The sequence below is a fragment of the Halichoeres trimaculatus genome, unplaced genomic scaffold, assembly GCF_033239565.1.
Source record: "Halichoeres trimaculatus isolate MK-OKI-2021-1 unplaced genomic scaffold, fHalTri1.1 fHalTri1_scaffold_1, whole genome shotgun sequence".
In the NCBI taxonomy this organism is placed as follows: domain Eukaryota; kingdom Metazoa; phylum Chordata; class Actinopteri; order Labriformes; family Labridae; genus Halichoeres; species Halichoeres trimaculatus.
Window position 1 is genome coordinate 39,412,831 of NW_027437179.1, and position 144,179 is coordinate 39,557,009.

General features: G+C 40.1%; 1 protein-coding gene across 1 annotated transcript; it reads right to left on the reverse strand.

Moving 5' to 3' along the window:
• Positions 1-869: 869 nt before the first annotated feature.
• LOC141789530 (plasma membrane calcium-transporting ATPase 1-like) lies at positions 870-75,477 on the reverse strand. The gene is made up of 20 exons (XM_074668982.1): positions 75,447-75,477; positions 74,523-74,720; positions 74,181-74,438; positions 73,955-74,080; positions 73,689-73,814; positions 64,656-64,691; positions 53,557-53,739; positions 46,947-47,161; positions 46,592-46,834; positions 46,234-46,475; positions 45,896-46,133; positions 40,979-41,158; positions 39,756-39,843; positions 39,546-39,652; positions 35,922-36,113; positions 31,026-31,239; positions 30,736-30,947; positions 26,962-27,069; positions 26,046-26,228; positions 870-10,532 (listed from the first exon to the last, which is right to left on the reverse strand). The coding sequence occupies exons 1-20, from the start codon at positions 75,475-75,477 to the stop codon at positions 10,287-10,289; spliced, it is 3,426 nt and encodes a 1,141-aa protein (XP_074525083.1). The 3' UTR covers positions 870-10,286.
• Between the last annotated feature and the right edge of the window lie 68,702 nt (positions 75,478-144,179).

Below are 144,179 nucleotides of genomic sequence, written 5' to 3' on the forward strand. Positions count from 1 at the left end.
ATGATCAGTAATGTAGGGTTAAAGAAACAGTGGCTCAAACAGTAGTTTTAAACATACTAGTCTGAGGTTTATTAGTTTTATTTATTTTTTATTCTATTTATCTTTTATTTTATTTATTTTTATTTTTGTTGTGTAGAGAAATAAAATGAAGGTTAAATATGAATGAAGTACCCTCTCATTATAGAAGAGCTCATGTGATGATAAATTACTGCCAAGTTGATTTTAAGCCTGGTTGGTGTCATTGAATTTTTTAAAAAGTTTTTAATTCATTTTATTAAATAATAAATTTAAAGTGAAGGAGCGTTACAGTATCCTGGGTTTCATAGCGCTTTGGAGTTCTAAAAGAAACAGTAGCTGAAATTAAGGGTTTCAGAAAGAGGTTAAAAATGTTTAAAAGACACCAGTATGAGATAAATTAAGTGTTTTAGCTCAAAATCATGAAACATTACCACAGAATTATCAGGCAGACAATATGGAGGTTAAAAAATTAGCATACCCCCTCTTTAAGGACAAGATGATGTATAGTGAGCACAGTTCCTTAGTGCTTTGAAGTTTCTTAAAGGGGCAGTAGCTGGAATTAAGCGTTACGGACAGTTCCAGGCAGAAATTCGCTTTTCAAAGATATCAGTTTGAGCTAAAGTTTTTAAGGCTCTTTTTAAAGCTACTACAGAGCTGTTGGGGGAATATGTAAAGGTAAAATAATTGCATTGTACCTTCCTGTTAAGTGATCCAGGAGATTTTAACACATTTTTTTAAATTTGTGTTTTATTTTAGCTTTTTTTTTTTTTTTAGAACATGCTGTTTTAAAATAAAATAATATAATTGTGTGCGTCACTGTGTTTATTACAAAAATCACAAATTGACACAGATTTATTTCAAATTCCAATGGCTTTATTTTATGTATATAGATTTGTATATATTTATATATATTTATATATTATATATATACTCATGTAACAACTTTTACTCAGTTGCTTGATTATCATCTTTTGTTCAGCTTAAGTTCAAACGACATGACACTAAGACCAAAGGCATTCCACACGATCATATCTTACAAAAGAGTAAAGAAAACAACATGAGTGTGTGCACTGTCCTGCCGTACAAACACACACATACATACATCAATGTACAGGTGTCGTGGTTCTGTTCGTAGAAAGAACTGAAAAAGAAAAAGAAAAAGAAGGAGGGATAATAAAGACGGAGACGAGCAGACAGAGTGAGAGCGAGAAGGAGAGAAAGAGCGAAAACCAAATGAACCTCTGGAGTCGAACTGGAGGATTCTGTTGCATAGATTGAAGCAAACAGGAGGAGGATGTTTGACAGAGACAGACAGGATGGGTGTGAAGGATGGAGGTGACACACACACTGAGGAAACACACTCGCAGAGCCAACACATACACACACATATACACACACATTTAGGGAAGCACAGGAAGCTTTATTTTAGCTCACAAACAAATCACTTCTGAGGCTCCAGATCTGCCAACCAGGACCAGAGAGAAGAGTGAAGAGGCTGAGGTCGTGACCTCTGGGTTTGAGTGACGGGAAGGAAATCCTGCTATGCTAGAGCTAAATGCTAAGGTCAGGATAACAACATGCCAAAAATGATAGCATCAACATGGTGAGCATCTTTTGACTTCCTCACAACTGCTCTTTTGTGTTTACCATCCGAATATATCAGCTAGCTTAGCAAAATATGCTAAAACTTGCAAGTTCATCAACATTCACCATTAATGTAGCCTGTTGACAATCACATATGCTAATTCAACATGTGTTAGCTCTTAGTGGAGGCCACGTACATGCCCACAGTTGTTGATGAAAAACAAAACAAAATGTTAGTCATGTAGTTTAGCTTTTTAGCATACTAATATTGCTATTCACTTGTTAACTAGCATAATTTTTACATTAAATCCAAACATTTCATTATTTCAACTGTTAGCAGTTTCAAGTTAGCCTGAAAACATTAACATCCACTTGTCTGCTGTGATTACCATCTTAGCTGAGCCTATTGACATGCTAACATTGGCGATTTTATCATGGTAGCAAAGCTGCTATCATTGTTCATATCATCATCAGTGTTAACTACCGTAATAGCTTAAAATGCTAACTCTTGCTACCTTTATTTTTTAACAACTTTAACCTTTACTATTCAAACATTTACTTTGTTCTGTGTCTAATAGCTACTATCTTAGTTTCTGATCTAATCCTGAGGGCATAAAGTAACAATCTTAGTGTAGCCATAAGTACGCTAACTGTAGCTAGTTTACAATGTGGTTTAGGTTTTAGTTGAGCTATAGTTGCAAATTTAGCTGGTTGATATGTTAGTATTCACTGTTTTACAAGGTTTAAGTCTTAATTATGGCTGTTGCGTGCTAAATTAGCTAGTTTACCATGTTCTACTACTCGTTTTAGCACAGTAAGTGTGCTAACACTTGCTATTTTGACATATTAAGGGTCATAGTTTAGCTTGCTCAGATGCTTATACTTGCTAAGGACTAAACACAAATATGCAGTTGAGACAGGTGGGAATTCCTATAGTTTTCAGGTGTTTTGTCACAAAAAGAACTGAAATATTTTATAAGTTAATAAGAACTTATTGTTTCGAGATCACATGAGTTGTATCTGTCACAGAGGGATCAAAAAGTTGGATAGTTTCAATGACACAGCTGTCAAATGCAGGCCAACCAGGTCTTACCCCAGTTTTTTTTTTTTTAAAGATATGAGTGTAACCTTAAGATTTCTGGAAAGAAGCACACACTTATCAATTGTTACTGTTCTGAAATTTATCTAAAATAAGAAATTTGGGGGAGGAATGTTTGTTAACAGTTGTTAACAAAGGTTTAAGGCCCCAAAAACTACTAGATTTGGAGGACAAATCTTTCAAAACCAAACCAAAACATCAATATTTTGCTGTCTACAAAACAAAAACATCAACTCCTACAAAGCTAACAGAGAGAACAAAACCACTCCTGTCAATTATCGTCACATTATCACATATATATGGCGTATGTTGACCTCAGTGGTTTAGAGAAGATGTTGAAACAACTTTAACCCTCCATGTTGTGGAAAGAGATGATAAAAAAAAACGAAAACAGAGGCAGAATCTATAGACTTTAGCATATTGTATCATTTTAGCTTAGCTTCTCACCAACACTAAAAACAGAGCCAGGCTTCAACAGAAGAGAAGAGAAACACATTCCCATGACTCCAAACTCATTTGTTTACATGTCAATGATGTTTATTATTCAGGTGTAAAAATGGAAAACTGAGGCAGACAAATGTCATTTCTCATATCTAGTGGCATGATAGTGTGTTAAAGAGCTTGGTCAGTATTAGTTAAAGCTGTTTATCTAACAATTGGACTTTATAATCATGGTGATGGAGTTTAGTACCTCATTTAACTCATTGGTTTGAATTTTTTGGGATGGGATTTCGACAAGATGGAGGGATTTGAAGATGTCACCTCTTCCTGCCGTTGCACAGACAAAACGACATATTGATCAATCAGACAGGAAGTCATAAAAACTGGATGATTAATCAATATGGGAGAATGACCCTGGTGGAAAACTACATTTCATTACTTCTATTTCCGACGGCGGCTCAGTTATGGACAGAGACGTTTACAGATGAGCAACAAAAAACTGCTCATTATCCTCCCGAGTGGAGAGAGGTCGGAGGATAATGGATCAGGGGATCGATGGATGTGACTGTGAGATGACGACACCTGCAGAGCAGAAGCCTACCTGGACAACATGCTTTAAACTGCCTCCTTCCTCCTCCTCCTCCTCTCACTGCACAGATGAGGGTGATGATGATGGTGATGAGTTCAGGGGACGTCTGTGAATCTCAGTTTCTTAAGAGAGGATGATGGAAACGGTGAAGAATTCAAAAAATAAAGATAAAATAACGAATCATCTTTCATCAATCCATCCATCAGAAGTCACACAGGTTTAATTTCCTCAGTGTGTTTCACCTCACAGTGCAAATACATGTGCGCGCGTGTATGTGTGTGTAAAGTGTGTGTGTTTGGGGCGTGTGTTTGAGATTCATTTGGAAAAACAAGCCAACATTTGGGGGATGTTTCATTCCATACTAAAACATGCAGAACACAGAACATTGAACACATATACTGAACAGTTAGTTTTATCCAAATGCAGTTTCTCTTTTTTTATCTCTTTTCGCACAGAGTGGCTTTAGGCTACACAGAACACGACAGAACCAATCGCACCAGGTTGGACATATTGCTTTAAACCACCAAATTTTTGTATATATGTCATGCATGCCACATAGATGATATTATGTTTATACAAAAATAACACCAACGCCTATTACTGTGTATCATAGTAATTACAGAAAACAAATCTTTTTCAGTCTTTTTTGCAATGAAGTTCAACTGAGAAACCATATATATGTCTATGTACTTATATCTAATATATATATATACACACATATATGCATACTAGATATAAATATATAGAGATAATATATAAATATATAGATATATATGTTAAGTGGTTATGACTTTTCCAACTGTGATATTCCAGTTCCTTTTTTTAAAGTGGATGTAAAGGTTCTGCAAATAATTCCTTAAAAATCCGACGACGGGAAGCTGTTCTGAGAAAAAGGCAGTGCTCTGAAGAGGAAGCAGTCAAAATGCAACAATGACTGGATAAGAAGCGAGTTCTGTCACCAAACAGAAGTCCTGCTGGAAAACTGTGGCAAACTCAGATCCTCTAAACTCCCCCGAAAAAACAGAAAAGGAACCTAAAACCAGGTGAAGATTTTCAGTCCGCTGCTGAGTCTCGCTCAAAACAGGCCTGGAGCGTCTCTGATGGCGAGGCTGCACATGAGACGTGAGGGCAACCAGTCCAACCAGTCCAACAGATGACCGCTGCAGCCACACCGCGGCTACTGCAAGCACAGAGGGACAATCCAAGCAGGAGGAAGGGGGAAGGGGGCATGTGGCGTAACTTCCTAACAAACTTGTGCAGAAGAAGAAGAAAGAAACGAGGAAACGACTTTGGCAGAACATTCTTAAAGCTTCGCTGGGTGATGATTGGCTGATTGCCCCCTCTCCCATTTCCTGTCACGGACACAGACAGCAGGTACACTTCATTCACTTATATGACAATATTTACATTGTACTGACCGGAGGAGCTCAGCTGTTCTGTCAGATTCATTCAACAACACAAAGAAGAAAAGCGCCATTATTTCAGAGGTGGGCGTCATTCAGAGCCACCGTAGGAAGAGGACATGATGTCATGAGCGCTTTAACAGTCCGGCTCTCTTCCACAAGTTCGCAGTTATAGAAAATGGCGATGACATCTACAGCTGCGTGGCCCGGCACTGGCTCCGCCCCCTTTTGGTACTTCATGACTGAATCAGAAATTACGAAGGACACTAAAAAGGTGCCTTCTTTCCTTCATTTGATTTGGCGTGGATTCAGACAATGCTAGTTTTGATCCAAAGCCGGCCCGAGACATTGAAGGGCTGATTTTTTTTTTTTAAAGATGGAATTAAAGCAACATTTAAAATGCTGGTTGAGACTTTTTTGAAAAAAGGATTTGACGTAATATTTTTGAGTTAACAGGGAGACTTAAAAAAGTGTAAACAAGTTGTTTGGCAGAGTATTTGTTTGGTCCATAAGTATGGGGTCCATTAGACCTGGGAATAATGAGCTGAGTTATTATATCAAGGCTAATTAATGACAAAAAAAAAGAAAGAAAAAAGTTGCATTATCTCTAATGACCACCAGGGGGAGTTTGGAGTGGTTGCACAGAAGTGTAATATCGCTTTCTACTTTGGAAAACATTTTCTAACATATTTTTGGTCGTAATCACAGGTCTCAATGCCAGACTAACACCAGATCCATGCCAGTTCAGCCTCTGAATGTTCAGTCCAGAACGTAGCAGGACTGCCACCCAGTTTTAGTCGCAAGATCAAGAAGTTCCCAATGAGCCTCTCTTTGTTCACTTTGGGCCGTGAAACGTCAAACTTGTTGACTTCTGTGGTAGTCAAGATAAATCCTTTCTGGTTGGACACTGTTTGTTTTATTCTGGAAGTCAAACAGGTGCTGTGCAAGGGTTTGGTACTCTACTTCCTGTCCTGCTCAATCTCCCCTGTTCAAATTGACACGTCATTGCTCTGACGCCTGGAAGTCTTGTTTACCTGATCAGGAGGGCTCCAAGTCAATGTGAGTTAAGAGACAGATCAGAAACGGTTCTGGTGCGATTTGGCCGAGAGTCTTTCTCAGAAACTTAACACGCAAATTCATCGTGTTGCAAAGACCGGTGTTGCCACCTTTGATTGCAATGTCCCTACCATAGTGATGTTGATGAGATAAAGAGAAGGTCTACCTGCTTCACCTAGGTATGGTCACTTCTGGTCCCCAAAAAACCAAGGTGGAATAGTCACCAAATGCAAAATGCTTAACCAAAGGCTTCAAGAGGTGTTTACAAGGCAATGGGGGAAGTCACTTTGCCCACCTTTTCAGATCTAAGGTCATGGAAGATCCAATAATGCTTGAACCCCCCCGTTGATGTATTCTAACGCTCGGGCCGGCTCAGATTGTGATCTAGGTTTTGGTCCATCTAAAGCATCACATTCTTTCTAGAGACACGCCACTTTAAAAGAAGGCAGAGCCAGAGGCGGGACGCAGCTTTGCTCCTCGTCAAAGTCATCAGCTCGCTAGAAAACATCGATCCACTCATTCCAAGAAAATCAGTCGTAGTAGCTTCAAAGTACAGAAACAAAGAAACCCAGAGGTTGGATAAATAATTATACACTCCCATTTAATGTTTGATACAGTTAGCTGTATTCACGTTGCATTGGCTGAACTCTAATGGAGTTGGATAACTGCAAAATCACATAGCGTGTAGTGTATCACAACATCTTAGATAAAGTGAGTATACTCATTTAAAAGGGGGGGCTGATGAGATAAAATTGTTGGGATTCCAATTGAACGGCCGACAGGAAGTAAACAAGTCACTGCAGGTTTCTGAGCCCTAACATCAGGTGACCAAGACGACACACGTGGCATAAATATTTAGAGAGCTGTAAAAAGACAGAGTCCACGTTAGATTCATCTCATTCATGTACTGTACTGTCACCAAACTCTTCAGCCTATACATATATATTCATATATCTCCAAAATATTAAAAAGTACTTAATATAAAAATACAGAAGAATTGTAAAAAATGAGCAAAACATTGAATTTTATATGAAAACCATGCAAGAAAGATTCCCCATTTAGTTAAATAGTAACTCTAAGATTCAGGAAAGCAAGGGAATGAAAGGGAAGTGGTTGGATGAGAGAAGCGCAGGCGAACTGCCACCCACTTGCTTTTCATGTAAACATTGTAGAGGTCCTTAAAACTTGGTTCGGCAGTGACGACTGAAGATTTTCTCCTTGCTTTTTGGTCGTGTTTGGAGTAAAGGGCCGGGGGGAGGAAGAGGGGAGAGGTCGGGGGTGGGAAAGTCCAAAGGAAACCTCGATAACAATGAGATAAAAAACAATACAGACAACCTATAAAATATGGCTCTGAGTTACATAGAAAAAGCTCATCAGAGGGGAGAGGAAGAACCTAGTCATGACAGAAAAGTTGGAAATATGGCAGTAGTAGCACATTACTTCAATAACGTGTCCTAGTTCAAAGATAGCTTGATGGCTGCTCGTCAGACTAAGAGGGGATTAGACGCATCACTGCCTCTGATTGGTAGATGGTTCCTTCTTCTTTTAAGACAGTAATCAGGCAGGAAGTACTGAGTGGCAGCACAGTGGATTTAACTTTACGGGCCAGCATCATCAGTCTGCCATAAACCCCAGCGTGACCGCCGCTTTGACGACTGTTAATCAATCACGGCAGGGCGGAGAGGGATGATGATCAAACACCTTCTCTGCTGCCAGCTGTGCAATGTCACTGACTGAGTTTCTGTTCCTAAAACTTTGACAAATACAGGAACAAAAACATCAGGATTGGTACTAAGATTTGTCTTCAACACAGAGAGACGGTCCAGGAGCTGTTCAGAGTTCCGCTAACCCCCCCAGGTCTTGCACCGTGACCCGAGATGGTCTCTTCAAAGTTTTTCAAGACTGGTTTTAGAGGCAGTCAGATTACATTTGGAGGCAATTAGAAGATAAAAATGGCAAAAGAGGAACTGGATTTGAATTGTTTGCCCTGTTGATGTTGGTTCATTCATGTTTTACACAACTGGAAGTTTCAGACCTGGAGAGATACACCCTGATCTAGGGTCATCTATGAACTAACCTTAATTAATGGGGACAAGGTAAGGCTGCCTCATCCATTTCACAGTTATCCAAAAGACTTTTAGACTTGGTCGAAGATCGTTAGACATCTTCAACCAAGCCATTTTCAGATTGCGCTCGTTGGTTGACAGAAATTGGACTGGTGCCCAAAGCAGGACTTCGGGACTGACACTTCCCTTTCGATAGCAATCATTGTGCAGGCACAAATACAAGAGATGCAGACTATTATTTCCATCGACGAAAGCTGTAAACTCAAGCAAAGTCCAAATGACACATTCTGTGTAGCTGTGAGAGTCCATTTGGCGTAAATTTGGTCATTACGAGATTGTGAACTTTGGGCAGTGATTAGCGGGAGGATCTCACCTCACAGTGTCGTGGTCAGATTTGGTCATTTGTTGATTTAATTGGTTGCCCAGCTTATTCAATTCACTACAGACATTGGGAAGAGGCCAGAGAAGGATAAACTAAGGGAAGTTGATGTTTAAAACCTCAGTATTGTGGTAGTCAACCATCGTACTGTGGTCAAAGCAAGAGAAGGTGATGATGGATAGATCCGTAGCAATCAGGGTATCAAGGATCTCTTGTGCCCTTGTTATCAGCTCTACCTCTGTGAAGCCAAAGGTAAGAAAGGCACCAATGGGGGTTTGGGTGAACCCAACTTTTCCCCCATGGGAGCTGAGATTGGCACAGAAGAAACCATGAAATTAAGGACAACAAGCAAGAAATCTTGGTGGACTTCATCGTGAGTCAGTGCTGTGGTCAGTTTTCCCATTCCCAGATCCTCCACTTGTTGGTCTTTGTGTTTGGTCCACACCCTTTTCCAATGATGGAGGTCGTGTGATCTGTGCATGCCTACAGCAAACCATCAGTTGCTTTAACTCTTAACCTTTTCGTCAGTTTGTGAGCATGAGTTGAATTCTGAGTGGTCTGATTAGTTCTGTTGTGCTCACAAGAAGTCCAGCCCACATCCAGGAAGTTAACGGAGCTCTGAACAGATGCTGCTGTAGACTAACTAACATATGGTTGTCTAAACAGAATCCCAAATATTCATTCCTTAATTATCATGCGACTCAACACGAATGAAACAAAACATGCATCCTACTAGAGGGGGAAACATGACACACACTCGTGTTTCCTATTGACGCAGTGGACATACAAGGTGAGGGGCAGAGAGAGAACCAGAACCCTGACTGGATGAGATGATCAGAGAGCAAGCCCCCTCTGGACGCCGCCATGATAGATATATTTATGTGTAGTAAACATTCTGTCCTTCCACATGCAGCACAGCAGCTAAAGAAAAAGCGACACATACAGACACGATAAAGGGAAGAACATTTTTTAACATTTGCACCTTGCAGACTGTAGTGTCACACTCACAAGACATTCTTAGGAGTTTGAATCAACCATCGATTAACAAGTGTAGGAGGTTTAAAAAACAAAAATAAAAGGTTACATTTTTGCATTTGCCTAGAAATGTTCTGATCACAAACCCGGCTGTTAGCTGGAGCGTAGCGAAAGCGTATGTACATGAGAATCACTGCACTCTTTGAAAAGTTCGGTGCGGTTTTTGAGAAGCGTTTACGCAGGAATGGAAGCGAGTACAGAACACGACATGCTGCTGCGAGTCCCACAAAAAAAAAAAAAAAAAAAAAAAAAAAAAAAAAGATTGAACCCAACAAAGTTTAAAAGCTTTTAAAAGGATCATCGAGTAAAAAATATACATGAATGGACGAGGACAGGCCTTCCACTGTGGAGACTCTGGACTCCACCCTCTGCGGACACACGTATGGTGGTGGTGGAGGGACAAACTTACAGGCAGAACGATGCCACAGTCAGTATGAAAAACACAACGTGGCAGCGATGGCTGAGGGGAGGATGTGAAGCATGTGTGTGCGTGCAGGATGAGGGGATGAGCAGAGTGATGACTTCCCTCCTTGGCGACAGTTCGGTTGGTGGGATGACAGATGATGCTGATGGGGAGGAAGGACGAGGAGGAGGAGGAGGAGGAGGAGAGAGGAGCTCAGATGGATAACTCGCGGCTGTGGGGGAAGGCGCTGGGTGGCTCTCCTCCTCCCTCTGCCCCAGAGGAGGGGCTGGGGAGGGGGTCGATCTCATCTCCGGTCTCCTCGATAGGGGGGATGCGAGCCTCCTCCTCGGACATTGGGACGAACTCGGGATGGGCCATGAAGCTGTGGATGGAGCTACGGGACTCTGGGCTCTCCAGCCCCGCGTACAGGGAGCTACGGAACGCATTCACCACCTTAATCTGAAACAGAAACAGAAAAGACGGCTCAGAGGATGCTTAAATGTACAGATTGGGCCTACATACAAATGTGAGGTCAAACAGGCAGCGGGGGTTGGTGGGACACATGGCGGTGGTGCATCTGGATCTAGGCAGGGAGGTGCAAAATCACAAAACACAACAAAAACAAGTGAAAACAACTCAGGAGAATGAAAATAACGGTTTCATAAAACAACACGATATCAAAAAAGGTCAATATGAAATGATGCATGATGATAAACTGCAACCAAAAATCAACCAGCAGGCAAAATGTGGAGGGGAGGTCAAACCACAATGACAAAAACACACCATCACACATGCAAACAAACCTCTTAACTAAAGATGGTTTGGGGTGTTTGCTAGATCTAACATCTCCAAGAAGATCGCTTGAGCCAAAACCGATGACTGCCTAAACCTAACCCTTAACTTGGCCTTGACCTAACCCCCACACAAGACTAACCTTAACCCTCACTAGATCCTCACCAAGCCTGAACCTCACCCTTAACAGAGCCCTAACACTTACCTGAGCCAAAAACTAACCCTCCTGGAATTTCAACCAAACCTTTACTTCTCGCCTAACCCTAACCATTCAAGCTTCCTGCCAAACCCTAACCATTTAGGATTTTTGCCTAACCCTAACCAATTGGGCTTCTTGCCTAACCCGAACCATTGAGATCTCTTTTATAACCCCAACCCAAGCCCTTCCCCAAACCCTCACCATTCGGGCGTCTTGCCTAACCCAAACCATTTGTGCTTTTTGCCTAACCCAAACCATTTGAGTTTTTTGCCTAACCCTAACCATTCGGGCTTCTTGCCTAACCCCAACCATTTGTGCTTTTTGCCTAACCCAAACCATTTGAGTTTTTTGCCTAACCCCCAACCATTCGGGCTTCTCGCCTAACCCTAACCATTCAGGCTTCTCGCCTAACCCTAACCATTCAGACTTCTTGCCTAACCCCCAACCATTCGGGCTTCTCGCCTAACCCTAACCATTCAGGCTTCTCGCCTAACCCTAACCATTCAGACTTCTCGCCTAACCCTAACCATTCAGACTTCTTGCCTAACCCCCAACCATTCGGGCTTCTCGCCTAACCCTAACCATTCGGGCTTCTCGCCTAACCCTAACCATTCAGGCTTCTCGCCTAACCCCCAACCATTCGGGCTTCTCGCCTAACCCTAACCATTCAGGCTTCTCGCCTAACCCTAACCATTCAGACTTCTTGCCTAACCCTAACCATTTGGACCTACTGTAACCCTTTATAAAACCCATGATCATACCATAACCCTAGTTTCACCCAAACCCTCTGCCCAAACCCCTGGGAGATCTGGATGGAGAGTGCACGATCAAAACCTCCATTGTTCTCACCTACCACCATACCCAAAACCTTATCCTTACCCTGAATTAAATGCCTAACCTAAAACCCACTTCAACTTGGACCCAAAACTTCAAGCCATGACCCATAATCCTGAGACCCATTTGAGAGGATTCAGGAGATGTGCCAACCATGGCCACCAACCCAGCTATTTTTTTCCAGTTACTGGCAAGAAAGGTAGACAATACGCGCCAGCCCGTGCAAGCCCTTGACATGCCTATCCAACCAGCCAGTCGAGGGATGAACCTGGGGTTGTCACTGTAAATTTTCCCTAACCAAACCTTACCTGGGCCTAAACCTAACCTCTACTCAACCAAAAACTAATTGTTTTATTTGTCCTTACTTAAATGAAGTCCTAACCTTACCCTTATCACAGACTGAAACTAAACCTTACCTGGGCCTTTGCCTAACTTTTACCTTAACCTAGCCATTACATGAGTCTGAATCCAAACCTTACCTGAGCACTAACCTTACCCTTACATTCACCTTAACCTAACGCTTACTTAAGCCCAAACCTCACCCATTTTCACACCCTTACTTAACCCCTCCTGAGCCCTAACCAAACTGTCCCCTAACCTTAAAACGATCCCTACCCTTGCCTTGACCTACCTCTTACGCAACCCTCAACCAAGTCCTTGCCTGAGTCTTAAACATACCCCCTACAAATCCTTGCCCTCACTTTTTCAGAGCCCGAACCTTACCCACAATCAAGCCCATAACACATCCTAACCAAAGTGTTTCTTGACCCTAAAACAACCCTTACCCTGGGTTTAACCTGACTGTATTTTAAACCTACAACAAACCTTTACCAGAGCCTAAACCAACCACTTCAAACAGACCCCAAAACCAGCATTTAGCTTAGCTTGGGTACAGATTTCCGATCTATTTGCACGATGTACCCCCATAAACAAGTTGTAAGGCTAGTGTTTGTCTCTGAAGTAGCTATCCACACACACACACCAAAGTTGAATATTCTAATACAACCTCACAACTCCGTTAACTTTAATATCAGGCGTGTGAAGGTGAAACTCTATTACCTGGAGTTATGGCAGCCTCCACTTGTCTTAATTTAGGCATTTAATCTTTATTTGGATTCTGACAGATGGTATTTTTTCTCATTTAGCAAAAAAATCATCAATTAGCTCGTACCTCAGACTGTAACGAATATGGATGATGTTTTGGTGAACAGTGGATCAGTTATATGAAGCCCAAAGATGATGATAAAACTGACTTTGTTTGGTATTTTTTGTGTAGTTTTAACTTCCATTAACAAACAACAACAGATTGTTAGCATGAAAAAACGAGTAGCCCAACAAAGATGACCCGTCCCACTAAGGGTTTCAATTCCTTTTGACCTGGTACGACATGCATTTTGTTGCATTTCTTTTGACTAAAATTACCTAAATAACCGCTTGGTCCCCTCCCGGAGTTATCACCCAAAAATCAAATTTACTTTTTGGTTCAGGGCCAAAATAAGCATCAAAAACATTTCAATAACTTCCTCTATCCTCTTTCCTTCAACATTTTTTATCTCTTTACAGCTTTTCTTCTAATAAAAGAGGAAAAAATGCCTTAGAAATGATTTGATAGAAGAACAAAAGAGGGTGAAACAGAAAATAATTGAGATTCACAGAAACTGCGACCCATGGGGGGTGCTGCGTTTTTTAGCCCGCTCTTCACACGTTGTTTATTCATCCTTCATGGTGTTGGCACTCGTATATAAAATGTTCAAACGATACCCTGCCCCAGTAAACAACACACACACACACACACTTGGGAAAACAACAAACACATGCACACTGTTAAGTATTTATAATCACATTCAGAGCGGAGTCATTTTGTCCTCTAGCTGCTCTCCTCTCTCTGCCTTAAGTCATTTCTTCTGTCATGAATCCACAGAGGCTGCAGCTGATCACACTGATTTATACGCACCAGCAGACACTCTTCATCATAATTAATAACCCTGCAGTTCAAAGCTCTCTATTACTGAACCACAGGAGAGCTGCAGGCTGAGCACTGCAGCTTAGAGCATACATGTAACCGTCGCACACTCTCTCACACACACACACAAAAAGCTCACAAGTTAAAAAGCTCTTGGCTTCTAAACCATGAGAGACTTGCTGAGCCTGACAGATTTAACCCTGCTCAGGATTAACCCATAAAATTATCTTGCTGCCCAGGCTGTCGCCTCTGAGAAGAAAGGAAGAGGAAAACAACAAAGAAAGTGGAGCAGGGATTTTTCTCCTCTCTGAGTCACGAATCAAAACGATTCACGGCTTTCTTTCCCTTCTGCTCGGCCAACAGTTGTGATCTGTCATCGACTCGTCAGGCGGCCAGTCACACAAGGGTTAATGGATGCGTGTTAAGAGTCTAAATCTCCACAACATGCAGGAGGAGAAGCAGCAGCAGGCCGGATGGAATTGATGAGAGGTATTAAAAGAGGAAGAGGAGATTAGGATGGAGGGAAGGCTCCAGAAGAGGAAGGTGAAGATGGAAACAGAGGGAAGCAGGACAGGGTGTCTGCACATGTGGAAATAAAGCTGACCTTATTACACATCCTGTATATTTTTATTATTTTATCTGCCTTTTCTAATCCATGTGTGACAGTCTTCTTTTTCTCCAAACACGTGTCATTTTTAGTCTGCTGTTTTAATTCTTTATGCCAAGCTCTGCAAGCCTCATCCTGACCACAGACTGTATTAAACATCGCTCTGAACTTAAATGCGTAAAATTGAAAATGCTGACACCAACTTTTGGATTCTTTAAAACCCATCAGAGTGTCAGCGCTTCAATTCCTAGTACTCTTTAAATTACTGTAAATCCTCAAATATTTGGGCTAACGAGAAAATTTAAACAGCTCCTTAAAGAAGACAAGACGAGCTTTAAAGTGATATCTATCTGCACATGAATCTATGTGCACTGGAGTTCTAATCCAAGGAAATAAATAATGAAAGCTGTTAACTTTACATAACTCTTAAACTATTTGTGCAAGAGGAAAAAATCAAAGGGTCACTTAAAGAAGAGGAAATGAGCTTTCTGGGCATTATTTTCTACTTGTAAGGACAAAATGTGGCCTGTAAAACACTTGTATGATAAAAGGTTCAATCAATATTTAAAGTGATAAGAGAGCTAGGAGGGTTTTTAAGTAAGTATCACCTCAAGCAAAGCAGATAGCAAATCACCGTTTAGAATTATGAGTGGCCAATCAGGTTCTATTAGTATTATTTGAATTATTTTTTTATCAATTTATTTTTTCATTTGAATTTATTTGAATTTTTTTCAAATCATTTTATTTTTAATTTTTATTTTATTTTTATTTTTCAATTTAATTTCATCTTATTCATTTTAATCCAATCATTTTATATATTTTTTTATTTTCTAATTTTTCTAAATTGTATTTTTTCAAATCATTTTATTTTTTAAGTTATTTTTATTTTATTTTTTTCAATTTAATTTAATTTCATTCATTTTAATACAATCATTTTATAATTTTTTTTAATTTTCTAATTTTTCTAAAATTTTTTTTTACAGAAGAGGATTGGGTCACTAAAAAAAGGCCATTTTTTGTTAGTATTCTTTTCTGAAAAAAAAAAAAAAAGTCAGAATTCTGCGATTAAAGTCAAAATCTGAGAAAAAAAAAACAGGATTCTGACTTAAATATCAGAATTCTGAATATTTTTCTCTGAGAAATAGCAATAAAAAAAATGGAACGTATTTGTTTTTTTTTTTTTCAGTGACCCAAATCCTCTTCCATTTATTTTAAATCATTTTGTATTATTCTTTTACTCAACTAATTTGATGGTATTTATAAGATCTCATCATTTTGATTTTCTTGATTTTTAATTGTATTTTTTTTTATTTATTTATTTTTATATGATTTTATTTCATATAAGTTTTTTAGAATTTTCCTTACATATTGACACCTGTGGTGACTTAGTGGTAAGTGGTGACTAGAACCCTCCGCCTCAACATGATCAACCTGAGCCTGATCATTGGAAAAAAAATGAAGCTACTTGTTGATCGAGGTGAGGAGGTTTAAACAGGAAATACCATTATGATCAGTATCTTCACTTGTAAATGGGCATTTTATTACGTACCGTAGTGATTTTTGCAGCTAAGAGTCTGTCTTTGTTTTGTTTGTCTTCTTACAGTTTAAGGCTAACAACACTTCCTGTTTTGATATTTCTGCCTATCTGTCACATTATTTAACTAAAGTTAAAACTATGATGTTTTAAATGAATCGTTCAGATGTGCAGACGCCTGCCGATGACAGAAACAGAGCGCAGGTTTTAGTGCGGTGAGTCATGCAGCGTTCAGTCTCATGCACCAAACAGAGAAACAAAGAGAGTCCAGCTGGGTGAGGCGTGCTGTTAGCTGGCCTCAGGTCACCGACTCACTGCCTGCAGTGGAGGAGGAAGCAGCAGCGGCGGCGGCAGGGGGCGGGGCCCCAGCCGAGTTGGTGAGAGAGGAGGAGGAGCTAAGCCCTACATGGGTGGGGCTAGAGAGAGTTTTGGCGGCAGTGGCGTCATTGTGCTGGCTGACGACGGATGGCTGGCGGCGCAGGGCGCCGGGCACCGCCGCCTGGCCCGTCTGGAAGGTATAGACCACATCCATCTGAAGAGGGGGGACAGCCACAGTGTTAGACCAGCAGAGACAGAGCAAGGAGACAGGAGAGGAAACAAGGAGGGAGGAGACACCTGAAGAGAGGTTAGAGAGAGTTTAGTGAGACAGTTTGGATTCTGAGATCAGAGATTCATCTGTTAAAGAGCAGCAGGAACCAGGCGGAGGGAGGAGGGAGCAACAGCAGCTGACGTGAGGATTCAGGAGTTAAAGTGAGAAAACTGCAGAGGCTGCTGCGTGCTTGAGCTGTCACAGGAAACAATGGGTGTTAGAAGACAGGAAAGTGTTTACCTCGGCTGTTTCCCTCTAAATATAAATGATCAACTAAACTTTTAAAGGTCAGACGCCTCTCTGACTCAGAGAGGTTTCAGGAAGACGACACCTGATGCTTTAAGAGAGCATCTCTGAATCACACAGACCTGATGTCTTCCTGGTTTTAAGATGTTTTCAGATGTTTTTATTTTGACAAGCTGAAAGACTATCATCTTCAATAAAGTTAGACATTGTAAAGGAAATTGAAGAGGGAGGCAACCACCTTGACCGGATGTGATGAAAAGTATTCCTCTGTATCAAATGTCGCTCTGATATTTCTCTAAATCATCTCAAATCTCAAAAATATCGTGTAGATATGACTGTATGTTACATGTTTGAGAATATTCATACCTAAATTTTTAAAAAATCTCAAAATTTGTCATCAGATTTGTATAAGCATCAGGTGGTGTTTTCAAAAATTAAGCTAAAGTTGAAGATAGTTTCAAGGTTTGTGATGAATTTGGCGCCCCCATGTGGACAAAGTGTGATGATTTCTGAATTTATGCATGTGTATGCGTTGCTTCCTGTCAAAAAAGTCTCATCTATAATGATTTAAAAAGTATGTAACTTTCAGAGTTGATCATTTTTTCATAAAGGCTGGGTTAGCATGCTTTTAGGGCCTGTGTCCACAGACCACATTTTTCACACTCACAGGAACCATAACTTCAACTGCTAGGCCATGACAGTGGTTGAATCAGTTTTGAAATGCTTTGCATTCTTTTTATCTGCCGCTAAAAAATGAAATTTGGGAAAAAACCTCCAAAAATAAAGAAATGTGTTGTAGCCCAGACAGGAACATTAATGTTGTTGACAAACGTAATATTAGAAGTCCCACCCTTTCTGTTTTTGATTGGTTGGTGATTAAGAAGCAACTTAAAAAAAGAAATCCATATTTTTCTCTCCCTAGTGTTTTATAAAACAGTTATGTCCACCTTTATCTGAAATATTTTTTTTATTGTTGCTTTCTCTTTAAGGCTTCCCCTCCACAAATCCCTTCCCTCTGATTGGACAGCTCTATGGAAGCCTGATATTGGGAGACCTTGGTGCTTGAGGCCTGTCTCCAGTTAGGAGATTTTTAGGGGATTTTTTAGGGTTTTTTTTTTTTCATATAAGCTAGGTTTGCATGGTGTTAGGGCCTGTGTCCACTAACCACATTTTTCACAGTCGCAGGAGCCTTTACCTCAACGGCTAGGTCATGACAGTGGTTGAATCTGTTTTGAAATGCTTTGTATTCTTTTAATCTGCCTCTATAAAATGAAATTTGGGAACAAAACTTTAAAAATAAGTTATAAAAATGTGTTTTAGCCCAGACAGGAACATTACTGTTGCTGACAAACGTAATATTAGAAGTCCCGCCCCTTCTGTTTTTTGATTGGTTGGTGATAAAAACACAACTTAAAAGAAACAATTTTTTTAGTTGCTGTCTCTTTAAGACTCCCCACTCCACAAACCCCCTTCACTCTGATTGGACAGCTCTATGGAAGCCTGTTGTTGGAAGACCTTGGTGTTTGAGGCCCGTCTCCAGTTAGGAGATCCCCATCTGATGATGTCATCATTCACATAACAAGTCTTACATAGAGCTTGTGAAGTTTTTGGGCTTTTTTGTTTTTGCACTCAGGTGTTTGATAATTTTACTGATTTAGGAATTTCTAAAAGATATAAATATGTAGAGGTTTGGAAATCTGATCACCTGGCACTGGGAATTTATATCCATGTTTAAAATATGGGACAGCAGAATACCCCCTCTTTAAGTTCAGCCAGTGGACACAGGCCCTAAATCACCCCATCGAAGCAGTGACAGGTGTAAACTTTAATTATATAGTCTAGTCAGGTGTACTTTTGAAAGTTGTATAGAAACATCAATATATCCTCAAATATCTACCTGAAAACTCCCCACAGGAGCTTTAATTAACATTTTATTTATTTATTTATCTATTAAGTGACAGTGTTATGTGGTTTTTCTCACAAAGACGACACATTTCTCACCAATTTACTGCTTCTCTTTTCTCTCACAACACATTTTTCAATTTTGAGCAGACATTATCGATCGGCGCTGCGGGAGAAACATACATCATCGTGTCAATGAGATGAAAAAGTGAAAACGAGCAGGGTGGAAGAAGACGAGGGATGAGGGTTTAAGAAGAAGGAGTTAAAAAAGGGAGCTGTCATGTAGCTGGAGGAGCAGCTCGGGATGAATAAAGAGTCTTTGAATCAGGCTGAAAGCGCTGGTAGAGGAGTGAGGGACAGGAGGGAGCGCAGAAACGTGTTACTTGGAATGACTGATAAAGTTTCGTCAGCGAGGTGCTGCTTGTACCAATTATTCCCCCACTGTGTTTGACTGGCGAGGCGTTGAGCGGCAGAACGCTGCCCACCAGGATTAGAGAGGAGGAGGACAGGAAGAGGAGCGTGGAGAGATAAGAAGCTAATTAGCTTGCAGCCTTTTCGTTGCCTCCCCTCCATTCCCTCCTCCCTCACTGTCCCGGGAGGATGACAGACTGATATTACAGATACACCGACATGAAGAGAGGAGGAGGAGAGAGCCTCTCTTTGCTCTACAGGAAGAGGCCGAGATTTTCATTCCTGCTTCACGAAGACCAGCCCTCTTTGCATCAGACTCAGGGTCTACTGAAACAAATCCTGCTCCTGGGCGGCGCTCCTGATCCTATCACATGATCTCACTCTGCTGCAGGAAGAGGAGATGTTTGTCATTTTCTTTCCATCAGGTTTTGACCTCTAAATAAGCATCAATTAATCTGTGGGCAGCTGATAACAAACGTAATCTGACTCCATCAAAAACAGCGTAAAAGCATCGTCATTAACCCCAGGCCTCTGTTTAATGAATAAAACGTATTAGTGGAGATATAATCAGTCTACTCTGATGTCATTGTTGGGATTTACAAATATTTGTCTTTACTTTAAACTTTAGTTTTTCAAACTGCCTCTGATCTACCACTAGGGGGCGCCAGAAACAGCCTGAAATGGGCCAAAGTAGTGATCCTTTACTCTGTTTGGGCCTTTTTTGGGGAAGTGTTTGCGTTTCACCAGCAGGAACAAGGGTCTAAATTTAGTCTTTGATGGTGTGAATGTGTCTCTGTCAGCTCCTGGTGTTCCAGTTTAAAGAGAGACCCTGTAAACTGGAGACCTTCAGCTGAATGTGTCAGTGGAGATCCAGGTTACAGAAGAAGAAGTCCTCCAGCGCCAGTGATATTTTTAAATAGTCCGGGGAAAAACGCCATGGAGCAGCGCAATCTTCTGAGTTAAAAATGCAAAAGTCAGGGTAGTTTAGTCCACTGGTCCCCAACCTTTTTTGCGCCGTGGACCGGTTTAATGTCAGACAATATTTTCACAGACCTGTTCTTCTTCTGTCTCCTCACTGGCTCTTTTACCCTGCTTAAGGAAACTTTAACTTTAACAAAGATGTTTCTTTTTGTCCATTTTGCTAGCTTGGAGATTTGGTGTCAAGAATCATTCTGGTCATTTTTCAAAATAAAACATGATTCAGATAAATCAAACAGAAACATTTTAGGTTGAGTATTTTTTTATGTGCAGCCCAGGACACAAACCAGTTACACAGTATCCCATAACTAATCCTTGGATTTTTTCTTTTCACCTTTGGATTAAAATGCAACTTTTTTTTTTTACAAACTAGAAATGGAACTGATTTTTTTCCTTCTCTCTTTTCCTCCAAACTGAACTGAGGTAAGCTTGACAAACTGAATTTTTCTTTATTTTTTTATCTTTTTATTTTTTTTAACCTGAAATCAAAAGAACCAAACTTTCCCTTAAAAAAGAAAAAACAAGACAAGAACAACTAAATTAAAACCATTTGTGTACTGCATACTTGTGTTAAACTGTTGTTTTTATGATTGTGAATTAATTTTCGGTAAATATGGACATTAGGAATGAATGATTTTGGTTTGGGGCATGTTTTCAACATTATTATGAGTTTGTTTTAGTTTTATGCTCCTACATCCTTTGTGTTTGGTTCATTATAAGTGTGCTGAATAAAATAAAACTAAACACAAAACAACTTTTGTTGGAGATTCTCTGACTGGCACCATGTTAGGGGTGAGTGTTAGCATGAACCTCTCATGATGTATCACAATATGTAATGAGTATGATATATTGTGATATTCTACACAGTTAGGAAAAAAAAATAGAGATGATGAATATGTAAATCAAAATATTACTCTAAAATAAAGGGAACAAGATAAAACATTGATTTCTATGGCAGACTGATTTGCTCAGTACAAGAAAAACCCACATGATCAAGTTTAGAAATTTAATATTCTAAATTAAGTTTGATATGATATTTATTATACAATTTATTGGCAACATACTGGGTGGTAGCTCTTTGGCGCCATCTACAGCAGTGGAAGTGTGGAAGTCGTATTTTACTCCCAACCTTGGCTAAAATATGAATTTTTATTTTTATTTATTTATCTAATTTTTTAATTGATATTAATAGTTAAAATATTGGTAGTGTATTGGAGGTCAAAGTATCAGGATGTATCGCCATATAGATATTTTTTACACACCTCTACACCCTATGGCTTTCAAAACGATAACAAAAATAAAAAGTAACAAGTTATAAACTGTCACAACGTAAACATCAGTTTTTGCTTTTTTTTCTTTGGACCTGCACTTGATTCCCAATGTTGACTGGCTTAATTACCAAACAAACTTCAACAGAATAACATGGGCTGTGCGTAACTTTTAAAACGTTGAAATGAAACAAGTCCTGGATTAGGCCACACCTCCTGAACCCTGAAGGGCTTACCAGACCTAAATCTGGTTTAAAATCATCTAGTGTCCCCTACCTTGGTTATTATTTCTGAGAACACGTCTCCAAAACGCTGCTTTTATCACTGCTTACTATTTCGGATTGAACATTTCAGCCCAATCTGAAAATAAACTTTCTCTCATTCCTACTTTTAAAGGTTTTCAGGTAAAACCAGCGACCTGCTGCAGCTGATAAGAGAAATGTTAAGATCTGAGGCTGAAATTAAAACCTTGAAAACGCTTGGCTCCTCCAGATGAAAAGTAAATATGAGGGTGTCAGACTAACAGAGGAAAGCTTCAGTGTGTTTGAATAAAGTACAAACACTCAGAGCTCCGTCTGAGATGTTTCATAAGTTCGTCTGAGAGTTGGAAGCTTCGGCAGAGGTCAAACACAGAGAGCCAGGAGGACACAGCAGGAGACAGATATTAGTTATTATTAATGCAGGAGTGTTTACCCTGCAGCAACAACAACAAGCAGCCAGTCCACTGCTGGGAGGAAAACACCTGACCTCTCCGACTCACTCTGTGTGTGTGTGCGTGTGTGTGAGAGAGTGTGTGTGTGTGTGTGGGAGCAGAGCCTTGACTGCTGTTCCTGTAGGTGGGTGTTAGCATCGAGGCTAATGAACCCCATAGGGACTGAATGGGGACTGCCTGTGGACATGCTAATGCTCTGAGAGTGCTGATCTATCCTGTAGGAGGAAGGTAACACACACACACACACACACTCACACACACACACACACACACAGAGGCAGAAAAAAGTCCCAGACTGTGAGATGAGTCACAGGGGAAGGTGCTGCTGTTTGCCTCCAACACTGACTGACTGAAGTGTAAAAATATCCAAGAAGCTTTTTGTCCCACGCTGGATGCCGTCTTTAATTTCTGTCTTTTAATAAAGTCGTTCTGTACTGCAGCTCTGCAGCAGAGTGTGAAATTAACTTGTGTGTGTGTGTGTGTGTGTGTGTGTGTGTGTGTGTGTGTGTGTGTGTGTGTTTGGTGTGTGTGTGTGTGTTAATGTAACCTCCACACTCTCCTTTGGTTTAATTTCTCAGAGTGTTCGGCTCTTAAAGTCGAACATGGAGGCGATTTTTGAGGCGATAAAAAGCTACAAACCGCTGATTCTTTCTTTATTTTATACGTTCGACATCCTCTGAGTTTATTTCCCTCAGTCCTGATCCTAAACCTCAGAGCGAGCGTTTCGCTTAAAGGCTGCAGAACTTCAATCTACTCTTTATTTCATATTTTATAACTGCTCTGAGATATTCATAAAGCTCCTCTCTGCTCATTGTTGCTTTTTGCTGTGAGGGGGAACGCTTGTTTTTCTGCTCGATGGGGGGTCGTGCTGCTTCAGCTGCTCAGGACGCAGAAGATGAAGGAAAAAAAAACACAAAAAGAGCCGCACTTCATCGTTCAGCAAATATCAACAAAATAAAGACGAATCCCTCTGTTTTTATGATTTATTTAGATTGAGCTCATCAGACACCTGCAGCGGAAATCTGGATCTGAGCCTTCGTCTTCCTCAAGTATCGACGAGTTTTACTCTGACTCAATAAAAAGCAGCTGGAAATCTAAACAAAGGGTTTGATTTCCCCTGCAGTGACTGAGTTATTCAGCTTTTTTAGTTTACAGCTGAAGGTGAGACAAAACAAGTTTCTGTCTTCATTCATTAAAATATCTTACTTGACATAATATGAGCCACACTCAGCCGACAAGTCCAGAAAAAATATCTTATTTAAGGATACCATAGGGCAAAAATTAAGCCTGAAAATCTGCTAATAGGTGAGAAAACTTTCTTCTACTAATACATACGATGGCGTATTGCATTCACCCTAAAAAAAACAAAAAACAAAAAAACAACTCCTGTTTTTGCGACTTAACTATCTCATTAAAACATTAAATATTTATTTTTGATATTCTGAAAAGTAAAGGAATTCATAAAATCTTTAAACTTTATCTTGATGAACAAACATGAAACATGTAACTGTTAACTAAAACAGAAATTCAAGAAACAAGACAAAAATGAATTTTAAGTGTCAATTTTGTCTTTTACATAGTTTTTGGTCAAAAAATTAATCTAATTAATTGGAGGCTTTATGATTAATTAATCACAATTAATCACATTTCCATCACATATCAATATTTGACACTAAAGCAGCATTTTTCACTTCAAATGATTTTTAGTCGACTGAATCAACGAACAAACACAAACTAAGCTAAAACAACAAAATCATGTTATTTTCCACCTTTTGTCCTTTTTGAATTTAAGTTTAGAAAACGTTACTGTATTCTGAACAGGCATCCTTTGCAAGGCTCAACAAATGGAGTCAAGTTTTGAAGGACTTTGTAAACAACAGCAGATTGTGACTGCTTTAAAGAAATATAAAGTTGTCTTTAATGTTAGCTATAGTTAGCCTAACGTCCTAGCTGCGTTGTTCGTCATGTCTGTTTGTTTGTTGGGAGTCCATTTTGTTTTAGTTTTTGTTCTTTGGTGATCGTACATCATTGTAATTTTGACAGCAAATTCTGATTCAGTCTTAGTCTTTTGAATCACACAATATTTAGTTTTAGTCATATTTTAGTCATCTCAAACCTTTTAGTCTTAGTCTTGTTTTAGTTGACCAAATTCTAAAAGATTTTAGTCGGATGTGAACAACCTAACTGTTGTGAAAATGTTCTGAAAACTGTTTTAAGCTCTGCAAACTGGTCTCAGTTCTCTCCCTGTGTAACTGCTGCTGCTGAGGGGCTATAAACAAAGACGTTTACCTGTTCAGGTATGTGGAGTCACATTGAACTGCAACAGCTTTGCTATTTGATATGTTTTAGTGTGGATGTTCATTGTTCCCACAGTATTAAGTCAGTGAAGGCAACAGGAAAGGCTCAGTGAGAGTTCAGCAGGAGGGAGGGGTGGAGGTGTGTGTGAGTGTGTGTGTGAGCTGAGAGTGGTTAGACTGTGATGAGCCGTTCATTTTCATTTCTTCTTTTTTTCTCCAACTTGTTAGTCGACGTAGTCACGGCTGCCAGTGACTAGTTAAATTAAGTGTTGTATTACAATTTGACGTCATCCTTTCGGCTCACAGACAGATGTTATGATACTGTTTTTGGATAAGTTAGCGTTATGCTATAACAATACATAAACTTGGATGATGGTTTGCAGCCAGCGTTAAATTTTCTCTAACATCTTGCCTTAACTGTTTCATCCTCTCCGCCTTTTCAGCTCCACCCTTCCCCTTCTTACTGTCTATATCCTTGTGTTTGTACCATAGACTGTGTAATCATAAAGGTTTGTACTCATTTTCATGATCCTAGCACTGCTACTGGACGTGTTGTCAAGGTAACAGGTGGCTGTTTATGATGTAAAAAAACAGTGTTATTATCGGCTTCTGTGAGACATTTCAACCCACTCCAGCCTTTGTCCCTCCTTAAAAATTTCATCTCGTCATTTTTTTTTTTTGACGAAAATGTCAGTTACATTTTGTCACAGTCTTCGTCACCATGCCTGAATTTTTGTTTAGTCTTTATTTATTTTTCGTCCATGAAAAAGGTTTGTCAACAAATATTTTTCGTCATAGACCTCATCTATGAAATTAACACTGATCATTTTTAGCTGTTGTCCAAAGGTCTCTAGTTAAGCTAACGTTAGCTTCTGGAGCTTAGCTTCGTTAGCTTATCTATAATAGCCGAGATAGCAAAGGTTGTCAAATGTTGAACTGAATGATTCAGTGTGAATGCTGTAGCTCCATAGATGATAAAAAGGAGGTTATATTTTTCTTGTTGTCTGAGATGCTAATGCTAACCAGATGCTGTGAAACCTGTAAGTTTTGTTTTGTAGCTTTATCAACATAAAATGATTCATATATCCATCCAATGTGGACTTTAAAGCCTTTTGGGGACTTCTAGATGACATTTGATCTTTCTGCCTCCAAAAATCATGATCACTGTTTGTCTGACTGAGTGGAGGGGGCGGGGCTTAGCCATTGAAACCTGATCACAGTGGGATGAAACCTGGTGAAATAAAGGTAAGATAAAAACAGGAAACGGATCTTATCCAGGTCTTAATCTAAAGACTTCTGTTGGATTTGTTGAACCATCTCTGCTGGGGCAGTTTGCTCTCACTTCTTCACCTCTCTCTAGTTCGGCTGATGTTTATTTGATTTTAGGGGAAAATTACGCTGCAGCTGAATTTAATTAAAAGTTTGTTCAACAGAGAGCAGAGATTTAAACTCTGCCCTGAAGCTTCCTGGGGATAAAACAAGAATTCACCTGTGAAAAAACAAACATGAAGAGTCAAAAAGTCATCTTCTCGGCCTCCCGATGCCTCAAGACAGAAAATATTTCGTTATTTCGTTTCTGTAACGACCTAAAAAGTCAAGTTAACGACAGTGTCCCTGTGAGGGTTTAGCGGCAGCCGTACCTGCGTCTGGATGCGGTTCAGACCTCTGAACCACAGGATCTGGCCTCGCCTCAGCTCCATCTCAGCGTGGTCGATCTCATCAGCCCCCTCCGTCAGCTCCTCCTCGGGGATCTCCTCCTTCGTGATGCCGTGACCCGCCTCCTTCAGGAACTTCAGGTGGTGGGTCGGGATGGCCGTGATCAGCTGAGACAACGACAAAACAACGCTGCATCGTTAAAGGAGCAGTGCACAGATTTTACACTTCGACACCTGTTCGTTTGTCCTCTTCCTGTTCCAGTCGTGTGGAAATCAGAGCAGCTTTTCAAAGTGCGATCTATTAATAAGCGTCTTTATTGTCTTATATAACAATGAGGGATCAGATTTGTTTGCTCGTTTTTCAATTATAAGTCCCTCTGAGCCTCCTGCTGCGGCTGCTTTCAGCTTTTCTTCTTCACGTCTGTGTCTTTCAGAAATTTTACCTCTGAGAGAAAAAAACAGGAGCTGAGATCAGCCTGTTTCTGTCAGCGCCGCTCTGTTCCTCGTCTCTGCCCTCCAACTGAACCCAGCAGGCGCCGCAAGACGCAACTTTATGTATAATCTGTGTATTATAAGCCCCTGAGTGTGTGTGTGTGTGTGTGTGTGTGTGAATGTGTGTGTCATGCTTTGATTGTCTGTCTTCACGTGTGTGTCCACAGAGGGACTAACACGCTGGGTTTGTTTCCCCTCCGTGTGTGTGTGTGTGTGCGCTCGTAAACAGGAGTTGCGCTGCTTTCATGTGCCGAGCTCATTACCATGGCGATGGTTGTGATGGCAACACTGCAGCAGCAACACAACCTCACGTTCCCGCCTCTTCACCCTCAGCTCGGTGTGTTCTCCTCACTTCCTGTTCGGGGGCGTCACACCTGTGTGAGTCTGACTCTGCTCTAAGGTCTCTCACCTGTCCCCACAGCAGCTCGCCGACGCCGATGAACACACACCACAGCCACTGGTCGATGGTCAGAGCCGTGCAGGAGAACGGTTTCCCTCCGAACTGGACGATGATGATCTGAGGAGGAAGTGGAGCACACAGCGTGAGTCTGGTTCAGATCCAGGTTTCTGCCTCTCAAAGAGAGTTCAGCTGGCTGAAAGCTGCAAAGAGCTCGACTCGTGGTGGGTTAAGACGAGATGAGAACATCTCTTATCAGAGAAACTTAATTAATAATACACACCTGATCAAAATGTAACGACCAATAAGGAAAAATACACTAATTTACATTTTGCACTGTTGGATCTTAAAATATTATTAAGTACAGCGAACGCAAAACTAAGAAATGGGAGCGAGACAGTGATGCTCAGAGGTCTTTTCTTTAAAAGTCCAAGTCAAGTCTTAAGTCTTAGGTCATGAGTCCAAGTCGAGTCCCAAGTCGTTGTGGGCTGAGACTTCGTAAAGTCTCAAGTCTTTGGAAATGAGTCCAAGTCAAGTGTCAAATCTTTGGTTCCAAGTCTAACTCATGTCCTAAGTCTTTGGACACGAGTCCGAGTCAAGCCTTAAGTCCCCGGTCACCAGTCCCAAGTCTTAGGTCACGAGTCTAACTTAAGTCTCAAGTCTTTGTGGGGCGAGACATGGTCAAGTCTCAAGTCTTTGGTCATGAGTCTGAATAAAGTCTTGAGTCTTTGGTCACGAGTCTAACTCATGTCTTAAATCCTCGTGTGTTGAGACATGGTCAAGTCTCAAGTCTTTGTAGGTCCAGACATGGTCAAGTCTCAAATCTTTGGAAATGAGTCCAAGTAAAGTCCCAAGTCTTAGTTCACGTGTCCAAGTCAAGTTTCAAGTGTTTGGTCATGAGTCTAAGGGGCCGTTTACACGACAACGGTTTTAGGGTGAAACACAAAAGATTTGTTGCATTTCAGCCTCACGTTTACACGGCAACGGCGTTTCAGTCGACCTGAACGCAAACTTTTGAAAATGGCCTCCAGAGTGGAATTTTTCTGAAACACTGCCGTAACTGTTGCTGTGTAAACAGTAAGCCGGCGTTTCCAGTGGAACCACTGACGTCACGCTCCGCCTCGTGAGCGCATACAACAGGACAACAGTACCATTGTTACGATTGTCGCAAACTACCGTGTTGTGCTTGTGCTGCTCAATCTGCTGAATTTTTGACTGTCTTCATACAAAATGTGCATCTGTTGCTCCACTTCTGCTCTTAGCATTCACCAATACACCAGATGATCGGCTCAACTCTACTTCAGTAGAGATCTACCAAAAGCTGCTTCTTGACAAGACAGTTGTAGCGCCACCTACAGGCCTGGCATGCTTATTACAGCGTTTCCATGTAACGCAGATTTTTTTTTCACTGCGTTTTAGCGTTTTCAGATGAAACCTTGTCGTGTAAACGGGGTCTAAGTCAAGTCTCAAGTCTTTGTAGGTCCAGACATGGTCAAGTCTCAATCCTTTGTCAAAAGTTTTGGTCAAGCCTCAAGTCTTAAGAAATGGGTCTGAGTCAAGTCCCAAGTCTTTTCATTAGTCCAAGTCAAGTCTTAAGTGTTTGTGGGTTGAAACTTGGTCAACTCTTAGGTCTTTAGTCACGAATCCAAGTGAAGTCTTAAGTCTATGGTCACGAGTCTAAACCATGTCTCAAGTCTTTGGTCACCAGTCCAAGTCAAGTCTCAAGTCTTTAAAAAGCATCTTTGCTCCCAATCCTTCAGACTTTTCAGTCAGTTCTCCATTTGTTGGTTCTGTCCTGTTTGAAGTTTTTGCAACCAAATTCAATGACAAATGGTTCAGTAGCAGCTGTAGGTCTGCCAAACATTGCCATTGTGGTAATCCAATGTACAATAGGGGAGGGAGAAAATGTCACTATATGATATAACATAATTTTTCGTTTGTTTCAAAATTTGGATTCTTTGTCAAATAATTGATTTTTGGAAAAGTTCCCACTTTTCTCCAGCAGAGGGTGAAATGTTTCTCCCTGACTCACATGATGTGCTTGTTATGGGAAAATATGGCTCCTGATATAGCCTGTGGACAATATCATCATCATTTATCTTTTTCTCATGGTCTGGTGTTAAAAAAGCAAACTAAAATTTGTAAATATTGAAAACCCCGTATGCATTACCATAAAAAAAGAAGGGATCACATTAAGCTCGTCAGAGTTTTCTCAATCTTAATATACCAAAAACGGAAACATAAAGATCGTTCACGAGTCCCAAGACACAAGTCAGAGTCAAGTCTAAAGTTGCAAACTCAAGTCCCCATCTCTGGAGTGAGACGAAAGAAAAAAATGAGAAAGAAATTTACTGAAAACAATAACAAAAAACAAAAGCTTGGATGGAGGTTGGTTAGAGACTTTCTGCTGGGGCGGGTTTAAAGGGATAGTTCAGTTTTTTTGAAGTGGGGTTGTATGAGCTCTATGTGACCTCTAAGGACATTAGATACAGTAGAAAGTTGTCTCCTCTCCCTCAGTAAGACACAAACTGTAATCGATGGTGACGAGGAAATAGACGCTAACAGGGAGAGACGGTACCAAATTCAAAGGCTATTTTCTCTGCCTACAAGAACTAAAATCATAAAGTAATACCACAGTTTAAGAGTATGCTACTTTCAGTCAACATCTGTAGCAGCTCTTCTTCTGTGTAGCTACTCCGGTTCATACAGGTATCCTTTTGGTTCCAAAGTGAATGAAACTTCATCATCGCTGTCATAGTCACTCATTTTGAACTTCCTACTTAGAGTACAAACAAAAGAATTACGATACTTGATCAAACTTACACGAGGCTACAACCAGCGCCTGAAGCACAGCTTGTTTACATTCCCTACAGCTGAAAGGAGGAGGGGGGACGGAGCGCACTAGCGCTGCACGGAAGGACACATGAGTTAGTTAGGTCCAGATAAATGTTTATATTCCCAAAGACTTAATGCACTTAAAAAATATTTTATGTATCGTACTCTTGAACTGTGGTATTACTTTTTGATTTTAGTTCTTGTAGGCAGAGAAAATAGCCTTTGAATTTGGTACCGTCTGTTCCTCGTACCCATCGATTACAGTCTGTGTCTTACTGAGGGAGAGGAGACAACTTTCTACTGTATCTAATGTCCTTAGTGGTCACATAGAGCTCATACAACCCCACTTCAAAAAAACTGAACTTTCCCTTTAAGAGCAGCTGATGCTCTGTCAGCCAAGCTTGACTTTGTTGTTTGCCTGAACAAACGCTGTGCTCTGTGTTTGTACACAAGAACTAACAGGTGTGGTTTCTTAAAGCCAGATTTTCCCCACCTTCATTTCCAAATCTTCTTCCTCTCTTCTTATCTCTTTCAAAAACCTTTCAGGTTAAGTTTTTTTCTTTTCAGGAAATATTTTGACCTCAGCTTTTCAAAAAATATAACTGAGGGTTTTCAGCGCTGTATTTTGGCTTCACTCTTCTAGAAACAAGAGGAGGTGGAGCTGTGTCATCCATCTACAGGTGAGCACATCAATCACATGTTCCTCAATTACTCTGAGTCATTTATTTGGATTAAATCACGGTCCTAACAGCAGATCATTTAATCCACCGCTGAAAATAGTCCCTGACAAACAAACAGTTAACTCCCGTTTAAATAAAGTTTGTTAAACGTGACATCACCCAGCTGTACCAGGGTGTTAAAGAGATTTTAAGGAAGAAGACTGGGTCAGGTGAGACATCTTTCTAACGCCGCGTTGGATGATGATGTATTTGATGATAAAGATGGACGTACCTGCAGAGCGAATGTTCCCAGTACGACGCTGCAGAAGATGGGGTTCCTGTACACGCCTTCGAACACGTTCCTCTCCCCGTGGATCTTCCTGGCGTTGATTTCGTTGAAGAGCTGCATCATGACGAAGACGTTGAAGACGATGGTGTAGTGCTCTGAGGGTGGCGAGTGCAGGGGGGCGTTACGGCCGCTGTCGATGTCGAAAAACGTCTCACCTGAGAAAAAAATAATCAGATTTTCATCCTCAATGAATACACTGATGAGTTTTGTTTCCACGCTTTGTTTCCACCCACCAGCGAAGAGCAGCGTGAAGATGATGACGAGCTGGTACACGGCGTGGCCCAGGATGTTCTTCATCATGGTCCTGGAGATGAGCGGCTTGTTGCGTCCGTACGGTTTGCGCAGCAGCAGCGACTCGGTGGGCGGCTCGGTGGCCAGAGCGAGAGAAGCCAGAGTGTCCATGATGAGGTTGACCCAGAGCATCTGCACGGCCTTCAGGGGAGAGTCCTGCAGGAGGAGGAGGAGGATGAAGAGTTAGACTCACTGGATAGATGTAAAGCGACGTTTCTGAAAAGTCTGTTTTTCCCTTCCTGTGTATCTCTTTTTATCCCTGACCCTACATGTTTTACACTTTTCTCCTCGTTTCTGAACTTTAACCACATCACAGCGGCGTCTTCCCCTCAGCTCCTGTCAAACACACGGGGAAACGCAGCTTTCAGGGCAGCCTCACCCTGTTTACCTCTGACAGGCGAACAGAGACTCAAAGACGTGTTTTTACTTGAAAGCACGATGCTACATCATAACTCGACAGCGGGGGAGATCCAGGAGCTCTGGTTCACACACAGAGGACATGAATGACCTGCAGACTTTCCTCTGGACTCAGAAAGAAACTGAAGTCCTCTCTGCACGAAAACAAATAAACCCAACAAGTGTCTGACAAAGGGGAGAGTGCCGGATGTTCAGACTGAGCGTGTGCAGATCTTAAAACCTCTACACATTCATATGTTGTGGAAATCCCTGAATCTGTGAACAGATTTAGTGGTTTATTTCATGTGACATGTTTTGTACCACTGTCCTCTGATCAGGATGGGTGCATCTCAAAGTGATAATTTCACGCCTCCTCTCTCCTCTCTCCTCTCTCCTCCGCGGCACTAGAAGTACTTTCCCAGTCCTTTTGAATACTGTCCCAAAGCGATAATTGCGCTCAGAGGAGAGAGGAGAGAGGATGGAGGAGACTGCTCGGAGGAGCTATGATTGAGGAAACACGGGAAGCTGTCTTTGCAGAAGTCTTTTCACTGACAGACACGCCCCCATATGGAATATCACTCTCTGATTGGACGCTGCAGCAGCTCAGACTTGACATGAAACTTCACAAACACACAACGGAGTTTAATGAGAGAAAAGACGAGCTGAGGACAGGCAAAGAAGATGTTCCTGTACACATCCCAGCTTCTACTGATCTCGTGCTGAGGGCCTGTTCTTATGGGGTCCCTGCTCCTCCATCTCTCAGTTATTAAGGTGGTCTTTGGTCTGAAAAACATTGAACAACCCTGCTCTAGAGGGCTGGCCAATCAGAGGGAAGGGGGTTTTAGAGCAAGGGTCTTAGCCTTTTCACCCAAGTATCATGTACTTTTTTGTTTTTTTTTGGTATTTTTTGACGTTTTGATCTTAAAGAGTCAAAGATCATGCAAGGAAATATAATTTCCTCTTGATCCAGTGACCGTTTGAAATTTTCTCTTGCCCAAATAGTAGAAGAGTTACGGTAATGAGAATAGCTTGCATCGATTATTGCCTGTGATTGAAAAATTGGTGCACATAGATCCCTATGCATTACCGTAATACCCTATTAACCACTGTGAAACCCCTTTCTTCTTCAAGACGCTTTTTTGAATTTCCTTGCTCAAATGGTCTAGGAGTTACGGTAATTTAAAGAGCACTGGTTAAATGGGATCCCCAGTGCCTCTGATGGGGTTCAAACTCTTGAAATTGGAGTCAGATTTTTAACAGCTGACTTTTGAACAACTAAACCAAGGAAAAGAGAAATTTCTTTATGAGGTGTGAAGAGATTTTAATTTTGTGACGAAGTGTCGCTCATGGATTACAGAATCCAGAAAGTTTAAGACGCTTTTAAAGTTACAGTAAATTAAAGATCTCTTGTTAATGGAAGCGCCAGCAGTCCAGTGGACAGGCTTATGCTCCAGTAAAGGTTTTCCTAAACACTTGTGAGTGAAAATGGGGGTTTCCTTGCTTTAAATCACCACTACTACAGGGGCACCAGAGGGACAAAATAACCTACAATAAGCAAAAAGCCGAAGCTGAGGCAGGCCTTAAACCTGGAATAAAATAAAAATGAGCCAACATAACCCAAAATAATCTTTTCATTCTGCAGTAGATGTGAACTTTTTAATATGGGACCTAATGGGGATTCCTTGGCTTTTGGGGCCACCCTCTAGTGGACACCTGAGGAAGTGCAGTTTCTTTCACATCAGCTTTGATATCTTCTCAGGACCAGAGGCTTCAGTTCACTCCTTACATGGCTCCTTCTTTGACTCAACCAGCACTCTTTCCGTGTCTGTCGTCAGAACATTTAAAACGTTATAATTCACTTTTTTCCCCCTCCAAACTCCAGAGGCGCGCTCCTCCAGCAGGTCAAAGCAGGGTAAGTGGGTCAGGTTGGGAATAACTCTCAGAGATGAAGCTTCTTTAACAATGCAAAGATTTACAGAGCATGTCCGCGTGTTTTCTGCCAGCACAAAGCATAAAAAAGATAAAGTGTGGCGTGTTGGCTGGCTGAGGGATTTAAATACAGAAATGCAGCGTTCACACTCCATACGACCCCCCTCCTCCTCCTGATGTGAACAAACCTACGCCTTCCTCTGTAAACAATACAGACTTAAATCAGTTTACAGTCTAATGATCTCTGCCAACATGTCAGGGCTCAAACAGGAAGCCAGCCATGATGATCAGTCGTATAAACGCAGCGGCACAGAGACCGCAGACCTGCTGGGTCCCTGTTATATTTCAGGAAGATGATGGTGACGTGTTGCCATGGTTTTCAGGCTGTATCTTAGCCTACTTTGAGCTTCGGCTCTGTAGACGAGTTAGTTATCGGTCCTGCCAGCTGTGAGCCTTTCAATTAATACACAGCCGCCAGTTACTTTTTTTATATTGTGTCAGGAGTTCAGTTTCCTGATTAGAGACACATTAGGAAACAAAACGCCGCGACACGGCCGCCTCGCCTCCACACTGAGCGTCACATCAGACGGGGAAATCAGAGCGTTTCTGTGGAGGTTTGATCAAAACAGAGAAAAACGCTCTGAAGGAGCAGAAGAGCAGAAGATTCATCAAACGCAACAGTTAACCTCACAGCGTCGTTAAAAGAGCCTGAAACAAGCTTCAAGTTCATGTTTATCATCAGAATTAAAGCAATGACTCTTTTTTTTTCTCAAGACGAGCTGAACGGAGAGGCGCGACTACGCCTGCAGGGCTTTAAATTTACAAACTTTTAGCTTTTTGCATCAAAAAATCAAAAAGAAAAGCTTTAATAGCTTCGTGCATAAAGTATTTGCAAGTTTTTTTTACCTATTTCTATGAAAATATACATCTTTTAATGACGACTACAGTCTGAAAGAGAGGACTATGTTGGGAATATAAATCAAAAGTGTTCAAAAAGTTAAGAGAAAAAGAGTATTTGCTAGAAAAACAAGGAAATGGAAATAAATTGACACAAGAGGCACAGATTTTTTTCCTAGTGATACATTTGGAAGTTTGGTTCGGGAGTTAAATGATTCTTTGGAGAGCAGCTGAGTGCCCTCTAGTGGATGCATTGTGTAGAACCACTCATGTATGCTCAAAGTTAAACAGATCCAGATCAGGACAAAGCCTTCTGTCCGTGTTCTGCTTACAGATACAAGCCAAACGGAGCAGTACCACCAGAAACTGTGGGGGCAGTGTTGCTAAGGCACACCTGTCCAACTGCTCTTTAACGCATATTTCTAATCAGCCAATCACATGGCAGCAACTCATTTAGGCATGTAGACATGGTCAAGAGGATCTGCTGCAGTTCAAAGCGAGCATCAGAATGGGGAAGAAAGGTGATTTAAGAGACTTTGAACGTGGCATCGTTGTTGGTCTGAGTATTTCAGAAACTGCTGATCTACTGGGATTTTAACCCACAACCATCTCTAGGGTTTACAGAGAATGGTCCCTAACAGAGAAAATATCCAGTGAGCAGCAGTTCTGTGGGACAAAATGCCTTGTTGATGCCAGAGGTCAGAGGAGAATGGACAGACTGGTTGGAGCTGATAGAGAGGCAACAGTAACTCAAATAACCACTGGTTACAACCGAGGTCTGCAGAAGAGCATCTCTGAACACACAACACGTCCAACCTTGAGGCAGATGGGCTACAGCAGCAGAAGACCACACCGGGTGACCCTCCTGTCAGCTAAGAACAGGAAACTGAGGCTACAATTCACACAGCAACACCAAAACTGGACAATAGAAGATTGGAGAAACGTTGCCTGGTCTGATGAGTCTGGATTTCTGCTCCACATTCAGATGGTAGGGTCAGAATTTGGCCTCAGCAACATGAAAGCATGGATCCATCCTGCCTTGTATCAACGGTTCAGGCTGCTGCTGCTGGTGTAATGGTGTGGGGGATATTTTCTTGGCTCACTTTGGGCCCCTTAGTACCAACTGAGCATGGTTTAAAGTCCACAGCCTACCTGAGTATTGTTGCTGACCATGTCCATCCCTTTATGAGCACAGTGTACCCATCTTCTGATGGCTACTTCCAGCAGGATAACGCTCCATGTCATAAAGCTGGAATCATCTCAGACTGCTTTCTTCAACATGACAATGAGTTCCCTGTACTCAAATGTCCTCCACAGTCCCCAGATCTCAATCCAATAGAGCACCTTTGGGATGTGGTGGAACGGGAGATTCTCATCGTGGATGTTCAGCCGACAAATCTGCAGCAACTGTGTGATGCTATCACGTCAATATGGACCAAACTCTCTGAGGAATGTTTCCAGGACCTTGTTGACTCTATGACACCAAGGATTAAGGCAGTTCTGGAGGTAAAAGGGGGTCCAACCCGGATCTAGCAAGATCTACCTGATAAAGTGGCCGGTGAGTGTGACATCAAACTCACATTAAACAATCAACCAATCAGGGAGTGTTACATCACCTGTGTGATGCAGGCGCCGGTGAACGCCACGATCACGGCCACCACGTTGACGGTCAGCTGGAACTGCAGGAACTTGGAGATGCTGTCGTAGACGTTTCTTCCCCACATGACGGCTTTGACGATGCTGGTGAAGTTGTCGTCGGTCAGGATGATGTCGGACGCTTCCTTTGCCACATCTGTGCCGGCGATACCCTGAGAGGAAAAGACATCAAGGTATAAATATCTAATTATGACTGGGAAGATGCTGAGATCGGTGTTTCAGGGGGAAGAAGACTTCAAAAACAAATTTGAAAGATTTTCCTGGTTGAAAAACTGAGCTTGCATTTTTTCTAAACTAGCCAAACTTGGTCCTGCTGCTGGAACAGTTTGATTTTTATTTTCTCATTTAGCAGAGGAAACCCACTGAGACGGTTTCTACAGCCTCAGCAGCATTTCTGTTCCCACCTGCTGAGCGCTGAGACAGGTATGAAGGAGAGAAGCAGCTGCTGGACTTCAGAGGAGATAGATTTCAGATTTACTGACGACAGAAACATGCCAGGGTTTGTTTTTGGTCATATCTGAGGGAAATCCGGCCCTGGTGATTTGACTTTGACACCTTTAGTTAAAAAAACAACAACTCATCTTTCATGTTTAGAGCTTCACATGTCAGAATCTGCTGACCCAATAAACCGACACCTTGTTAAAAATAAAGCAACATGAGCTGCTGCGTCTCCCCGCTCAAACTGACTCGTGGTTTGCCGAACAGGTGATAATTAAAGCGGGATGCTCTGGTGCGAGCTGAAACTCTTCCAAATAGGCCACACTGGGACGGGGAGGTCACCGGTCTGGATGTGATGTGTTTGGGAGCCTGACAGCTGAGCAGCTGCTGCGCCGCCGCCTGCAGGAGAGCGCGGCGCTCACATGACTTTCCTCAGTAAATAAAGGTCAAAACAACAACAGGGGAGGAGGAGCTGATGGATGGAGCTCGTCCCACAGGCTCCAACGGAGGCTTTAAATGATCAACATCAGCAGAAATACCAGATGATTGGTTGTGAAGCTGTGACTTTGAAGCCAGGAGCCGAGAGAAACAGTGTACGGAGGATACCACCAGCAAAATGAGCAGAAGCTGAAACAGGAAAACAGTTTGACGATGTGCAGAGAGCTAAATATTTTTGTCAAAGGTTCAACACCAAATTGTAGAATCTAGATTTTAACATTGGACCAATCGACCAATTATGTAACATGTTATTCACCGTAATGACATCTCAGCTCCTGCTGGTGGTTGCATGCACACTAACATAGCTAACAGTTGGCTTCATCGAACATGGTATTGTTGATTTTATTCTTTTCTATTGAGGTTTTCTCTTTTTAAAGGTCCCACATTATGCAAAAATCACTTTATTAAGTCTTTTAGTGAAATTTGTGAGTCTTTGTCTTTCCTCCCAGCCCACAAAATGTGATATTTAATGACCAAACCTGTACTTAGAGGAGCATGTGAATGTAAAATCCTGACCTAAAACGAGCTGTTTGGATTTTGGGGATTTGCCGACGTCAGCGATTCCCTTTTTTGACCAATCAGGAGCAAGTCTGACCTGATTGGTCCACCAGAGCAGATACCCCTGAACCCCCTCCCCGCCCATTCCCCTCCCCGCATCTGGAGAGAAATCTCTCCAGCAGCGGGGAGGAAGAATGCCAAAGTTGAAGAGCCATCACTGCTCTGTTTTTGGCTGTAAACAGCCACATAGTTCCATGCTCAAGCTTCCCATCTCAGAAGAAGACAAGACTAAGTGTCTAGAGTTCATTTATCAAGGAAATGTTCCAGCTACACTCAGTGAAACTGTGCATGTGTGTGCTAGTCACTTCACGGCCGACTGCTTTTCCAACTTTGGACAGTCCAACAGAGGGCTAGCCAATAGACTGGTCCTGAATCCAGGCGCATTACCAACCATCCTCCAACAAACCTGGGACCCTGGAAATGTGAGTATTTCAAATGCTGTGTGCTGTGGAGCAGATGGAAGAGCTTTTCCTCAGTGCCCCCCCTGTCTCTGTGTTAGCTTCATGATGCTAACTGTAGCTGCAGTTAGCCTGTTGTTTTAGCCTGTAATGCTGCGGTAAACGAGCTTCTCTGTTTTCTAAACATTGTGCACTCGGAGCTTGTGGCGCCGCTCTCAGTGACGCTGAAGAGCGGGGCGGTATCAGCAGTGGCTCATTTACATATGAAGGCCACGCCCACTAAATCAGAGCGTTCTCAACAGAGGGGCTATGAGAGCCTGGAAACAATGCTGCTGTGCTTGGTTTATTGACTTTTTGGACCAAAACATGTTACTACCATTTCATGAAGACATCAATGATCCAGATTAAACTGCAGAAAAGGAGCAGGATATGGGAACTTTAACATGAAATAAGTTATGTTTGGTGATATGGCTCTGTTTTGGAGCTTCCCGCCCTTCCAGATGGTTACATGGAATACCAAAGAAAGAGGAAGAGGGAGCACACCTCCCTTCTCCTTTGTGTACACATTAAAAGCCAAGGCAGGGAGAGCATCAGCAAAGACCCAAAATGAGCATCAGTGACACTTAATTAATTAACTAATCCTTAAATGATCAGAAGTCATTGATCTGACCTCCGTAGATCAAACATTTTAAAAGCAGTTTGTTCGTTCTAGGGATGAAAATACTAAACTCAACCTCTGCACAGAATCAGGTGCCACATTTTGACACCAGTGCAATAAGTTGCATCCACTGGAGGGAAGATTTTAGAGTTGCGTCAATGTTTTAAAGACTTAAGATTCCAGTCAAGACCAATCATTTTCATGCAGTCAGTTAAATTTGGTGGTATGAGAAGTAGTCACGAAGAATCCAAAGCTCGAGGAGGGAAGAGCACACCTCTCATGTCTCGTGTCAAGGCAGGGAGAGCATCATCAAAGACTGAGCAGAGCAAGCAGCAGGGATAATACATCTGTCACTGGTTACTTGTAAGAACAACAGCCGCCTCACAGATGATAACTGGACAATGCAGCACAGTGAAGCTGATTTTGTCACTTCACTTGTTTCTTTTCATAATTAACATGTTTTGACATTTGACAGCCCCTCCCATCATGCTTTGGGTGATATAAACCGCAGGGTCAGAGAGTTCGCTGTCAGCTTCACACGAGCCCCGCTCTGTTTTTGTGTTTGTAACCGAGAGTTATGAGCAGTCTGATGGCGTTATGATCACGGTCTGACCTCCTCGTGGGGCGTGAGAGGGTCACACGACAGACGTCAAACTGAGGAACGGACTTTATGAAACTAAACCGTAAGACGCCACAACAGACGCTGTAAAACACAAGGGGTCCTGTTTTCTCTGCAGGTTTCAGCTTCAGGAAATGAAACCTGCAGAGAAACACAATCCTTCTCACTGATCAACGCATCCCGAGCTCAGAGATCAGTGAATTAAATGTTTTAATCTGCTTTTCATTTTCCCACTGCAGAGAAATTCATGTTATTTCATTTCACAGCTGCCTCAATGACTCCACGCCGTCTGGAGAAGGTACTTATTTCATGGCTGCGTTAGAGAAGTGATCAGCTCATTCTCTCTGTAACGATGCAGAATGAACAGAAGAAACAAGGAGGAAATTAAATGACTGAAAGATGGAGGGACTCTCACCATGGCAAAGCCAACGTCAGCCTTCTTCAGAGCTGGTCCGTCGTTGGTTCCGTCTCCTGTCACCGCCACCACCTGTCGGGTTTCTCCCACCGTGCTGTCGATGATTCCTGAAGACGAAGCACAACGTTAAAACCAAAATTATGAGCTACGCTGTGAGCATTGAACAAACCCATTTATCAAACTCATCTGCCCCTGTGAGGACGAACCCACCTTTGACCAGAGTGTGTTTATCTGTGGGCGAAGAACGAGCCAGAACACGAAGTTTGGGCCAAACTTTATCCAGACGCTCCTGTTCCACCTGGAAAGGTTGAAACAGAAAGAAAGCACTGTGAAGAACTCGTTCGACAGGTAAAAAGACAATAAATATCAGGCAGGGTTCAAACTGTTTTAACAATCTGGAAATCTAAACCGATAAATTTAAGAATTCTGACTCTGTTCTTTAAAATTCTTAGATTTTAGTCAAATTCTACAAATAAGACAACAATTTTTTTTTTTAATTGAGAATTTCTTTTTAAATATGTCTGACTAAAATAAGTCTGAAAATTAATCAAATTTTTTTTTTTCTGTTTTCTGGAATTCTGTTAAAATAAATAAATAAATAAAATAAAAAAGTCAAAGTTATCGAAAAAAGAAACAGTGAAAAAGTATAAGTTATCAAAAAAATAATAATAATAAAAAATAAAGTCAGAATTCTCCTGTATAAAACAACTGGATTCTCGAAGAAAAAAGGAGATTTCAAAGAAAAAAATAATAATTTGCATCGTTCTATGAAAAAAGAAAAAATTCTTCAAGAAAAAAAAAAAAAGAAAAAATAGAAAGAAAGAAGGAGTTTCAGAACAATATCAGAATTTTCTCCTTCACAAAAATTCTGAATTGTCTTAAAAAAAGAAAAAAAAACCTGGAAAAAAAGTCTGCTCTTTTAAAACAAGTCAGAATCACACTGGAAAAATAACATAGGAGTTCTGCAAATAAATGGAGTTCTCAGAAAGAAAAATACTCCAGAAAAAAAAAAAAGCAATATAAAAATTTACTTAAATCTCAAAAAAGAATGCCTGAATTCTGGAAAAATAAAGACAGGCATTTTATGATTAAAAAAGAATTATTTGAAGTCTTTAAATAAAATCTGAATCTTATGTAAAAAAAAAAAAAAAAAGTCAAATTTTGTAAAAAAAAAAAAAAAAAAAAAAAAAAAGGAGTGTTTGAAAAAAATCTTGGAGTTATATAGAAAAAATGTCTGAATATTAAGAAAATTTATTTTATTGTCTCTTTTCTCTGAGTTGCTCTGTGTCTATCGGATTTGCAGGGTTCACAGTTTAAACCAACCAAATGAGCTAAAACCAAATCCAGGCTCGGACTCTCTGAACTCATCGTTTGGTAAAAACCTCGTCTGACGCTCGCTGGCTGCAGGAACAAACACCTGTGGCTGGTCTCACCTCTCCTTTGTCGTTTCTGATCTGACGGTTGAACTCTTTGCCCTCCAGACACAAGAAGTCCTCCCCGGGCAGCAGGATGCCACACTTGGTTGCGATGGCGCGGGCGGTGTTGATGTTGTCTCCGGTGACCATGCGCACGGTGATGCCGGCGCGCTGACACTTGGCGATGGCCTCGGGTACCTGGAGGAGTGACAGACGGTTAAAAACATGTTCGTGTTTCCAGGAGCTGACACCTGAGATTTAACAGAGACGTCTGAGCGCTTTGATCCATCCGTCAGCGCTGAGGCTGCACAATAACCCAACATTTCATCATTCTTACACACCAGCAGCTGTAATTAACAGAGAAACGCTGTCTCTCTGAGCGCGCTCAGACCTCATTCAGGAGACTCTGTCCTGTGACCTGTCCCCCTCAGGGTCAGGATGAATCAGGACTCTGTCGTGTCCCTTCACTCCCAGCACAGACTCTGATTGTTGAGCTCTGTGGGCGCTCCATGTGGACCAAACGGTCAGCGGACAATCAGACAGCTGTTGGCGGCGCGCCCGGCTCAACCGGAGGCTCAGCTGGCGTTTGACGAGGAGCAACAGGAGTCCTGTGTTTGCTTACAAACACATTCACACGGCAGAGGAGCGCCGACCTGAGCCGAGGAGTGAAGGAGTCTCATCAGTCTGAGAGGATTACTCTTCCTCTAACTGAAACTATAAAAAACAAATCCTGCACCGGTGGTGTTCACAGAGACATCGTCACACAGCTGTGTTAAATGTTTGATTCTGATTGGTCAAAACTCCTCAGCATGGTCATTTCTCAAGACTTAACCTTTGCTATGTGTACGACTTGAATCAAAAACTGTGATCGTACCAGCGCTGAGAGAAAAGCTCAGTGAATGTAGCCTTGGCTGGTTTATGAAGTTAAAACAAGGAAAAGACAAAAACTCTGAGCTCAAAACGAGAGAAAATGACGGACTAAATCACCACCAACGGAGCAGAATAAAGGACACAGTGGTGCTGAAGTCTGGAAGTGTAATTTAGCAGAAAAAAAACTCATCAGGGTGCTGAGCTAATTCATGTTTACCTCGTTTTTCTCATCATGAGCCTAAATGTTCAGTTTAATAAGAGGTTACAGTTACACAAAAACTTTTTTCAGAGTTTTTCCTGAAATGTTTTTCAACATCTGAAATTGATGTGAGAATCCAAAGATTTAAGAATTCTGTGTAAAATCAGAATTCTTGATTTTTCTTAATGTTCAAAAAACTGAGGATCCAGGAAAAAAAGAAAGACTTGTCAACTTTGATTAACTCTTGATTTAAGTCAGTAAAAAAAGCAGGAAGAAGACAGAGAAAAAAATAAATATAAATTTAGGAAAATAAATTTGTAAGAACTCAGTTTTTTTTCTAGACTTTTTGATAATTTAATCTGACATTTTTATCTGTAGTGTCAATTTTTTTTTTTTTAGGCATTTTTATAATTAAAAAAAAAAAAAAAAATTAAACTCAAAAAAGGCCAATTAAGAGAAGTTGAATTCAGACTTTTAGTTCTGCTCTATTTTAAAACTCCAACCTTCTTTTTTACCCAGAGTCCTGAATTTTTTTTTTCAAGATTTCAACAAAAAAAGTCAGAAATCTGAAGAACTTTCCAAATTTTTTACTTTTTTAAAATAAAATCTTGAAAAAGAGTTTGTCCAAAGCCAATGCTGTAGGGGAAGGATTTGGGCCGTTATTCTAAATTTTATTTTGGTGAGATTCCTTTATTCATTGAATTTGACGTTTTTCAGAATTCTGAAAATCTTTCAGAAATAAAAAAAAAAGAGACAAGTTAAAACTCAGAACAGAAGTCATGGTAAACAAAAGTCAAATTCAGACTTTTTTTTTTGCCATTTTCTTTTTAACTTAGACCTTTTTTTTCCCTTTAAGTCTTTTTATTTTTTTTTTCTCGGGATTTCAACCAAAAACATTAGAAATCTGAAAAAATGTCCAAATTTTAACTTTTTTAAAAAATATGAAAAAAAGTTGCCCAAAGCCAACACTGCAGGTTAAGAATTGAGGCTGCTATTCTGAGTTTTTTTCTAGTGAAATTCTTTTATTGAATTTGACATTTTTCCAGAATTCTCAAATTTTTTTGGAGGTTTTTAAAATAAAAAAAAAAAGAAAATACGTTTAAGCCAGAATGAGAAAGCCAGATTAAAAAAAGTCAAATTCAACCTTTTTTAATATATTTATTTTTAGAACTTAACACTCTTTTTTTCCCCTGGAGTCTTTATTTTTTTTTCTCAAAATTTTTAACAACCAAAACTCCATAAAATAAAAAAAAAAGAAAACAGAAATGTCCTCACATATCTTTTTTTTGGACTAACCTTCATTTTTTTAGTGCCCTTTTTCTTTTTCTGTATTTTTGTCTCCACATTACATAAAACACCAACTCTGTCCCATTTGCTTCTCTGTTTTCTTTTTATCAAAGTTTTTGTGCTAACTTTACTTTTTTTTTTAACTTACTCCCCCTCCCTTCTTCTTTCTCTTTTCCAAAGCTAATCACAAAAAAAAACAAAACTTGACTGATGACCTCATGACCCCTCCATCATCCAGTCACGTGTGTCGCGTGTTGATTTCATATTTTCATACGCTGAAGGAAAAGATGAAACCTGTTTGTGGCTGTTGGTTTAGAAATAGTCTCTGAGCGCCTCCTGCTGCTCGGCGGTTATTTCCGTCCTCTCTGTGATCGTTGTGCTCTGACATTAAAGCAGCAGGTCGCACCGACGCTTTCAGAGCTTCATTACAGGCGTCATTTAACACGACGCAGCACACCTGAGCAGAATAAACACTGCTCATGTCCGCCGTGGACTGCAGAGTCTTCATCCTCCCATCCTCTTATCACAAACATACATTTTCATGACGACGATTGGACGTTAGATCACGGTTCTGTCTCTGAGTCTTCGGCTGCTAAACTACAGCTGGATGATTCAGATCAAAAAACTTCTCGCAGCTTTAATCTGGACAAAAATGACACAATTTAGGAGATACACTTTATTTGTTTGAACAGTAATCTGTGAAATATCAAACCCAGGTCCTGGACTTGGCTTTTTTTGATCAAATTCTGATTTTAAACTGAAGTGGATCAACCTAATCCAAATACAGACTTCTAGAGATGACCAAATCTGGATTACCTGTTCTCTTTCACCAACAGGGGGCGCCAAAATACCCAAACTGAGCAATCCTCTTTATTCAGAGTGTTTTTAGGGATGACCCTTATGTCAGTCTTATCCACCATGTCTCTGTTGGGGTTTACACTTCAAGAGATGATATTAGCCCATTAACTACCACATATTAAAGTTATTACAATAACACACTTCCCTGTTGGTTCATGGTAACTAAAACCACATTTTTCCATGTGAGGATCATTTTTTTTAAACAGCTTCCTGTTCAAACACGAGGTTCAGGTTTTACACTGATTAAAGGTCGTACAGACAGGGAAATTAAAAATGCAAAGCTAGCAAAAGCTCAGGAGGTTGATTGAGCACCTTCTTATCAGGTTTTTTAACCCTTTATCAAAATAGTTTCTCAAAAATCAAACAAAAAACATTCAAATTAAATTAAAGAGTGAAATTTAAAGGTTTCTCCTTGCAGCAAATCTTAAAAAGCTATATCAAGGAGCTTCAACCTGCGGCTCTGGAGCCTCATACGGCTCTCTGACTCCTTTGCAGTGGCTCCTTGTAGCTTTAAAAAATATTATTGAAATAAAGAGTTTTTATTTTCCGTTGGGAGTATTGATGATTAAAGACACTGACACTAAATAAAATCCTGCTTCATCCCATCTGTCAATAAAGCCTGCCTCCGCTCTACTTCACCTCCTACAACATCAACAGCCCACCAACTTTCCATGCACCTGTGGCTAACCTCAAGTTTTACAGCCCTGGGAAGATAACTACATCTACAAAAAGACTATTCTGGAAGAAAAATCAGATTTGAATTCTGTGTGGATGGATTAATCAGCTGGCAAAGTGTCATTTCAATATACATGATTGATATGTGGCAAAACATTTGCAAACACCAAAAAATGACGAGTTGAACGATATTATTAATAAATGTTATCAAATTCAAGTTATCTTTCATTTTTTTTTCTAAAAGTATGAATTTTTTGCACATTTTTTAAAATTTCATTTAATATTTTTCATTTGGTTTTATATTTTTTGTATTTTGTATAATATTTTTACAACCTTTTGAATAAAAAAAATGAAGTTTGGGAATATTCCAAATTTTGTGCAACTTTTGCAAAATGTATAAGTTTCAGAAATTTGGGGGCTTTTGACATTCAAGTAAATTTTTGAAATTTCATTTTTTTGATTTTTGCAGTTTTTTTAATTTTAATTATTTTACTTTTTTTGCATTTTTTTTTATTTAACTTTTTTGATTTTTTTGCAATTTTTTTTATTTTACTTTTTTGATTTTTTGCAATTTTTTTTATTTCACTTTTTCGATTTTTTGACAATTTTTTAATTTTTTTTGCAAATTTATAGAAAACCAAAAAAAAACATTACATGTACAATTTCATAAATTCAAAAATTGACTTCCCATTTTGATAATTATTCACTACATTTTAAGTATTTAAAGAATTTTGGTACACTTTATAGTTTTTATTGTGTAGATAATGTAGATTTTGGGGCCCAAGAATGACTTAATTCCAGGTAAGCAGAGGCAAATAATCGTGATTTAATGCTGATAATCGTGGCTTAATGCTAATAAAAACCCTCAAAAGAAAATTTAAAAACACAACAAAGTTTCTTCTTTAGCGAGACAAAAAGAAGAAAGAAAAAAATTTAAATAAGAAAAAAATGCAAAAAGAAAAAAAGAAAAAAAGAGAAAAGTGCAATAATCGAAATTCTCGTGACACTTTTGTTTTCTTCATTGTATCAAAGTCTGAAGTCGTTACCTCGGGTCTGACTGGATCCTCAATCCCGACCACGACGATGCAGGTCAGATCGTTCAGGATGTCGTTCTCGTTATCCCAGTTCGGCTCTCCGGCCTCAGCGGGGAAGTCTCTGTACGCCACGCAGATCGTCCTCAGCCCGTCGCACGCCATCGGCTCGATCACCTTACGCACCATCTCGTCACGGTCTTTGGGTTTGAAGGCGCGAGGCTGACCCTGAGCGTCCAGGATGTGAGAGCACCTGGAGAGGAGAGGAGAGCGTTAGTGTAGGTGAGATCCGTCCTGTGGCGTTATCGGATCATCGGAGCGGCGGAGCGTCGGAGCGTCAGAGCGGCTCTTACTTCCTCAGGACGATCTCCGACGCCCCCTTGCTGTACATCCTGAAGCCTCCGTCGGCGTTCTTCAGCACCGTGCTCATGGACTTGCGGGAGGAGTTGAAGGTGTAGACCTTGTAGAGTTTCTCTTCTGGGACCTCATCCCTGATGGGCTGGTAGTCCCTCTTCATATCCAGAACCAGACCCAGGAGGGCGCACTCGGTTTTGTTTCCCACGTGGCGAGGAAGGCCGCCTTCTTTCTCTGGAGGCTAAAGACGACAAAAGGAAGAACGTGACTTCACTTTCCTCATCCTGGAGTCTTTTACCTTTTACCACTTTAATAAAATCTGGTCTTTGAAGGGGACTTGAGTGGTCCAGGTCTCACCAGGATCTTGGTGGTGTACGCCGAGTTGATGGAGATGCTGTTGACCATCACCTCCAGAGTCTCTGGTTTGATGACGTCCGGTTCAGGGACCGTTTTGTAGTGTGTGTCCCCGATGTACGCCTGCACCACCGTCATCCGGTTCATGGTCAGCGTTCCCGTTTTGTCAGAGCAGATGGCGGTGGCGTTCCCCATCGTCTCACAGGCGTCCAGGTGACGCACCAGGTTGTTGTCCTTCATCATTTTCTGAAATATGGGACAAGAGGTCGGAGGTTAACCCCACATAATCTCGCTTTAACGGGAATGAAGCAAATATCTTTAATCTTCATTTCATTTCCCACAATCCCCTCTTCCTCACCTTGACGGAGTAAGCCAGAGAGATGGTGACGGCGAGCGGCAGCCCCTCAGGGACGGCGACCACCAGGACAGTGACGCCGATGATGAAGAACTTGACGAAGTACTGGATGTAGATGGGCGTGCACTCGGCCACCCAGGTGCGACCCTGAACCCCAAAGGTGTCGATGACGAAGTAGAGGATGAGGATGATGACGGTCACGGCGGACATGATGAGACCTGAGGAAAAAACAGTGAGAAGAGGTCAAACACGAGTCCTGGTCACGACAAGTCGTTTGTAGTTCAATAATAGTGTTTAACACCTCATGATGCATTCAGGAACAATCTGAAATCTCCTTATTGATGTCAAAGTACAAATTTATTCAAAGATTCTTAGTTATTTAATTTCTTCTTGTCTAATTTTCTTTTTTCCTTTCTTCCGGATCTTTTGTCTTAAAATATTTTGCTTATGTTGTTGAAATCATAATTTTATTTTTAGCTCTGTAGTGCACTTTACAAAGCTTTTTGAATGAAGAGGTTTATGGATAAACTTTATTTACCATTAAAATTAAACTGCAGACTGAAACCAGTCGATGAAAACCAGTCAGCAAACATCTGATGATGACTCAGGGGTAAGGGTGAACTTTTCGGACACTTTAGAGTAGTTAGCAACAACTTCAAGAATTAAAAAAAGGGAGAAAGCCTCTTATTTTTAAACTTTTCATGTACTTCATTATACAGAAGAGGATTAAGGCCATTGAAATATTTTAATAAAAGAAAGTCCAGTAAAAATAAAGATGTATTTTCCTTTAAATTTCTTTTAGATTCTGATTCTCAAGTCACAATTCTAGAATTATTATTTAAACCTCAAAATTCTACAAAGAATGATTTTGTGATAATCTAAAAATTCTAGAATTTCAATTTCAAAATTCTGTGAATGATGTCAGAATTTTGTGACCACCTAAAAATTCCGGAATTTTGCCTTTATTCTAGAACTCTATAAGGTTAGAATAAAAAAGTATAACATTTATTTATCCATTTAATTTTGTTTACTGGCCTCCTTTTGAAGCGTTATTCACAGTTAGCATTTCAGTTAGCTTAGCGAGCCACAGCTTTGGGGTCGGCTAAATAATGTCAAACGATTGCTGAAAACCAGGGCCCTTTGAGCTCAAACATTCACTCTAATGTTAGGAACCTTGGTGTCATCTTTGATAACTGTTTTAATTTTGATAAGCAGATCAGTGCCGTTGTGAAGTCAAGCTTTGACTCTGCCTCTTAGCTAAGACTAAGGTCTCCTTCTTACAGGCAGATCTTGAAAAGACTATCTATGCCTTTATTACATGTAGATTGGACTATTGTAACTGTTCATACATTGGCAGGGATAAGTCATCCATTAACCGCCTTCAGCTCATTCAGATCACTCCTGCTCGACTCCTCTCGTCCCTCCATTGGCTCCTAGTCGGCTTTCACATCAATTTTAAAATTATTCTAATCGCTTTTAAAGCCCTCAATGGTCTTACCCCTCTGTACCTGTCTGAAGTCCTACATTGCTACTCCCCAACCAGATCCCTAAAGTCTTCTGACCAACTGCTATTGGAGGTCCCCAAAACCAGCCTTAAGTCGAGAGGTGACCGAGCCTTCGCATCGGCTGCTCCTAGACTTTGGAACAGTCTCCCCTTCCATTGAAGAGCCTCCCAGACCATAGAGGTTTTTAAACTTCCTTCTTCATCGATGAGCTCATACAAATCACAGGCACCTTTATCTTTAGTTTTTATACTTTACTGCTTTATTACAATGTTTGTTTGTTTTTTTGTTGTTGTTTGTATTGTTATAATTATCTATTTCTATGTATTTGTGTACAGCACTTTGATCGACTGCTGTCTTCTTGAAGGTGCTCTATAAACAAACCTGAATTGACTTGACCAAAAAGGCCCACCAACAAACTGGGATCTCTTACACCAATAAAATCAGCCACTTTTCCCAATAACTTTTGAGCCTCTGAGGTCTTGGAGGCGCTAGAGTTCCTCTGGCCAAAGGTCTTTTTAAAAAATGTTTTATACCAAACGCGACCTCCATCTTAAAAACCACTAAATGACAAACCCACAAAAGACCTGGACTGTTTCAATACTGTGTTTTACTTCTTTACCTTTACTCATATATTGTGTCTAATATATGTTTATATATGTTTTTATGACATTTTTTATATTTTAGTGCTGTCTGTCTCTTGTGTTGGTGAGCCAAAGTCAATTTTCCACTTTGGTGGACAATACTGAACTTTTCTATTCTATTCTATTCTATTCCTGCCCAAGTTTTTAGTTTTGCGCCAGAGATAAATTATGACGTGATTGTGATATGTTTATCACTTCAAAGAGAGCAATGATATTTAAAAAAGAAAAAGAAAGAAAACAAACAAACAAACAAAAAGAAAAGAAAACAAACAATAAAAAAAGAAAAGAAAACAAACAATAAAAAAAACCCACATTGGAGCCCAACAATGTTGTGCTAATCATTGTTACAGTCATGAAAAGGTCCTTGGAAAAATGTCACACCTCAAAAATTTTGAGAACCACTGTATTAGAGGAGCAACAATTCATCTGTTTCTGAAAGTCTCAGCTTCACTGTTAACTATGCTGTCATTTGTGTTGTATGTTCTTTTACATCTTCCTGCCCAGAAACCACAGATGAAGATTAGCTCTAAAGCTAACTGTGACTTCACAGTTTTCTTTGTTTTGCAAGGTCCCTGTCAAATAAATTCATATAAAAAAATAATATAATTTAATCAAAAAAAGAAAAACTAAGTTACTCAGAGGCTTCACTCTGACTTTTGTAGTGATGAAGCTGATAACTTAACTGATTTTCTTGTGAATAACTTGGATTTAAGGGGTCTTTAGTTTGTCGTTAAAACATGAAAAACCTTATCTTTAAAAATGTTTGTTTTGATTTGATTGAGATCCATCTTTTCTGATGCATTCAAGAAAGTCAGGAAATCTAAACGTTGTTTGTCTCTTGAATGTATTATGTTTGATTGTAAGCTGCTTCATCATGAAGATATCTGTTTATAGAGAGATATGAATGTTTAACACTTACAGGAGTCCGTTTGTGATGTGGTGGATTGTGTTCTGCCTGCTTTTGCTCTCCATACTTACTGTTTTTCCCATTAACACCTGATTGATCAAAACGACTTAGACTATAGATAAAAAAAGGATCAAATCTAGGCCACAGATTCTTCATCTTTATTTCAGATCTGTAGCTGAGGCCTTCGTTACAGTGATTGCTTGTTTGACTCCGGGCCTCAACCTTTTTCTGCATGTCACCTGTCATTCTCCACTCCCCATGTTTCCTGTTTCTCTTCACCTGTCTGATCTAATAACAGTAAAAACATCTGAGAAACAGGTGAGAGCAGGAAAAAAGCACGTCTGTCTGAGTGCAGGTGAAACGTTAAAATCCTCTCCTCCTCTTTTCTGCCTCATTTCTCCCGTCAAAGTGTTTTGGCCCAAATTCTCCCCGCGTCCAGTTTGGAGTGTGTTAGCGACAGACGCAGGTTTGTCCTGAAAGCCCCTCGGTGTATTAAGGTCAATTGAAATGACAGAAAATACCTTCAGTTCCGGGATGAATCATGTTCCCAATAAAACATCCATCCAATAAAAGTGAGTGCAGTCTGACCCTCACAACCACCTTCAAACTACCCCAAACCTGTTTACTCTGCAGGGGGCGGGCTGGACGGGGACGGGCTGGACGGGCTGGACGGGCTCAGACGTCTGCTCAGCTACGTCAACTTCTAAAGTGAAACAGCTTCTGAAAAACATCCTGAGTGTTTCACCTTGAGCAAGGAGCAGAAGCTGTAAATTTTAAACACAAATTTTGTTTGGGGACGCTCGACTGGACTGGACCATCAGAGAAATAAAGAGCGATAATAAAAATATGACAAGTGACTTTGATGAAGTCGTTTGTTGATGTTCGGTGTTTAAAGAGGAGAGGTGCGTCCGTCTACTTGGTTTTACAACTTCTCGTCCGTTCAGGACGCTGACAAAAAGTCTAGACACTCATCAGGAAAATTAAAGACGTGAACATGAGTGCAGATTGTGACCGATTTGTCTCCAGTCACTGAAAACAGGACGCTGAGGGCGTTTTATCTATTTCTGTTGACTTCACATTGAATTTCTGGTTTTCTGGATCAATATTTATGCAGGTAAAGATTGATAATGTTGATGTTTTTACAGCACAGGGATAGGGTCATGTTAAAGAAAAAAAAATGGCTAACAAGCTTAATCTCATAAATGTATGGGGCGATAAAATCATATATTAAAAGAATAAGGTCACACATTTACAAGGACAAAAATTGTAAATTTAGGACGAAAAAAGTCACAAATTTTTCAAGAATTGAGTTGTAAATTTACAAGACTAAAGTCATAAATTCATGAGATAAAAATGTTAAATTAGCCTATAGCTGTAGGCTAACAGAAGATTGAAAAAATGTTGTATAAAAACATGAGACCACATGTGTAAAATAATTTTTTGATTATGTTAATTATCTTTATAAATTTACATTTTTTCTCATTAATGTATAAGATTAAGCTAAAATAAATAAAATAATAAATAAATAAAAATAATTTAAATAAATAAATAAATAAAATAATAATCATAATAATTATTATTATTATTATTTATTTTATTTTTTTTACAAGGCCCTAGCTGACGTATGTCTTTTTGTGAACACTTTCTTGAAAGAATAAATACATGGCGTACATGGAATGCTAAAGCCTGAGGCAGGGCAAGCACACCTCTTCTCTTATTCGTGTGCATAAATGCAAAGGCTTTGCAGCGGGAGCATCAGCAAAGACCTTTGGGGCACAAAACAGAGCAAGAAGTGTTTTTGTTTGGGCTGGATGTCTGGATGTTATCATTATGGCGCTGGAGTTAAGAGCAGCTGATGTTCTGTCAGCCAAGTTTGACTTTGAGGACCAAGCTAGTGCTATTCTTACTCTGCCTGCACTGAGCAAGAGTATAAACCATCAGGAACTTTGCTTGAGAAGTTAAAACTTTGACATTTTTAAAACAACTGTACAACAAAGATTATTTCGATGATGAGTACAGAAACTAAATCAGTGATGTTTTCAATCTGGCTTAGACTGAACTACCTTTGTAGAGACTCACTATTACAGCTCTTAAGTCACTATGAAAATGAAATTTGCTTTCATTCGCACATTTTATCCAAATTTCTTCTGTAAATATCCTCATTAAGGACCTTAAATTACAGAAAATGAAATGTGTTATGGTAACAAAACAAAGCTAAAACAATGTGTAAAGCCATTTTCCATACAGTCTCTGCCTTTTACAAAGTTTTTCTGAGATTTTAAATCTAAAAATGGTCAAACTGTGTTCATGTGGAACATGTGACTCCAACACAAGGTATCCTGGGAGGCTGGGTGACGGGGTGTATTTGTAACCCTTTCCTAAAACACATCTTCTTTGGATAAAGTTGTGCAGTCGACCACAACATCAGCTCTGTGTGAATCAAATGAAGACGGATGTCTCCAACTGCTCTGAGGTAAACTGACATCACATTTGAGGCAGCAGATTGTGACTCTGCTGTTAAGAGATATGAAGTTATCTGTAACACTAGAACCACCACTGCAGTCTGACGGACTGTCTGGGATTTTCTTTAACGTCAGCTAAAGTTAGCCTAGCGTTAGCTCCTAGCTGCGTTGTTCATCATGTCTCTTTGATTGTTGGGAGTTCATTTTGTTCTAGTTTTGTTCTTTGGTGATCGTACATCATTGTTAGCTATTGTCCAAAAATAGTTGAGCTAGCATTAGCTTCATCAGCTTTCATTAGCTTATCTGTAATAAATGAGATAACAAAGGTTGGCAAAAGTTATGCTGAATGAATCAGTGTAAATACTGTAGCTCCAAACTAACAGAGACACACTCTTGGTAAAGATGGTAAAAAGGAGAGTATATTTTTCTTGTTGCTTTTCTTGATGCTGATGCTAACCAGATGCTGTATCAGGTTTTCTCTGTGACCTTTAAATTTAGCCTGTAACTGAAGCTTTGTATTGAACTTCTCAACAATAAAATGATTAATACATCCCTGGACTTTAGAGCCTTTTGGTGACTGAAAGATGATATTTGATCTTTCTATCGCCAAAAATTATCAACAGCATCCTGTGAAATGTGAAATGTGAAGTGAGTCATCTGTCTCGTAGAGGATCTTTGAGCTGTGGTACTGAGGACAGACAAACGTACTTATTCTTTGATTCCATTTTTCTTAAATACACAGTGTTTATTAACTTTTATTTAATCCTTTTAGTACTTCAGTTGATTTACAGAAAAATACAAAACACATGGCGTGCAAAGAAGAGACTTTAAAAAGATTGTCAACTCTTTCGATTCATCCCAGAGGAGAAGTTAAGATGAAACACTCGGGTGTGAGTGAAGTAGAAATCTAAAACATAACTTAATATTTCATATTTCAAGCCTTAAATGTGTCGTTATTTTTATTTTTATAGAAATAAATTTACTTGATTTGATTGGATCCTTGTTTTGGTAGCATGATGCTAACAGTTCCCCTCTGCTTTCAGTCTTCATGCTAAGCTAAAGAACTTGATGAAGTGTGTGTGTGTGTGTGTTCCTCACCAGCTTTCCCGATCTGCACGGCCAGACGGGTCAGTTTCCCCTGCAGCACCGACTTCTCCTTCTTGGTCACGTTGACCTTCTTCACCGGCTTGGCCTCCTCCTTCTCCTCCTTCTCCTCCGACTCGGTGCCATCCTCGCTCTTCAGGGGCTGGATCTCCAAAGCGATGCCGTCCTGGGTTTTGGCTGTTCGGAGGAGGAGGAGGAGGAGGAGGAAGGGTGAGGAGGAAGAGGAGGATGGGATGGAAAATATTTTGGAGAATGGGAGGAAAAAGAGGATCAGGATCAGGGGCGGAGGGTGAGGGGAGGCAGGATCGACGGGTTGGCAGAGGAGAATGAATGAAATCAATAAATAATAATAAGACATAAGAAACAAATAAAGAAGAAGAAGAGGGTTCATGGGGGTTTGGGGATGAAGGGTAGAGAAGCAGAGACACAGTTATAGACTCAGCCAAGCTGAAAGGAGCGGACGAGGAAAAAAAAACTCCTCTGACATTTCTGGTTAAGCTGTGACTCTTTGGCTGAATGCAGGAAGCAGCTTTTTATCATTTCATGATCACAACACATTCATGAGACGTTTCAGGTCGCTTTCAGAGAGAGTCACAGACGAGCTGGGAGCAGCAGATCAGAACGAGGAGCAGCCGACAGAACAGAGAACAACAGAGAGGATTTACCCCTCACACACACATCACACACTCTGACACACTCGTACACAGACACACACACGTACACTGTGTTGATTTATTTCAGAGTTTGAAGCCTGACATGGCGTCTCTGCTCCTCATTTGCATAAACAAACTGTGTATTTGCATTTCACTTCATCAGCCGCGGTCCTGTTTGGACGCTAACACTGAACGTGGAGCTGTTTGATGTGTGTGAACGCAGCCTCCACCGCTGTTTGTCATATTTCCATACCAAAGAAATGTGAGCAGGTGACGAACGGGGACAAAACTAATCTGACGCCGAGTTTTTCTGCTCTTTGTCCTCATGAAACACTCAATCACGACGAGGTTATGATGTTCTGATTCAAACATCATCCATCAGCGAACCGTGCTGTGTTCAAAAACCATCTGAGAGACAATGCCAACACCACTTCTGGATCCAACAAGACCAACAGATCATGGACATAAAGCCGCTGTAGATTCCTGGATGAAAGATGAAAACAGAAACTTTAGCATCTGTATTTTTTTGTGATGTTTGTAAACCTCATGCAGGAACCATTTCCACAAGACACTTTACAGGATTTACCCTACAGCTGGGCTCCTGCACGCAGGGATGAGGCGTCTGCAGGAGAAGCTCGTTCCGCACAAACTGCATGTCTACAATCTGCAGCAAGGCTTAAAGGCTCAGAGCATGCGGTGCCTTTAAGGTATTAAAGCGTGCAGGATATATACTCTTCATGTTGGTGTAGTTAGTGAGAGTGTTTTCATCATTCAGGGTCAGGCAGAAGGTACGAGGAGACTAAAAACGCTGGTCTTTGTCTGATCACACTGGGTGTCATTTCTTTAACACGCACGCAGAAAAGCGGGTGTTGCTTTAAGGTGATTTGAAAGAGGATTTAAGAGGAAAGATTTTTTGCTTTACAGCTTCAGCGTGTGAGCCCACGGAAAGTAATTTATCATGCAGGAAATATCCTCCATCATTCCATCACTTCCTGTTTTATTGAGTCGTTTGCTTGTTTTGATGCTTGTCATAAACTTTGCTCATGAATCTTTATGTGATGTGCTGTAGAAATAAAGTCTGGTTGATTATTTGTGACTTGCAGCTGAGGAGAAAAAACACTTAGAATTTATCATTCAAAAATCACCAAACTTGTTCTTAGTTGAGCTAATGGGGGAGTGCAGTTCCTCTAGTGTCCACTAAGGGCAAGCTATAAAGCTAAGAACTCCCCACTAGAGCCTTATTCAAATCTCAGTTCAAACAGTAGAAATAAACAAGTTCACAGACTAATTCAGACTACAACTCTGATTGCTGTTTCTTATTATTTGACGGCTCGACAGGAAGTAGTTTGTAAAAATCAATCTGCAACTTCCGTTGGTGAGAAATGAAGCCGATGCAGAAGTGGTAAACACTGTTTCCACTCGCTTCTCTATCAGCACACACTGTACAAGGACTGATTTTTTCTTGTAACATTTTATTTCTTAAGGTGTTAAACTTAAATTTTCAACTATATAAAGGCACTGCAGACTTTGCGTCACCCAAACTCAAACAAAGCAACGCTGAGTTAAGAAAACTGTGCCAAAAATAAACGAGGGAAGCCAAGGACACTGCAGATTTGATTATTAATTCTGTGTCCACTAATGCTGTTGGTTGCACTGACGATGCCTAAAATTTATTTGAACCACATGGGATTAAGCGTCCACGGTTAAAAACAGTCTGACTTCAAGAGCATCTGCAACTCATGAATATTACTGCATTTTCATTTTTAATGACCAATCAGAATTAGGGGCAGGACTTGGGATATCAACTTTGTCTGCAACACGTGGATGACCTGCCATTTTTTTTTAAAGATTTTATATATATATATATATATATATATATATAAGATAAACATAAAAGGATGATAATGATACTAGTAATAATGATAATAATTATTATTATTTGTATTATAATTATTGTTATTATTTTTATAACAATAAAAATTGGAGTAATAATAATTAAATCTATAACAGTAGTAAGAAAATATACTTTTGGAGTATCTCCAACTCATTAAAACTACTTCTTTTTAAATGACCAATCTGAATTAAGGGGAAGGGACTTGGGATATCACTTTTGTGTGTGTGTGTGTATATATATATATATATATATATATATATATATATATAATTAACATATGCATATTATAATCTAAATAATTATAATAATAACAATCTTAACAATTAAATTAGTATAATGATAATATTAATTACAGTCATTACAAATCTAGTGACATCGATAACAATAATTTCGTCAGCGCAGGGGTGAAGAAGGACACAAGCCCTGATTTGATAATATCTGCATGTATTGACACCGATACATACATCCTTTTTAATTTATACATTCTTTTTTGATATAAATCAAATGAGTTTAGTATTACACTGCCCCAGAGTCCCAACTGATCTACTGAGAACCATCCTGGAGCTCCCAACTAAATCCACCAACCCCCCACCCCAGATTTATCCACAGGACATGAAGCACAAGTTCCTGAGTGGATGACCCGCCAATTGACATCAATTTATAGGGAAATTACTAAGCAATTACCAAGTTGACCCAAGCTGAGTTGACCCTGAACGCAGCATGATCATCAGGTGAAGAGTGAATTCCAGTTCCCTGGATTCCCACCCTAATGATCATCCTCTCCTTGTTCATGTTGGGCTGTGAAACCTCAAACCTGTTGCCTCCTGTTCTGGCTTCACTCACAATGTTGGTTTGTTGTTGTAGCCAAGGTAAACACCATATGATATGAATATGCTTTGTTTTATTTTGAAAATCACTGGCTGCTTTTATGTAGTTTTCATACAAGACTTCCTGTCCTGCTTTATGTGCTTTTAGTAAACTGATGCATCACGGCTCCAGGAGTTTAGATATAGACTTGATTAGAAAACATCTGATCTGATAGAGCGAAGCCGAAGCTGAACTGGACTCACATCTGGCATAAAATACAAAACAGACCCAACAAAGTGAAAGCATTGTTTGTTTCTTTTTAGGTCTCGAGGCTTTTTTGCCTTTGTTTGAGAGGAAGACACGTAGCAAACGGCTGCAGCTGACTCTCTGTACATGGGGCGCAGGCCTAAACCACTTGGCTAACAGCGCCTCACACACAGAGCATTTTAAAAAAGACCTAATGCTTGTTGCTAAGGAAAGCAGAAGTGACATGAGTCAACTTTTGTAACCTATGAACATCAAACGCTGGCAAGAAGGGCTCTGAATTGAGGTCGTGGGCGCCTTAGTGGACACGGCTCCTTAAGCATAACTCGCCATATCTATGTGCTGACTGACAAGCGCGTGCATTGGCCTCTCATTTTGTCCTCTGTGCATTTAGAGATGTGAAAGAGAAAGAGGAAGATATATATAAACCACATGCTAATGCCTAACCGTGTGACCACATTAACACGTCCATCATGGCGAAAACGTCGACTGTTTCTGGCTCCTCGACGAAACTCTCAGCTCAGAGGTATTTGGGTCGTTTTTGTCTCTGAGCCCAGAAAAATTTAATCCCCTTTTGTTGCACTCCTGCGTTAAACTTGAACAACAGCAGACATGTAAGAAAAGATGACTCGTCTTTGTGAACAGGTGTTATCTCTCCACTTCAAACCAGGGATTTACGAGCAGGGATGTTTGCTCACTTGTTCAAACAAACAGAAAAGCAAACCTGATAAGACTAAATGGTTCCTGCATGGGGCTCAATCTCTCTAAAAAAGAAACCTGCTAAGATGACGCACTTTTCCTCCCACCTCACCCTTCATACTCTGCAGAAAAACATCCACAGAGAGCTCGGGGGACTTCAAAGAGATGTGGCTGTAAGTGCAAGCGCAGGAAATGTATCTGTAACGTGTGGAAATGTGATTTTTCTAACATGATTGTCCCAAAACTCTTTCAGCGCCATCGCCTCTGCCGCTCTGTGAGTTTCTGCAGGTTCTTAAAAAGCTCCCACACAGAATATTTGGCTAAAAGGGAAGTAATTATTTCATGACTCAACGTGACATTTGGATGTTCTGAATGTGGGCGTCAAACCAGGAAGCTGTTGAGCTTTATGCACATGGTCCACTCTGAGACAAGCCACAACATAGAACTAACTGACACAGCGTCACATGAACAGGACTGAGACCCACTGACCAATCACAGAACTGTAAACAGGCGCAGCACTGAACCATGGGAGAGCGCACGGCGGGCAGAGGGAGGGGGGTGTCTGACAATCAAAAGAAGCAAGTCAACAAACAGACGACGAAATCAAAGGATCACCCCAAAGAACTGAAAAACGACAGCGATGCAGAACCACAACAGTGAGGAGGAACAGAGGAGGCTGCAGAGCTGTGGAGGCTGCAGGAGACTTCAGCAAGACATCAAAATAATAACAGAGGAGGGAGAGAGTCAAACAGTGATTACAAGACGACATGAAGTCCTGAGCAACACCCTGCAAGAAGGCAACAGTGAGAGAAATGAGGAGTCAAAGGCCAAAAACAGAAAAGAAACTAAAGATACACAAACAGAACAGACGACAGCTCACAGCCCGGTAATACTGCAAGGGTGCAACTCCCACACACACACCGCCAGCCTCGCTTCAGCCAAAACACAGCACTGCACTGTTTGCTTTCTCTAAAGCGTGTCAACACAAAATCACAGTTACCATCAGAGGGAAACAAATGTGCTGTTTGATCAGAGAACGGTCGTCTGGGATTAAATAATCTGACTCTTATCATTCACACTGAACAGCACGGTGACTAATCACCCTGTCATTAAAACAGAAAATTATATCACCACTAATTAACATGTGCAAAGGTTAGAGAGGAGTTTGAATTTGAGTACATTGGTGCCATTTTAATGGTACATTCTAAATCTGATTTTCTGATTGTGTTGCTTCTATTTGTTTCCGTTTTGTTATTCTACTCTGTTCCATTACACTCAACTGAAACCATGTTTTATACCTTCCATTGTATTCTACTATATTCATATCCATATAGTTCCACTTTTTCCTATCACATTACACTGTTCGTTTCCATCTATTCATACTTTATTCCACTTAATTCTAATCCAGTCCATTCCTTTATTTTCCATTCTGTTTGATTCCCATACATTTCATTTTTACTCAACTAGATTTCTTTCAACTCTGCTCTGTAACAATATATTCTGCAACATTAAAATCCACTTTATTTCATTACACTAAATGCTAACATATTCTCATCTATTCAGTTCTGACAGAAGATTCTATAAAGATCCTTTATATTTGGTTCTGTACAATTCCATTCTAGGTCCCTCTATTCTACCCCACCCATTCCATTCAAAGTCAGTTCATTCTACACTAATTCATTCCATTCTATGTCATTCCTTTCTACTCAAAGCTGTTCAACTTTATGTCGCTCCATTCTACTTCAATACATTCCATGACAATCAATTCTACATGAATCAATTCTATTCTATGACAGTCTATCAAACTCTGATCTTTTCGGCTCTATAACGGTCCTCTCAACTTTAATGCATTCCATTCTATGACAATCCACTCTACTTTGATCCATTCCATTTTATCACAGGCCACTCTACTTTAATCCATTCAATTTTTAATGAAAGTCAATTCTACTCTATTCTTTTTCAACCCTATGACTGTCCTTTCCATTTGATATATTCTATTCTATGAGAGTCTATTCTACTTTAATCCATTCCATTCTAGGTAGCTCAATTCTACTTTGATCCGTTCCATTCTATGACATTCCATTCTATTTTTATCCATTCCATTCTATGGCAGTCCATTCTACTTTAATTTATTCCATTCTATGAGAGTCCATTCTACTTTAATTTATTCCATTCTATGACAGTCCATTCTACTTTAATCCATTCCATTCTAGGTAGCTCAATTCTACTCTGATCCTTTCCATTCTATGACAGTTTATTCTACTTTTATCCATTCCATTCCATTCTAGGTAGCTCCATTCTACTTTCATACATTCCATTCAAAGACAGTTAGGGATGGGTACCTTTCACATCTGAAACGATACGGTACTGATGCCTGGTACCTGGCAATCGGTTCCGGTACTCAATGGTACCACTTTTCGGTACTTTTTTTGTGTTTATGTGGTTAGAAATATCAATTTGTTTTGTAATAAAATATTTCATTTTCAATTTAGTATAATTATTCTACAATATATAGCCTTGCAATGCTGTGTTCATGTCCAGCATGGAAAATCACCTACTCGTCCAAAAAACAATTTAGGTACCTAAATGTGGTATCTTTTGGTTTTACGTGAATCGGTACCCGGTACTTTTGACAGAATTCGGTCGGTACCTATAAAAGTATCTAATTCAGTACCCATCCCTAATGACAGTCTATTCTACTTTAATCCATTTCATTCTATGACAGTCCATTCTACTTTAATCCATTCCATTCTATGACAGTCATTTCTACTCATTTTATGCTGCTGCATCAATTGATTCCATTTAATGATACTGTTCATTTCTATTTACTCCTTTTTTCTATTTTTTTTTAATTATTTTTTTCTTCTGTTCTGTTCTGTTTTGTTACAGTGTATTGAAAGTGATCAGTTATCTTCTAAAATAAGTCCAGTGTTTTTCTTTTCTTGTTCCTCTTCTGAAACTCTAAGAGTTAAGATGGTTTTCAATCATTAACCTCACACTCAGTTGGTTTTGTTCTTACCAGCTCACAGAACGTGACGTACCTGCTCTTATGATGCTACATGAGCCACCTGTGCTAGCAGTGAAGTGGTTTTCTTAGTTAAATGCTGAAGCATGTTTGTGAAGCATAGCAGTGGAAAAATTTCTCCTTCCCAGATAAATGATAACTCGTCCCTTTAATCTTGACCTTTTATTTGATTTGATGCCTGACTCTTTAAACATTTAGAGGTCTGTGTTACAACCTGAATTACAACATTTTGGCTTCACATTTTGGGAGCTGTCACGTCAACCATCTTTCATGTAATCTATAACTTAGACCGGGATGTTTGATAAAGAGGACAGTGCTGTAAAGTGAGTAAGAGTAAACGTCCAGGGGCTGAAGCCTTCAATGAGCTGCACAGAGCCAGAGAGTGAAGGTTAAATCCTCTAAACACTCCAAAGTATTCCTGGCAGCTGAAGGTGTTTCATCAGATTTTGTTCTCTTTGTGTTATTACTGGAGGTCATCCCTGACTTCAGCTCTGTGAATTATTTCTGCCTGAAAAACTCTGATGAGCGTCCAAGAGCAAGTGTGTGTGTGTGTGTGTGAGTGTGTGTGTGTGTTTCTGTGTACATCAAGAAGCATTCTGTCTGCAGCAGATGCTCGAACCGCGGGAGGTCGGGAGGAGGGGAGCTGTGTGTGTCTGTATGTGTGTGACAGTGATCGTGTGTGTGTGTTTGCGTTGAGACAGCTTGCAGAGGAAGTTGGACATGTGTTGGATCACACGGGACACTGACGACGGTTGGCTGGTCCAGTTTGGAGGTTGCGGCAATGATGTCATCAACACAAACTGATGGCGTTGAACCCATTAAAAGTTAAATATTTAAAGACACTGAGGGAGCGTTTGGTTTCACCACAGGGACGCCTGTGAAGGACTCTTCAAAGGTCAGAGCGGTGTGTCTGAGTGACCCTCACTGTGGGAGTTATATTTGGGTCTGAGAGCGTAACGGGACATTTGGAGGGCAACCAGAGTTTTTCTAAGATCATAAATTCAAACTTGTCGAGACTCTTTTATCACCCAAAGAATATCATCACATTGCTCTCTCAGGTTTGTGTTCCTCAGACTGTATCTTATTTCATGTTTGGAATATTTCCCATCATGCTCCTGCTGGATATTTGCATGTAAACAAACTAGCAGTGGAGCAGAAACAGAAGCAGCTCCGACCACAGCTGCTCTTATGTGTGCAGTGGTTTGTGTTAAATGCCATGCGTTGAATTCAGCTGTAACATTAGCAGGGTTAGCATTCAGCTAATGGGTGAGGTTAGCAATGCCTAGATGAGCAGAGGGCAGACATTAGACAGCTCAGGCAGCCTTGAAGCCTGTTAGCGTTTCGCTAACATTAAAAGTGCCTCTAATAGCATTGAATTAACACCACTTTTAGTGTCATAAGTTGATTTCCTAAAACTGATGAGAAGTGTTGGTGCCCAGATGTCCCAAAATGTGCACCGTTTATTGTTGGCTAGTGATTTTAGATGCAAGAATGGTGATACAAAAGCAGCATTCAAGCTAACCTATGGGCTGTTTTTCCTGAACGAGATTGTTATCCTGTAATCTTTCTGCATCTTAAGGTTTAATTTCAAGTGGGAACCTGTGGTGTTGACAAATGAAGTCATTGAGAGTGTGCAAAAAAACTGCAATTCCTCTGGTGTCCACTTGAGGATGGCTTGAAAACTAAAAAAAAAAACAATAATAACAATGATAGAGCCAATTAAAATGTTATTTTTACAGCAAATTTTTGAACATCCTGGTATGAAACTGAGGTCTAACCTTTGGTGACCTTTGGAATTATAAGGGGAAAAAAAACGGAATGTTGAATATAACGAACTTTAGAACTCTAAGGAGAAAAAGATAAGCTCATTTTTACAAACTTTAGAACTCTAAGTGAAAAAGGGAACGTCGACTTCAAAAATTTTTGGAATTTTGAGGAACAACAACAGAACGCTTAGTTAAAGCTACTTTAGAATTCTGAGATCAAATCCATAATTCTATAAAAGTCAAAGTTCCACCTTCATGTTTATTCTAGTAGCTGTTGTTCATTAACACTTGAGCAACTGATTTTTTTTTAGAAACATCTTTTTATGTCAGAAATCAGGCTTCTCTTCTTAGAGTTTGGACTCTTGAGTCATAAATCAGTATTCAACTGCCCTGGCTGTTTATAGGTTTCAACACACCCTTGTTAGAACCCAATTTCTTGCGATAATAATCCTTTTTAACCAGGTAAAAGGCTCATTTAAGATTATATAGTTGAGATAGTTTTAAGGTAGGGCCTAGTGCAGGGTTCTGCAACCTGTAGCTCTTTAGTGTCCTTGTAGTGGCTTCTTCTGGCCTTGACAAAGGAAATCATTAAGATAAATAAAAATTATTCTTCAACTTATTGTTTTTTTTTTGTTTGTTTTAGTTTTTTTTTTGTTTTGTTACACAGTTATCTTTGAGTTCAAGGTGGTACCTTTTTGTCATGAAATTTAATTTCTTTAAAAAAATTTTTTTTTTGTCAGCTAAACCATGCATTATATATGTGGCAAAAAAAACTGCAAACAGTAAAAAAATGTTTTTTTTAAAAAGGTACAAAACGAAAGACTTAAGTCACAAATATTCATAACTAAATTTACTTTTCACTAAGCAGCCGCTGTATGTCTTTTTTAAAATATATATTACAGTGGGCTTGTTTTTATTTTATTTTATTTATTTCACACAAACATGGAAAGGAACCAATCAGACCTAGATATCTAAATATTAAATTAATCAAAATCAGAAATAGTCCTACACACTACACTTCTTTTTGGGGTTTTCTTGTGTTATAATATATAAAAAATAGACAGAGATTAAAACTTATAAAACTTTATAAGCTGTGTTGTGTTTTGTGGCTCCAGACCACATTTCTTTGTTGGTAGATGGGGCAAAATGGCTCTTTTAATAGTAAAGGTTGGAGACCCTGGCCTAGTGGGCAGGCTGTGTGCCCGATAACTAAGATAACCCTTAAATCATCAGCCCAATTCGAGTCTAAAAACAACCCCGGGAAAAAAAAGACCCATTATCATGAAAGACCCTATTTAATGTGTGATCGTCTTTGAATACACTTTGTTTTTCTGTTCTGCTTCTTTTCATTCATATTTTGTTACTGTGTGTTGTTTTATATGCTGTTTTCATCCACTGTAAAGTGCCTTCGGGTGTCTAGAAAAGAGCTTAATAAATAAAATATATTATTGACATTTGGGGAACGATGAGTAACAGAGAGTTTTATCTAACTTTTTCAAAAACTTGTTTGCACTTCCACTTTCATTTTTTACAAGGACGTTTCTTTACGTTTAGTTTACTTGACACCAAACTTGACACTAGTGAAGTTTTAAAGCATTGATGCATCTTTTCTCTTAAAAATCTTTTCTTAAAGTGATAATTTCTCAACAAAACATAATTTATGTTGTTTCAAAAACTCTTTCCCTGAGCTCAAAATGCCCCAACATGCTCTCAGAAGCCTAAATGTGACCCCACAGTCCTCCGTGGAGGTGACCTCACAGAGGACGCTGTGATTGGCTGAGAGAGGCGTGATTGGCTGAGAGTTGCACCCTTTCACAGGTAAAGCAAGGCGAGAGAACGTCCCCCTTTAAACAGCAGAGAGAAGAGAGGGAGAGCGCGATGGACTGGACACCCCCCTCCTGCCGCTGGGTGGAGGGTGAGGAGGGGGTGAGTAACAGGGAGGATGGAGGGACAGAGAGGGACAGATGGATGAATGGAGGGGTTACCTTTGTTGCGATTTTCGGGGGGTCCTTGTTTTTTACCTGTTCGGACAGAGAGAGAGGGCGGAATGCTGATAAGATGGCTCAAAGGAAAAAGAAGATCAAAACGACAAACTGAGGGAGAACACAAAGTCAAACTGATAGAAACCCACAGGTGTGTGTGTGTCGTGTGTGTGTTATGGGCAGGAATGGACCAATCAGAGGAGAGAGACTCAAAGCTTCCTGCTGTGGAGAACCGACGGCCACAATCCTTCAGGTTTCACCAGTTTAAAGTCTGAAGAATTAATCTGAGATCAGATATACTTTCAACGCAATGACCCCTTCAAAATGTCCAGGTTTGTAGGTTTTTTTTAATGTTTTTTAAAGGTTTTTAAGTTTTTTTTCTGTGGGGAACATCATGTTTGTAGTTGTCCGTTGGCTATGAGAGTCGGGAATAGTATGATTAACTTTTTGGTGCACAAAATAAGTTCTTGTTGTCTTGTCTTCTCTTTTCTGCCTCTTTTCAAGTTAATTATTTTTTTTCATTTTAACTTGAAAACCCTTTTCAAAAAAAGCAGAACAGTGGATTTTTTTTTTCTTTTTGAGATTGAGGGTTTTTTTTTCAAGGGAGCTAACTGCTAACTGCAAACTGCTGACTATACCTGACCTGTTACTGGAAAATTACGTGACTTTCCCCCTGGCCAAAGTTGTGGCTCTTTGTGTTTTTTTACCCCAGGTTTAGAGAATAAATAGTCTTTTACAGTTTAAAATTCCCTTCGTTTTTTTGTCAGTTTGGATATTTTAAATCAAGAACTAGCTTTAGGAGCTTGGTCATCCGGGACTCGCATGATCTCATGTAGCATTCATGCTAAACATGAAAACTACTGCATACACAAATTTAAGACTGTTTCATGTTGACTCATTTAATCTGAATCTTAATAGAGAGGAGGGGCTTTTCCTAAAATACCACTCCAGCCAGTTGTCATAAAACAAGGCCGGTCCTGCCTACGTTGCAAGATGAGGCCAGTTATGCTAATCTGGGCAGTGATAACATGCTAGTACAAGTTGCTGGAGTCACTCTTACAAAAGAAGGGAAGTATCACAATTTGGGGCTTGAACCTCTGATTGTAGATTGGTCATATGTCACTGTAGGTTGGTGCCAATGGGCCATTGTGTTGCAAATGTTTCACTAAAGCTCCAAATTTTCAACCCTCACAAATAAGTAAATAAAATTGGTTGTTACACCAACTGATTTGCCAAGGATCGCATTCTTCAACTTAGACACAGGAAAATAAAGCAACAAGAGAGGATAGCAAATTTAACATGCCAGTTTTGTTGTTGAACCAACCAATTTGCGATGTTCATACCGTCTGACAAGTACCAGTATCTACTCAGGGTTTCTACAAAGACTGAATCAGTCAAGTGTCAACTCTTGGAAATTTGCAGAGGGTTGGGTGTTCAATATATATATATATATATATTTTAGGGCTGTCATTTTAACGCGTTAATTAGATTAATTAATTACACCGCAAATTAACGCGTTATAAAAATTAACGCAGATTAATCTGGATCCCAAACCCGCGGGGCGTTCAAAGTCGCACTCATTTTCAAATGTCTGGCATTTACAAGCCGTTTGTCCTACTTGGAAAAAGTGGTGTTCTCGTCAGATTTTCACATTTCCGATGGTTCCTGAATGTATCTCACATGACGTCAGCAACATACTTTGAACCGGGGGGAAAGCGAGATTGATTTTGTGAGACTGCCGTCCACGTCTCGTTTATTCGCACGTCCTTTTTGAAAATCTGCAGAAAATCAACCGTTTGCTCAATTCTGTAAAAAACAGATAATTCTACACTCTTTACTGCATTAAACAAGTCCTGAGTGATCGATATTTGTCCCGTATTTAAATCTAAAGAGTTCTTTGTAAATTTGCTTCCATCTTCCTGGTGTCAAGTTTCAGCTCAGGGCTGCTCTGCACCAATCAGCAACAGTTTGTGTGTTCAGAGCATGTAAAACTGAAAATACTTCACTTTTCTTTGATCCAAGACTTGAATAAAGTGTTTTGTACATAGTTCCTCACAGTTTTTAGCCTTTAGCCCTGGTTCTCCTGACCTCATAGAAGTATAGAAGTTCATATTGCAGTGAAAATTGAGTCCACAGTGAGTAAAAATGTCACAGATGCAAAAACCGTCCTAAAAATCAAATCAGCTTATCCTAGGTGCAGGACTGAGTAGATTTTGTAAAGATAGAACCATAAAACTTTTTTCATGTGTTCCTTATGCCTCAGGGTACCTAAAAATGTGTTGTATATATTCCCACCTTATTTTTAAATGTTTTTTAATGTCTTTTAATGTAATTTTAATGTCCTGGAATTCAAATTCTTTATTTTGGGACCTTTAGCAGATATGAGATTAAGATGCGATTAATTAGATTAATTAATTACAAATCCTGTAATTAATTAGTTAGATTTTTTTTTAATCGCCTAACAGCACTAATATATTTCAATTTGTTGGTCACTTTTGCAATCACCAGAGGGGGCACTCTAGGCAAACAGGCAGGTGGATACTTCAAGAAGGGGACAGGGGAAGTAGTGATTTGGGCAACGCCAAAAGCACACGATTTTTACCTCTAGTCATCAGAATAGTCACTACACAGGTGGTTCGTACCATCCAATTAGTGTCATTTGCACCGTCTGACAAGAGCTAGTATCTACTCGTATCTTCAACTTCTTTTTAATGCAGTCACATGAATGACTTTATTTGTGTCAGTGAAAACACAACATTAGAGCTGTTTCTCTTCTTGTTTTCAAAAGATTTCAGGGAGTGATACACTTTTAGAGTCCAACAGTCTTCAATTATTTTGGTCTTCAATCAAAAATTAGAATTGCAACTTTCCAAAAAAATTACATTACTTGATATTAGCCGTCTTGTAAGATCTGAACTAATCAAACAATCCTCAATTTAAAAAAACTGACGCAATAACAATTTGTTGTAAACATGTTGTTGTAAATGACTATGTACCTTTATACGTCTAAAGACCTCATGAAAAAGAAAATACATTTTTGGGGTGAGATCGCTTAATTTCTCAATAACAGCTGAGATCCAGGCAGAGGTCAAACTTGCAACTGGGCCCACGCTCTGCAGCCAGACTATTATTTCCTCTTGGACCCAGTTCAGATTCTCAACTAGCCGGGACTTAAAGCCACTAACAGTATGTGTGTGTGAAAGTATAGTACAGTGTACTGGGACCTGAACATGTATTTATCCAGCTGCTGTGATTCGATGTGGGGATGTGACGGTGTAACAGGTGCAATTCATCCACAGGGACAACCACCTCCTGTTGCCCTAACATGGTGCTGTTTGTCTTTTATTGTGAAATGAGGTTTCTGCAAGGTCAGAGCCAGCATAAATACACACACACACACACACACACACACACACACACACACACACACACACACACACACCCTATTTATTATTCAGCTGATGTTTTGTGATTGATGAGCCTCTATAAGTGTGTGTCTGTGTGTGTTTGGCGTGTCTCAGTGTTTGCGCTCACTGGCTCTCATACTTGTAAGATAACCAGTGGGTGTGACTTAACATGAATGCAATAAGGTGTGTGTGTGTGCACGAGTGAATGTATGAGTGTGTGTTCAGTGAGCTGATGCGCCCATGTGTGACAGCAAATGCAGCTTTGTGTCTGTTGTTAATGGAACACAAGAGACTCAAAGGAGTGTTTGATGATGTTCTTGTTGTTCTATCTTTGTGAGGACCAGAGCATGTCTGAGACAGAGGAGGAGGGGACGTATTTCAATGTGAGGACATGTTGTATTGTTGGACTGTTTGTTTTTAGGATAATGGAGAAGATAGTGATTAGTTTAGATCCGCTATGAGACGTAAGAGACTCTGTATGAGAATGAAGTTCTTTAATTTTAAGAGTGAAGGAATCCAGATTGTCCAGTCATCCTTGTTTTTCTATCTTTGTGAGGACCCAGTGATGTTAAAAACTGAGTAGGCGGGGACATTTTTGTTACATGAGTACATTTGTTCAGCAGGATATCTGTGTCCAACATGAGGTTTCAATAAAGATCACTATTTGGTGTATGGGAATCCATATTGTCAGTGTTTTTTCTTTTGTTTTAATATCTTTATGAGGACCCGCAACTGACAAAGACCAAAGAGGTGGGGTTGTTTTTGGGTATGTCAGCATGTTTTTGTTTGAGGATGAGGCTTGAATTAAGTTCATAGTGAAGAATGAGGCGTTCCATTTTGTTCTTCTTTGTTCAAGAAAACTTTTCAGATGTATTTTCCGTAAAGGTTTAGTTTGAAGGTGACAACAATCAAACTTTGAAAACTCAATTTGTTGTTTAGTGTCCAGAAGGTGAGCAGACTATCTGTTCCTTACAGCCCAGTGAATCCTGGTTATGTCCTGCCAGTCATCTACCAATCAAAACTAACGCAACCTCACTCTTCATTTTATTGATAGACTCTCAAGTTTGAACAGACCACTGCAGAATAACTGCTGACTGTGGGTTGGAATGAACATTATCACTAACAGTTTAACCAGGGCTTTAGCTTTCTTCTGCTCTGATGTCCTTTTTCTTTTCTACTGTTCACTTTCATTGTCAAACATTACTACAAAATAAATCCCAGAAATCGTTTTCTTCAAGAAAAAGGACAGATCTTACTTCTTACTGTTAAACTTTGCCGGCCAGTGTAGCATCATCAAACTGAATTTAAGTCCTTAAGTCTGTCCTGTTTTAACAGTACCTTAGAATACCTTATATCTTACTTGCATGGCCTTGTATTTTGTGTTTTTCTGTTGTTTCTTTATATGCATTGCGTGATTTGGAAATCTACTTTATGAAGCTCCCTCTCTTTTTCATATATGCGGTTATTTACCCTTATGTATTATAATTATTTTATTTTATTTCTCTCTCTCTCTCTCTCTCTCTCTCTCTCTCTTCTTGTCTCTCAGATCCTAGTACTGTTTAACTTTAGGGTGTGATTTGTTTTTTAATGACTAACTCTGCATTCTTTTATTCTGCTATGTTTTATTTCATCTTGTGCTTTTTAGGTTGCCCATTTTAACATCTGGCCGGGGACTACAGATGAAAATTAGCCTTTTGGCTAACTTTGGCATATTTACTGTAAATGTCTATTAATATGCATTGTCCCTGTAAATCAAATAAATTAAATTAAAATTAAATTAAATTAAGTATTGTTCAATCAAGTCCTGGACAACCTAGGCAGGGATAGCATTTATGAACCCCCTATTTTGGCGCTAAAAACTAGAAAAAAAAACTAAGTTAAACTTTTTCAGGATCACTAAAAAGGTCCTCACAAGGTCTTTAGGGTTAAGATGCTGTAGGGGGCAACATTGAAGTCTTACAGTTCCATTGACAAGACACCTTGTTAAAAGAAAAACCCACCTACTGAGTGAAAATATCTAATTTGTTGAAAAGTGGGTTTTAAGTTTAGAACAAGATCAGAATTAAATTTACTGAGTGATGGAGTTAAGTTTGTCAGCAGTGATCTTGTGTGTCTGTCTTCGTGAAGACCCACTGATGACTCAGGCTTTGAAGGTGGAGGAGTGTGCAAAGAGAGGGTTTTCATTCTATGTGGAAAGTTTTTTCTTTTTTTTTTTTTTAATATGGCTAGGATAAGGTTTGGATTCAAATTCAGTTTATAGTGACAGTTTTTGACATTGATCTTGTTTTTCTATTTTAATGAGGACTCGCTGCAAAAAATATAATAATAATAATAATAATAATAATAATAATAATAATAATAATAATAACTCAAATTTAAATAGCGCCTTTCAAAAAACCCAAGGCGCTTAACAAACAGAAAGAAACACATTAATGGCCAAAAGCCTCCATGAAAAAGTGTCTTTTCAGTGCAGACTTAAATGAGTGCAGTGTTTGTAAATGTGGGGACATTCTTGCGGCTTTATCAGAATGTTTTTCTTTTTGATTATTGTTGGAGGATAGTTTTGGTAAAGACTACTGTATGATAAGGGACATCCACATTTAGGGGACACCTTGTTTTCTAAATTTTTGAGGACTCATGAAGGATAAAGACTCCATTGGTGAGCACATCTTGTTTTGTTGGACTGTTTGTTGTTGAGAGAATCCACTCTGAAATCAGATTTGACAAATCTACGTGTGATTTTGGTTCTTTGGATTCTCATGGTTCTCTCATTAGGAATTAAATCCTGTTCCAGTTTCTTGAATTTAGTGACTGGAGGCCGAATGTAAACCTGAGCGTCTCTCTCCGCTGAGCTGGTTCATTCAGCCAGTTCACAATGAATGCCTGACAAACTCAAACTTTAGCCAGTAAAACAAATGATGAGACAAAAACAAAGTAAAGAAAACATACATGGGTAAAAGGGGGTTAGCATGATCACAAGCAAATCAAAAGCAATAGAGACCGACTGCAGAAGCCTGTTGGTTTACATCAAATTGCTCTGTGATAGTACGAGGATCATCTGGACTTGGGCTTTTGAAGGGTTCCACTTAAAAACATGTTTAGCATTTATAATCCACATCACACCAGGGCCAAATCAGTGCCTCAGTAAAACTGCCATAAAGCACCATGAATACATGAGACCATGATGCAGTGTTATGAAATCTGTTGTTCTGTCTGGGAGTTATTTCAAAGTGCTGACTGAAACTAAAGCATTCATGTAAGACAAAAACAAAATTATTACTGTAACTACGCCTGACAAGCTTTCTATCCAGTAATTATCAGTTTTCAAAGATGGCAGTGGCAGATTGAACGCTTAAATAACAAGTGTTGTTGAACAAAAGGCTCTTTGATTTCAGACTGAAGCGAACAAAAAGTCATCTCTAGTTATGAAACTTTGCAAAAGATAAGAAAAACAACCCTGACAGATTTAATCAACTGTTGGAAGGTAAAATTAAATGAATGTCCAATTAGTAACGATAATTCAGATAGAGAAAAAAGTAATTAAGTCCTTGGTACATGCTGATATGTCTCTAAAAGTTGACTTCTCCTGCAAATATTAAGGTTCAACAGACATAAGGAGTTTTTAACCCCGTCTCAGTCCCACCAATATTCAACATAAATCTTCCTCAGGCTTTGTTTAATGCAGACAGAGAGAAATGATTGGACGGTACAGCTGCCAATCAAACTGCCTGGCTGCCTCTAATCTCTTAGTAAACATTCCGGAATCTCCTTTGTGTTCTTTTCCTGTTTTCGTGTTCCGGAATCAATCAGTTGCTACCACCATAGACTGTGAAAAAAAGAACCTCATCTTGCTCAGCTCAAGTGGGGCTGCCACAAAAACTGCTCCCCCTGGTGGCTGGCGGCAGTATAGGTCAAAAAATCCGGCTCCCCAGTCATTCCAGATGAGCTATGGTCAAACTTTAAATTAATACACCTTGTAGAAATGTTTCTCATGTCTGATTATTGTGGTGATTTTAAGACATTATTTGTCTGCCTTGTATTTAAGCCCTATTTTTTGTGAAAAGTTTCTTTTTCATTGGTTATGAGAGGTTGAAAACGAGTCTGTACGTCACGTTTAACGATGACTGACAGCTGACTTTCTTGTTTATTTTTTTCGGGGATTGTAAAATATGTTAAGAGGGGGAGCCAAGACTTTGACTGCTCAACTGCTGCCAATGGCTGTGCCTGTGACGGGGGTATTTTGGCTTCAAAACCATACAATGGTAAATGGTGGAGCCTCGCTGTCCATTCTATATACAGTCTATGGTTACCACTGAATGAGGTTAATTTAACGGCTAAATTTTAGACAATAAGGGCAGAAAACAAGTGGAGGAACTTGGTGGTTAAAAGGTAACATCTGAAAAAGAAACTGGATCGAGTTAAAGGACAAACTAGTGTAGGCGACAGCTTAATGAGGCAAACTAGCTGAAAATTGTTTGAAAAGTTGAAAGTTTGATTTTTTCCTGTATGAATTTGTTGAAATGTTTTAAAACTTTGGAAGCTAACATGCTAGCTTGCAAACCATGTGTACCAACATCAGCTGTGTTTTTTTACTTTCAGGATGCTTTTATACAGTTTTTCTTACCCTTGAAAGTTAGGTCTTACGGCTAACTCTTGTAACCTCAACCTCAAGCTGTTGATGTGGCTGTGGTACGAGGCCAGAGAGGAGGGCAGATATAATATTTCTCTATTATTTTTTACATTAATAGCAAAAATGTAGGTATAGGGTAGGTATAAACATCCTAGACTGGCATCATTTAATGATACAACACAGTATCAGATTGAAAATAGCATGCTTTTTGAAAAAAAGCACATTTTTCCCAATTAATTACGATTTAAAGAAAGAAATACCTACTATTTTTTATTGCAGGGAAAGGCTATTCATCTCTGATCTTATAGTACAGCTTAACAAAAGTATAAATAATCTGATTTGTGTAAATTTAATGAGAAAGGAGGCTAACGTGCATGCTAACAATAGCACCTTTTGGAGGCAGAATAAGTCTTCAAACCTAATGCATCTGTAGAAATGTAAACACTGTAAGATCAACGCTACGCTCGTTCCCTGGTTCAGTTTTAGAGCCATGATTTGAAAGTCCATGTAGTTTAATGAACAGGCCATTGGAGATAAGCATGCAAACTTGCTGCTGTTGTAAAAATCCTTTCTGTTCCAGTGATTCAATCTCAGTTGAGTTCATTTCTATTTGTCAGCTCATTCATGGTCTCATTTATTCACTCTTGATGCTTTTGTGATCAAATGGAGGCTCAAACATCACATTTAGACCCTTCAAAGAGCTCGGCTGTATTCAGCTCAGACTGGATGAACTCTACCTGCTGACAGAGTCGGCTAGTACAACAGAGGAAACTTCAAATCAACACCAGCTGAGAAAAACGTGCAAATATTTCCATTCTGCACTGTTAATACAGTCGAGTAGAAATATTCAGTAGCTGACACCGGGGGTAGCCATCTTGGTAGCAAAACTTCCCTCCAAAAACAGCACACACTTTTTGTCCATGTGTAAGTCTCAAAACTTCAACATGATCTGTGATTTTCTGACACGTGTTTGACGGACGTGTTGGTTTCATGTCTTACTTTTCTTGACCTTCTTCTCCTCGTCGTTCTCGCTGGCGCCCAGCAGAGTGAAGATGATGCCAGTTTGAGAGTTGAGGCCGACAGCGGACACCACCATCCTGCCCGATCCCTCCATCACGTGAGTCCCTGAGGAGATGGAACAACGGGATGTGAAGTTATACAAACTTTTCTTACTTTTAGGAATCCAACAGACTCTGTGATAGATGTTGTTGAGGGTTAGAAACTCCAGTTATGGTCCAAACATTTGGCTGTAAGCGTTGACTCACCGGACAGCAGCATGGGGTCTTTCTCCATAGACTTGCGGACCTGATCGGATTCTCCTGTCAGCGAACTCTCGTCGATCTTCAGATCGTTGCCTTGGATCAGGATCCCGTCAGCAGGCAGCAGGTCTCCTACAGTCAGAGAAGATATTTAACATCCAAAACCAGCTTTAGCACCACAAGTTATTAAGAATCTACTTGACCAAGAATGGTTTAGTCCCGTTCGTCGTACCGTATTTGATCTGTGCGATGTCTCCCACCACGATCTCAGCCACCGGGATCTGGATGACCTGTCCTTTACGGATGACGGTGAACTTTTGCTCCTGCTCGATGCGACTCTGGAGCCCACGAAACTGCTTCTCCTTGGACCAGTCATTGAACGCCGTCACCAGAACCACGATAATCACAGAAAACAAGATGGCAGCGCCCTCTATCCAGCCGGCCTGAGCCTCCCCTTCGTCCTCCACGCCCGCTGCGGCCTGCCCGCATGCTGCGAGAAGACAAGGACACGTCGTTTGAAATCAACTTATTTTTGCCAAGCACAAAACCTATGATGAAATTCAGCAGTACTGACCTTCACTGTCGCCCCCTGGTGGATGGTAGAAGGACAGACCCAAGGAGATGATGGCAGCGATTTCCAGGATGATGAGCGTGACGTCCTGCAGAGCCTCCCACACCAGCTGCAGGAACGTCTTGGCCTTCTTTGGGGGGATAAAGTTCTTGCCGAACGCCGCATGACGTTTCTCCAAATCAACGGGGTTACCGGACAAACCTGCAGACACAAAGACGAAGACTTTAAGATTCAAAAAAACAACAAACGACTTTACCAAATGAAGAAAAAGGCAGATAAAGTGTTTCTGCTTCAAAAACAAAAAGAAAATGCCTTTTAGAACTGAATGGTCCTTTTTAGATTTCAGAAAGAAGAATCTGTGGCTCTCATTGCGTAGATAATAAACCTATAAAGCAAAATTAAATCTATGCAAAAAAAAATCTGACAGATAAATGAGAAACAACCTCATGAACTAAAATCTTTGCCCAGATGTTATTAAAGAAATATAAAAAGAACCGTCTCTGGATTCATAAATCACTGCTCCTCTGAAAGTTTTTATCCTTTGAAGCCACTTTTTACAGCCACTGCTCCTCTTATGAACCCAGGAATCATTTCTGCCCCTGAGACACACAAAACTCTTTTATCCCCAGTCCCACAGATATGATAACATCATAACATCATCAGCGTAGAACCGCAGCCACGGTAAAACGACATGATGTAACTTTGTTCCTGTGTATTACAAAATCTAATGGATGTTAGTGCTCGGTGTAAAGTGTCAAACTCAAAGTCATGACCCGTGTTTCTTTGTTTCACCACATTCCTTCACTTCTTTCATTTCAGTCTCCTTTCCTCTAAAAATAAAGTCTCTGTTTCATGTCTTTACTCTGAGGTCAGTCTGGAGGCTCCCTTTGTCTCTGACACTCACAGCACTTTGACACTACATGTTACATTCACATGCTGACAGAGGACACTCGGACATGTGGACTACAGTCAGTCTGTGGTCATATTTCAACCCAAAGCTGCAATGACCAAAGAAGAGGAAAGATCAACAAAGAAAACAGTACAGGGCCCCTTGTGGTCAAGAGGTACAAGGTGGTACGGTATATATCTACTGAAATTTGATAAACTAATCTTAATACTTTTTTTCATTTTGTCCTTAAATGAGTCAGAGTTCATGCCCGGGAAATCTCATCTCCTCTTTTTCAGGAACTGTTTGAATTTTTTCTCTTGCCCAAATAGTAGAAGAGTTACGGTAATGAGAACATCTTGCATCAATTATTGCCTGTGATTGGAACGTCGTTGCACATGGTTTCCTGTTCAGTACATTAATACCTGTATTAGGGATGGGTACCTTTCACATTTGAAACAATACGGTACCAATGCCCAGTACCTGGAAATCGGTACCAGTACTCAACGTTACCAATTTTTGGTACTTTTATGTGTTCATGTGGTAAAAAATAACAATTTTTTCAGTAATAAAATGTAAATTCTTTTCAATTTAACATATTTATTCTTCAATGTATAAACTTGCAACGCTGTGTTCATGTGCAGCATGGAAAATCACCTACTCTTCCACTCCCTAACAGTCACAAGGAAGCAATTAGGTACCTAAACATGGTAACATGCTACTTTTGACAGAATTTGATTGGCACCTATAAAAGTACCGAATTCGGTAACAATCCCTAACCTGGATACTGCCATAGAGTCTTTTCTTCTTTAAGAAACTAGTTGAATTTTCTCCCCAAATAGTTGAGGAGTTATGGTAATTTAACCCCTTGATGCCTGTTATCACGAATGTGCAACACATGAGGATTAGGTCTCGTTTCTTGTTTATCATTTTTTATTTATTTACTTGTTTTTTTTCTTTCATGTCTTTATTTATTTATATGTGTATAGGTTTGTGTGGATACATTTATGTGCAAATCGAGGAACACGTGTGAAAAGGGGGATTGATAAAAGGCAAGCGGGCACGGGACCATGTAGCTTCTAAATAAGTTTTCACCATTTATATTTTTCCTAATTTCCTGTGTCTTTCTTAAATTAAAAAATGTCAATAAAAACAAATTATTAAAAAAAAGCATAAGGTCTTGATGCAGCTGAGATGACTGTTGTATCCCAGTAATGCCTGTTGATTCATATTCTACAAAAAACAAAGGATCATATACAAACCCCACTTAACGATCTGTAAGAACACCAAAACACACAATTTTTTATATAATTGTAAAATAATTCAGGCAGGTAGGGGTTAAAGAGTACTTCTTTTGGTATTGTGGTGCTTTTTAGGGGCTTTAATCTGTCCCTCTGGCGCCCCCACAGTATCTCTACGTAAATGACAGCTCATAAAAATCCTCACTTTTCCTCACACCGGTGTTTCCAAACACTTTTTTTTCAGGCTTTCAACCCCCTTTTCTCTGATTGGCCAGCCTTCTAGAGGCCTGTGGGAGGTGGAGCTACAGCTAGACCTTGGTGTTTGAGGCCCTGGCCCTCCAACAGATTCAGGGATTTTTATGTAAAGGTTTGAGAATCTGCACATTAAGTCTGAACAACCAGATCTGTTACTTTAAGATCCAGGATTTCATTATGGGAAAATCTTGTTGTTGAGGGGCTTTTTAATTCTGATTCTTTCATTTCTTTTTTAATTCTTAAATTTACATCTTTTGCTTCATTACTGTAGAGTAATTTTAATTTTCTTCCTGTGTGAAATAAGCTGTGCAGATAAAGCATTCTTGTGTTGCCTGTAATGAAAGTTTAATTGGATTTTTTAGACTAAGAAGTACATTAACACTGAACTGATAATGAGATGAGATTTAAAACTCTTGTGTTTAAAGTGAGCCCACTAATTAATGAGGAAAAAACCTCAGTAAGAGGCTGAATATCTTGTCAGGATTTCATGATTTGTTATAAGTTTAAAAATACTGTTTGTCACATTTTCCTGCAGCTCAACTCGGCTCAAACTTTTATTCCAAGTGTGAGAAGTTTGAGGTGTAGCCGTGCTCCTACACAGTGAGAGGCAGAAGATTCGCTGTCGTTATAAAACATCCAGATTTTACACGTTTCTATAAACAGAAGTTTTGCAACATGACCTAGTTCTGCAGCCGTGGAGAGACTGCAGCGTTTTCTTTGACAGTGTTCGTTTGTTTGTGAGAATCAGCAGCTCTCGTGTTCCTCACAGAGACGTCATGTGTCCTGTTTTCATTATTTCCTCCTCTCTGTCTGCAGATTCAGTGGAAAAACAAGAGGTCAGAGGGATGCTGCGTTCAGGTGCAGCCATATATGCTGGAAAAATAAGTGCTGTGATGAAAGGGAATAATAAAGAGCTGACAGATGTTTTCCTAACGTGGTGCTCAGTTTTGTTTCTCATGCTAGTTTTCTTCACAGGCTTTAAAACTATATTTTCCTGAGCTGTGTGGGAAATTCAGGTGTTTTTCTGTCATTTTCCTGCGCGGGGCGCTCGTTTGGGAACCCCTGCTCTGTGTTGTCTCTGTTCCTGTGGAGTGGACGGCAGCCCGAGCTGACCTGAACCCTCCCAACAACCCCGCTGTACTCACAATCTGCTGCTCCACCAGAGCCAACATGCTGCATGTCAACACAACTCCACCTGATCGCAGCGCGCCAGATCAGATCTGCTGCGTCACAGGAAAAATACTGGAGACCTCCGAAAGCTTTATTAGAGACCAAGTGTTAAAAATAGACTCAATTACACAAACATGGATAGATTGAGCTGTAGTCTGCACAATTTAAAGAAATCTTTGGTTCAATTAATACAGGAATATATTGTGACATACCAACAAAAACACATCATAATTTTTTTGTCAGTTATAATTTGAGCCATTTTCTCCTCTATTTGATGGGACAGCTGAAGAAATAATGAAATAGTGGGGCGTAAATAGAAGAAGGAAGACGTTAAGCAAATAGTGGCGGAGGGCTGTAGCCTCAGTACATGGGGCACACTGCAAAAGAAACAAAATCTTAACAAGTGTTTATGTCTTGATTTAAAAAAAAATGTCATTTGAGACTTAATCTACGACACATTCACCTAACAAATCCAGAAAAATGTTTCAATTCAAGACACTAAAAGACAAAAATTATGCTTGAATTGCTTTCAAAAAGTCAAATTCAATTCAATTCATTCTATTCATTCAGTGAAACATTCGTTGCTAGGCACCGCCCTGTTGGCTATGGCTGCCTTTTGCAGCAGCTCTCTCTTCTTTGTCTGTTTCTTGTAATTTGTATTTGGAGTGGATCATTACTTTGTTTGGCTCATTTGTTGGTCGTGGACACCAAACTTTTTATGGCTTCAGTGATATTTTTACTACTTTTTCTCCTGTGTTTGTCTGGAGATCCTACATGTAACCATGGTTGCATTGTTTACATGTGAAATCAGCTGTTAGCAGCCTGTAGCATGTCAGTGCTAACTGGTGCTAGGCCAGATGTTTCCCACAAGGTGAGGAGAAGGAGGTGAGGACGACGTGCTGGTTCTCAGGTGTGAGCTAAGAAGCGACGACATGGACCTGTCCTTCCATCCATCGTTGTTAGGAACTTAAGATCTATCTCCAATAAGATGGACGAGCTAGCTGTGCTAACTCAGCAACAGAGAAAATATCAGAAGGCAGAGTAGCATCATACTATTCACAGACATGGCTAACAGAGCTAACACCAGACACCAACACCACATTGGAAGAGCTTCACCTGCTGTGAGCAGACAGGATCCAGGAGACAGAGACTGAACAGACTGCTGAAGAAGCTCAGTCCTGGACCCTGTGGAGGTGGAGGCTGACTGACTGGACAATGATGGACAAGCTGTCAGCATCTATTTTCTTATGAAGCTTTTTACACTTTCTATACACTTTCTTACTTTTGTTTTCTTGATTGCTGCTGTGACTTCAATTTCGTTGTACTTGTTACAATGACAATAAAGGTCTATTTTTTCCTGATACATTGACTGATGATGATAGGCTTTAAATCTCTGCATCAAAAACAAATGGATGATGTCACAGAGCCTACGCCCATTCATTATAACTTGAGATAACTGAACATAACTTCTCTGAATCTGAACCATAAAGGAATCAGAAAAGAGGCAATTTTTCAGAGAGTATGAAAGTTTTCACGAACAAAGATGAGTCTTTGGCGTTAAAAATAAACCCATTACGTTGGGCTTAAGTTGAAGTTGAGGTCAGAAATGAGGTCAAGAATCGGTCGGTGTCTGTAGGGTTAGGAGAAGAAGCAGCTCCTTGTCTTTGTAGCAGACGTTAAACCTGCCGCTGTGGCTCGCTCTGTCTGCAGGAGAGTGGATTAAAGTAAAAACCGTGTGGGGTAAAATGAGCATCTGCATGTCGGCCGATAGCGCCGGGGACTGGAACAGACCTCATTTTGGACCAATAAAGTCAATTTGTAGCTGAAGCCGCCGCTCTTAAACATGTGTGACAGGCGAGCGTGCAGCGGACCGCTCTGCTGTTACTGGAACATCATCTCACTCACAGCTTTAATCTGCGCCTCCGAGGGGACGCTCGCCAACGCAGCGGGCCGACGCCGGGCTCGAGATGGAAACCCGCCGTCACAATCACAACAAACAGAAGCAAGAAAATCAGACCGGTATCGATCAGCCGGGCGGTGGGAGCGCTTTGTTTGTTCTTTATGTTAGAGCGACGGCGGCTCTCAGCATCCATCAGCGGCGTCGAACTGATCAAAACCAAACTCTGAGTGATGAAATCTGCACATGACGACGCTGACAGCACGTGTGTTTTAATATCTCTTTGCTCTTCATGAGGACGATTCTGCTTTGAAGCCGCACAGAGAGACGTGTTTGACAGCATGAAACAGCTGAATGCTCCTTTAAAGGGAAAGGAAAGAGGTAAAGATAACTTGAGTGTCTTCATCCTGTGTGTCAGGAGAGAAACGCAGGAGGAAGAGGAGGAGGAGGAGGTCATTATAAAAACATGAGGACAGAAACATGCCCGAGCCCCATGTTCATGCCGGCTTCCAGAGTCCTGCTCCACGAAGGATCCTGACAGTGCAGCCTGTTGAAATTCACATCACGTTCCACTGCACATCTCCCAATTCCACCCAGAACCCACCGCAGCCATGTTTCAGTGCAGAGGAAGTCACACGTCTTACACTGAGAGGCGCGGATCAGCGCGTCGAGCTCTCATTCAGACACACGAGCTGCTGCGGATAAACACAGATTGCTGAAGTTACAGTTAATGAGGTCCTGTGGTGACGAACGGAGCTCAGAAAATCCTCCGGTGTTAGAAAGAGGAGATAAACACGAGCTGCTGATTACGCTTCATTAATTGACAGAGTTAAATAAATAAACTAGAAATGCTGCTCCGTCCTCACCCTGTTGATAGAAACCAAACATGAGGGTGAGACGGAGGAGCCCCCCTCGGTTCACATCCGGCTCCAGATCTTTGTTTTGTCTTTATGTGAAGATTGAATGAGCGGTGAGGGATGAGTCACAGGGGGAAAATGACAGCCACACATCTGGAGTCAGGAAACCTCAGATAGTGTTCGGTCTCCAGTCAGCAGAGGGTTTATATTTACAGAATAGACTCATCAGTAACCGAAGAGATCCAGAGATCGGTATTTAACGTAGTCTGAAGGTTGTGAAAGAGGCACAGCATGGTGTATGAGCTATTTCATTCACTGCGTTACCTCAGCTGAGCGCTTTACATGTGAAACCTGAAACCTAAGCATATGAAAACTGAAATCTCATCAATTTTTTTGTCTTGTTATATTTAAAATAAGCCACATTAAACAGGTCAGTCCAGAAAAACGTCTTTTTTTAGTCATTAAATGGAAAAAATGAGGTCTAAATTGTTTGTAACAAGTAAAAAAATTCCAATGGAACAAGAAAAAATTGCTTAAAACTAGAATAATGTTTTTTTTTGTTGTAACAAGCAATTCAGACCTCATTTTGTCTTTAAATAACTTGAAATAAGACATTTTTCTGTACTGATCAGGTGAATGTGGCTCATATTTAGTCCAAAAAGACATTTTCTACTGAATATAAGACAAAAACACTTGATACAGTTTTAGTTTCTTACAGTCTTACGGCTTGTTTTTAAGTAAAAATGGACTTAATATAAGCCTAATTCACCTCACAAGTTCAGAAAATTGTCTTATTGTAAGATATTAATATGCAAAAATGATGCCTGAATTTTCCGTAAAGATAAAAAAAAAACTCTTCAAGTGTTGTAAGAAAAATAAACTTATTTGTTTTTTTTGTTTCCCCCTAAAACAGGGGTGACCAACCTGTGGCTCTTTGCCTTTTGGTGTGCGGCTCTTGGATCCACTCATAAAATTGATGTATTGTTGCAAACTTTGGGATCAGTATTGATCAATACTTGGATGATGAGATTGATACTTAAGTTTCAGTTTCTTTTCTCTACATGTGCTCCTCTCAACCGCTTAAGTGCTCATAGATAGATAGATAGATAGATAGATAGATAGATAGATAGATAGATAGATAGATAGATAGATAGATAGATAGATAGATAGATAGATAGAACTTTGTCTCTTCTGCAGTAGAAACAGAACTTTGTCTTTGAGATGGCTCCAGGTACAAATGTAAACACACTTACAAACACAAAAAGCAAAATCTTGCTTTGAAAATTTCAAATGTATTTCGTTTCTGTGTGAGAGGAAGTGTGTTTGTAAGACCACAGTTATTTTTTGTGGCTCTTGGTCTCTGATTGGTTGGCTAACCCCTGCTCTAAAATGTCTTGATAAAAGACATTTTTCTAGTCTTTTCAGATGAAAGTGATTCATATTAACTCTTTGAACCCCCAGTGGAACTACGGCTAAGTCCCGCCCTCAAACACAATGGGCCAATCACAGAGGGCAGAGCCATTTCCATACACTCTGACATTCTCATTGCAGAAAATCAACTTTCATTTGGGTTTATAAATTTTTTTCTGGGTTTTTAGGTTTAAAAATGGTCAAACAATGTTCATTGGGTACATGCTACTTCAACACAAAGTATCCTGAGAAGCTGGGCGACGAGGTGTATTTTTAACCCTTTCCTTAGCCACAGCTCAACAGAGAAAAGTGTCTTCTTTGGATAATTTTAGCTAAAGTTAGCCTACCGTTAGCTCCTAGCTGGGTTGTTCATCATGTCTCTTTGTTTGTTTGGAGTTCATTTTGTTCTAGTTTTTTTTCTTTGGTGATCGTACATCATTATTAGCGGTTGTCCATAGGGCTCTAGGTAAGCTAACTTTAGCTTCTGGAGCTTAGCTTGATTAGCTTATATGTAATAGCTGAGATAACAAAGGTTGGCAAACGTTCTGCTGAATAGCTCTAAACTTACAGAGACACAATCTTGGTAAAGATAGTAAAAGGAGTATATATTTTTGTCATGACTGATACCAAACAAACCTTGTAGATGTACATATTTTAATTTGGGTGTGTCGTTTTTGTATGTCAACCCAAAAAAGATGCCAGGGCAGTTTTTGGCCAAGCAGACTCTTTTGGTGTGGGAGTTGTTTTGGTTTCACTTTTGTACATCAGGATGAACTGAAGACACGTTGTCCATCTTTATATACGGTCAATGCTCATTAAAAATATCAGGAATAAGAAAAGCTGGTGCGAGATTAGCCAGGGCTTAAATATTTCAGATTATTCTGGGGCACAACAGAGAACGAGAAACTAGAATGATGGTAAAAATCTGTAAGTATCAGCCATGTTTCCACAAAAGTATCAAAACTGTGATTTTAATCCAAAAGAAACACCAATCTAGGTAATTTTGATGTTTCAGAGATTAAATATATCTATCAGGGTTTTAAAGTCTATATCTAACCATATCTGCTCTGTAAAAGCACGAACACACTGTAAACACTTCCCGTCATCATTAAATCTTCATTTATCTTGACTTTAAGTGTTTTTATTTTCCTGCTACATCCTGGAAACTGCTCCTTCAGGAACAAACCGCCCTGAGAGTCGATGTTTGGATCACATGATAGATTTTCCCTCCTGGTCCCTCGAAGAGGAACGAGTCCTTTCACTCTGTTTAAAAATGCATGAAGAGAAAATGTGGAACTATAGCATGCGACCGTATGTGGTGGCCTTCAGGTCACGCATATCAATGTACTCACACACACACACACTCACACACACACACACACACATGCAGTGATATATGCTGATGAGTGTTCCTGTTTACAGCTGGCTGATTTGTCCTGCTTCCAATCATCTCAAAGAGAAAGAGGTGCATCCTGGGACATCGCTGTAGAAATGGAGTCTAAATTTTTTACATGTAAATTAATTTCCTTGAATCCCTGAATCTTTTTACGCAGACAATGGTTGGGTTTCTCTGAACTGAAGCTGGGATAAAAGGTGTGTTTTTAAATTTTGTTTACGCCTCTTTTGATGGAGAACAGCTGAGTTAAAGCAGGAAATCTGAGGAGCCATTGGTGCCATGAAAATCCTGATTTTTTATGCAATGGTTCTCAAAACCGTCTTTTCCTTGGGATCCATATATTTCCATAATACCCACAGCTCCTGGGAGGAGTTACTCACAGGTTATGAAACAGAGTAGAGATAACAGTGACGCCTCTTTATGACCGACAAACAACCTAGACTCTAAAGTGTTTTACAGCAGGACAAAGAAAAACTCTTTACATACGTTTCCCTCAACAAATATTTAGAGTTAGTGATTAATTTGACTGTTAAAAGAAGGAAGACTAGATTAAATTTTGATAGATAGACGCCTCTGGTTCAACTCCAGGCCTCACTCCTTTGCTGCGTGTCTGTTTTTGTCCTTAAAGAGTCAAAAATCTCAACTTCTCTTCTTTTAGGAGCTGTTTTAATTTTTTTTTCTCTTGCCCAATTAGTAGAAGAGTTACGGTTATACAAACAGCTTGCATCAAATATGGTCTGTGGTTGAAATGTGGCTGCACATGGATTCCTAAGCAAAGTCTCAATAACCCAAAAATCGCTGTGAAGCTCTTCTTTTCTTTTTTATGGAATCGTTTGAATTTTGCTTGCCCAAATAGTTGAGGAGTTACGGTAATTTAGAGAGCACTTTTAAAACGGAAGCGCAGGCGCTCTGATAGGTTTTAAAGAGATAAAGACATCATGATGTACATGCGTGCAAGATGAAATGAGTAAATAAATGAAAGATATTACTTTGACCAAAGGGGGCGCCAAACACAAAGTTCCTTACACAAGCCTTAAATTAGCCTGATTTAAACAAATTCAAGAAAAAAAGCACATAGGACAACATGAATGAAAAAAGCAGTCAGGAAAATGCTCTTGACTTTCGTCCATCATCATTTTTTTTGGAACAGGTTCGATTTTTTGCCTTTTTTCGCATCTACCCAGCTCATTTCCTGAGTAGTTTGACTCTTCAGAGACGATTAAAGTGTCTTTTATTGTCTATTATTCTTCCCATTTTTCTTTTTCTTTCTCTGCAGCTGTCACCTGACTTCCTCTTTGGGAGCCATCAGTGGAATAATGGCGCTGACTGGAAGACGAGTCAGGTGACACTCTACCTGCTGCACTGTGGCAGGAAGTCTATATTCCTGTAGCTTTAAACCTGTAAAAACCAGGGATGTCCTGATCCCCATCTCAAGTATCAGATCGGGCCGATTTTGGTATTTTCAAAGTATTGGCGATCGAAAATTCAAGCTGGGCCTGCTGCCAAACGACAACGCGTCAGTAAAACCGAGCGCTATAAGTACGCCCAAGAAAGGATGGTAGCGCCCATAAAGCTCTGAGGAGAAGGTGGGATGCAGGTTTATGCCATCTCAGTTATCCACAATATGTCCTTCCGTTCTGACACTTGGTTTAACAGCCTGCTTCACTGAAGCTGTACAGCACAGTCTGTAGCAACATGTGAGGATGTGATGATGGTGGGATCAGTTTGACGACAGGAGTTTGATCCCTTGCCATGGATGGTTCAGGTCAGTTAAAGTTATAATCCAGTTTGTAGCAAAATAAATATTTCCATGAAAGGGGAAAAACATGAGACAGTTCCGTTGGTGTCTACTATGTACATTCCAAGTCTTTCACGTGGAAGCGTAGAATTATTTTTTTCAACTTAATTTAGCGAGCAAACCGGTTATTTTCTGCAAATGTTCAGAGAAGACATGAAATTCAAAGCGATGTTGATGAAATTCCCCCTTCTTCAGCATTACGTTAAGCCATGTTTCCAGCTTCGTATGAGATACATTCAGGTAACCTCGGAAATTTGAAAATTTGGCGATTACACCAGTGCTTTCAGTTTTTGGATTGGACAAATGGCTGTAAATGCCAGTCATTTAAAAATAAGTGGTATTTGGATCCCGCCAACAGGTTTTGGATCCAGAGGGTTTTGACTTAAAAACTAGCTGGACTAAGTTAAATGGACTTAATAAGCTTTAAAGTGGACATATCCTGCTTGTTTCTCCTTTTCACTATGCAAGACTAGGATGCCTGTAAAGCATTTCTGCCCTCAGTACAAGTCATTTAGTTCCTTCATTGCCCCACAATAGCGTTCTCAATATCCTCATTTTAGGCCATTCTGAAGATCTCGTTGAAACGCTCCGTTTGGAGAATGACCTCCAGTAACCTCGCAACGTCACAGACCTTTGTGCTCTGATTGGTCAGTTCTATCAGAAGGGCGGAGGGGGTAGAGCCAGGGGGAGGTTTTTGCAGCATGGCAGTATTTACAAAAGTCAGACCCGGACGGTTCTGCAGCTCAGGAGGAAGAGAATCCACCTGGACACAGATCATCTCAGGACGCCTCAACGTGGTGAGTCAAAGCGGTACTGTAACATGTATAGTTTATACGTTTATAGTCAGCTCTTGGTGGGTGTATCCCTCGGTGGCAGTTGTGTAACTAACTGACATCACAGAGGAGGAGCTGCTTTATCAGATTACTCCAATAAAAAGAAAGGATCCTTGTGTCGTCATGAAGGTCGAAATCTCGCGGCCAAATGTCAATGACCTATTTTCAGAGGCATCAAATCTCGTTCTAGGATATCAGAAAAAATACAATATCTCATTTTTTGAAAATTCAGGGGGTGTAAGGTCTTGTTTTCAAATTTATTATATTATATGTAAGTATTAAATCAGGGATCAGCATGATATGTCCCCTTTAACTATTATTTTTTTACTATTCAGTTTTGTTAACACATAAAATAAAAAAGAAAAACTTTGCTGCTTTACTTTCTCATTTCTTCAGCAAAGATTATCTCCAAACTCAAAAATTGGATTGGGACACGGTATCGTCTGATACTCGTTATTAAATAAAAAAATGCTGATCGGAACATCCCTTGTAAAAACCCATCTCAAAGAAGACGGTAGTTATCCTCAGCAACTTTGCACAAATGTCTGACACAACAGGATTCCCTTCTTAGTTGGACACCTCTTTTGTCCCTATTTTCTTTCCTGACTTGGAAGGCAACCCTATGTGTTTTTATCAGCGCTTAAAAACCTTCTGATGGAAGGTATTTCCCTCATGAAAATCAATGAACCATTTTTGGACCAAGATGTGAACATGTTTGATTTGTCTTTAAAAGTTGGAAAATTAATATGAGTCCTAATGGGGATACGCTGGCTTTTGGAGCCACCCTCAAGTGGCCACTCGAGGAACTGCAGTCATTTTGCTCTTCTGCTTTAGCTTCCTCTGTAAGAAACTTTGTAATATAAACAGTTTGTTGAAACTTGTCAGACTTCTTGCTCACTCAAACGACTTTTATTGGTAAAACTTTAAACCAGTGTCCAACAATTCAGTTAAACCTCCCTGAAAGGATCTAGGAGAACACATGGGGAGCCCAGAAACTGTCCAAGAAAAGTTTCTAATGGAGATAAAAGATTAAAAAAGTGTGTGAGCACTCAGAGGAAAGAATCAATCAAGAGAAGAAAGCCATCAACAGCGAGGAAAACACACAAACATTTTGTTCTTCCACTTTAAAACACAGAAGCTGCGAACACATCTCATTTCCAGACATCTGTCTTTTTGTTGTTGGTGCAGGAACGAGCCCGGGCATCTCCTCTGACAAAAGAAGATTCGATTCAGCAGAAGAGTTTCATTTAGAGGCTATCACAGAGAGCGCAGATTGAAAACGGTTTTCCAATCTTCGGTCTCCTCAGACCGCCGTCTGCTGGATATAAACCTGCCTTTCATACACACACTGGGATCCTCCGCTGCAGAACGATGCAGCCGCTGAGCTCCATAAAGCCTCGGGCCAATAAATCACGCACAGCGCGACCGAACCGCTGGGATCTCAGCGCTCTCTTAAGCCCGGCGCCAGACCAGTGGCTGGTCCGGGTGCAGCCTGAGAGTATTTCAGTGTCACTTTAATTTAAGGCTGATAACTGAGCTTTAAAGTGATGCATGCACGTCGCACCACGTCCAGGAAAGAAAACAGGTTTCTGTTTTTTTTTCTGTTCGAGTGAAAGACTGGAAAACTTCCTGAAGACAGAAAAAAGAAAGAGAAAAACATGAAAAGCGTTGCATGTCTTGGCGTCTTCAGCCTCAAAGGAGCATTCTGCTTCAACTGGCAGAGGCATGGCTGACCCGAGGCTGTGTGTGTGAGTGTGTATGCGAGTGTGTGTGTGTTTATTACAGCGAATGAGACCCGGGTCACGCAGCTTGAGTAGGAGCTCAGATTGGTGGCTGACTTCTCACACCACGGAGCTCTGAGGGATCTGACACGCCAGCAGGCTGAGGAACCTCTGAACCCCCCAACATGGAAACTGAGAGAGTGTGTGTGAAGTGATTAATGGCTCAGATAAACACACACTCATGATGAGAGGTTTCCTCTGACTCGGTCACAAATCTCTAAATGTGACGTGAAGCTCACTGCACTCAAACCTCGGACTGTGACAGTCATTCAACAGATGAGGCAGAGAGGGAAACAAATCAAACACACCCTTCCCAGCACTGTGCATGCATGTGTGTGTGTGTGTGTGTGTGTGTGTTTGGGAAGTGGCTCACAGTAATCAGTGAATGAGTCAAATGACAAACACTGAGGTCACCTCTCATGATCGGACTCTCCCTGCTGGAAACAAACACATCACTACGCGACTCAAGAGCTACAGTAAGAGTTGAATCATGAAGGTCGATGCTAACACGCTAACGTTAAAAGAGGGGGCAGATTTTCAAGCCTATCACACGTTCATTTGTTGTGGAAATCCCTAAATCTGTCTGTAAACTAATCAAACGCTCTTAAACTGGCACAAGATCTTCATGTGACTTGCCAAAATGATGAGGCTGGCCAATCAGAGGGATGAGGGTTGGCGGAGCAGTGAGTTTTTTGAACTACGGGGCACCAGAGGGACAGAATTAAGACTTGAAAAAAAGCACAATACCCCTTCTTTAAAAAAGACTGAGGAGGGTCTGTTTGGATTGGACTGCAGCGCCACCTTTTGGTCTGGAGTCACACTGTCGTGAAGATGTCACTCTTAACAAGGTGTGTGTTTGTTTTGTTTTTGTTTGTTTTTAACTCTACTTTTTACTTAGGTAGAGCTACAGTTTGAAACGTGACAACAAGCAAACTTTATCAGTTTGTACTGTAGTTTAGTAGCTGTCTATATGTAGCGCTGTAACATGTAACGTTAGTGAATCCTGGTTATTTCCTGCCAGTCATCTACCAATCAGAGCTAACGTAACCTCACTCTTCATTTTGTTGATAGACTCAGGTTGGAACAGACCACTGAAGAGTAACTGCTGCATGAACATTTGCAGAAACAGTTTAGCTCCTATTTTATCCTCTAGCTCGTGCTCTATCTCTCTCCGGTTTATCTTTCTTCTGCTCTTCTGTCCTTTTTCTGTCCGACAGTTAGGCTCTGGTGTCCACCATCACTACAAAATTAATCACAGAAATCGTTTTAGCAGAGAAAAACACAGATGTCTCTTCTCTCTACTAAACTTCATCAGCCGGTGTGTTGTCATAGAGACTTAGACGTGCTGTAAATCAATCTTGTCCTGGCCGACCCAATAAGGAAGCTAAGAAGTAGCAATTTAGGAATAACCTATATGGGTGCTGATCATAGACTGTAAGAGAAAATGGACGTCATCTTGCTTAGCGCGGAGTGAGGTCACCAGGAAAACTGCTCCCCCTGGTGGCTGGCTGAAGTATATAAGTCAAAAAATGCATCTCCCCAGTCATTCCAAATGGGCTGTGGTCAAACTTTAAAAAAATTAATACTCCTGGTAGAAATGTTTCTCACGTCTGATTGTTTTGGTGATTTGAAGATATCATCTGGCTGCCTTGTATTCAAGTCCTCTTTTTCTGATAAGTTTCATTTTCATTAGTCATATGAGGATAAAAACGGAATTTCACGTCATGTTTAACGATGATTGACAGCTGCCGTTCTTGTGTATTTTTTTCAGGGATTGTAAAATATGTCGGGAGGTAGAGTCAAGAAGAGATTAGACTCAACAGAAAAAAAAAAAAGTATTATTTTTGTCACCTGGCTCCACTCAGATTCTCCCAGAATCCCTCACAGTCTTTACTGCGCAGACTCTGGCTGCAAACTGCTACAATGGCTTCAAAACTGTACAATGATAAATGGCGGAGCCACGCTGTCCACTATATATACAGTCTATGGTGCTGATTAGGGATGTTCAATTCTACTTTTTTCAGAACAATACTAGTATGACTACTCCCTCTTGAGTTCTCATCTATGCTGAGTACCAGTAGTTCTTGTACTATTGATACATCAAATTTCAATTGACAGTGACAGATCATGAGACGGCAAAGTCATTCTGCCATTAAGTCCAAAATAAAAACACAAACAATTCTCTCTGAGTTAACAATTATTTTTAACAAATTAGCTTAAGTGCAAAATAAAACTAACAGCTCTCAGAGTTTTAGTGATTTTTTAAAATAAACTGAAGTGCAAATAAAGCAGTTCAACTGTTAACCACAGCAAGTAGCGCCAACTACAGGCAAGGAGGACTCACTCAATGTAAGATTTTTGTTGCCCTTGAAATAAGGCTGGTATTGGCCCGATACCTGATACTGATACCAGTACTGGTCCCTGGAGCTGATAATCTCAGTAAGGGATGCATGATTTATATCAGTATCAGTATCAGTATCAGCCAAGATGGTCATTTTTTTTTACATATCGGTATCAGCGAATGTGTAACAGTGGGCCGATATTTACTCATTGGATCATGCTGGCCATTTTTAGAGCATCTTGAACGATCTTTTAAGACCCAAATAATCTTGTTTTCTCTGACTATGTAAACACCAAAACTACTTAAGAAGAGTGGACTCTCTTCTTTTATGTCTACTTCCAGTTTTTGATCCAAAAACAGACAAAATGTACTTTTTTGATCACGTTCATCTGGGGCGCTCCATCCTTCCATCCTCTTCATGATCATGTTTTCCTACGATTGCGCCGCTTTTTCTCTCTGAACTACCTCAACACATCATCTCAGATTGTTTTTGTTTTTTATTTTTTATTTACCAAAAAATGTTATAGGTAAATATCGGTTATCGGCCATAAAATTCAAATTTTCATATCACTGCATCCCTAATCCCAGTTTTAAGTATAGATTATGGTCAGGTTTATATCTAGAAGAGAGACTTTTTCAAGATCACTTAGAAACTCCTTCAGGCCCCTTTAAGTAAAAATTTCTGATAAAAATCACCCAAAAACATGAAAAAGAATACTGAATTTTTTACCTCAATTTACAAAAACTTTGGGGCACTAGTTACCAGCTCATTACCTCTTTTTCCTTCTTTCAGTTTCCTTCTCTAACCTCTGTCCCGTTTTTCAGTATCAGCACAAAAAAAAAAAAAAAAAAACTTCAAAGAGGGAAAAAATGTCTGAACTTCTCAAACTTTTCATGTAGTGCCCTGAAACACTAAAAGAAAAGTCCTGGAAAGCAAAAAGTTGTATTTTTAAATGATCTCCCTCCGCTGAGACTAATTTTGAAAAAATAACCACAAGCTAACAGCAGCTACATCAGTTACAGCTTCAAAGACCAATCAGAAACACTAACATCTCATCTCTACGTGTCTGTCTCAGCCTCCTCTGATCACATGTTCCTGATCGGCTGTGAAACAAACTCAGCTCACCGGGGAACCAGCACAGAGTCCAGATCTGTTTGTGCTTTAAATTAGCATAAAAGTGAACCATCTGAACATCAGCTGATGAGTCAGTGTGTGACAGATTAATCCATTTTTATCAGCCTGTTCCAGCCCTCAGAGCTGGGTGTGTGTCTGCAGATATTTAATCTCACCTGAAGAGCAAAAAGTGATCAAATACATCACGTCACCTGACAGTTTTTCCTAAAATAATCCTTTATTTTTAGCTCCGTATGTGTCTCTGCGGAGCGTTCGTCACCCGGGGTCTTTTTAAATAAAGTTTACATCCGTCTGATCGTCTCATGCCAGGAGGCAGCGTGTCTCTCAACATGAAATGCGCTCAGATTTTGTAAAATGTGGCGATCAATGAGTTTCAAAGAGGCGTCAGACTGATTCATCGATACACATTAACCAGCGGGGTTCACACAGCTGCAGCTGACTGACGTCTGAGTGTGTGTGTTTTCAAATAGTGTGTGTTTGTGTGTGTGGTCAGGTTAAATTCAGGATGATGACAGTGGGCTCTGTGTCCAATCAGACGAGGGGTTTTTGGGCTGAAATTGAAAGCAGCTGCAGAATAAACATCTCATTATCACAGCCGGCGCAGGGAGCTGATGCAGGGAGCTGATGCAGAGACACAGTTAAATATAACTGTGTGAACTCTCTGACTGCCAACAGGGCGCTACTGTGTCTGATCAGGTTAGCTTAGCCTCACTATCACACACTACACAGAGGCTGGCTTTTGTTCTCTGGGCTGAGGCGAACTTTTTCTACCTCAAAATCCACGAGAAACCGGATCAAAAAGAGCCATCAGGTCAGAAAGTGGAGCGTTGGTGTGTTCACTGGGTCAGCTCGGCTTCTTTGTTGAATAACCAGACCTGAAGCTAGGCTATAAACCTCTGCAGAGGGGTCAACTGTACTGTTATTAAACAAACTGTTACCTAAAAATCAATGTCATTTTTCAGAACCGTCCATTTTTTTGTCCTATTTCAGACATGACCCATGTGTGACGACACGTTGAAGAGGACAAGAGAACTGAAATGTGACTCAACCAGCTGAAGGAAAAAGCAGAGAAACTTCTTTGCTAACTGGCTAGCCCAGAGAGCTCCTGCTGTCAAAGCTTTCTGGACCAGAGGACCCCAACAGCTCACATACAGCTCTTAGAAACGAGACACAACTTGATCCCCGATACGTTATCACCCCTAGACGCTCGCTGACTGTTGTAGTCAGATCGACTGTTTCTTCTCTTCCAAACCGAACACATTTTAACAAACTGATGATAAACTGATGTCAGATCAGGGTGACACATTCGCAACAAACAGACTTCAGTAAAATGTACTAAATCATACTGGTTATTCTACATCTAGAAATTCTGTATGGTTTTGTTGTTGTTTTCATACCACCCTCCACTGGTCTGGTGGTGTGTTGCATTTACTTTTCTTTTCTCCTCCATATGTTGCCGGGCAGATTTACATATCTTTTCCAGATCTAGTGGAAACATTAGACGTGTGATGGGTAGGGCTTGGTATTGCTAAGAACCTCTCGATTCAACTCAATTCAATTCAATTTTGGTTTTGATTCTTTAGGTTGCGATTCGATTTCGATTCAAATGTTTCGATTATCGATTTTCATGCCCCATGTGAACACATGTGGTATGTCACCTCACACTTTGGAGCAATAAAACAACCCAAACTTCAGACTTTAAAGCTGAAGGATCTGGTTTTATAGCTCTGAAATTTTTTAGCGCGTGAAATATTTGCGTGAAAAATATGCGTCTGGTGTGCAAAGGGCTTAAGTCTGTGCATATCATCATCATTCAACTTTTTCGCTTGGTCTGGTTGTTTAAAAAAGCAAGCTAAAAATTGCAAAAATCAAAGAATTGCAATTTGAATCAAACCAGTACCTCGAACATCATGAAAGAATGGAATCAGGAAAAAAGCATTTTGCCAAAGCCTTCCTTTCCTTTCCTGGTAAAAACACTGAAATAGATGGAGGTAGACTGTGGCCAATGCACCTACAGTTAACCAGAGTCTCAAAAAACCTTCGTTTGAATAATATGAACAATGCGTTTCCTTTTGGGAGGCATATTTGTGTCTTTCTAAACCTGATTTTAACTTTTTCTTTTCTTTCTTTTTTTATTTTTATTTTTTATTTTTTTTTAAAAGCTGATGATTAATTCCTTTGTCATAATGTTGTGTTGTGTATAATGTGTATTTCTTTCTGTGCTTGAAAAAGAGATTTTTGATTTCAATGAGTCTTTTTCCTTGTTAAATAAAGGTTTAATATAAAATAATAAAAAGTAGATATTCAAAAACAGGAAACTTGAACAAATTCCACAAAAAAGTGGCAAATTCTTCTGGATCTTTTTACAACAATGTAACAACCCTTCCTGTCTTCTTTTTGTTGTTTTATTTCTGCACTTAGTTATTTTTTCTTAAATTTTGTTCAAACATGTATATTAGTATATATATATTATTTTATTATTCATTTTCTAATTATTTATATATTTATTTTATTTTTTTCTCTGTTTTCCTTCAAAGTGTATGTTTTTTCTAATTTTGTTCATATATGTATATATAAGTATATGTATAATTTTTATAATTTATTTTTTATTTACTTATATATTTATTCTATTTTTAATTCCTTTTTTCTCTTATTTCGCTCTAAGTGTATTTTTTTTAAAATTTTTGTTCATATATGTATATTAAAGTATATGTATTATTTTTATTTATTATTTATTTATACATTTATTTTACTTTTTAATTCCTTGTTTTTCCCTCTTTCTTTTCTTTCTAAGTGTATTTTTTTTTTCCTTATGTGCTGTGGTTGTTGTTTCTTCTCTGTTCTTACAGTTCTATAAATCCAAACTAAATGATGTATACAAACATGTTTATTGATGACATTAATGTGCCTTGGAGTGTGAAAGTGCCTTTGTTTCTTATAAACACAACAATAAAAATATGAAAAAGAAAATAATTCTTGAGGAACAGAGCTGAAGAGAAGGAGACACTGTTTGTGTCAGAGTCACTTTTTCTTCTGTTGACTCAGTTTTTGACGCTCTGGCGGCGGTGGAAAGGTGGCTTTTCTGTTACCTGTTTGACAACGTGCAGTTTGAGACGTGACCTTACAAAAAAAAAAACAGACAGAGGACCAGATCTGCTCTGACACACTTCTCCTGCATCACATTCATTCACAGTTACAGTCAATCATTGTGTGTGTGTGTGTGTGTGTGTGCCCTCATTCTCACAGCAGGGCTCCCTCCCCCCTCCCCCTCTGTGAAGTGAAAATATAATTACAGTTTCTTCATTAAAGTGAGTAATTTTCTTGCGTGGAGGACGCGACTACAGCTGTCCTCTGATTACTAAATGGAACAGAGCAATGATCTATGGAGCCATTAGGGGAGCGGGCTGGAACTAATTTCAATCCTGGAATGGACCGCCGCTTGTAAACACACACTCACACACACTCACACGTATAAAAACACACTCTGAGAAGGATCAAAAGATGAGCGAGGGAGACGTAACAAACAGGCTGTCAGCCATTTTCTGACTGAAACACTCTCTGTTCATCTATCAACACCAAATATCGACCGCGTCTGTGCTTCACCAGAGATCTTTCTGTTTGTTTGGAGGAACTGTCGCTGTTTAGTGCATCACACTCTGTCACCTCCTGGTGTGTGTGTGTGTGTGTGTGGGTGTGTGTGTGTGTGCAGACTAAACCTAAGTCAGACTTTTCCAAAGCGAAGCACGGTTGGATTTATCTAACAGACTGGTCGCTTCGTTTTCAGATTCTTCTTTTTCCTGTTTGCTTCAGTTTGTCTCAGCTGACAGGGTCAGGTGAGCTGTAACAGTCGAACTATTGATCCATTTATCAACAAATCCATGAGGAAACTTTTTCCTACAGCTGTAGAAAATAAATCAAAGTTATAATTTTGGGCATTTTCACTTACTTTGATAGGAGATAGACTGATACTAATTTTTTTCAGGGCCGATACCAATTACCAGTAGTCAAGGATAACCGATATTTTGGGTCGATATTCATTTGCAGTGAAAGTGAAAATATTGGAGTCAAAATTTGGGATAATACAAACTCAACACTTAACTTTGGTTTCAACGCCTTTTAGCATTTTGTCATTAAACAGCTCTCAGGCTCAGCAGCTGTCTTATAAAGTTAAATGAAAACTTAAAAAAATAAATAGCTCTTATTGTAAGCCAAGTTTTCCTAAATATGTCTCTGCGTGTCACCAAACAGATGATACTGTGGGTGGGACAGTCTTCAATTTAATTTCTTATGAAAGAAGAAGACGCTGGATTGAATAACAGGGTGATGCCGATATGCTTCAAAATGCTAAGTGTCAGCGCTAATAATCAGTCTATCTCGTGCTTCGATGGGACAGCTGACAGGAAATGTGGGGGTAAAGAATCTGAGAAGGTCCAAGCCAAAAGTCGAACCAGAGACCGCTGCAACAAGAACTATAGCCTCCATACATGGGGCGCACAGTAAAACAACTTAGCTGCTAGGCTAACAGAGGCCCTCTTAGCATTTTATAACAACAAAATCTGAAGGTAACAGGGTCCGTCACGGGTAGATTGCTTTTTTTGTATAAATCCTTGATAACTTCCAGTTTGTTTGTTTTTTTTGTTTTGTTTTACAAATAAAAGTATTTTTCCCACATTTTGGCCTTATATCCAAATGTAAACAAAGTTTCATGTGACTGATTTTTTTTTTTTTTTTAAAAGCAATTAAGGTGGAAAGTTGCCTCATGGGAGGTACACAATCCAGACTGCTAGGCAATATCAGCGCACCTGCAATTGGTACTACTATAATACAGTATAATACAACTTAAATACTATAAAACAGCAACTATGATACAGTATAATACAATAAGTAATAATAGAAGCAGCTTAGACATTTTTTTCTGTCATTTCAGTTTACAAAGTATCCTCTCTTTCTCTTAATAAAAAAAAAAAATAAATAATAATAATAATAATAATAATAATAATAATAATAATAATTATTATTATTATTATTATTATTATTATTATTATTATTGTTATTATTTATTTTTATTTTTTTTCTATAAAAATTCTTTCTTTTTTCTTTTCTTTTTTTTGCTTATTTGTATATTTTATGTCTTGTCTCTTTACATTTTCTGTATTATTTAAGCTGTTGCTCACATTATTTCCTTGTTAGAGACGGACCAATATGGATTTTTCCGGGCCAATACCTATACCAATTATTTGTAGTCAAGGATAATGGATAACAGATTTTCAAAGCCAATATTAATTTGCAGTCTAAGTGAAAATATTGGTGTCAAAATTTTAAACAATACAAACTCCTGCACTTAACTTCATTCAAATACCTTTAAGCATGAGTTTATTTAACAGCTCCCAGGTTTAGCAGTATATTTTATAAAGTTAAATAAAAACTTCAAAAATAAATAGCTAAAGTTTTCTACTGTAAATAAAGTTTTCCAAAATTTCATTGTAAATGCAATAACTGTAATAACTGCACTGCTCATTGGCTGTTAACCAACCCATGGCTCTGATTGTAACCAATCAGATGGTACTGTGGGTGGGACAGTGGGTGGTACAGTGCTGGGGACTGAGTAGTGACTGCAGACAGCGAAGCGGCTGCATCAGAGTTGCAACAACACATTTTTAAATTTGTTTCTTATGTTAAATAAAAGACCGATGCCGATATGCTTCAAAATGCCAAATATGGCCCCGATAATGCTTGGCAGATAATTGGTCAATCCCTAGTCCTTGTTAATAGTTGCACCAATACACTAAGTAAGTACAAATTCATTGTATGTGCAAATGTACTTGGCAATGAAACTTGATTCTTGTTATGATTAAAAGTTTAAAAAGTTGGAAGTTGCTAAAACATAATTCTCAGTTTAATCCTCATGTTAACCCTTTATCGTTGTTCAGTGTTTTTATTGCTGATTTTCTCTTTTATTGCTTTATTGAACTTTTAAACTTTTTAAACTTTTTACCTGTGAAGTGCTTTGAGCTTTTAAAGTTGTAAATGTTCTATATTAAAAAAGTTGACATTAACATTGACATTATCACCCAATATCACACAGGCCATCTGAACTTTTTTGTTTGTTATTCTGATCTCAAAGAGTCAGAGATCAGGCCTAGGAAGCTCATCTCCTCTTTTTGTGTTTCAAGAACAATTTAAATTTTTTCTCTTGCCCATTTATTTGAAGAGTTACGGTAATGAGAATAGTGTGCATCAGTTATTGCCTGTGACTGTAACATCACGTGGAATCTTATGCGATACCATAATACCCCAGAAATCACATAGAGCTGCAGACAGAGGCGATCTTTGAAGTAGTATTCAGGTTTTTGAGGCTCATTTTTGCCACTATTAAAAAAGAACAGCTGGTTTAAAGCAGGAAATGTGGGGAGCATAAGACATGCAGCAAAGAGTGGTGGTTGCGATTGACGACTTATGTCTGTACATGAGGCGCATGCTTTAACTGCAAGGCCATTAACTGTTGCCATGAAAATCATGATTTATGATCTAATCCTCGGGATCCATACATTCCTGTACAATTTAAAGCTCCTGTGAGGAGTTAGTGTTCATGAAACAGACTGAAGATAACGGCGTTGCCTCTTTATGACCCACAAACCACCTGGATGATAAGGAGTTTTACAGCAGGATAAAAAAACTCTTCCTTCTACAAATATTTACAGAAAGTGATAAATTTGACTGATAAGAGATTGCATTTGAATCTTTCAGTATAAGGCGAACATTTCTTCCCTGCATGTGTGAAACCTGTCTTACCTTCTATAGGGGATGTTTTCAGGCGACGGCAGATGCCCTGCACGTCCGTGAACGAGTCCTGAATTTTGTTGACGGCCTCCGCGCTCCGCAGCTCCATCAGGTCCCTCAGTTCCTCCATGGTCATCCCAAAGTCCCCGTCATGGTTGCCCTCTGCAACCGAGTTCCCCGGAGGGTGGTCCGCCGTGTTGTTGGCCATGTTGGTCCTCTTCACAGCGGTGTTGTAGTTCTTTCTGTGGTTGTTGTAGTTTTCTTCCTCTCTGAGTGTTTTTTCTACTACCTAAGTCGACTAGATGTCAGGTTGAGTTGTCAGTTTGCAGGAATTGTGGGTAGTGTAGTTCTCACAGGAGGAAGGTGGAGGAGATGGACATTGAGGTTAACTCCTGACCCGGACGTTCATGCTCCTCTGGGGTTACCATGAAAACCGGGATGTAAACATGTTCCTGCAGAGGAAACAGAAAGAAGAGGAACAGGTTTTTAAAAAGTGACACCACAGAGTCAAACTTCGTCGTCATCAAATAGGTGAAAACAGGCAGAAAGCAAGGAACGCTAAAGGTGGAGAGAGCACACCTTCCTTCTCTTCCATGTGCATAAATGTGAAGCAAAGGCAGGCAGAGCATCAGCGAAATCCGCAGAAAGAGTTAACCAGCGACAATCGTTTTGCTGTTTGCTAATTTAACACATAAATGTTTGTTCGGCTTTGGACTAACACATAGATAATCAATATCACCTTATTGAAACAGAAACAGATTAATTTATTGATCAAACGAATCTCATCTGACAGATCAGTCCTGATTCTCTCAAACAAACAGCTCACAGACTAATTGGGCCAATTAAAGCAGAGCCTCTGATCTTACATCATTAAAGCTCAACCATGAGGAGCAGTCATTAAAATATAAACTGATCATGGCTTTACGCTGCACCTCAGAGACTCATGATTGGTTTCAAATACCTCCCACAACCCTCCGCCCAGAGATCAGGACTCAGATTCAGAAAAAAAACAGCCTCAGGTTATTTTTTCCATCATTTCTTCCTCTTTATAAATAATTGATAAGAGCTCTTACACCTTTAACAGCAGCATACGAGTGAGCTCCACCTGAGATTCACATCCTTACATCTCACCCAGCCTCTGAATCCAGGCGAATAAATGTACATGTAACACTTCTCAACGCTCACATCAGAAGGTGAAAGAGCGAAAAAATAAAAAATAACAGCAGGGTATATAAGGAAAACGTGAATTTTCTCAGATTTTAACATCAAAATGTGAAATTCCTAAAGCTAAAACCCTCAGGACTTGGTTCAACTAGATCTGCCTGACCGTTCAGTGACCCCTCGGATAAATCTATAAATTCCTTCTCTACCCCCCTCTACATGTGTGTGTTTGTGCGTGTGTGTGCACAGATACACAGCACATTAAACAGACAACCATTACAGACTGAACAACAGCAGTTAGCTTTTGAATTCTTAACTTTTAGCATTTATAAAAAAGGAAAACAAAAAAAGTTCATAAAAAATGGACAAAATAAATTATATTTCCTCATATAGTAACTGATTACACCAAAGGCTTTGATGCGATTCCTTCTCTAACAATGACGAAATCTGCGAAGTGACTTCGTCCACAGGGGGCGCCAGAGTCAACACTAACAGGAAGTTCCTCAGAGAAGCTTTGAAGGCCATTTTTTTTATTTAATCTCTTGTATTTTAGTCAAATAAGGCTGAGAATTAGCTGGAAGTCACTGTTTAATATGATAAAAAAATGACGAAACGCAATGTGGTTTGATAAGATTTGTGAAATAGATCCCACAAGATAAAATATTACAATTTAACATGCTACAATAAATCATTGAGATGTGATACAATATGAAAGTCTAAAACTGTATTCCATAAAGTAAAATATGATATAATTGGGCATGATACAGTAGAAAAGGATAAGGTACGTTACAGTAGAATAAATTAAGATATAACATGTCATGATAGCTAGAATTCAATATGACCGATAGCACTGCGATGTATTGAGATACCATTGGATATGTCTGATTAGATATGACAGGAAAGGGTACACTATGATATGATAATATGAGGATAAAATACTGTAGGATACCACACAATACACTTTGCTACAATAGAAAAGGATAGCATACGAAAACAGAAACCATATTATACGATAGGACAGGAGAAATGCAATAGGATACATCAGGATACAATTGGATGTAATACTATAGGGTATGCCAGGAAAAGATGAGATATGATACAAAAGGATAAGATAGAAAAGGAAACAGTTCAATTCAAACAAAAGGATAGGAAAAGACACAATATGATGTGATATGGGATATGATACAATAAATCATGATATAATAGGGGTGGGTAAAAATATTGATGAATTGATGCATCGAAATATTTTCTCGCCAAATTCAATTTCGATTCATCAAATCCTCTGAATCGATTCATCTCCTGGCAAGTGAGAGGGACTGTGTATGTTATTCAAACAACACCAAACAACAACAAAAAATGGCAGCCAAAGCAGCTGAAGAAGCATAAAGTCAGATCCTTTGGCTTTAAAGTCTGACGTTAAGGTTGTTTTATCACTCAAAAACATGAGGTGACAAACCACATATGTTCACATGGGGCATGAAAATCGATAATTGAAGTGTTTAAATCAATACTGAATCGAATCACAACCTAAAGAATCAAAATCGAAATTGAATCGAACTGAATCTAATCAAAAAAATGAAAAAAAAAATCGCAAAAATCAGAAGTATCGAAGAATCGCAATTTAAATCAAATGGGCAACCCAAAAATCAGGGACAAAGCGTATTGAAGCATTTAAATCAATATTGAATTGAATCGCAACCTAAAGAATCAAAATTGAAAGTGAATTGAAATTGAATCGAATCAAACTGAATCGAACCAAACTGAATTGAATCGAATCGTGAGAAGAATCGTGAGATTCTAAGCAAAACCCAGCCCCATGATATAATAACCTATAAGGGTAGGAGAAAAAAATTGATGTATCAAGTGTCGTGATTCTTTGTTTACGATTTTAAATTGTGATTTTTTTTGTAGTCCTCTTTTTTGAATTTTGAATTTTGTTTATAAGCTGGGTTGTGAAAAAGTTGAGATGTTAGATTTCCTAAAAAAATCCTAAAAACTGACTCACATGTGATGTGCATTATTTGGAAATATGGCTTCAGACATAGTCATCATCATCATCATCATTCAACTTTTCACATGGCTTAAGGAAACTAAAAATTGCAAAAATTGGAAGTATCGAAGAATCGTCATTTAAATCAAATAGGCAATCCAAAAATCATGAAATAATCGAATCAGGAGAAAAGTGTTTCATCCCAGCCCTAATAATAGAAATATTACAATGTGACTGAGTATGACAAATTTTGATTCAATTAGATACCATAAAGTTACAACCCAGTATGACACAACATGATATGATGTGATACAACTAAAAGATAAGCTATAAAGATAATATTTAAAAACTGTGAATGTGTTATAACTGAGGAATCACAACACAATTAGAAACAGAATCTCATAATTTCTGATCTGAAGGATACAAAACGCCCCCTACAGGTAAAGTGTAGTATTACTGTCATTAGAGCCACCATGAGTCATGAAACAGTGACTCTAAATGATTCCTGCTTTATGAAGAAAATTCCATCATTTATTGTGTAACACACACACAGAAGAGCTGAGACCACCTTCACACACAAGACCGCATGATCAGGTCTTAATATGAGGGGGCTGCACGCAGACACCAGTCCCTGAGCAAGGTTCAGGGTCAGTTTAACTGATTAACCCGATTTAGTCCGGAGCAGGGACTGAGACAGCGCCCCTCTGGTTTTCACACCCAGATCCTTCAGACTGAGCTGCTGTCAAGTTGAGGGAACAAATATCCTTCTTTGGCTCCAGGGATGCATTAATTGTATAGCATGAGTCAGCATGGCGATATTTTATCATGTTAATGTGTTTTATCTCACCCTCATATCTACGACGTCGCCCCTGAGGGGAGTTCAGCACAAAGGATGCTCTGAGATCCAGGAAAGAACACTCTGCAGCTCCGAGAGCCAATCAACAACAAGCCAGGACAATGCAACAGTAATGTGAGAGAACTCCACTGGGTCAGTGTGTAAGAGTGAGAGTGTGTGGTGTGTGTGAGAGTGTGTGGTGTGTGTGTGTGTGTGTGTGTGTGTGCTCCTGAGTGTGAAATTGTGTAGCCAAAGTGTGGCATTCCATCCCATCAACGCTGATTATGTAAGTGCACATCAAAGGCCGTCCTCCATTTTTCAGTGTTTAGTGTTCTGTCATGGTCACACATACACACACACACACACACACACACACACACACACACACACACACACACATACAGCCTGAGCTCCATCTCCTCAGTGCTGGTTCACGGTCTCTGGGGTTGCTGGTTCTCAAACTGGAGGCAGGTCTCTGTCACGGTGACGCTCCTCACAGCTTTATTAAGGCATGATGGGATATTTCTGCTGTTTGACGGATATTTGCTCCACAGAGGGAGGAGCTTCCTGTTTACTTTTTTTCCACTTGATTTTACGTATTTTGATCATTTAATCTAAAATTAGCAGAATGCTCTTCACAGCTTCAAAGAAACATAACGTTTATCAAAAAAGAATAATTTATGTGCAACTGGTGGAAATTGGCGGTGTAGCTCTGTTCAAGAAGCTCCTTTCCAAGTAACTACATAAAATGCCAAAGGCTGAGGCGGGGAAAGCACACCTCCTTTTTCATCTGTGTATATGTAAAACTGAAGTCGAGAGAGCACACCTTCTCTGTCTTCCATGTGTATACAAGTAAAACCGAGGCAGGTAGAGGACACCTTCCAATTCTTTCATGTGCATATTTTGAAAGGCCAGGCAGGGAGAGCACACTTTCTCTCTTTTTAATGTGGACACAAAAAAGCCAAGGCATGGAGTGAACACATATCCTGTTTTCCATGTGCAAACATAAAGAATTTGCAGCAGGGGAAGCACACCTCAACTTTCTTTAATGTGAATGCAAAACATTTCAAGGCAGAGAGAGCACACCTCCACTCTCTTTTATGTGCTCACATGTAAAACCAAGACATGGAAGAGAACGCCACCTTTTTTCATGTGCATACTTGAGAAGCGTAAGGAATGGGGAGCACATTGCCTTTTTTGCATGCAAAACTTAAGTCAAGGCAGGGAGAGCACACCTCGACTTTTTTCAAGTGCATACATGAAAAGCCAAGAAAAGCAAGAGCACATCTTCCCCTTCTTTCATGTGCATACAAGTAAAACCAGGGCAGGAAGAGGACACCTTCCTTTTCTTTAATGTGCATATTTAAAAAGCCCAGGCAGGAAGAGCACACCTCCTGGCTTTTTTTGATGTGGACACAAAAAAGCCAGGAATGGATTGAACACATATCCTGTCTTCTATTAATACATGAAAAATTTGCAGCCAGGGGGGCACACCTTGCCTCTCTTTAATGTGAATGCATAACAATCCAAGGCAGGAAGAGCACACTTTACCTATCTTTAACCTGCACACATGTAAAACCACGGTATGGAAGAGTGCACCACACTTTTCTGAAAGGCCTGAAGAAGGTGGAGCACACTGTCTTTCAGTTGTATGCAAAACTAAAAAGTCCAGGCAGGGAGAGCACATCACTCTCTTTTAAGTGCAAACATTAAAAAAGCCAAGGGAAGCAAGAGCACACCTTCCCTAGCTACCATGTGCATTTATGAATAGTCAAGACAGGAAGAGCAGCAGCAAAGACCCTTAAGGTTACAGAACAGAATGAGTATCAGTGAAGACTATAAATGTTGGTTAAATGATAATAAAGGAAGATCCAGGATTTTGTCTAACCCAGATTAAATACAACAACCATTTCTTTGTTGGCTGATGTTCTGTCAGCCTAGCTTCTGCCTGAGCTGATGTGATGCACATCTCTGTTGTTTTTTCCTTTTTCTAAACAGTTTAATTCTTTATAATCGTCCTTCTATCGATGAGCGCTCCCTCGGTGAGTGTTTGTGTTTCTGTGTTTCATCGAAGAGACGGGACAAATGTCCTCTCTCTGTGCTCACTAATTATCCGTCTGCTCATTGACCAGAAGTCGAGTCATTATACCAACGAGACGGCAGAGAAATAAAATGAAATAAAGCGCCTGCAGACTTCAGCACACGAGTGTTTGTTGTTCATTATTACACAAATGCTCGGTGATGTCACGCTGATGGAACGTGTTAATTACAGATTATGAGATTACTTAATTACACGGGCGCTAACAAGAGGAAACACACAAGTATTTCATTAGAGCGGATCAAATAGGTACATGAATCTTCATGAAGGATTCACAGTGTCGCCACAGAAACTCCTCTGACCATTAGAGGAATTAATGACAGAAAAAGTTATCCTAAATAAAAATAAAGAGAAGCACTTTTATCTTATTGGAGCTAAATTACTTCTCGTGGCTCCTCCTCAGAGACGTTATCTGGATTAATTCTGTTTCCTCTCTTTACTTTTGGATTACAAGGACGAATCAACTCATGAATACAAACTAACATTCAGCTAACGAGATAAAGACTGAACAATGAAGAACGCTCAAACAAAACAACTTATTCCAGTCTAAACTGAGGTTCAAGAGTTGAGGCACCATGATCGATCAGCAGTGCAGAGAGTAATCAACCACAAAGTCCAGGACAGACCAACAAAACCAAACTCCTCTTCATCTTAAGAACACTACGTTAAGAGAGAAGAAGACAATGGAGACTTTACGGAAGAAGAAAATGACTGAAGAAGAGGGAGAAGGTGGCAAAAAAAGAAGGGGGCAGCAGAAGAGGAGATGGTGATGAAGAAAAAGGAGAGTGCAGCAGAGAGAAGAGGAAGATGACAAAGAAGAGAGAAGAAGAAGAAGGCCAGGAAAAAGATAGATATGACAGAAAAAGTAAGAAGCAGAAAAAGAGGGAGAAGCACGAGAGGAAGGGGAAGAAGGAGGAGGAGGGGACAGAGAAGAAGAAGAGGAAGAAGCAGGAGAAGGAGGCAACAGAGAAGAGAGAGAAGGTGACAGTGAAGAAGAGGGTGAAGGAGAAAGAAGAAGAAGCAGGAGGAGAAGGAGAAGACAGAGAAGAAAAACAGAGCAAAGAAGAAGACAAAGAAGAAAGAGGAGGAGACAGAGAAGAAGGAGACAACAGAGAAGAAGATAAAGGAGAAGAGGAAGAAGAAAAAGGAGGAGGAGGAGGAGGAGGAGGCAATAAAGAAGAAGACAAAGAAGGAGGAGGAGACAGGGAAGAAGAAGAAGATGGACAAGAAGATGGAGGAGGAGAAAGAGGCAACAGAGAGGAAGAAGAAGAAGTAGAAGAAGAAGAAGTAGAAGGAGGAGGTGACAAAGAAACAGAAGAAGACGGAGAAGAAAAGCAAGAAGCAAGAGGAGGAAGAGGAGGAGAAGGAGGAGGAGGAGGAAGAGACAACAGAGACAAAGTAGAAGAAGAAGCAGGAGGAAGAAAAGGGGGAGAAGAAGGAGTCGACAGAAAAGACAGAAGAAGAAGAAGCAGGAGGAAAAAAAGAAGAGGAAGAAGAGGAAGAAGCAGGAGGAAAGGAGGAGGTGAAAGAGAAGAAGCAGGAGAGGGAAGAAAAGAAGAAGAAGCAGGAGGAAAAGGAGGAGGAGGAGGTGACAGAGAAGAAGCAGGAGAAGGAGAAGAAGAAGAAGTAGGAGGAGAAGAAGAAGAGGAAGAAGCGGGAGGAAAAAGAAGAGGAGGAGGTTAAAGAGAAGAAGCAGGAGAAGGAGAAGAAGAAGAAGGTGAAGAAGAAGGAAAAGGTAAAGAAAAAGCAGGCGTAGAAGAAGAAGAAGCAGGAGGAGAAGGAGGCGACAAAGAAGAAGCAGGAGAAGGAGAAGAAAAAAGAGGAAGGGGAGAAAAAGAAGGGAGCGAAAAAGAAGAAGGAGGAGGAGGAGGAGGAGGAGACAGAAGGAAAAGAAGAAAAAGAGAAGGAGGAGGCGACAGGTGACAGAGATACAGGATGATGATGAAGAAGTAGGTGAGAAAAATGAAGAAGAGGGCAACAGAGATGAAGAAGAAGAAGAAAATGATGAAGGTGACAGAAAAGTGAAGAAAAACAGAAAAGAGAAGAATAAGGTGAAGAAGGAGAAAGTGAAGATAACAGAGAAAGAGAAGGTGACAGAGAAGTAGAAGTCTCTAACAGAACAAGATGACAGAGCTGCCTAAAAACTTCCTCTCACTACTTTCCCTGACTCCTCCTCAAAGTTTGATTTATCTGAACTGAACTGTTGGTCTCTTTGTTTGTATCACTGTTTGCTAACGGCTCACTCAGTCTCAAAGAGAGTTGAATAAGAAGACTTTTACTGTCTTTATTATGGCAGACACTGAGGTACCAACACGCCCAGGTTAAAGATAAGGGGGTAGATTTTTTTAAAAGATTTCTGTCTGTCTGTTTGGCAGGAAGGAGACTTGATAATGCTTTGTTACTCCTGTTTCTCTACCCACTGCTCCTTCCTTCATTATCAGCAGAAGCCTCACACTGAGTCCAGTTAGACTGGGATCTCTCTGTCACTGCAGCTAACCAGGCTCCTGGTCTCTGGAGCTCCACCTGCTCTGAGATAAATCGCTCCGTTAATACCGGGCAGTCAACCTGCTAAAGTGCACGTCATTAATGGGCATTTAGTTATAACCTTAAGAGAGAGAAAGGGGGCATGCTTTTTCCATGACTGATTGTAACGACATGACATCCCTCCTCACAGGTCAGCTCTAATAAGGGCCTTGGTTTTTTCAGAGTGCTGCACAGACCCATGAGTAGTGCTGATGGTTGGTAAGAGCCCTGTGGAGCCGCGCTGTGGTCTGTTGCTATTATGTTCTAATGCTGCGGCTTTTAACCATTAATAACCAGCAGAAACACTTAACACAGAGTCACAGCAGGTCTCATGATCGAACAACTGGATCCTGAACAATAAAACTGATCCCATAACTTCCACTTAATGCAGACTCTGGTTCTTTTCTGCACTCGGATCACAGACCAAAACAGAAAATCAGACCAAAACAACCACGTATATGTCAGCCTACATGATTTTTTACTGTCTTATTTGGTCATCAGTGCCGTAAAAACATCAGATTTCCCCCTGATCTGAGCGCTACATCATCCTTACTCGAACAGAGATAGGTTGACTTCAGCATTTCCAATACAACCTGTCAATGCTGGTGATTATAGGCCTCAAAACTCTGAATCAGAAACAAATGGATGACATCACCGAGACTTCATTCATTTATGGTTAGGTCACTCCTGTACTTGGATTAACTGTCAAACGGTCAGCCCAGGCTTGGATCACATTTTCAGACCTCTTTCCTACATGTCACTCCAGACTCTCAGCCGGTTTCCTTCTCTATCCACTGTCCGCTCTGAACAGAACCCAGCTACCAGGTGAGCTACCTGGCTCACAAAGTTATTAATTTGCTCTGTTTCCAAATCTTATGGTGGCTTCTTTACAAAGTGAGTCAGTTTTCCATACTAAATAAAATAAAATAAAATATAACAAAACAAGATAAACTAAATTAAATGTAGTTGAAATAAATCAAATTAAGTTAAATTAAATTAAATTAAATAAGGATGAAAAATGAATTAAAATAAATTAAATTGGAATAAAATAAACCAAACTAAAACAGAATAAAATGAAACAAAATAAAATAAAATGAATCTAATTTAAATTAATTAAGATAAAGAAAAATAAATAAAATTAAAATTAAAAAGAATAAGCTAAAAAATTAAAATGAAACAAAATAAAATAGAATAAAAAGAACTTAATTGAATAAATTTAAATTTAAATAACACAAATAAAATAAAAGTAATTTAATTAAATTTAATTAAAATAAAGTAAAATAAAATAAATAAAATTAAAATAGAATAAAGTGAAACAAATAATAATCAAATAATTTAAATTTAAATAAAACAAATAATATTAAAAATAATATAAAATATAATAAAATAAAATGTAATAAAATAAAATAAAATAAAATAAAGGTCAGGCAGACTTTGCAGGTAGTGAAAAAACATCTTTAAGAAAAGAAATTTACAAAAAAATGTCGCCCTATTATGTTAATGCATGACAACTTGCACAAACCAACATCAAGCCTCATTATTTCAGCCATAAGCTAGCATGTAAGGTGTCAAAAACAGAAGAGAAATAAAGTTATTTTCTTGTTTAAGTAAAAGAAATTCAAGGAGGAGCTGAACAACTCTTCCTAAACACCCCTTAAACTGAGCACAATGAGTTTCTGAAAAGTGTCAGAGCAAACAAAAACTAAATCTATTAAATTGGGCTTAAAAATACAAAGAAGTTTAACCTAAAAAGTGACAGGATGTATCGTGAAAGATGCAGGTTTCAGTCGTCGAGCTAATGCTGCTAGTACTGACTTCACTACAGACGGTCAGACCTGGAGTGTAAGTCCTGTTAGGATGTTTAGCCTCACAGTGGGTTGACCAGATTCAATCCATATTAATTATTGTTTTGTTTTTTTAAGCTACCTGTAGAACAAACAGTGACATAATCAGAGAAAAGGGTAAATTCCTCTTCAGGAGAAAGTGGTGTCGGCCAAAAAGAGTTTGAGTTTATCAGCACATCAGACGTTGGCAGAAATCCAGCTCCGAGCATCCCTCGTGAAAAGGAAATCCGAGGAAAAACACGCCGAGCTTACAATCCCATCTTGATCTAATGCAGAGCAAATAAATTAGAGGAGCGAAAACGCCTGAGTGATGAAACTAAAGCCAACAAACAGAATCAGATGTCACACCATATTTTCATTCATTCCCCGTCTACACTCGAACGTGACACGACCGACCTGCCTCAGACTCTCTGACTGAAATCTGTGTGTCGTATTCAAAGGTTAGTGACACATCTTTACTACGAGGTGTGGATGAAAGAAGAGACACAACAAACACACACCTGATGGATTTGGGGTGTAGTTTCACAAACATAACACACATACACACACACACCTTTTTTCACTTGCTGGCTCCTCCACCACACCCACTGAGGTCCAAAGGTGAGCATTCCTATCTTTAGACCATAATGACACACCTGCCAACACACACACACACACACATAGCACACACACTCACCTTTTCCTTTCTGTCATGTGACTGTAGCTTTAACGAGCCCTGACACACACACACAGATACACACACAGGTAACACACCCTCCACCGGCTCTGACACACACTTCTCGCTCTGGAGCTCTGAACGCGTTACAGAGGAGGAGAGAATACGCACGGACAGACGGCGACACAGCTCATCCTCAGCTTCCTTTTTTCATTTTAAACCTCCACTCTCCTCTTCCTGTCTGTGTGAGTCCACACACCTGAACACCTGAGATCCTGAGGAGTGATTCACAGGTGCAGAGTTTTGCTTCCGGGGTCACAAACCAGCCAATCAGAGCATTTGTGGGTGGGGCTTAAATATCTCACTGCATGTATTGAAGGAGTGTCCCAAACATTCCTTTAAAAAAGGCCAAAGATACGGATGAAAAATCAAACTTTTTGTACTCCTGAGTTCTGAGAGTTCATCTGGATTCAGTCTCATGTGATGTTTCTGATCTTCTTACCTGTTCAGGTGTTAGTTTATCTGTTTAACTGTGTATTCACTGGTAAGTTTACACCCTTTAATTGTGACTTCTTGTCATCCTTCTTTGGAGCTAAACATCACTTCTATGAGCAGTGGTGAATATTAAAACAGAATATGAAAGATCACATCAGTAGTTTTTTCAGAGAGGTTTTTATACTGTCCCTCTGATCACACTGTAAAAGTCTCTGAAATTTGCTTTTCAGCTACTGTCTAATACATTTCATTTTAGTTACTGTCTCTTTAAGAATTTTTTTTTTAAATCTCCAAAACCTAGTATCCCAGAACCCTTCCCAACAAGTCATTGAAGCAAATGTCTCTTCAAATCACCCCTGAACTCAGCGTTCAACTCTCCTACATCAGTCAATATAGCGTCTGTATAAATCAATGAAAGAAATTTATTTTGGTTCACTTTCAACAATTTACAAGCTGGAAGTGAAATTTCAGAATTCCAGAATTTTCCAAGGAAAACCCAAAGGGTGTCGGTTGGAGCTAAAGCTTATTAGTACCTACCCCTCTTATCTCACAAAACAAAACAAATAAAAAAAAAATCACAAACTAAGTGAATAAAAAAAAAAAAAACTATATTAATGCTTGTTGTTGCAAACAGTAATTGGAGCTAGGTGCAAAAAACAGCTTATTATTATTATTATTAATATTCTCTATGTTGTATTTCAGAATTAAGTGGATTTTATGCATTTTTTACAGTTTTCTTCAGAAGAAGAGTTCCATAAATTGACCTTTGAAACTGACAGACGATTAAATTTAATGTCCCAGGCGCCAGAGTCTGTACAGTTGAGACGATGAGGGATTCTGGGAGAATCTGAGTGGAGCTGGGTGACAAAAATAATAATTTTTGTTTTCTTTAAGAGTCTAATCACTTCTTGACTCTACCTCCCGACATATTTTACAATCCCCGAAAAAAATTCACAATAACTGCAGCTGTCAATCATCGTTAAAAGTTACATAAAAACTCGTTTTTAACCTCTAACTAATGAAAATGAAACTTTCAGAAAAAAAAGGACTTGAATACAAGTCAGACAAATGATATCTTCAAATCACCACAACAATCGGGCGTGAGAAACATTTCTACCAGGTGTATTAATTTTTTAAAGTTTGACCACAGCCCATCTGGAATGACTGGGGAGCTGGATTTTTTAACCTATACTGCAGCCAGCCACCAGGGGGAGCAGTTTTTGTGGCAACCTCACTTCAAGCCAAGCAAGCAGACGTCCTTTTTTTTTTTTTTTTTTTTAACAGTCTTTGTCCTAAACCTGTCGTTTTAGCTACTGTCTCTTTAAGAACCTCTAAACACCCTGTATTTTTTCCCCCTTCATTTTCAGCTACAGTCTCTTACAAAGTGAATTCAGTCGCTGAATTTTTTTGTTTTTTTCCCAGCATTCCAGAAACCTTCATGAAGCCTCATGGATACCCTCTCCCAAACATGTTATTTCAGCTCCTGTCTCTTTAAGAAACCCCCCCAAAAAACCTCAAAACCCAGCATTCCAGAAACCTCCTAAAAACATAATTTACGCCTCTGTCCCTTTAAGTAACGTCAATGAACTTTAGGGCTCAGCATTCCAGAAGCTTCGATCACTGTTGCCGTGCAACAAATATGTGTAACACCATTAAAAGTAATTGATTCCCCAACTGGTGCAGACACAATTTGAGCAGAGCTTGTGTTGATCTCACTGAATTATTGAAACTTTGTGAAAACTTTAAACGTTTTATTGAAAAATAAAGGATAATTCCGCTTTTTTGAGGCTTAAAAATGAACATTAGAATAAAAACGGGAAAGTTATACGACAAATGTCTGAGTCAAAGCTAGGAAGCTAACTCAGGCTAAGCTTAAAAAGATTGTTAGCTAGAGTACAATAGGGATGGATGTTACCAAAGAGAGCTACACAGCTTGAAACTATATTAATATCCAGATAATATCTTAACTACAAGTGTGTACAGATTAATTAAATCTATCATTTCATGATTTTTGGTTTCATCAGATAATTCTGTGAGATGATCTGAAGTTTCGATTTCGTTAAACACTGGTTTAAAACTATTATCTGAAGCAATAAGGAAGTCGTTCTGTGAAACAGTGTGGTTTGTCGGTGAACAGGAACATCAGACTGATTTAGACCTGAGTCATGTGACCAATGTCACTTTTTAAAGAACACAGAAGAAGAAAAAACCTTCAGCGAGATTAGATGAAGCAACAGACGCTTGACAGGAAGAGATGTGAGGACTTCAACTGTCTCTAAATATAGATGAAGAGTCAAAGACGAGTGTGTGTGTGCATGTGTGTGTGTGAGTGTAAAAGAGAGACAGTGTGTCTGATCTCTGTCCATCTTATCTGTTCGTTATGGACTCCAGATGAAATTATCCTGCATCCGCCACATTGCCAGCAACACAGCTTATGCATGTGTGTGCATGTGTGTGTGTGTGTGAATAAAATGCCTAAAAACGTCATGCAGAACTAACTGATTAATGTGTGTGTAGGTGAAGCAGCAGGGGGGACAGTCTGTAATCCTTCTTTCAGCCCTTTTGTGTCTTCACAGGATTGCTAATTTATGCTGGAATTATTTGCGTCTTTTGAACATTTCGTAATATGTTACGCAACAGAACCCACAGGCATCCTGCCTCATGCTGTGTTCGGATCATAAAGAGGAGAAAACACTCCCATGTTGATGTTTGTGTCATTGGTTTTTCCATACGCTGATAAAGCCGTGTTTCATAAGCCGGCCGCCACGGACGAGGAGGAGGAGGAGGAGAGGAAGTGATTTGTTTCTATTGTTCGCCATTTGAGTGTGGAAACCTGAAAACATGAAACCGTACACTCGTCTTTTCACATGTAAACAGTTCTCGAGGAATAAACCTCCTCAGTGAGAACATGATGTGTGTTTTGGCAGAGCACGCGGCGCACTTGTCAGGATTACGTTTGGTTAAACTAAACAGATCCGAGGAGCGGAGTGAGTCATTGCATCCGCCATGTTGTTGTCATTAAGGTTACAGATCTACGTTCACAACGGAAACTCAAAAAGACATTTTATTTTGTTAAAAGCCCAAAAAGTCTGGGATCTGACCATAAACCCGCTCCTGTGAGGAACTCTCTGTGATGAATCTGGCGCCCCCTGTGGACAAGCAGCACATCTGTCTGTGCTCATCTTCTCCTGTACATGCACAGGTCACGTAGTCGGACCAGAAACCTGCTCAACTTTCTTTAACAGTTGAAGGTGGCAATAATATGAAAATATTAATTGCCTGGTAATGTGACAAAGTTAGGACTTTGATGTGACCGTCTGACACCGACACCAGAAGCTTTCCACCAAAATAGCCACGCCCCCTTATCAGGCAATTTTGAACAAGCTCATGGGAAACCTGACCACAAAACAATCCTTCAAGGCGACATGTAGGTCATTTAAGACCCTCATTTACATGACGTGACTCACCCTCAAGTGGCCATTTCAGGAAACAATTTTTGACTCTTTTCATATTTGCATGATAACATGTAAGTTTTTCGCCTCTTTTTCGTCATCTTTGTATTTGGAGTGGATCTTTACTTTGTATGGTTCATTTGTTGGTCATGGACACCAAACTGGTTTTGTCTTCAGTGATATTTTTACTACTTTTGCTCCTGTGTTTGTCTGGAGATCCTACATGTAACCATGGCTGCATTGTTTACATGTGAAATCAGCTGTTAGCAGCCTGTAGCACGTCAATGCTAACTGGTGCAAGGCCAGATGTTTCCCCACAAGGTGAGAACGAGGTGCTGTTTCTTATGTGTTGTGAGCTAAGAAGTGACGACATGGACCTGTCCTTCCATCCATCGTTAATGGGAACGTAAGATCTATCTCCAATAAGATGGACGAGCTTTCTTATGGAGCTTTTTACACTTTCTATACACTTTCTTACTTTTGTTTCTTGATTGCTGCTGTGATTCCTCCTGAATTTCCCCTCCGGGATAAATAAAGTGTTTTCTATTCTATTCTATTCTATGTTCGGTCCATCTCAACTCTGCTGTGACTTAGCTTTGGCAATCCAGACCCCTTTGCTGCAGATATGTGAGACTTGCATTTATCAGCAGAGAATGGAACAAGCAAGACAGGAAGTCAAACACCCCAACAACCAAAAAACTTCCTAATGGTTGTCGGATCACATGATTTTACCCAACTGCATTAAAAGAAAAATCTCATAAGCGGAGTGAGGTGTGAAGTCAACAGGTGGCAGACAATTGGTTCGATCAGTTTAAGCTGACTTGAGTTTCTGCTTTATCTTGAAAACCCGGGAAGCTGGTGATGAACGAGAGAAAACAGAGCCAAACCGCAGCAAAGACGTACCAAAAACAGATCTGGTGGATGTTATTCAGACCTGGAGGTTAAAATGAAAGAGAGACAACCTCCTTCTATTTTTTTCTCCTTTCGCATGAAAATTGAGTGAGTTCAAGAGCGAGGGATGAAGAGCTTTAAGATTTTATCCATTTTTAAATTTAGTCAAAAAGGGTTTAGTTTGTTGACTGTTTTTATTGGGAAAGAGGATGCTCTGTGGTCATCTTTAACATCTTCTAGCTGTCTGAAGAGATCTGCTCACAGACCTGAGACAGGTGAGACCAGATATAGGTAAGTTATGTACAGTAGATATTTCATATGTTTTTGTTGTGTGTTTTTTGGCTTATCTTAAAACCTGGACGACCTCCTGTGGTGCGTAAACCTGCTTCTGATTTGATGAGCTAGCATAAGAGGCTAACAACGTCACTTGACAGAGCTGTAAACTCTTCTTATCAGATCTCTCACGTGCAGTTTCTTTGTCATTGTGTTTACTTCCTCCTCAGCAACAATCAGCATCCTCTCTTCCCTGCAGCTCAGGTTACTGTGATGTTATCAGACCAAAGCGCTAACTAAGAGCATCACCTGAATGAGACGTCAGTCAAATCCTCTGATCTGTGAACATGGAGACGCGTGTGTTTTTGTTTTTGACTTGATGGAGAAAATCCTCGAAGGTCGACCAGTGAGCTGGCTGACTGCAGAATATTTAATGCAAACGCTTTCTGAAGTCTTGTCTGTTGTGTTTTCAACATGAAAATCAAAGTTTGTCACTGTAACACACACATTCACGCACACACACATTCACACACACATGCTGGACGAGTGTTTGATTACATCCAGCCCGTCCCTCTGTTCAGCTGCTGCTCTCCTCCTTCCTCTTCCTCCTCTGTGCTCTCTGCCTCTGCAGACACACCTGCTCTGCATACTAAAACAGCCGTCTGCACCGCCCTCCTGCACACACACACACACACACACACACACTCTTACACATGCACACACTCCTACACATGCACACGCTAACACTACTCTGCCATGCAAACTCCCTGCAGGCCACACCCTCCACACACAGAGGAACTTTTTTCTTGTTGCTGCCAGCAACAGATCACACACTCACACACTCACACACACACACACTCACACACTCACACACACTCACAATCCCATTGAATCATGTCACAGTGGCTTCACACCAACATTTTACATGCAGGGCACGTCAAACAGCCGACACTGAGCCAATGAGTGTGTGTTTGGTCTAGACCGGGACGTATGTGTGTGAGTGTGTGAGTGTGTGTGTGTGTGTGTGTGTGTGAAAGGGAGAGAGAGAGAGTGTCGCAGCATGCCAGTCGGAGCAACAAGAAGGCGAGCAAAGAGAAAGAAAAAAAGACGGAGGCCAGGAATGCAGGAGACCACACCCATATCTGCAGTCATGTGACCAGAGTGGAAAAAGGAAATCCCCACACTGCAGAGACCAGCGCACACACACACACACACACACACACACAGCTGCTGGTCTGTGTTAACTGTCCAAACTGTGTCAGACAAACAAAGATCATCTTAGGTTTTGACACACACACACACACACACACACATGCGCGCGCGCTGTTTGAATGAGTCATCGCAGGAAACGCTACAGATGTGGACAAGCTGCCAGTTTCCTGTTTGTCTGTTTTCTCTTTAACCTGCTCTGTTAACCCCTTAAACTCCAATTCATCCAACCTTTGCTCACACTAACACATTAAAAACTCGTCTTCCTGCTGAACATGAATCCGTGTGATGCTCACTGAGAGGAGAAACCAAAGAAATGAACCCTGAAGATGTTCACTTTCCTTTTCTTCATGCATCAGTTTTTAAATCAGTCAAAGTCATGATAAGTCAAACACGCTCAGCTTCACATGTTGCAATAGATGAAAAAGAGACGACCTCTCGTTGGCGCTGTCAGCAGAGATCGATCCTGCATGTTATGACATCATGAGAGAGGTTTCAAAGTTAACAGGACTCATATTGGATTTGTTATGTAATTGGAAAACTGGGTGGACTCTGAGTTGGGGAGCATCATGTTCAGGGAACAGATGTCTGACCTGGATCTTTCTGTTATGTTCAATTTTGTTTTTTACAGATCTCTATGGATCCAGGTCAGACTCTGTGTTCTGTTCTCTGATTGGTGGAAAATTTCATCTCTTGCAGAGGTCAGGTTAAGGCGTTGATATCTGGTGCTCAATAACATCTACACTGTCGGCTGAATTTAACCAAATCCTTTCCAGCACCTGAAACACCAGCTGCAAATAAGACCCATCACATCAGTCAGCAGCAGGTAAGACAGTCATCAATCAACAGTTGCATGTGAGTCACTGGTACATCAGTCACTGGCAGCACAAAGGGCATTGGCAGCATATGAGACACTGGCAACATGTCAGTTGATGGTCACCTGTGTCAGGTGAGCCACTGGCAGCATGTAAGTTGCCAGCACATCAGTCACTGGCGGCATATCACCCACCAGCAGCACATGAGACACTGGCAGCACGTCAATTGGCAGTGCAAGAGTCGTTGGTGGCATGTGAGTCACCTGTGGCATATCAGTGACTGACGGCGTGTGAGATAGTTGCCAAGGTTACATGAGGAGTTTTTCGTCTTTCCGAATGTAATCTTTCTGAATGACTTTTCTGAAAACAATAGTATACATGGAAAGGAATATTCCAATCTCTGGTCTACATGCGCTGCTGTAATCAAACAGAATAGTCAATGGGGCATGCACAGAAAAACGTAAACATCACGAGATTTATCAAAGCTGGAGGACGACAGTTTGTTTATCACGGTGTTGCAATAATCCGTATTGTGAGTTTGTTGTTCGTCCAGTCTTGATATTATGTTCATTTCTTTCAAAGTTTGGATCAAAAACAAACTTTCCGCAGCAGTCCAGTGCTGACGACTCGCCGCCATTTTTAAAGTTGAGGAACGTCTCTAGTTGCGTTTTATGTCATATCTGGGCATTGGCTAAAAGAACGCACCCTGACAACTTTCCGTTTGAGTGGATACATGATACCTCAATCTGTTTGGGGAAAGGAATATTCCACCTTTGTGAAACCGATTAAATGTCCATTTGGATTGGCACTTTTCTTTCGGAATGAGGTGTATACAAAGGTTAAATTCTTTCCGTTTGGGCAAATAAACCGAATGCAAGTGGAATATTTGAGTCCATGTATACGTGGCTATTGGCAGCATGTCAGATGGCAGTTCCTGAGTCACTGTTGGTATGTGAGTCACTGGCATGTCACTCATTAGCAACATGTCAGTCACTGGCGGCATGTCAGTCATTTGCGGCATTGAAGTCACCAGCAGCATGTCAGCCATTGGTGGCACATCAGTCACTAGCAGCATGTCAGTTGTCAGTACCTGAGTCACTGGTGGTATGTGAGTCACTGGTTTGTCATTCACCAGTGGCATGTTAGTCACTGGTGGCACATTAGTCACATCAGTCAACAGTGGCATGTCAGTGGGGCATGCAAGACACCAGCGGCATGCCATGTTGCGCATGAGTCACTAGCGGCACATAGACCCTTAAGTGTATTTAACCAAACCACAATAACAAAAATGACCTTAGGAGGCGCTGTGGAGCACATATTGGTATAAAGGCACTGTTGTCATTAAAATTCTGAAGAGACTGAATGATCAGTGAAATAAAGTTTGGGGGCATGTTAATGCTTTATTTGAACATTGGCAGAAAAGAAAAACAAAGAAAACATGGACGAGGAGAGGAGAGGTGATGGAGGCAAGAAAACTGTCGACTAAAAAGTTACGAGGAGGAATCTTGAGTTCTGTAGATATCCAACTGTCTGGTGAGGGAATAAGCAACTTAACAACAACCGGGCTGAGACAGACTGAGACACAGACCTAGTGGTCGTCTGGCGTTAATACACACAGTCCTGGAAACTTAAATTCCAACGAGTAACTGAGATCACGGGTGGGTGATGAACTTTTGGAGACATTCAGTGAGACATGCGAGAGGCTGACATGTTTAACAATCTGGGAATAATGAAACAGCCCTTTGTGAATTTCGTATCACCACACACACACACACACACACACATATACACACACACACACACTCCACAGTCCTCTGAGTGTTTAGGTTCATGCAGAAATCTCATTCCAGGGATTCCTGACCAACGGGCCGGATGAGTGGACGGTTTAGACAACCTGAGGCCCCCGCTGTCTATTGTGCTCCTGTGTTAGAGATTATTCCAGTGCGAAAGTCTTTTTGCTGCACAAAATCCAACTACGGCAAGCTCATTGGACAAAATAGAGACATGTAGCTTCTTGTGGTTTCACCAAAACAGGCTCAAAACAGGTTAAAGGTGAAAGCTACAGAAGTTTCTCATGCAAACAGAAACGCACCAAGCAGGAGGTAGACAGACGAAAAGAGGAAGGAAGACGCACTGCTGATGAACTCAGAGGGTCACAGGAGACGGCGGCCCAGAAAACTCGACCGTCATGAAAGCAGGCGTCACCAGAGAGGAGACGGATCAGAACCAAACAAAGAAACAACATCTGGAGGGAGTCCAGAGATCCAATAAGCCCGTTTACAGCCTGAAGCTCCAGCCTCTTCATCACTGACTGTATATGACACAGACCTGTGTGTTTGTGTGTGTTTGTGTGTGTTTGTGTGTGTGTGTGAGGACACATCAGACACCGGTGGTACTGGTCGATCCCCAGGTGTGAAGGTATCAGATAAAAGAGTCTATTGTTGCAGCAGATGAAGGACAACAGGCTGAAAAATCAAAACGCGCAGCGGGCTGGAGGATTTAGAGCCGAGTGCCTTTAATGTTCACGCTTTTCATGAAACAGCGTCGTCCATCAGGGTTTCCTCCCAGCAGGGGGGGGAGTCAGGCTCAATCTACTGACCTGGAACTGCAGAAACCACATCAACATGTAGTTCATTAAACCTGATACTGAAGGCGTTTATGTAACAACTCCAACAGGATGATTTCATACAGAACAGAGGAGCTTTGAAGAGAGATTTGTCATTACACCTGTGTCTGAGTGCTGGATTCTGATTGGCTGTTTCTTCACTGAAACAACTCGTATCGTTATTCATTAAACTGGTATTTACATTCTGGTTATATGACCAATTTAAAGATGCGGAAACATGCAACTTCAACCAGCCTTTGGATTACTCCATCCCTAGTTTTGTAGACCAAGATACGACCAAACAAAGCCATGCTATGAAATGTCATCTGTGCTTGTTTGCATCAGGGTAGTAGAGCGTCAGAGTAATCAGAGTTGCCAGCTCGTGGTATAACTCGGAAATAAAATTTGTCCTGCATTTCAGGCCAACAGATATTTCAATGGCAAGCATTTCTTTGGGTTTTGACCGGTCTGATCCATCGGTCCATCTTCCACCAGCTCTTCGGGGGGATAATGAGGGACTCTCAGGCCAGAGACCTCCTGCTGTGGGAATACACTCATAGCCCAATCCAAAAGTGAATGAAAAATAATAATTTAGCTGATTGGAAAAAAAAATCAGGCTGCCAATTAGGGCTGACAACTAATGGAAGTGAAATTTGAAAATTTCACATTTTTCCTTTTTTTCCAATTAAATAGAGCAATCCACACATGTTTATATATTTCAGCGGTTGAGCCCAAAACGTTGCTTTTATTTACATTTCTGCACTTTAGTTTGTGTTTAATTTACTGTCAGAAGATCAGAAAGATTTTTATTTACATTTAATATTTGTTCATACAGTGGTTTATTTTTTACATTATAAAAAAAGTGCATCCAATATGTTGACATATTTCAGTGGTTGAGCCAGAAATGTGGTCTTATTTACATTTCTGCGCTTTTGTGTGAGATTCAAAGAAAAGAGGATTCATTTTTTTATAAATATCATAAATAAAATCATAAATAAAATAATGGTAAATAATGATAAGTGTATTACATCAGGGTTTCTGCTACATGTAAATGAATGTGCCGCACCGCAACGCCATAATAAAAGCTGCCATTCCTTGAAAACTGTGATCTTTTTTTCTTATATATTTCAATATGAATTAAACTCTATGAGACTTAAACTCACACACCCATGGTAGGATCATATCATTTACAGTTTTTACAATTTTCAGCAGAATTCCACCCTAATGTGCACTCAGTTAGAAGAGAAAATGGATTCTGTGCTTACTTTGATCATTCATCAGTGTTTACAGATACGAGTGATCATCTAGCTCCTTGCTTTTTCTGCTGTAATGATGTAAGTCACAACATAAAAATCCTGTGGGTCACAGTGTACACTTTTGTTTTCTGCGCTGCATCGCAGTGTTTCTATCCGTATCTTAAGTCAGCATGAGCAGAAGTTCCCCCTGTCACTCTGTGTGGTTTAAATCTACTTTAAACTTCATCCTGATCAGTCTGTGACGACTGTAATGATGATCGGCGCTGTGAATCCAGTGGCGAATATTATGCACGAGCTGATTATTAATCCTTTCATTATTTAAATATAAACAGAGGAGTTTTCCTCCAGCTTTTGTTGATAAAACCTGAAAGCCTGTCAGCTTTCATACCACTGTTACCAATGTTACTACATGCCTCTGTGCAGGGGCGTGTCCAGACTATCAGAACGGGGTGTCATGGGCAGTGACATAGGGGTGGCCAGAGTGTGCATATATACAAATAATCACTATTACTTCTTTAACTTCACTTACTACTTTAACAACCTTGAGTAACTATATCATATTATTGATTTTAGTATAAAAATGTAGTATGTGCATCAGCCAGTCTAATAAATTTAAAGTAGTTTTTTATAAAAAGATAGACCACAGCATAGCTGCAAACTTTGTCATTAGATAAGGAAAAATAATTTTTGTGTTGAATAAATAATTTATAAAAGTTTTAAGTTTCCAATGTTGTGGATTTCATTTCTTTTCTTGATTTTAATGGTTAAATAAACACGTTATTCATACCAATTCATCTCATTTCATCATAATGTGCAGATCTCACCTACAGGAAAGAGTTGTTTATATGTTGGCAGTATCTTTTGTCGTGCTGATCATACTATAGAATGATTTATTGCTTATGTTAAGTGAATAATGCAGAGGAAAAATGTCCACCTACAAAAAATTGCATGCTAGTTTGCAATATTGGTCCAAAAAAATGATTCATAATATTTTAATTATGGACGAAATATGCTATTACAAATAGTTTTTGTGACCCCCTGATTTTAAAAACCACTGATCTAAAGAACCAAATGTGATCAGATCAGTCTTTGAAAGACTTCACTTGACGTTGGCTGGTTTAATGCAGGGGAAAATAAAATCTACAAAACTGAGGCTGGTACAGCAGACGTTCAGGGATACAGTTGCGTTTATAGACAGATAAATTCAAAAGGAAATGCCACAGAAGGCGACGTTAAGATGAGAGATTGTAGATTTATGTTTGTCATACGGTCGTAAACGTCTTCAGGTTGTGATGCTGAACGCTTTATAAGCCACCTGCAGGAATTCAAACACCGACAAATTTCTTTCTCTGACATTCAGAAACACATTTCACAGCCTCTTGGGTCGACAGAGGGCAGGTGAAAAATGTAAAATACAATCTGAAGACACAGAGTCCCCATGTCGGTTTGTGATTAACGACTGGTGAACACCTGAGTCGGCAGGTCTCAGGTGTTTTCAGCTCTGACCTCCACAGAAACTGTTTACTGTAAACGCCGCTCGGCTTTACGGCAACAAACACGACGTCCGTACGAAAACCTGGGAACAGGAGATCCCAACACATCCCATCTGATCCTGCTCAAACATAAGGGCTGAAAGCTGATCAAACCGGCCTGTTGCTCCTCCGTTTGTGAGTTTGTTTTGGTGTTCAGAGGTAAACCCTGCAGGAGTGACGGCTTAAGGAGACGAATGAATGAAAAGTTTCCATATTACTCAGCCAGGGCCGGACTAAGTCACAGCGCTGATCAGGGTTTGTATCAGATTTTAGCTCAGGGTGGGAAAAAAGGCCAAAGAGAGGCCATGGAGGTTTGGGTGGAGGCCATTGGTATCTCTTTAGACGACATTTTTGAGGCCAATTTTATAAACGATCCAATCAAACTGGACGGTTTGATCACATGCGTCACACCCTCATTTCTGTTTCACTCAGATTAACTCCTCATAGCGAAAGATAGAAATAATCTAACCGCTGATTCACTCTGACTTTAACATTTTGGAGACATATGCCTTTAAAGAACGGGTTTCTCCATCTGAAAGGTGGAGGATCTTCTGTGTAATCTATGAACTAGGGGTGGGCAATACACATAATTTAGTCCAAGTAGTGTTTAATCTATGTGGGAGATTTATTTCTCCTGATGTGAGAAAACACTTTTCTGTAAAAATACACCTTTAAGTCCAGTAGCACCAAGTCAGTGACATGATGAAGTAAACATTTACCGCGTGCAGAAAGCGAAACAGCTGGTGTGTGTAACGACAGTTACCCTGTTTTTTACCTAGGCCATACATCGTTATAAGTAAGTGTCTATGGTCAAACCTCAAAACCTAAAATGTGATACAACCATTTTTAACAAAAGTAGTGGCATCAAAATAAACATTTTGAAGCAAACTGAAACCGTACTTTTGCGGACGATGAGCCGCTACATTTTTCATACGCTTTGAACGCTGCAGCTTAAACAATAATGCAGCTACATAACGGATTTTTATGGTCTTACGAGCTTCATACCCTCATAGCATTAAAATAAAGAAATTTCCTAATTATTTTCATTATCAATAAAACATGCCAAAAAATATGAGTCTTGCCGAGCTTTGGCGGAGTTTAGGCATAAACAGCCAGCCTGCTCCTGTGCGTCCGGACGGAGTGTCCGCTGTCATGTCAGCAGGTGTTTCTGCTGATGGGAAAGGGACAACAAGAGTTGTGCTGGTTTGCTATAAGTTTGTTTTCACTTTTTTGTCCAACAAACATGTAGCTACAAAATGCCTTTGATAGACTCTTGTTCTGCTGTCCAGCGCCACATCATGTTGCCCTGCTAGGACAGGTTATTACTTTTGCTCGTTGTGAGTGATGATGATAAATATCTTAAAACAGCATTAAATGATTCAGGAATCCTACCTTGGATTGATAAAGCTGTAGACCGAGCAACTGCCTCAAAAGTTTTTGTCTTTTTGGTCGTGGTTCAGGCTCTGAGTCTGAGCTATCGCCCTCTGTTCTTAAGTCAAAACCATCAATTTGTCAGTATCTCTGTGTCTGTCTGAAAAAACACGAAAGCGGCGGAAAAAACACGTCAACAAAACTTTGAAGTGATACTCCGGGATGGAACAAGTTGGGTCCTATCACAAGGTTTAGGGCAGAAATTACCCCTACAGCAGTGTTTTTGTGCAGCAGAAGCCCAGAGCGCTCGCACCAAACACCCCCTCCCTGCTCCTCTGCAGGTTTCCTCTGCACTCAGACGGGGCCATATTTTACTTGACCAAAAACAAAAATAAACCGACTCCCACCGAAAAAATCTGATATCAGTCTGCATTCACGCTTTATTTGGAGAATTTTCAGCGCGTTACTTTCACCCAAAGACACCGCTACATAAGGCTCTAGTTCTCATCGTGTCGTAAAACGGCGCTACCTCCGCTGCAGAGCCACAGCTGGCTACGAGGCGCTCGCTGCTTAGTGTATCAGTCCGCGCATGCGGCGTGCCAGATATAAACAGATTTTTTTGGTGGGAGTCTGTTTATTTGTGTTTTTGGTCAAGTAAAATATGGCCCCGTCTGAGTGCAGAGGAAACCTGCAGAGGAGCAGGGAGGGGGTGTTTGGTGCGTGCGCCCTGGGCTTCTGCTGCACAAAAACACTGCTGTAGGGGTAATTTCTGCCCTAAACCTTGTGATAGGACCCAACTTGTTCCATCCTAGAGTATCACTTAAAGCTTGAAATGGGATAAGTTTCTCTTCCTAAAGCTCATTGTGGGCAAAGGCCTTTTTCTATCACAGTATCAGACATTTTCCACCTGATAGGTAGGGTGTGTTCACTTATAACACAGAACACAGTCAGAATCATGTTTTGAAAAGACTTCACTTTTTGACATGTTGGAAAACCGCGATATAATACCGTTATCGCAATATGAAGGAAAAATACTATGATATAAATTTAGGGCCATATCGCCCACCCCTAATATGAATTATTGATTGGAAAGTCTTCAGTAAAGACTGAGGTTAATGTGCCGTCACCTGGCTCTATAAGGAACCCTCAGAGTCAAACTCTTTAACATGATTTCATACATTTATTCATGTTCCTCCTCCTATTCCCGCTCTGACCCCCGCGCTCTTTGAAGGGGAAACTCATTTGAAGTGCGTCAGCAGATGTGCAGCCGAGAAGATCCTCCCAGATTATCTCCGACAGCTAATGAGCTCCGCAGGGCTGCAGGGGCGGGGCCTCCCGGCTTTGATGAGGCCCAGGTGAAGGCACCTGGAGCCGGCTGACGTCCCCTGAGCCGCGCTCTAACGTAAAACCCACAGAGGCTTCAATCAAACACTCCAACAGACGACTTAAAGCGATCATCAGGAATCCAGAAGTGTTTCACTTTCAATCAACTCGTTGTGCTTTCAGCACTTAAAGCCTCCAAAGAGAGACTGGGACAAAGCAGTGAGTGCTGAGCTGTAACTGTAGCCCAGCACGACGAGTGAGGAGGGAGATGTGTCCAACACTATGCTTTAATCAGTGTCAGAGTGATCGGGAAACTCAGATCCAAACAAGTTGGAACAACAGCTCGGAAAGTTGGAGAACGTTCAGCTCAGAAATGTGCCAAGATGATGCCACCGAAAGCAGAAACATGGTGGAGAAAAGAGACTGAGGAGTGAGTAAGCGGCAACATTTGGTGCTGAATAGTAAGCCAGCGTAGATGTTAGGGGTGGGAGAAAAAATGGATACACACAAGTGTCAAGATTTTTAGTTTTAGGATTTTTAAATCACGTTTTTTTGTTAAAAATCCCTTTTTTGTCATTCAAATCCTTAATTTTAGTGTTTGTTTATGAGCTAGATTGGAAGAAATTGCCACTTTTCTCCAGCAGAGGGCGATATGCTTTACTTCGACTACCTGGTAACATGATGTCAGATCCCCTGAATAAATCCCAAAGACCGACTCACATGAGATGGGCATTTTCATCACAATTAGCTAATAATTAGACAATTTTTTTTCTTATTTCTTTGAAATTAGCACATTACTTCTTAAACATAATGTCCAGATTTATTGTCGCCAGTCACAATTGGTAGGCTACTGGTTTTTTTTCTAGTTTCTTTGAAATTTATTCCAAATTGCAAGATAAGAAGGTGACGATTAGCAAATAATTAATTTGAAATTAAATCACAACCCACCACAAAATGTTTTTAGAATTATCCCAACGTTTCTGCTATTTCCAGAGAAGCCGCTAATGAATAGCTGCTTAGTTCTTGGATACAGAAGTTAGGTTCATTGTTTCCTCTGATAATTTACCTTTAAAATGTCAAGTGAATAATTCAATTCACCAATAAGCAGATGATAGTTAGCTATTTGTTATTTAATTTGACCAACTTCTTTGGTACCCAGTTTGTTGATCTGCATAATTAAGATCACAAGCAAAATGATAAACTCCTTATTTCAAGGGTAAATTGAACAGGAACCCCAAAAAAAAAAAAAATAATAATAATAAAAAAAAATCAGACTGCAGTTCTTCAAGTGACCACTTGGGGCTCCACCGAGGTTACATTTTTAAGTATATCTGTTTTGTTGACACAAAAGAAGGGCTACAGTGCCTTTTTAAATCTTCCTTTGTCCCTTTTGTGCCCCCGTGCTAATTCATTACACTATGCCAGAGCATTTGGACCTTAAGTTGACTAGTCTAGCGCAGCTATCTTAGCGTAGCAGTTAGATAAAAGTTTCCCAAGAAAACTCTGATTCAGAGTTTTCAGTTAGAAGTTTTACAGAAGAACTGAATTCACAAAGAAATGTACATAACTCTCCAACAGGAGATTAATTTCCAACACATTTAAAGTGGTTTAAATGTCCTTATTTACCAAAAACAATATAAACAAAATAGCGCTAGCTTGATGCTAATGTATATGGGAAATTGCATAAAACTCCAAATGTCAAAATACTCACAGGCAAATGAAAAAAAAGTCATGCGTAGGCTCATGTCTGGCACCGCAACTAGGGCAAGGTTCCAAATGACTTAAACAACTGCTGTAACCACTCTGAGAGACTAGATGGCCTACTCCAGTTAGTAGCATACAACAAAACAGAACATTAATGTCAGATGACACGCTATTTTCGCATATGGCTATATATTCAGGTCAAGAGATTTTAAGATCTAGTGACCAATTACAATTATACTTTTTTACTACTTTTGTACAGAGAAAATTCCCAGGAGGAATTAATAAGGAAATCAAATCAATAAGCAGGATTGATAAAGGCATTGGTATCAATAAAATCTTGGCCACTTTTCTGGCAGAGCTGGGGGCAAGGTCTGCCTCTCCATAATACATAACAATGCTGTCTTTTCTTAGCTGTGAATCAGGGATAAGAGAACATCACAGAGAAAACCGGAAGTCCCACCTCTGGCTCCCCCTAGAGGCCTGGAGGCTTAAATAGGATACAGATTTGTTTTTCTAGCATTTCAGACTCTGCGTCTCTAAATGTGACCTTTAAATCTCGGCGGTATTCGGGGAAAAACACATCTCTGAAAATTTGCCTGAAAAGACTTAACACAATCACGGAGCGAGAAATTAACAGTTTCCCCTTTAGGAGCGTCACGCAGCAGATACACAGGAGTGTGTGAGTGTGTGTGCAGTGTGTGTGCAATGTGTGTGTGTGACATAGAGAGTGTCTCCCACACGTTAGATAACAGAGTCTGTCTGCTGCTCGCCGATAACGGGGCTCACACAAACATTTTTCCTCATGAGGTAAATGAAGGAGTGGATGCTAAAAATAAGACGGCACCCCGCTGAGAACATCCTGACAAGATAACACAAACAGACAACAACACATCCTACAAAGGACGCCAGGCCACGCCCCCTTCCCGATGACATCCTGGAGCTGATTGTGCTGACATACCGCTGATATCAGAGGATCAGGCATGTGAGGGTTTGAGGAGTGCAGGACAAAGTGTGGACAGAGCTTACTTTGTCTGCCAGCGTCAGATATCAGGAGCATGCCGGGGGAGCCTCTGGCTTACTGGGCAGTTTTTAACATTAAAGGGTCACAGGGTCCAAATCCAACAACAGTTACTGAGTCTGCTACATCCACTGAGAAAAAAAGGTCAAATCACAGGCTAACAGTTTCTCTTTGGAGCATTTGTTCAGCTCTTTAAAGTCAAACATAACGAATGTAGCTTGTTATAAAGGTTTAAATCAGTGACTGTATATAACGATGGACGACAGAAACAGCTGAACAGCTTCTTCTCTGCAGATCCACTAATTAACCAATTAAACCAATTAAAACAAAATGCTCCAGAAAAATCAACACTTTCACTTAAAGTAGCACAACAAGAAAAGCAGCGTTCTTAAGATCTGAAACCATATCCTGTCAATTCCTATAAACCCCGCCCCCATTTCTGGACAAAGGACTGTGATTGGTCAGTCTTGTGTGTATCTGAGATTGACAGGAAGCCTACATGCCAGCTAAAACATGAACAACATAACTCAAAAAGTAATGAACAGATCTGGATAAAACATTCAAGAAATGTTCAAAATAAAATAAGAAAGAAGTGATTCAATTTTGGAGTTGATCTGGATCACTGTCTGGATCCCGGACTTTTTTAAAGGTCCCATATTATGCAAAAATCACTTTATTAAGTCTTTTAGTGAAATTTGTGGGTCTTTGGCTTTCCCCCCAGCCCACAAAATGTGATTTTTAATGACAAAACCTGAACTTAGAAGTGCTTGTGAATGTAAAATCCTGACCTAAAACGAGCTGTTTGGATTTTGGGGATTTGCCGACGTCAGCGATTCCCTCTTTTGACCAATCAGGAGCAAGTCTGACCTGATTGGTCCATCGGAGCAGATACCCCCGAACCTCCACCTTGCCCACTCTCCTCCCCGCTGCTGGAGAGAAACCTCTCCAACAGTGGGGAGGAAAATGCTGAAGTTGAAGAGCCATCACTGCTCTGTTTTTGGCTGTAAACAGCCACATAGTTCCATGCACAAGCTTCCCATCTCAGAAGAAGACAGACTAAGTGTCTAGAGTTCATTTATGAGGGAAATGTTCCAGCTACACTCAGTAAAACTGTGCATGTGTGTGCTAGTCACTTCACGGCCGACTGCTTTTCCAACTTTGGACAGTCCAACAGAGGGCTAGCCAATAGACTGGTCCTGAATCCAGGCACATTACCAACCATCCTCCAACAAACCTGGGACCCTGGAAATGTGAGTATTTTAAATGCTGTGTGCTGTGGAGCAGATGGAAGAGCTTTTCCTCAGTGTCGCCCCTGTCTCTGTGTTAGCTTCAGGATGCTAACTTTAGCTGCAGTTAGCCTGTTGTTTTAGCCTGTAATGTTACGGTAAACGAGCTTCGCTGTTTTCTAAACATTGTGCACTCGGAGCTCGTGGTGCCGCTCTCAGTGACGCTGAAGAGCGGGGCGGTATCAGCGGTGGCTCATTTACATATGAAGGCCACGCCCACTAAATCAGAGCGTTCTGAACAGAGGGGCTATGAGAGCCTGGAAACAATGCTGCTGTGCTTGATTTATTGGCTTTTTGGACATGAACATGTTACTACCATTTCATGAAGACATCAATGATCCAGATTAAACTGCAGAAAAGGAGCAGAATATGGGACATTTAAAGGATTCTTTATCATTGTTAATTGACTTCTATGTTTCATATGATTGTTTGAAAGCCCTCCGAAGCCCTGTCTAGAAAACTATTTTATGAATCCAGTTTATATTATGGTCTAGAAAATTAAGATAACAAACTACAAAACCATGAAAAGATTGGTCAGTCAAAATATATCTATCACACTCTTTTGAGTAACCAACACCACTTCTGTTTCGGCTCGGCCATATATATTTGTCCACATTAATGACAAAAAAAACTATTTCACCAAACACAACAGAGTGCTGAGATAAGTTTAAACCTCCTTGGATGTAGAAGATGTACATACAGCTATGGAGTACAACAATAATAAATAAAAATTATTTCTTTTCCACTTTTAAAGACATAACCTTAAAAATCTGTCGCCCTTTCTTTACATTTTGTCTTGTGAGGCAGCCTTTCCCATCTCTCCCAGCCTCTCTCAACAGAAGGGAACCTTTGTCTTTTTCCATCCTCCAAATAAAGCCTGTCTCGCCACCGTTGTAGCCATTTGGATCAGTGTTGTCTTTCCAAAGTCTTTCCCAGCGAACAGGTCACCCAGCAACCTGGGAGAGAGCTGAGAGCCACTGCCAGTGATCTCCTTTATTTATACAACCGTGGACTAGTTCCCAGTGGTCCTGACTCGAGGAGCACTCCAGGACAGCGCGGCGTGATGTACCCTCTGAATTATTTTTCCATCAGTCAGCTGTGTTTGGAAGGCCAATTAATGTTATCTAGATGTTGAAGATTGGTTTTTCTGCATAGTTATTTTAAACTCCTGTCCCCTGGAGCGATTCCTCATGAAACCAGACTCAACCCGTTACAGCTCTCAGTCCAGAAAAGCCTGTGTTTATAGTTTCCCAGGAGGAGGTCTGCAGAGAGGAGGTGGTTGTCCAGTTAAGAAGGAACTGGAGGAGTAGTATTTGGTCAGTTTGGTTTATTTTTGTGGTAAAAGCAGACAATAGAGGGGTGTTAAAGAGCAAGACAAAGGGTGGTGATGGAGCGCAGGTAAAAACATGACTCAACTTCAGCTTCTTATGTAACAGATGATATGAATTAGATAATAAATTCAAAATTAATCCTCTTTGTCCTTGTAATCCTGTCAATTTTCTGTTTTGTGCTAGCTTACAAAAGCTTTAGCTAGTAAATGATTCGGCTTATCTTAAACAATTTAGCTATTTGTTATTAAACCATGACATTTTTTAAGGACCACCAACGAACATTCTCATTCAGCTCAGATAAAAAGTGAGACTGCTTTTTCTCTATTTCAGAAAATGCACTACCACTTTTGTCCACAGGGGTCGACAGAACCACCACAGAATGAACTAAAATGGGCTTTGTTTGTTGTTTTTTTGTTTCAGTGACATAAAATTGCCATATTAGCTAGCAAGAAGTCAGCTAACCAAAGCAAGAGCTACATCATGTTGTGGCTTTTCCTGTAAAATAGAAAGTATTTCTAATATTTCTGTTTTTTGACGAACTAGCAAGACAAATGCTAATGCTAGCCATACTGAAAACTTTGAAAACTGGTCATGCAAAGAAAATCATTTTGTTATACAAGTATCTTGTTTCTACCACAGTGGCAGCTACTCTTCCTGGGGCCATCTCAAATGGCATTTGGGGAACAGAACCACTTTTTTCCACCGGGGGTCGCCAAAATCACCACAAAATATGAGGCAGGATGTTGTTTGATGTCAAAATTTTTCCTCATTTTTCTCTGTGAAGTGAAGTGCAGCACCTCTATAGATTCAAGACAACCATAGCTATAGGCTAATGTTACTTATCAATGTCTTTATGTAGTGTAACAAATATTAAAAGCTGTAACTCATTAGAAAAAAGAGAAATGAAAATTGAATTTTTCAAACTTTCTGTTTTTAAAAAATTCTAAATTCTATACAACGCTTTCACACTTTCAAAAAGTTCTTTGAAATTAATTTCAGGATATATGTCAACCATTTAGGGCTTGTTTAGAGCAGTAAAGAGTGTAGAATTTTTGTTTTTTAACAGAATTAAGCTAGAGCAAACGGTTGATTTCCTGCAGATTTTCAAAGAGGACATGTGATAAATGGGAGATGTGGACAGCAGTCTCACAAAAATCATTATTCTTTCCATTCAGTTTTCAGCATGTTGCTGACATCACATGTGATACATTCAAGGACCGTTGGAAATTTAGGACTCTGACAATAACGCCACTTATTACAGCTTTTAAATAGGACAAACGGTTTGTAAATGCCAGTCGTGGGTTTGGGATCCCAAGGGTTAAAACCACTGTGTGCTAGCTAACAAAAAATAGAGCTACTTGTTATTGAAATGCTAGCCAGAATTGCGGTTATTCAAATCGTGAAGACTTCTGCTATTCAAAACCTACCAGGAAAGCAACTACTCTTCCTGGGTTCTACTTAAATCTGGAAGATACTGCAACTTTGATTTATTGTAGCTGCCAAAACCACCACAAAAACAGCATGTGCTGGCTTTTTATCCAAAATGTTAATATGTTGCTAAAATTAGCATGAAAAAAGCTAATGCTACCCAGATGAAGATCTTTTTGAAACAAGAGATGATGTTGCTCATGCAAATTTGTTTATCTACTCTTCCTAAGATCCACTCAATTGTCAACAGGGGAAGCACTACCACTTCTGTCCACAGAGGCCGCCAGAAACAACACACAGAGCGCCTCATTTCTGCTTCAAACAGCAGCAGGATTAGGTTAATGCATCCTCTGATCCCACTCAAAGACCAGAGGCTCTCTGATCCAGTGTACTGGGAGCACTGGAAGCATTCAGTAGCTCCCTGCAGCCTGGATTTAATGTCTCTGCGTTTCTGCTGCTTATCAAAAGGGAAATGGGCTCAGCAATCAGCCCCTTTCCTTCCTGCTTTGCTTTGTTTTATGTTCCACAAACTGCCATCGCTCTCACATCCAGACCCTCATCCTGAATCGGTTAATAACTCAGCTCCTGTGCGGACACACAGAGACACACAGCAGCTGAACCTGAGGCGTTGGAGAGTGCACGTCTGCAGGGTAGATGGATAGAAAGGCATTCACTTCATTTTAAAAACAGCATTGTTTACTGTGCACATTCTGCAGCGTTTAAATAACTGAGCATGCCTCGAATCACATGATGTTTACTCTGTCAGTCACAGGTTTTAAGTTAGAGAGTCTGTGTCCTATTTTCTGTCCTGTTTCATGCAGAAAACACACATCAGTCTTCAGAAACGAGACGCATGTTGGTGTTATTCTGCAAAAAAAAAAAGCACTAACTTGTTAATTTGTCAGACAAATACCCAGACAGATGCTAAATAACGCATGTGGACATTTTTCTTATCATAATCTATCAAGTTGACGCCTCATATCTGTGCGAGAGAAATTGGATTGGAAAGAGAAGCGAAGAGGAAATCCCAGGCCTCTGGAGCACATGCCCACGCTCTGTGATTTACAGCTAATGATCTTTCTACAGAGCAGCGTCGGCAAAATGATTCTCGTAATGATTTTTGAAACTCAAGACAAGTCATCATGTTGCTTTCTCCTGCAGAGAGCTCGACTATAGAGCAAGACAACCAGGAAGCATGCTATAAAAACCGTAACGGGTTTTCCCCTGTGGTGTTAGCGCTAAAGCATGAGACCCTCCCAGAATAAAGAGCTCCTATAAAATAACAGAGATGAAACTACACTTCTGGGAAAACAAAAGGATATATGTTGGGAAACGTCATAACAGATGACCCAGTTAAGTGACAGTCATGTTTCTTCAGGTTGAAGAAAAGCTGCTGAAAATAGTCTTTTCGAATCAAAACTAAGCACAGCAAGTTGAAGTGTGACCAGAGTTTACAAAGGGCCAGAAATCTGGGGGCGGGGTCAGCAAAGCAAATGTGTGAATGTGTCTCTGTCAGCTCCTGGTGTTCCAGTTTAAAGAGTGACCCTGTAAACTGGAGACCTTCAGCTGAACGTGTCAGTGGAGATCCAGTTTACAGCAGCTGTTCAATTGAAAGGCATTGATAGGATTTAATGGCATCAATGCCCTTATCGATCCTGCTTATCGATTCAATTCTTTATCGATTCCCTCATCAATTCCTTCTTTTTGAAGTGAATAAATATGTAATTGGTCACTGGCTCTGTATATCTCCCGGCGAAAATATAAAGACAAAAGTAAAAATTGCATGCCACGTAATGTTGATATACAGTTTTGTAATTTTCAATTGGTGGTTATATCAATATTTTAAGTTGTTTGGAACCTTGCTTTAGCGATGAAGCCAACCATGGGCCGAACTTTTCTTTTATTTACTTGAAAATATTTTGACATTTGGAGTTCTCAGTATCGTTAAAAAAGAGTGACTGTGATATGCCTGAAAGTTGAAATTCTACTCTGAAGCCAAAGTTATACCAATACTGCTAGCGTATCAATGCAATTTCCCATATACATTAGCATCAAGGTAGCGCTATTTTGTATATTTTGGATGTATTGAATAGGAATCTCCTGTGAGAGAGTGATGTAGATTTCTGTGAGTGTTCAGTTCGTCAGCAAAATTTCAAGCTAGAAATCCTAAAACAGGGTTTTCTTGGGAAATGTATCTAACTGCTAAGCTAAGACAGCGAAGGCAGACTAGTCAGGTCCTGCAGCTCTGGCATACTGTAAAGAATTGATAAGAGAATCGTTAAACACAGAGGTTACATTTCTTACTGATCCTCAACAGGAACCGGTTTTCGATTCCCATCCCTAATCTACGCAGATTTTTGGCTCTTGGTGGAAACAGACAAATGATGCGTTCCACTTACATTAGACCTGGGAAGTGGGTAGTAGGAATGTCGTAAAAGCGTTCTAGTTGCCAAGTTGGCAAAACCTATAAACTTGAACGATACCATGTATGCAGCTGATTGACAATCACTAGTCAGAAATGATCAAATAAACAGAATATAACAGGAGCTTAATTAATGTTCACACCCAGGGCAGCCATCTTTGATTGTAAACTCGGAGATGGTGTAGATCAGTGGTCCCCAACCCCTGGGCCTTGAACAGTCCCTGGGTCAATTGGTACTGGGCCGCAAATAAAATAATCTCAACTGAACGATATCTTATTTTGAAAATGACCAGATTTTCTCCTTCATACCTGTCTATGACTCAATTTTGACGCCAAACGCCCAAGCTAGCAAAATGGGCAAAAAAAAAAAAACATCTCTGGAAAGTTTCTTGGGCCAGGGTAAAAGAACCAGTGAGGAAACAGAAGAGGAGCCGGTCAGTGAAAATATTATCTGACATTAAACCTGTCCGTGGCGCAAAAAATGTTAGAGACCGCTGGTGTAGATGTCCCGACTTCCCAGTTGGAGATTCTGACCTCAAGGGGGCGTTCCAGTTAAAATTTCCCGCTTAAAACTTGTAAATTCTGACTTCTGAGTAAGGAATTAAGGAAGAAACCATGTAGTTCCTGAGTTATGCTTTTCCTGGAACATTGGGCTCTTTCATACTGCCCTCTACTGGTCTGGAGGTGAATTGCAATTTCTTTCACTACTTCTCAAAATGTCATTTTGTTGATTTATTTAGGCACGTTCACACAAAGTTTCACCCCAAAACGCAAAAATGCAGAGAAAAAAAATCTGTGTTTATACAGAACTTAAACAGTGCCTGAAGATGGTGCTATAACTATTTTGTTACTTTTGCCTTTCATCCTAAAGTCATTGTGTAAACAGCCACTTAATTGTCAGGGGTGACTTCAGCGGTGGAAATGCTGATAACAATGAGCTACAGGAACCTTTTAGTTCCTCGATCAAGATTAGTTCCTGGAATGAAAGATTCCTGGAACTGGTTTAAAGAATTTTTTTCAGGGTTTTATGTCTTTATTTCACAGGTTGGATCCAAACCTGCTAGACCATACAGGCACCCATATGTTTCTGGTTCTTTTAATCATAAAGGACGTTCTTGTGTTCAACCCTGGAAGCCATCTTTGTAATGCAGGTGGAGCCCTGACCATTTATTTTATGCGACAACTGCGTGAAAACACTCGTACATTCACCTGAAGGCAACACAGAAGCATGAACACACACTCAGGCTAAGAGGAAATGTTGGATGTATAGACTTCACACTGCAGGAAAAATAATCTGAGCTCCATTTTTCACGTCCAATGCAGGAACAAACGAGAGAGTGAGTGAAAAAAAAAAATCAATGTAACCATCAGCCGGAGAGGTCAGGTGAGCATCACGGAGCAGGAGTCATTATGACGACCATTATTCATGTGGAGCTGTGAGGTCCATGCTGATCCGTCTCAGGAGAGTCCTGCAGGAGGAGGTGTGTGTGTGTGGGGGGGGCGGTCTACCTGTCTGATTGATTGATTCATCTGCAGCTTCACACCCTGGAATCAAACATCCTTCAGGTTAATGGCCTCACAGACAGGAAGTCGCACAGCTAAACACGCTAACGCCGTCTCCATCAGGCCTGCTCTACTGAAGGACCGACCCATGATGTAACACCCCTCCCTGAAGAATGTGTTTACACTTTGTCAAATAGGCAACGTTGAAAACATGCAGGATTAGCTGTAATCAGTTCCTGTTTCCACTGCTCTCATTACTGTACGGGGGGTTTGGTCTGCAGATAACTTTGACTCAACAGGAAAATGCTGCAGCAGCTGTTTATATACGGTAATATCACCAAAGGGTTGTTTTTGTGTTGTGATTCCCAGAATCTCTTTACATTTACAGGAAACCCCTTAATTTTGTTCCTGATTTGGGTAAACAGTCAGTTTCTCTAATGGCTTTCTAACATGATGAAGTCTCAGGATACATCACAACTTCCTAAAGTCTATTTATCTCCTTAGGTCTGAAATAATGTATAGAACATCATCATAGTATCACTTATGTTAAAGCAAAGCAAGAAGTTTGGTTGTTTTCAGGAGATCTTATAAGGCAAAGTTTTTCTTACATGAGCTTTTAAATCTATCCTCAAACTAAAGCAACTGTTGACTCCAGTAAGTTTAAAGTAATACATCCAAAACTAAAGTATTCCTGTGATCAGTCGCCCAAACTGACAATTAATAGCCTTCTTAGGCCTGGCTCATACTTCTGTGTTAACTTCTGCTGACGAAACTGAAATGAAAGCAAGTTTTTATTAGGGACGCACAATATTATCCGCACAACATTGGTATCGGCTGATAAAAGCTTAAAAACACGTTTATAGGCACAGCCGATAAGGTGCTTTTCAGTTAGGATTATTATTATTTTCCATCTGAAAAATAAGCTCCTTAAATAAAATGTAGCACTTCATTTATTTGCACTGCAGAGCTCTGTGTCTGTCACCAGGTTGTTACAGTAGCTCTAAAATAATCAAATGCAACTTGGTTATGTTTAAAAATGCATTGTACATTTTAAGTTCATGTGATCTAAAGAAATTATTTTTCTGTATTTCAATACTGAATGTCTAAAGTTTGAAAAAATAAAACATTTCTTATTTATGGTAAAATCAAATGTTTTTTGTCTTGTTTTATGTGTGTTTCTTAAACAAATAAGACCATCACAATAAGAGTAACATATAAATGCCAGTACAGGATAGACTTAGCTTTCTTTACAGTGAAAAAAACAAACAAACTTGTGATTATCGGTATCAGCCAAAAGGGGTTTCGATATATCGGCATATCGGATATCGGCAAAAATCCAATATCGTGCATCCCTAGTTTTTATGTCTTTTTAGACTCAAAATAAACCAAATTTCTCCTACAAGTCAAGAAAAATGTCTTATTATAATACATTAAGACAAAATGAAACCTGGAGTTTAGTTGTCAAGTTTTTGAAACTAGAATTAAGTCCAAATACAAGTAACTAGACAACTTTTTCTGGCCCCATTAGCAAATTTTGAAGCATCATTCTCGTCATTTAATGTCTTGACATACCATATTTTTTTGGACTTGCCAGGTAAATGTTGCTCTTATTAAAAGGAAGAGGCTGCAGGATTTTCCTAATAAATAAAATGTCAACTTTTACAGGAATGAACCTGCTCCATTGTCACCTCTTGGCTTCTAAACATGTGTGTCAGTGTCTGTGTCTGCCTCAACCCCCCGCCTTTTCCTGTATGTTGAGGTTTTGGTTGTGTCAGGAAGGTTCTGGGTGGAGACTGGAGAGTAAGCGTGGTTCCATCAGCCAATCACAGAGCACCCAGTGCCAAACAGCTACAATAGCGGGTATAGCACAGAGCTAGAAAAACACAAACAAAGTGAAACGAAACGCCAAACAGGTAAAGCTTTTTCCTAAACGACTCACTCTCTGGAAATTGGAGCAACATGAGACAAAGAGTGATGCTAGTTAGCTTTCTGCTAGCAAATACATGTGATTAGCTTGTGCTAACATGCCAAATCAGGTGCATGGCTCTCAAGTCTCTCCCACAAAGACATGCGATGCTACAGGTGGTTGCTCGGCTAGTGAGTGCATTCACGTAGTCAAAGTTGGAGGCAGTGGGTGTGCGCTGCTGCTGGCACTGAGCCAAGGAGGAGAAAGAAGCTATCCTTCTATCCACTAGATAAATATAAATAAACCCTGAACATAGCATGTGACTTGATTAAATTGCTGAATTACGTCAATTATTCCAAAAAATATATAACAGATGTGTCGGGAAGTTTCTGGACGGAGAGTAAGCATGGTTATATCAGTCAATCGTGCACCAAGTGCCGAGCAACTATGATAGCAGACGTAGCACCAAGCAAGAAAAACACAAACAAAGTGAAACGAAACGCCAAAAAATTTAAGCTTTTTCCAAAATGAGGGTGAAGCTCGGCTTCAGTTTCACTCGCTTTCAGGAACTTGAAGCAGCACGAGACAAAGAGCGTTCCAAGTTAGCTTTCTGCTAACCAGGTATGTATCAAATACCTGTGATTAGCTTGTGCTAGCATGCTAAGTCAGGTGCATGGCTCTCGAGTCTCTCCCATATAGAAACGCAATGCTACAGGTGGCTGCTGGGCTAGTGAGTGTGTTCATGTAGTCACAGTCAGTAGTGGCAGTGGGTGTGGGCTGCTGTTGGCACTGAGCCAAGGAGGAGGAGCCCAGTGTGAATGTTCTGATTACTAACAAGTAATAAAAACTCCTGCAGACCCTACTTTTAAGTCGAGTAAGAAATTTTTAACTCAAAAAAAAAACAACAAGCCCTGTGATTAGTCCACTTGTCTGCATTGTTTTTTCTGCACTCATGACAATTCCAGAATCGTCACACATCAGCCAAACCTCTACTTCCTGTGTTTTAACTGCCAATGAAAACCAGGAACGTTTGTTTGCTTCAATATAAAGTAATACACTCAGAGCTGCTGTAGAAAAGGAAAGAATTTAACTAGACCTGAAACAGGGGATCTGACCCTCAATTAAGACCACACTGCCCCCAAGAGTTTTGGAGGAGTATTAAAGAGCTAGATTCCTAAAAGCACATTTTTCTGTCCAGTTGGGCCTCTCAACCACACGAACACGGTGATTTCACCCACATAAACTAAGATTTCTTAAAACGGATAAAAAAGTGAAGAAATGAAAAAAATATCCTGTTTAGTGGATCCATGTAGCGGTGTTGCTGGTGTTGAAGCAATGACGTCAGGCGCAGAGCAACAAGTCAACCTCATCTCATCGACTCAAAATTATTTATTTATTTTTTTGCCATCTCCTTACTCCCTTGACTGCTTCTTCTACTTCCTGGTTTTGACTGCGCATGCTCATAACATTCTTCTTCTATGGTTTTCACATTTTGCTAACCTGCCACTTATTGGCCAGGCTTCAGAGGCGATCGCTTTCAGTTTTGCCCCTCTGTATGGACAGAGCTATTTCTGTGGTGTGGACAGATTTTTTTTAACAAGGACAAAGATATCCTGTCCAAAAAGTATCCATATACGTGTGGTTCAGGCCTTAAACTCTTACCTACTTCTCTGTCAGTGGTCTGACCAGATCAAGAAGTAAAGTTTGGAGTTTGAGCCTAACCAGGAACATGTAACAAGGAAAAACAGGGTGGGAAAACAACAGAACTTTAAATAGTTTTAATTGATCACTTTTGTGTTAAAAAAGTTGTCCACAAACTGATGCAGTCACGTTTGGTTGGGCAACCGTTACTTCTTAAACTCCAACATTATTTCCAACACTGTTTTTGGAGAAAGTTCCCCTCTCTTTAAGCGTCTGCTCTTGATTTCCATAATGAGACGTACAGCTTTGTGCTGTCAGCAGCAGATGTTACAGTGAAGTAGAGCATGAACATCCTGTTTAATAATCAGCTTTAGCGCAGGTAGAGCAGAGAAGTCAGCTCACCTGTTCGTCTGCTCCTGCTGTTTGTGTTTATGGCGTGAATCTATAATCTGCAGACAGCTGGAGAGCGGCTGGAACATCAGGTATATCACAGCGAGTAGACTGGATGTTTAATGAGAAACAGTGGAGAAATCAAGCCCAAAAACTTCTCTTTATTTCATGATTTGTACAAAATTCAGAGTGCCAAACGCCTTGACCTTTGACCTCCAAACTCTGACCAGTTCATCTGAGGGTCTAAGTGGATGTTTGTGCCAAATATGAAGTGATTTCCTCCAGGAATTCCTGAGATACTGTCTTCATAAGAACAAGGTGGAGTAACACACACAAGCATGGACAGCAACTGCAAGAGCGAACATCTGCAGGGACGGATATTTCCTGCACACAGACATAAAAACAGGCTCCAGGTCAGAGGCTGCAGCTGAGAAAGTCGACAGTAAATGTTGGATTCCCACCAAATTACATCCAAAAACTATACGACCACTCTCTGCCACTCCAACCGGCTCATTTGTGCAACATTTCTCTCCCATTGTGCAGCGAAATAACCCCTCAGAGCAGCCGTCAGCCTCTTGCAGTCCTCAGCAGCAACACACACACACACGCTCACACACACATTACTCAGCCTCAGATGACTGCTGGTGGAGCATCTTGTGACCGAGTGGAAAAAAAGCTTCACAGTCTGCTGTTTATTGGCCTGAAAACCAGTTGGACAATGTGACACCACACATTCCTGGGTTTTTATGAAAAAAATAACTGTTCAGGCTGCAGAGAGCGCCGTCTGAAACACAAGCTGCCATTCATGCTAACAAGTGGGCGGGCCGTATCTGAGCGTCCAATCAGAGAGCGGCTGTGAGTGTGACACAGTGTGTTCAGATCAGGAATGTGATGGTGTGAGGAGGTGACACAGGAAACACGCTTGTTCTGAATGTTCAGGATGAAGAAATGCAGACAGGACAACGGAGGAGGACAAGAAGTGGAGGAGAGTTCAGACATGAATGGAAACGGCTTCAGAGACTTTTTCTAACAATAGATTTCATCATTTCCTGAAGAAGAAGAAGCTCAGGTCATCTTGCTGAAATCTATGAATCTTAAATCTGAGAAGTTGTCTAATTGTTTGAAGGTTTAAGGCAAACAGGAGTGCCGACAAGGACGTTGGAAATATAGAAATCATTATAGACATTACGTCTGATGCCAAAGAAGACTAATCTGAAGCCTCCACAATGCAGCCTAATCCATAAAAAACTGCATCCATCCAAGTCAAAACCTCCAGAGTTTAAGGGTGAAATGAACTTAGAAGTGTTAAAACTGCAGTTCCACAACTGTCCACTAGAGGCTGGCTTCAAAAAACACAGAAACCCCTTTGGTCTCATGTTAAAATATCGTTTTTTTTAAAGTAGGACTGCACCAGTCCGATCCTGGTATTGGGTATCGGCCCTGATACAGCCCCTTAAAGCTGGATCAGGTATCAGTATGAGGTCCAAACTTGACTCTAGGCTAAACTTTGGCTATAAATTTACAAGTGAATAGTCATTTCTGTAAGTTCTGAAGCTATTTTCTAACCAAAATGCTGTTAAATATTTAAACACTTTAAGTTTAAACAAATATAAACCTCAGTTATTCCAAATGTACCCATTCTATGTCTTTTCATAAAACATTACCAGTCTTATCCCACAGTAGAGCTTATTATGTAACACTGGTATCTGATCAGTATCGGTATCGGTCGATCCAAAGCCAAGGTATCGGTATCAGTATCGAGACCAGAAAAGTTGGATCAGTGCATCTCTATTTTAAAGCAAATTGAAAACATATTTACAGCCCGTTTCAATTAATAGTTTCGAGTATGAAGCTTACTTTTTATTTGTTGATGCTGCACATTGTGTGATTTTATAAATAAAACACACTTGATAAGATAAGATAAGGATATGAGTTATGAGCTTGTGTAACTTTTAGCAAAGCTGAGTTGAGTCAGGCTCTCAGTGGCATTAGGTACTTGTAGGGGTCGTTTGCACGACAACGGTTTTAGGGCTAAAACGCCAAAGTTTTGATGCGTTTTAGCCTTGTGTTAACAAGGACACAGCATTTCAGTCGACCTAAAACGCAAACTTTTGAAAACGGCCTCCAGAGTAGGATTTTTCTGAAACGCTGCTGACACTGTTTCCGTGTAAACAGTAAGCCGACGTTTTCAGTGGAAACACTGATGTCACACATCCTGTTGTATGCTTCATGCATACAACAGGACAACAGTAGCGTTGTTACAATCATTTGAGTTTTTCCAAAAATTTTGAAATTTCAAAAATTTGCAAAATTAAAAAAAAAAAAAGTTTAAAAATTGCAAAAAATTAGCAGAATTCATACAAAATTTAAATTTCAAGAATTTGTAAAATTCCATAAATTTGCAAATAAATCAAAACATTTTAATCCGAAACATTTGCTAGATTTTCAAAAAGTTGTGAAAATGTCAAAATTTGCAATTAAAAACAAAAACAGTCATTAAAATGTGCAAAAATTTGCAGAAAATGACATAAATTTGCAAATAAATTAAACATTTTAATCAAAAAAATTTGCTTGGTTTTTAAAAAGTTGTAAAAATGTCAAAATTTGCAAAACTTTAAAAAAATTGGAATTGAAATATTTTGCAAAAACTTGTAGAAATTCAAAAAAAAATTGAATTTCAAACAAGAAAAATAATTTTAGAAAATCATTTTAATCATATCTTTTTAAAGCTACACGGAGCCACTGCAAAGGAGTCAAAGAAAACCTTTGCGCTAGCATCATGTGAATAATACAAACATTGCGATATTTCCAAAGCAACCTAAAGGATTACGGAGTTTGTTTTTGAAACATTAGTACAGCTTGTTACCAAGTGGAAACAACAGTGTATTACGTTTTGGTACAACTTGAGTGCAAAGAATTATGGGATATGTTGGGCTACAAAGGAATTTTTGAGAACCTGATTTAAAGACACAGCTTATATCTGAAGCTTATATGGTAAACAGGTTTTATCGACAGGTTTCACCGAGCTTGTTGGGGGAAGACGCCTCAGAGAATCCCTCATCATGTTCATCTGGAGACGCTAGGTTTTTAAAGACATGTAAAAAGAGTCTGCTTGATGAAGACAGGCTCTGTGTCTGGGCTGAGGACACTGTAACACACACACACGCCTGAAAATTTCTCCAGGAAAGCTGCAGGTGTGAAAGCAGACGTCCAAATCTGTTCACAGACTGATCCCTGCCAGTTCCCTCCAAGTTAGTCTGGATGAGCTGATGTGTGAACGCAGCAGGTGACTGTCAGAAAAATTCACAGCTTCATACTCTTCTTCTCTTCCCTCCCTGAGCTGTCTGAAGGTTTCTACTGCTGTGTTTGTATCCTGGAGATGTCCTCTTACATTATGGAGTAATATTAACCCAGAAAGAGTCACGGTTACGGAAACATGATCATGGAAACTGTCCTGAAATATATGGAAAATGTCAGGAGTTAATGGTTAACAAAGGCTGTAAAGATATGAGGTGGAAAAAAAAAACATATTTCCCAGAATTTGAGTTATAATAACAGTTTTTTTACAGGTCAGTATCACTAAATGTTTCCCTGTGACACCCTCAAGCTAACATGCTAACTGTATGTGATACTGTATGCTCTCATGTGCCTCCTCCTCCCACTCCTTCTTGTTTTTTTTCCACTGAACTTTGAAATGGAAAGCCACTTCGAGTTTCATCGAGCACATGATCTCAGAGGCCAGAGGCGAGCGGACTGTACTGAGAGTCTAACTGTGACAAACACAATCACAGGTCAGGAGGACAAAACATCCAGATCCCACTCTGCTCCCCCGAGTCAGATGTCAGCGAGTGAAAAAGACCGGAGGAGGGGAGGAGGTTGTGTGTTTGTAGAAAAGTTCCCAAAGAGCGGCGGAGTCTCTGATCCGTCTGATGTTTTTGTGTTTTATCATCTCGTCCCACTTCGCAGTGTCTCCACTGTGAAAGCAGAGTGTGTGAACTGTGATGAAAGGCTGCGTGCTAATTGTGTTCAGTCACCAAACACGGCCACGCCCAGCGCTGCAACACAAACACTGCATTCCATCAGGTCCACTCCTCACACACTCACACACACTCACACACACGCCACCAAACCAGGACAGGAGGACCCGCAGCTTCAAACCTATAGACAGAGGTTGGAGCTGTATGTGTGTGTGTGTGTGTGTGTGCTGGCAGCTCCTCGTCACGCTGACAGGAGGGGAGAAAATAAACCACAGCGGGGGACTCTGTGCAGCGTCTGCAGTCTGAGCAGGAACCAGGGCTGAACGTCAGCAGGGTTTCCCCACTCGACCGAGCAACCAGCCACGAGAGCCTGACTCACCTCAGCTCGTCACGTTTCTGTCAGAGAGTGCGGCTTGGCAGCGCTGCTGGAGTGACACTCAGAGATTACCTCATAAAACTTTTATTCGTCAGGCCTATTTCGCCTTTTTTCCACTTTACACCTCTATGATTGTATTCCCCGTTGGCAAAGCCTTGGAAAAAGAAACTCCAACCAGAATTTAAAGTTAAAAGGAACGAAAAGCAGCAAAGACACTAACATCAATCCAAATATTTGATGCATTAACAGTGTCATGACTTTAATTTGTTGCATCTGAAGCTACCAGGTGTGGAGACTCGCAACATGAAGAGAACAGGGAGGCTGTTCATGAGTTTATTCCTCAATCTTGTAGGTATAAAAATAGCAATAACAAAAAAAGCTTCTATAATCGTCAAATATCTAATAGCATCTTGGGAGGTAATGAGCTAACCAACCAGGCCAAAAAGTAAGAAACACCTGAAAACAGTCAAATTCAAGCACAATTTATTTAACTTTGCTAAACATGAGATCACAGAGTCTGAAGGTAAACAACCGAAAATGGTTTGCAGAGTGCAGCTACTGCTAGCAGAG

Bases quoted from the DNA above. Each gene is read 5' to 3' on its own strand.
- LOC141789530 (XM_074668982.1), bottom strand. From the start codon at position 75,477: ATGTCCGAGTGTCCTCTGTCAGCATGTGAAT. The intron at 41,159-45,895 runs GTAACGACTTCA...TCACTCCTCCAG, and splicing joins AGGATCCAGTCAGACCCGAG to GTACCCGAGGCCATCGCCAA. The intron at 26,229-26,961 runs GTGAGAGACCTT...TCGTTGTCTCAG, and splicing joins GCGAGCTGCTGTGGGGACAG to CTGATCACGGCCATCCCGAC.